Source organism: Haliotis asinina, chromosome 9, assembly GCF_037392515.1.
Source record: "Haliotis asinina isolate JCU_RB_2024 chromosome 9, JCU_Hal_asi_v2, whole genome shotgun sequence".
NCBI lineage: Eukaryota > Metazoa > Mollusca > Gastropoda > Lepetellida > Haliotidae > Haliotis > Haliotis asinina.
In genome coordinates this window covers 20,707,090-20,851,268 of record NC_090288.1, presented here as the reverse complement: position 1 = coordinate 20,851,268, position 144,179 = coordinate 20,707,090, and positions in this window count along the sequence as shown.

The following is a 144,179-nucleotide window of genomic DNA, read 5'->3' as shown; positions in this document are numbered from 1 at the left end:
GTGCACTGGCATGCCAAACTGCAAACGTCTGCATATAGTGTCGCTTCTCTACCCCGCTTGACTTCCATCGCCGACTTATGTCGACCTAGCCAATACCTCCTTATAATTTCTCTTTCCTTTCGAAGACCCTTAACATCTATAGTGCATATGAGAGCCCGTGGAAATGGGGTTCAAGACGATGTATAACATGCCCATGTGCACTGGCATGCCAAGCTGCATACGTCTGCGTGTCATGCAGCATCTCCTGTGCGTCGCCAACACCATCAGCGCATGATCCTTTTGTTAATAATGTCTACATGCCTGATGCGACTTTTAATATCTTATATTCATTAGAAAGAGCATTTCAATTCGCTTCGAACGGTGTATGGCATGTGCATGTGCGACGTTGAGCAAAGATGCTAGGCATGTCCGTATGTAATGCCGCATGGTAGTTCCGTCGCGACGGCGCCGGTAGCGGAAGTAGGCTTTCGTTCTAATTTCGTTATCACTCTTTGGATTTCTAATATCTATGATTCATTTGAAAGGTCTTTCCGTGGGGTTTCTGGCGATGCATAACATGCACATCTGCAATGCTGTGCATAGCTGCAAACGTCTGCATATAGTGTCGCTTCTATACCCCGCTCGACTTCCGTCGCCGACTTATGTCGACCTAGCCAATACCTCCTTATAATTTCTCTTTCCTTTCGAAGACCCTTAACATCTATAGTGCATATGAAAGCCCGTGGAAATGGGGTTCAAGGCGATGTATAACATGCCCATGTGCACTGGCATGCCAAGCTTAATACGTCTGCGTGTCATGCAGCATCTCCTGTGCGTCGCCAACACCATCAGCGCATGATCCTTTCGTTAATAATGTCTACATGCCTGATGCGACTTTTAATATCTTATATTCATTAGAAAGAGCATTTCAATTCGCTTAGAACGGTGTATGGCATGTGCATGTGCGACGTTGAGCAAAGATGCTAGGCATGTCCGTATGTAATGCCGCATGGTAGTTCCGTCGCGACGGCGCCGGTAGCGGAAGTAGGCTTTCGTTCTAATTTCGTTTTGAGGCTTTGGATTTCTAATATCTATGATTCATTTGAAAGGTCTTTCCGTGGGGTTTCTGGCGATGCATAACATGCACATCTGCAATGCTGTGCATAGCTGCAAACGTCTGCATATAGTGTCGCTTCTCTACCCCGCTTGACTTCCGTCGCCGACTTATGTCGACCTAGCCAATACCTCCTTATAATTTCTCTTTCCTTTCGAAGACCCTTAACATCTATAGTGCATATGAATGCCCGTGGAAATGGGGTTCAAGACGATGTATAACATGCCCATGTGCACTGGCATGCCAAGCTGCATACGTCTGCGTGTCATGCAGCATCTCCTGTGCGTCGCCAACACCATCAGCGCATGATCCTTTCGTTAATAATGTCTACATGCCTGATGCGACTTTTAATATCTTATATTCATTAGAAAGAGCATTTCAATTCGCTTCGAACGGTGTATGGCATGTGCATGTGCGACGTTGAGCAAAGATGCTAGGCATGTCCGTATGTAATGCCGCATGGTAGTTCCGTCGCGACGGCGCCGGTAGCGGAAGTAGGCTTTCGTTCTAATTTCGTTATCACTCTTTGGATTTCTAATATCTATGATTCATTTGAAAGGTCTTTCCGTGGGGTTTCTGGCGATGCATAACATGCACATCTGCAATGCTGTGCATAGCTGCAAACGTCTGCATATAGTGTCGCTTCTATACCCCGCTCGACTTCCGTCGCCGACTTATGTCGACCTAGCCAATACCTCCTTATAATTTCTCTTTCCTTTCGAAGACCCTTAACATCTATAGTGCATATGAAAGCCCGTGGAAATGGGGTTCAAGGCGATGTATAACATGCCCATGTGCACTGGCATGCCAAGCTGCATACGTCTGCGTGTCATGCAGCATCTCCTGTGCGTCGCCAACACCATCAGCGCATGATCCTTTCGTTAATAATGTCTACATGCCTGATGCGACTTTTAATATCTTATATTCATTAGAAAGAGCATTTCAATTCGCTTAGAACGGTGTATGGCATGTGCATGTGCGACGTTGAGCAAAGATGCTAGGCATGTCCGTATGTAATGCCGCATGGTAGTTCCGTCGCGACGGCGCCGGTAGCGGAAGTAGGCTTTCGTTCTAATTTCGTTATGACGCTTTGGATTTCTAATATCTATGATTCAATTGAAAGGTCCTTCCGTGGGGTTTCTGGCGATGCATAACATGCACATCTGCAATGCTGTGCATAGCTGCAAACGTCTGCATATAGTGTCGCTTCTCTACCCCGCTTGACTTCCGTCGCCGACTTATGTCGACCTAGCCAATACCTCCTTATAATTTCTCTTTCCTTTCGAAGACCCTTAACATCTATAGTGCATATGAAAGCCCGTGGAAATGGGGTTCAAGACGATGTATAACATGCCCATGTGCACTGGCATGCCAAACTGCAAACGTCTGCATATAGTGTCGCTTCTCTACCCCGCTTGACTTCCATCGCCGACTTATGTCGACCTAGCCAATACCTCCTTATAATTTCTCTTTCCTTTCGAAGACCCTCAATATCTATAGTGCATATGAAAGCCCGTGGAAATGGGGTTCAAGACGATGTATAACATGCCCATGTGCACTGGCATGCCAAGCTGCATACGTCTGCGTGTCATGCAGCATCTCCTGTGTGTCGCCAACACCATCAGCGCATGATCCTTTCGTTAATAATGTCTACATGCCTGATGCGACTTTTAATATCTTATATTCATTAGAAAGAGCATTTCAATTCGCTTAGAACGGTGTATGGCATGTGCATGTGCGACGTTGAGCAAAGATGCTAGGCATGTCCGTATGTAATGCCGCATGGTAGTTCCGTCGCGCCGGCGCCGGTAGCGGAAGTAGGCTTTCGTTCTAATTTCGTTATCACTCTTTGGATTTCTAATATCTATGATTCATTTGAAAGGTCTTTCCGTGGGGTTTCTGGCGATGCATAACATGCACATCTGCAATGCTGTGCATAGCTGCAAACGTCTGCATATAGTGTCGCTTCTCTACCCCGCTTGACTTCCGTCGCCGACTTATGTCGACCTAGCCAATACCTCCTTATAATTTCTCTTTCCTTTCGAAGACCCTTAACATCTATAGTGCATATGAAAGCCCGTGGAAATGGGGTTCAAGACGATGTATAACATGCCCATGTGCACTGGCATGCCAAACTGCAAACGTCTGCATATAGTGTCGCTTCTCTACCCCGCTTGACTTCCGTCGCCGACTTATGTCGACCTAGCCAATACCTCCTTATAATTTCTCTTTCCTTTCGAAGACCCTTAACATCTATAGTGCATATGAAAGCCCGTGGAAATGGGGTTCAAGACGATGTATAACATGCCCATGTGCACTGGCATGCCAAGCTGCATACGTCTGCGTGTCATGCAGCATCTCCTGTGCGTCGCCAACACCATCAGCGCATGATCCTTTCGTTAATAATGTCTACATGCCTGATGCGACTTTTAATATCTTATATTCATTAGAAAGAGCATTTCAATTCGCTTCGAACGGTGTATGGCATGTGCATGTGCGACGTTGAGCAAAGATGCTAGGCATGTCCGTATGTAATGCCGCATGGTAGTTCCGTCGCGACGGCGCCGGTAGCGGAAGTAGGCTTTCGTTCTAATTTCGTTATGACGCTTTGGATTTCTAATATCTATGATTCAATTGAAAGGTCTTTCCGTGGGGTTTCTGGCGATGCATAACATGCACATCTGCAATGCTGTGCATAGCTGCAAACGTCTGCATATAGTGTCGCTTCTCTACCCCGCTCGACTTCCGTCGCCGACTTTTGTCGACCTAGCCAATACCTCCTTATAATTTCTCTTTCCTTTCGAAGACCCTTAACATCTATAGTGCATATGAAAGCCCGTGGAAATGGGGTTCAAGACGATGTATAACATGCCCATGTGCACTGGCATGCCAAGCTGCATACGTCTGCGTGTCATGCAGCATCTCCTGTGCGTCGCCAACACCATCAGCGCATGATCCTTTCGTTAATAATGTCTACATGCCTGATGCGACTTTTAATATATTATATTCATTAGAAAGAGCATTTCAATTCGCTTAGAACAGTGTATGGCATGTGCATGTGCGACGTTGAGCAAAGATGCTAGGCATGTCCGTATGTAATGCCGCATGGTAGTTCCGTCGCGACGGCGCCGGTAGCGGAAGTAGGCTTTCGTTCTAATTTCGTTATCACTCTTTGGATTTCTAATATCTATGATTCAATTGAAAGGTCTTTCCGTGGGGTTTCTGGCGATGCATAACATGCACATCTGCAATGCTGTGCATAGCTGCAAACGTCTGCATATAGTGTCGCTTCTCTACCCCGCTTGACTTCCGTCGCCGACTTATGTCGACCTAGCCAATACCTCCTTATAATTTCTCTTTCCTTTCGAAGACCCTTAACATCTATAGTGCATATGAAAGCCCGTGGAAATGGGGTTCAAGACGATGTATAACATGCCCATGTGCACTGGCATGCCAAGCTGCATACGTCTGCGTGTCATGCAGCATCTCCTGTGCGTCGCCAACACCATCAGCGCATGATCCTTTCGTTAATAATGTCTACATGCCTGATGCGACTTTTAATATCTTATATTCATTAGAAAGAGCATTTCAATTCGCTTAGAACGGTGTATGGCATGTGCATGTGCGACGTTGAGCAAAGATGCTAGGCATGTCCGTATGTAATGCCGCATGGTAGTTCCGTCGCGACGGCGCCGGTAGCGGAAGTAGGCTTTCGTTCTAATTTCGTTATCACTCTTTGGATTTCTAATATCTATGATTCATTTGAAAGGTCTTTCCGTGGGGTTTCTGGCGATGCATAACATGCACATCTGCAATGCTGTGCATAGCTGCAAACGTCTGCATATAGTGTCGCTTCTCTACCCCGCTTGACTTCCGTCGCCGACTTATGTCGACCTAGCCAATACCTCCTTATAATTTCTCTTTCCTTTCGAAGACCCTTAACATCTATAGTGCATATGAAAGCCCGTGGAAATGGGGTTCAAGACGATGTATAACATGCCCATGTGCACTGGCATGCCAAGCTGCATACGTCTGCGTGTCATGCAGCATCTCCTGTGCGTCGCCAACACCATCAGCGCATGATCCTTTCGTTAATAATGTCTACATGCCTGATGCGACTTTTAATATCTTATATTCATTAGAAAGAGCATTTCAATTCGCTTCGAACGGTGTATGGCATGTGCATGTGCGACGTTGAGCAAAGATGCTAGGCATGTCCGTATGTAATGCCGCATGGTAGTTCCGTCGCGACGGCGCCGGTAGCGGAAGTAGGCTTTCGTTCTAATTTCGTTATGAGGCTTTGGATTTCTAATATCTATGATTCATTTGAAAGGTCTTTCCGTGGGGTTTCTGGCGATGCATAACATGCACATCTGCAATGCTGTGCATAGCTGCAAACGTCTGCATATAGTGTCGCTTCTCTACCCCGCTTGACTTCCGTCGCCGACTTATGTCGACCTAGCCAATACCTCCTTATAATTTCTCTTTCCTTTCGAAGACCCTTAACATCTATAGTGCATATGAAAGCCCGTGGAAATGGGGTTCAAGACGATGTATAACATGCCCATGTGCACTGGCATGCCAAACTGCAAACGTCTGCATATAGTGTCGCTTCTCTACCCCGCTTGACTTCCATCGCCGACTTATGTCGACCTAGCCAATACCTCCTTATAATTTCTCTTTCCTTTCGAAGACCCTTAACATCTATAGTGCATATGAGAGCCCGTGGAAATGGGGTTCAAGACGATGTATAACATGCCCATGTGCACTGGCATGCCAAGCTGCATACGTCTGCGTGTCATGCAGCATCTCCTGTGCGTCGCCAACACCATCAGCGCATGATCCTTTCGTTAATAATGTCTACATGCCTGATGCGACTTTTAATATCTTATATTCATTAGAAAGAGCATTTCAATTCGCTTAGAACGGTGTATGGCATGTGCATGTGCGACGTTGAGCAAAGATGCTAGGCATGTCCGTATGTAATGCCGCATGGTAGTTCCGTCGCGACGGCGCCGGTAGCGGAAGTAGGCTTTCGTTCTAATTTCGTTATGACGCTTTGGATTTCTAATATCTATGATTCAATTGAAAGGTCTTTCCGTGGGGTTTCTGGCGATGCATAACATGCACATCTGCAATGCTGTGCATAGCTGCAAACGTCTGCATATAGTGTCGCTTCTCTACCCCGCTTGACTTCCGTCGCCGACTTATGTCGACCTAGCCAATACCTCCTTATAATTTCTCTTTCCTTTCGAAGACCCTTAACATCTATAGTGCATATGAAAGCCCGTGGAAATGGGGTTCAAGACGATGTATAACATGCCCATGTGCACTGGCATGCCAAACTGCAAACGTCTGCATATAGTGTCGCTTCTCTACCCCGCTTGACTTCCATCGCCGACTTATGTCGACCTAGCCAATACCTCCTTATAATTTCTCTTTCCTTTCGAAGACCCTTAACATCTATAGTGCATATGAAAGCCCGTGGAAATGGGGTTCAAGACGATGTATAACATGCCCATGTGCACTGGCATGCCAAGCTGCATACGTCTGCGTGTCATGCAGCATCTCCTGTGCGTCGCCAACACCATCAGCGCATGATCCTTTCGTTAATAATGTCTACATGCCTGATGCGACTTTTAATATCTTATATTCATTAGAAAGAGCATTTCAATTCGCTTCGAACGGTGTATGGCATGTGCATGTGCGACGTTGAGCAAAGATGCTAGGCATGTCCGTATGTAATGCCGCATGGTAGTTCCGTCGCGACGGCGCCGGTAGCGGAAGTAGGCTTTCGTTCTAATTTCGTTATGACGCTTTGGATTTCTAATATCTATGATTCAATTGAAAGGTCTTTCCGTGGGGTTTCTGGCGATGCATAACATGCACATCTGCAATGCTGTGCATAGCTGCAAACGTCTGCATATAGTGTCGCTTCTCTACCCCGCTTGACTTCCGTCGCCGACTTATGTCGACCTAGCCAATACCTCCTTATAATTTCTCTTTCCTTTCGAAGACCCTTAACATCTATAGTGCATATGAAAGCCCGTGGAAATGGGGTTCAAGACGATGTATAACATGCCCATGTGCACTGGCATGCCAAACTGCAAACGTCTGCATATAGTGTCGCTTCTCTACCCCGCTTGACTTCCATCGCCGACTTATGTCGACCTAGCCAATACCTCCTTATAATTTCTCTTTCCTTTCGAAGACCCTCAACATCTATAGTGCATATGAAAGCCCGTGGAAATGGGGTTCAAGACGATGTATAACATGCCCATGTGCACTGGCATGCCAAGCTGCATACGTCTGCGTGTCATGCAGCATCTCCTGTGCGTCGCCAACACCATCAGCGCATGATCCTTTCGTTAATAATGTCTACATGCCTGATGCGACTTTTAATATCTTATATTCATTAGAAAGAGCATTTCAATTCGCTTCGAACGGTGTATGGCATGTGCATGTGCGACGTTGAGCAAAGATGCTAGGCATGTCCGTATGTAATGCCGCATGGTAGTTCCGTCGCGACGGCGCCGGTAGCGGAAGTAGGCTTTCGTTCTAATTTCGTTATCACTCTTTGGATTTCTAATATCTATGATTCATTTGAAAGGTCTTTCCGTGGGGTTTCTGGCGATGCATAACATGCACATCTGCAATGCTGTGCATAGCTGCAAACGTCTGCATATAGTGTCGCTTCTATACCCCGCTCGACTTCCGTCGCCGACTTATGTCGACCTAGCCAATACCTCCTTATAATTTCTCTTTCCTTTCGAAGACCCTTAACATCTATAGTGCATATGAAAGCCCGTGGAAATGGGGTTCAAGACGATGTATAACATGCCCATGTGCACTGGCATGCCAAGCTGCATACGTCTGCGTGTCATGCAGCATCTCCTGTGCGTCGCCAACACCATCAGCGCATGATCCTTTCGTTAATAATGTCTACATGCCTGATGCGACTTTTAATATCTTATATTCATTAGAAAGAGCATTTCAATTCGCTTCGAACGGTGTATGGCATGTGCATGTGCGACGTTGAGCAAAGATGCTAGGCATGTCCGTATGTAATGCCGCATGGTAGTTCCGTCGCGACGGCGCCGGTAGCGGAAGTAGGCTTTCGTTCTAATTTCGTTATCACTCTTTGGATTTCTAATATCTATGATTCAATTGAAAGGTCTTTCCGTGGGGTTTCTGGCGATGCATAACATGCACATCTGCAATGCTGTGCATAGCTGCAAACGTCTGCATATAGTGTCGCTTCTATACCCCGCTCGACTTCCGTCGCCGACTTATGTCGACCTAGCCAATACCTCCTTATAATTTCTCTTTCCTTTCGAAGACCCTTAACATCTATAGTGCATATGAAAGCCCGTGGAAATGGGGTTCAAGACGATGTATAACATGCCCATGTGCACTGGCATGCCAAACTGCAAACGTCTGCATATAGTGTCGCTTCTCTACCCCGCTTGACTTCCATCGCCGACTTATGTCGACCTAGCCAATACCTCCTTATAATTTCTCTTTCCTTTCGAAGACCCTTAACATCTATAGTGCATATGAGAGCCCGTGGAAATGGGGTTCAAGACGATGTATAACATGCCCATGTGCACTGGCATGCCAAGCTGCATACGTCTGCGTGTCATGCAGCATCTCCTGTGCGTCGCCAACACCATCAGCGCATGATCCTTTTGTTAATAATGTCTACATGCCTGATGCGACTTTTAATATCTTATATTCATTAGAAAGAGCATTTCAATTCGCTTCGAACGGTGTATGGCATGTGCATGTGCGACGTTGAGCAAAGATGCTAGGCATGTCCGTATGTAATGCCGCATGGTAGTTCCGTCGCGACGGCGCCGGTAGCGGAAGTAGGCTTTCGTTCTAATTTCGTTATCACTCTTTGGATTTCTAATATCTATGATTCATTTGAAAGGTCTTTCCGTGGGGTTTCTGGCGATGCATAACATGCACATCTGCAATGCTGTGCATAGCTGCAAACGTCTGCATATAGTGTCGCTTCTATACCCCGCTCGACTTCCGTCGCCGACTTATGTCGACCTAGCCAATACCTCCTTATAATTTCTCTTTCCTTTCGAAGACCCTTAACATCTATAGTGCATATGAAAGCCCGTGGAAATGGGGTTCAAGGCGATGTATAACATGCCCATGTGCACTGGCATGCCAAGCTTAATACGTCTGCGTGTCATGCAGCATCTCCTGTGCGTCGCCAACACCATCAGCGCATGATCCTTTCGTTAATAATGTCTACATGCCTGATGCGACTTTTAATATCTTATATTCATTAGAAAGAGCATTTCAATTCGCTTAGAACGGTGTATGGCATGTGCATGTGCGACGTTGAGCAAAGATGCTAGGCATGTCCGTATGTAATGCCGCATGGTAGTTCCGTCGCGACGGCGCCGGTAGCGGAAGTAGGCTTTCGTTCTAATTTCGTTTTGAGGCTTTGGATTTCTAATATCTATGATTCATTTGAAAGGTCTTTCCGTGGGGTTTCTGGCGATGCATAACATGCACATCTGCAATGCTGTGCATAGCTGCAAACGTCTGCATATAGTGTCGCTTCTCTACCCCGCTTGACTTCCGTCGCCGACTTATGTCGACCTAGCCAATACCTCCTTATAATTTCTCTTTCCTTTCGAAGACCCTTAACATCTATAGTGCATATGAATGCCCGTGGAAATGGGGTTCAAGACGATGTATAACATGCCCATGTGCACTGGCATGCCAAGCTGCATACGTCTGCGTGTCATGCAGCATCTCCTGTGCGTCGCCAACACCATCAGCGCATGATCCTTTCGTTAATAATGTCTACATGCCTGATGCGACTTTTAATATCTTATATTCATTAGAAAGAGCATTTCAATTCGCTTCGAACGGTGTATGGCATGTGCATGTGCGACGTTGAGCAAAGATGCTAGGCATGTCCGTATGTAATGCCGCATGGTAGTTCCGTCGCGACGGCGCCGGTAGCGGAAGTAGGCTTTCGTTCTAATTTCGTTATCACTCTTTGGATTTCTAATATCTATGATTCATTTGAAAGGTCTTTCCGTGGGGTTTCTGGCGATGCATAACATGCACATCTGCAATGCTGTGCATAGCTGCAAACGTCTGCATATAGTGTCGCTTCTATACCCCGCTCGACTTCCGTCGCCGACTTATGTCGACCTAGCCAATACCTCCTTATAATTTCTCTTTCCTTTCGAAGACCCTTAACATCTATAGTGCATATGAAAGCCCGTGGAAATGGGGTTCAAGGCGATGTATAACATGCCCATGTGCACTGGCATGCCAAGCTGCATACGTCTGCGTGTCATGCAGCATCTCCTGTGCGTCGCCAACACCATCAGCGCATGATCCTTTCGTTAATAATGTCTACATGCCTGATGCGACTTTTAATATCTTATATTCATTAGAAAGAGCATTTCAATTCGCTTAGAACGGTGTATGGCATGTGCATGTGCGACGTTGAGCAAAGATGCTAGGCATGTCCGTATGTAATGCCGCATGGTAGTTCCGTCGCGACGGCGCCGGTAGCGGAAGTAGGCTTTCGTTCTAATTTCGTTTTGAGGCTTTGGATTTCTAATATCTATGATTCATTTGAAAGGTCTTTCCGTGGGGTTTCTGGCGATGCATAACATGCACATCTGCAATGCTGTGCATAGCTGCAAACGTCTGCATATAGTGTCGCTTCTCTACCCCGCTTGACTTCCGTCGCCGACTTATGTCGACCTAGCCAATACCTCCTTATAATTTCTCTTTCCTTTCGAAGACCCTTAACATCTATAGTGCATATGAATGCCCGTGGAAATGGGGTTCAAGACGATGTATAACATGCCCATGTGCACTGGCATGCCAAGCTGCATACGTCTGCGTGTCATGCAGCATCTCCTGTGCGTCGCCAACACCATCAGCGCATGATCCTTTCGTTAATAATGTCTACATGCCTGATGCGACTTTTAATATCTTATATTCATTAGAAAGAGCATTTCAATTCGCTTCGAACGGTGTATGGCATGTGCATGTGCGACGTTGAGCAAAGATGCTAGGCATGTCCGTATGTAATGCCGCATGGTAGTTCCGTCGCGACGGCGCCGGTAGCGGAAGTAGGCTTTCGTTCTAATTTCGTTATCACTCTTTGGATTTCTAATATCTATGATTCAATTGAAAGGTCTTTCCGTGGGGTTTCTGGCGATGCATAACATGCACATCTGCAATGCTGTGCATAGCTGCAAACGTCTGCATATAGTGTCGCTTCTCTACCCCGCTTGACTTCCGTCGCCGACTTATGTCGACCTAGCCAATACCTCCTTATAATTTCTCTTTCCTTTCGAAGACCCTTAACATCTATAGTGCATATGAAAGCCCGTGGAAATGGGGTTCAAGACGATGTATAACATGCCCATGTGCACTGGCATGCCAAACTGCAAACGTCTGCATATAGTGTCGCTTCTCTACCCCGCTTGACTTCCATCGCCGACTTATGTCGACCTAGCCAATACCTCCTTATAATTTCTCTTTCCTTTCGAAGACCCTTAACATCTATAGTGCATATGAGAGCCCGTGGAAATGGGGTTCAAGACGATGTATAACATGCCCATGTGCACTGGCATGCCAAGCTGCATACGTCTGCGTGTCATGCAGCATCTCCTGTGCGTCGCCAACACCATCAGCGCATGATCCTTTTGTTAATAATGTCTACATGCCTGATGCGACTTTTAATATCTTATATTCATTAGAAAGAGCATTTCAATTCGCTTCGAACGGTGTATGGCATGTGCATGTGCGACGTTGAGCAAAGATGCTAGGCATGTCCGTATGTAATGCCGCATGGTAGTTCCGTCGCGACGGCGCCGGTAGCGGAAGTAGGCTTTCGTTCTAATTTCGTTATCACTCTTTGGATTTCTAATATCTATGATTCATTTGAAAGGTCTTTCCGTGGGGTTTCTGGCGATGCATAACATGCACATCTGCAATGCTGTGCATAGCTGCAAACGTCTGCATATAGTGTCGCTTCTATACCCCGCTCGACTTCCGTCGCCGACTTATGTCGACCTAGCCAATACCTCCTTATAATTTCTCTTTCCTTTCGAAGACCCTTAACATCTATAGTGCATATGAAAGCCCGTGGAAATGGGGTTCAAGGCGATGTATAACATGCCCATGTGCACTGGCATGCCAAGCTGCATACGTCTGCGTGTCATGCAGCATCTCCTGTGCGTCGCCAACACCATCAGCGCATGATCCTTTCGTTAATAATGTCTACATGCCTGATGCGACTTTTAATATCTTATATTCATTAGAAAGAGCATTTCAATTCGCTTCGAACGGTGTATGGCATGTGCATGTGCGACGTTGAGCAAAGATGCTAGGCATGTCCGTATGTAATGCCGCATGGTAGTTCCGTCGCGACGGCGCCGGTAGCGGAAGTAGGCTTTCGTTCTAATTTCGTTATCACTCTTTGGATTTCTAATATCTATGATTCAATTGAAAGGTCTTTCCGTGGGGTTTCTGGCGATGCATAACATGCACATCTGCAATGCTGTGCATAGCTGCAAACGTCTGCATATAGTGTCGCTTCTCTACCCCGCTTGACTTCCGTCGCCGACTTATGTCGACCTAGCCAATACCTCCTTATAATTTCTCTTTCCTTTCGAAGACCCTTAACATCTATAGTGCATATGAAAGCCCGTGGAAATGGGGTTCAAGACGATGTATAACATGCCCATGTGCACTGGCATGCCAAACTGCAAACGTCTGCATATAGTGTCGCTTCTCTACCCCGCTTGACTTCCATCGCCGACTTATGTCGACCTAGCCAATACCTCCTTATAATTTCTCTTTCCTTTCGAAGACCCTTAACATCTATAGTGCATATGAGAGCCCGTGGAAATGGGGTTCAAGACGATGTATAACATGCCCATGTGCACTGGCATGCCAAACTGCATACGTCTGCGTGTCATGCAGCATCTCCTGTGCGTCGCCAACACCATCAGCGCATGATCCTTTTGTTAATAATGTCTACATGCCTGATGCGACTTTTAATATCTTATATTCATTAGAAAGAGCATTTCAATTCGCTTCGAACGGTGTATGGCATGTGCATGTGCGACGTTGAGCAAAGATGCTAGGCATGTCCGTATGTAATGCCGCATGGTAGTTCCGTCGCGACGGCGCCGGTAGCGGAAGTAGGCTTTCGTTCTAATTTCGTTATCACTCTTTGGATTTCTAATATCTATGATTCATTTGAAAGGTCTTTCCGTGGGGTTTCTGGCGATGCATAACATGCACATCTGCAATGCTGTGCATAGCTGCAAACGTCTGCATATAGTGTCGCTTCTATACCCCGCTCGACTTCCGTCGCCGACTTATGTCGACCTAGCCAATACCTCCTTATAATTTCTCTTTCCTTTCGAAGACCCTTAACATCTATAGTGCATATGAAAGCCCGTGGAAATGGGGTTCAAGGCGATGTATAACATGCCCATGTGCACTGGCATGCCAAACTGCAAACGTCTGCATATAGTGTCGCTTCTCTACCCCGCTTGACTTCCATCGCCGACTTATGTCGACCTAGCCAATACCTCCTTATAATTTCTCTTTCCTTTCGAAGACCCTTAACATCTATAGTGCATATGAAAGCCCGTGGAAATGGGGTTCAAGACGATGTATAACATGCCCATGTGCACTGGCATGCCAAACTGCATACGTCTGCGTGTCATGCAGCATCTCCTGTGCGTCGCCAATACCATCAGCGCATGATCCTTTTGTTAATAATGTCTACATGCCTGATGCGACTTTTAATATCTTATATTCATTAGAAAGAGCATTTCAATTCGCTTCGAACGGTGTATGGCATGTGCATGTGCGACGTTGAGCAAAGATGCTAGGCATGTCCGTATGTAATGCCGCATGGTAGTTCCGTCGCGACGGCGCCGGTAGCGGAAGTAGGCTTTCGTTCTAATTTCGTTATGACGCTTTGGATTTCTAATATCTATGATTCAATTGAAAGGTCTTTCCGTGGGGTTTCTGGCGATGCATAACATGCACATCTGCAATGCTGTGCATAGCTGCAAACGTCTGCATATAGTGTCGCTTCTCTACCCCGCTTGACTTCCGTCGCCGACTTATGTCGACCTAGCCAATACCTCCTTATAATTTCTCTTTCCTTTCGAAGACCCTTAACATCTATAGTGCATATGAAAGCCCGTGGAAATGGGGTTCAAGACGATGTATAACATGCCCATGTGCACTGGCATGCCAAGCTGCATACGTCTGCGTGTCATGCAGCATCTCCTGTGCGTCGCCAACACCATCAGCGCATGATCCTTTCGTTAATAATGTCTACATGCCTGATGCGACTTTTAATATCTTATATTCATTAGAAAGAGCATTTCAATTCGCTTCGAACGGTGTATGGCATGTGCATGTGCGACGTTGAGCAAAGATGCTAGGCATGTCCGTATGTAATGCCGCATGGTAGTTCCGTCGCGCCGGCGCCGGTAGCGGAAGTAGGCTTTCGTTCTAATTTCGTTATCACTCTTTGGATTTCTAATATCTATGATTCATTTGAAAGGTCTTTCCGTGGGGTTTCTGGCGATGCATAACATGCACATCTGCAATGCTGTGCATAGCTGCAAACGTCTGCATATAGTGTCGCTTCTCTACCCCGCTTGACTTCCGTCGCCGACTTATGTCGACCTAGCCAATACCTCCTTATAATTTCTCTTTCCTTTCGAAGACCCTTAACATCTATAGTGCATATGAAAGCCCGTGGAAATGGGGTTCAAGACGATGTATAACATGCCCATGTGCACTGGCATGCCAAACTGCAAACGTCTGCATATAGTGTCGCTTCTCTACCCCGCTTGACTTCCGTCGCCGACTTATGTCGACCTAGCCAATACCTCCTTATAATTTCTCTTTCCTTTCGAAGACCCTTAACATCTATAGTGCATATGAGAGCCCGTGGAAATGGGGTTCAAGACGATGTATAACATGCCCATGTGCACTGGCATGCCAAACTGCATACGTCTGCGTGTCATGCAGCATCTCCTGTGCGTCGCCAACACCATCAGCGCATGATCCTTTTGTTAATAATGTCTACATGCCTGATGCGACTTTTAATATCTTATATTCATTAGAAAGAGCATTTCAATTCGCTTCGAACGGTGTATGGCATGTGCATGTGCGACGTTGAGCAAAGATGCTAGGCATGTCCGTATGTAATGTCGCATGGTAGTTCCGTCGCGACGGCGCCGGTAGCGGAAGTAGGCTTTCGTTCTAATTTCGTTATCACTCTTTGGATTTCTAATATCTATGATTCATTTGAAATGTCTTTCCGTGGGGTTTCTGGCGATGCATAACATGCACATCTGCAATGCTGTGCATAGCTGCAAACGTCTGCATATAGTGTCGCTTCTATACCCCGCTCGACTTCCGTCGCCGACTTATGTCGACCTAGCCAATACCTCCTTATAATTTCTCTTTCCTTTCGAAGACCCTTAACATCTATAGTGCATATGAAAGCCCGTGGAAATGGGGTTCAAGACGATGTATAACATGCCCATGTGCACTGGCATGCCAAGCTGCATACGTCTGCGTGTCATGCAGCATCTCCTGTGCGTCGCCAACACCATCAGCGCATGATCCTTTCGTTAATAATGTCTACATGCCTGATGCGACTTTTAATATCTTATATTCATTAGAAAGAGCATTTCAATTCGCTTCGAACGGTGTATGGCATGTGCATGTGCGACGTTGAGCAAAGATGCTAGGCATGTCCGTATGTAATGCCGCATGGTAGTTCCGTCGCGACGGCGCCGGTAGCGGAAGTAGGCTTTCGTTCTAATTTCGTTTTGAGGCTTTGGATTTCTAATATCTATGATTCATTTGAAAGGTCTTTCCGTGGGGTTTCTGGCGATGCATAACATGCACATCTGCAATGCTGTGCATAGCTGCAAACGTCTGCATATAGTGTCGCTTCTCTACCCCGCTTGACTTCCGTCGCCGACTTATGTCGACCTAGCCAATACCTCCTTATAATTTCTCTTTCCTTTCGAAGACCCTTAACATCTATAGTGCATATGAATGCCCGTGGAAATGGGGTTCAAGACGATGTATAACATGCCCATGTGCACTGGCATGCCAAGCTGCATACGTCTGCGTGTCATGCAGCATCTCCTGTGCGTCGCCAACACCATCAGCGCATGATCCTTTCGTTAATAATGTCTACATGCCTGATGCGACTTTTAATATCTTATATTCATTAGAAAGAGCATTTCAATTCGCTTCGAACGGTGTATGGCATGTGCATGTGCGACGTTGAGCAAAGATGCTAGGCATGTCCGTATGTAATGCCGCATGGTAGTTCCGTCGCGACGGCGTCGGTAGCGGAAGTAGGCTTTCGTTCTAATTTCGTTATCACTCTTTGGATTTCTAATATCTATGATTCAATTGAAAGGTCTTTCCGTGGGGTTTCTGGCGATGCATAACATGCACATCTGCAATGCTGTGCATAGCTGCAAACGTCTGCATATAGTGTCGCTTCTCTACCCCGCTTGACTTCCGTCGCCGACTTATGTCGACCTAGCCAATACCTCCTTATAATTTCTCTTTCCTTTCGAAGACCCTTAACATCTATAGTGCATATGAAAGCCCGTGGAAATGGGGTTCAAGACGATGTATAACATGCCCATGTGCACTGGCATGCCAAACTGCAAACGTCTGCATATAGTGTCGCTTCTCTACCCCGCTTGACTTCCATCGCCGACTTATGTCGACCTAGCCAATACCTCCTTATAATTTCTCTTTCCTTTCGAAGACCCTTAACATCTATAGTGCATATGAGAGCCCGTGGAAATGGGGTTCAAGACGATGTATAACATGCCCATGTGCACTGGCATGCCAAGCTGCATACGTCTGCGTGTCATGCAGCATCTCCTGTGCGTCGCCAACACCATCAGCGCATGATCCTTTTGTTAATAATGTCTACATGCCTGATGCGACTTTTAATATCTTATATTCATTAGAAAGAGCATTTCAATTCGCTTCGAACGGTGTATGGCATGTGCATGTGCGACGTTGAGCAAAGATGCTAGGCATGTCCGTATGTAATGCCGCATGGTAGTTCCGTCGCGACGGCGCCGGTAGCGGAAGTAGGCTTTCGTTCTAATTTCGTTATCACTCTTTGGATTTCTAATATCTATGATTCATTTGAAAGGTCTTTCCGTGGGGTTTCTGGCGATGCATAACATGCACATCTGCAATGCTGTGCATAGCTGCAAACGTCTGCATATAGTGTCGCTTCTATACCCCGCTCGACTTCCGTCGCCGACTTATGTCGACCTAGCCAATACCTCCTTATAATTTCTCTTTCCTTTCGAAGACCCTTAACATCTATAGTGCATATGAAAGCCCGTGGAAATGGGGTTCAAGACGATGTATAACATGCCCATGTGCACTGGCATGCCAAACTGCATACGTCTGCGTGTCATGCAGCATCTCCTGTGCGTCGCCAACACCATCAGCGCATGATCCTTTCGTTAATAATGTCTACATGCCTGATGCGACTTTTAATATCTTATATTCATTAGAAAGAGCATTTCAATTCGCTTAGAACGGTGTATGGCATGTGCATGTGCGACGTTGAGCAAAGATGCTAGGCATGTCCGTATGTAATGCCGGATGGTAGTTCCGTCGCGACGGCGCCGGTAGCGGAAGTAGGCTTTCGTTCTAATTTCGTTATGACGCTTTGGATTTCTAATATCTATGATTCAATTGAAAGGTCTTTCCGTGGGGTTTCTGGCGATGCATAACATGCACATCTGCAATGCTGTGCATAGCTGCAAACGTCTGCATATAGTGTCGCTTCTCTACCCCGCTTGACTTCCGTCGCCGACTTATGTCGACCTAGCCAATACCTCCTTATAATTTCTCTTTCCTTTCGAAGACCCTTAACATCTATAGTGCATATGAAAGCCCGTGGAAATGGGGTTCAAGACGATGTATAACATGCCCATGTGCACTGGCATGCCAAGCTGCATACGTCTGCGTGTCATGCAGCATCTCCTGTGCGTCGCCAACACCATCAGCGCATGATCCTTTCGTTAATAATGTCTACATGCCTGATGCGACTTTTAATATCTTATATTCATTAGAAAGAGCATTTCAATTCGCTTCGAACGGTGTATGGCATGTGCATGTGCGACGTTGAGCAAAGATGCTAGGCATGTCCGTATGTAATGCCGCATGGTAGTTCCGTCGCGACGGCGCCGGTAGCGGAAGTAGGCTTTCGTTCTAATTTCGTTTTGAGGCTTTGGATTTCTAATATCTATGATTCATTTGAAAGGTCTTTCCGTGGGGTTTCTGGCGATGCATAACATGCACATCTGCAATGCTGTGCATAGCTGCAAACGTCTGCATATAGTGTCGCTTCTCAACCCCGCTTGACTTCCGTCGCCGACTTATGTCGACCTAGCCAATACCTCCTTATAATTTCTCTTTCCTTTCGAAGACCCTTAACATCTATAGTGCATATGAAAGCCCGTGGAAATGGGGTTCAAGACGATGTATAACATGCCCATGTGCACTGGCATGCCAAGCTGCATACGTCTGCGTGTCATGCAGCATCTCCTGTGCGTCGCCAACACCATCAGCGCATGATCCTTTCGTTAATAATGTCTACATGCCTGATGCGACTTTTAATATCTTATATTCATTAGAAAGAGCATTTCAATTCGCTTCGAACGGTGTATGGCATGTGCATGTGCGACGTTGAGCAAAGATGCTAGGCATGTCCGTATGTAATGCCGCATGGTAGTTCCGTCGCGACGGCGTCGGTAGCGGAAGTAGGCTTTCGTTCTAATTTCGTTATCACTCTTTGGATTTCTAATATCTATGATTCAATTGAAAGGTCTTTCCGTGGGGTTTCTGGCGATGCATAACATGCACATCTGCAATGCTGTGCATAGCTGCAAACGTCTGCATATAGTGTCGCTTCTCTACCCCGCTTGACTTCCGTCGCCGACTTATGTCGACCTAGCCAATACCTCCTTATAATTTCTCTTTCCTTTCGAAGACCCTTAACATCTATAGTGCATATGAAAGCCCGTGGAAATGGGGTTCAAGACGATGTATAACATGCCCATGTGCACTGGCATGCCAAACTGCAAACGTCTGCATATAGTGTCGCTTCTCTACCCCGCTTGACTTCCATCGCCGACTTATGTCGACCTAGCCAATACCTCCTTATAATTTCTCTTTCCTTTCGAAGACCCTTAACATCTATAGTGCATATGAGAGCCCGTGGAAATGGGGTTCAAGACGATGTATAACATGCCCATGTGCACTGGCATGCCAAGCTGCATACGTCTGCGTGTCATGCAGCATCTCCTGTGCGTCGCCAACACCATCAGCGCATGATCCTTTTGTTAATAATGTCTACATGCCTGATGCGACTTTTAATATCTTATATTCATTAGAAAGAGCATTTCAATTCGCTTCGAACGGTGTATGGCATGTGCATGTGCGACGTTGAGCAAAGATGCTAGGCATGTCCGTATGTAATGCCGCATGGTAGTTCCGTCGCGACGGCGCCGGTAGCGGAAGTAGGCTTTCGTTCTAATTTCGTTATCACTCTTTGGATTTCTAATATCTATGATTCATTTGAAAGGTCTTTCCGTGGGGTTTCTGGCGATGCATAACATGCACATCTGCAATGCTGTGCATAGCTGCAAACGTCTGCATATAGTGTCGCTTCTATACCCCGCTCGACTTCCGTCGCCGACTTATGTCGACCTAGCCAATACCTCCTTATAATTTCTCTTTCCTTTCGAAGACCCTTAACATCTATAGTGCATATGAAAGCCCGTGGAAATGGGGTTCAAGACGATGTATAACATGCCCATGTGCACTGGCATGCCAAACTGCATACGTCTGCGTGTCATGCAGCATCTCCTGTGCGTCGCCAACACCATCAGCGCATGATCCTTTCGTTAATAATGTCTACATGCCTGATGCGACTTTTAATATCTTATATTCATTAGAAAGAGCATTTCAATTCGCTTAGAACGGTGTATGGCATGTGCATGTGCGACGTTGAGCAAAGATGCTAGGCATGTCCGTATGTAATGCCGCATGGTAGTTCCGTCGCGACGGCGCCGGTAGCGGAAGTAGGCTTTCGTTCTAGTTTCGTTATGACGCTTTGGATTTCTAATATCTATGATTCAATTGAAAGGTCTTTCCGTGGGGTTTCTGGCGATGCATAACATGCACATCTGCAATGCTGTGCATAGCTGCAAACGTCTGCATATAGTGTCGCTTCTCTACCCCGCTTGACTTCCGTCGCCGACTTATGTCGACCTAGCCAATACCTCCTTATAATTTCTCTTTCCTTTCGAAGACCCTTAACATCTATAGTGCATATGAAAGCCCGTGGAAATGGGGTTCAAGACGATGTATAACATGCCCATGTGCACTGGCATGCCAAGCTGCATACGTCTGCGTGTCATGCAGCATCTCCTGTGCGTCGCCAACACCATCAGCGCATGATCCTTTCGTTAATAATGTCTACATGCCTGATGCGACTTTTAATATATTATATTCATTAGAAAGAGCATTTCAATTCGCTTAGAACGGTGTATGGCATGTGCATGTGCGACGTTGAGCAAAGATGCTAGGCATGTCCGTATGTAATGCCGCATGGTAGTTCCGTCGCGCCGGCGCCGGTAGCGGAAGTAGGCTTTCGTTCTAATTTCGTTATCACTCTTTGGATTTCTAATATCTATGATTCAATTGAAAGGTCTTTCCGTGGGGTTTCTGGCGATGCATAACATGCACATCTGCAATGCTGTGCATAGCTGCAAACGTCTGCATATAGTGTCGCTTCTCTACCCCGCTTGACTTCCGTCGCCGACTTATGTCGACCTAGCCAATACCTCCTTATAATTTCTCTTTCCTTTCGAAGACCCTTAACATCTATAGTGCATATGAAAGCCCGTGGAAATGGGGTTCAAGACGATGTATAACATGCCCATGTGCACTGGCATGCCAAGCTGCATACGTCTGCGTGTCATGCAGCATCTCCTGTGCGTCGCCAACACCATCAGCGCATGATCCTTTCGTTAATAATGTCTACATGCCTGATGCGACTTTTAATATCTTATATTCATTAGAAAGAGCATTTCAATTCGCTTCGAACGGTGTATGGCATGTGCATGTGCGACGTTGAGCAAAGATGCTAGGCATGTCCGTATGTAATGCCGCATGGTAGTTCCGTCGCGCCGGCGCCGGTAGCGGAAGTAGGCTTTCGTTCTAATTTCGTTATCACTCTTTGGATTTCTAATATCTATGATTCATTTGAAAGGCCTTTCCGTGGGGTTTCTGGCGATGCATAACATGCACATCTGCAATGCTGTGCATAGCTGCAAACGTCTGCATATAGTGTCGCTTCTCTACCCCGCTCGACTTCCGTCGCCGACTTATGTCGACCTAGCCAATACCTCCTTATAATTTCTCTTTCCTTTCGAAGACCCTTAACATCTATAGTGCATATGAAAGCCCGTGGAAATGGGGTTCAAGACGATGTATAACATGCCCATGTGCACTGGCATGCCAAGCTGCATACGTCTGCGTGTCATGCAGCATCTCCTGTGCGTCGCCAACACCATCAGCGCATGATCCTTTCGTTAATAATGTCTACATGCCTGATGCGACTTTTAATATATTATATTCATTAGAAAGAGCATTTCAATTCGCTTAGAACGGTGTATGGCATGTGCATGTGCGACGTTGAGCAAAGATGCTAGGCATGTCCGTATGTAATGCCGCATGGTAGTTCCGTCGCGCCGGCGCCGGTAGCGGAAGTAGGCTTTCGTTCTAATTTCGTTATCACTCTTTGGATTTCTAATATCTATGATTCAATTGAAAGGTCTTTCCGTGGGGTTTCTGGCGATGCATAACATGCACATCTGCAATGCTGTGCATAGCTGCAAACGTCTGCATATAGTGTCGCTTCTCTACCCCGCTTGACTTCCGTCGCCGACTTATGTCGACCTAGCCAATACCTCCTTATAATTTCTCTTTCCTTTCGAAGACCCTCAACATCTATAGTGCATATGAAAGCCCGTGGAAATGGGGTTCAAGACGATGTATAACATGCCCATGTGCACTGGCATGCCAAGCTGCATACGTCTGCGTGTCATGCAGCATCTCCTGTGCGTCGCCAACACCATCAGCGCATGATCCTTTCGTTAATAATGTCTACATGCCTGATGCGACTTTTAATATCTTATATTCATTAGAAAGAGCATTTCAATTCGCTTCGAACGGTGTATGGCATGTGCATGTGCGACGTTGAGCAAAGATGCTAGGCATGTCCGTATGTAATGCCGCATGGTAGTTCCGTCGCGACGGCGCCGGTAGCGGAAGTAGGCTTTCGTTCTAATTTCGTTATGAGGCTTTGGATTTCTAATATCTATGATTCATTTGAAAGGTCTTTCCGTGGGGTTTCTGGCGATGCATAACATGCACATCTGCAATGCTGTGCATAGCTGCAAACGTCTGCATATAGTGTCGCTTCTCTACCCCGCTTGACTTCCGTCGCCGACTTATGTCGACCTAGCCAATACCTCCTTATAATTTCTCTTTCCTTTCGAAGACCCTTAACATCTATAGTGCATATGAAAGCCCGTGGAAATGGGGTTCAAGACGATGTATAACATGCCCATGTGCACTGGCATGCCAAACTGCAAACGTCTGCATATAGTGTCGCTTCTCTACCCCGCTTGACTTCCATCGCCGACTTATGTCGACCTAGCCAATACCTCCTTATAATTTCTCTTTCCTTTCGAAGACCCTTAACATCTATAGTGCATATGAAAGCCCGTGGAAATGGGGTTCAAGACGATGTATAACATGCCCATGTGCACTGGCATGCCAAGCTGCATACGTCTGCGTGTCATGCAGCATCTCCTGTGCGTCGCCAACACCATCAGCGCATGATCCTTTCGTTAATAATGTCTACATGCCTGATGCGACTTTTAATATCTTATATTCATTAGAAAGAGCATTTCAATTCGCTTCGAACGGTGTATGGCATGTGCATGTGCGACGTTGAGCAAAGATGCTAGGCATGTCCGTATGTAATGCCGCATGGTAGTTCCGTCGCGACGGCGCCGGTAGCGGAAGTAGGCTTTCGTTCTAATTTCGTTATGACGCTTTGGATTTCTAATATCTATGATTCAATTGAAAGGTCTTTCCGTGGGGTTTCTGGCGATGCATAACATGCACATCTGCAATGCTGTGCATAGCTGCAAACGTCTGCATATAGTGTCGCTTCTCTACCCCGCTTGACTTCCGTCGCCGACTTATGTCGACCTAGCCAATACCTCCTTATAATTTCTCTTTCCTTTCGAAGACCCTTAACATCTATAGTGCATATGAAAGCCCGTGGAAATGGGGTTCAAGACGATGTATAACATGCCCATGTGCACTGGCATGCCAAACTGCAAACGTCTGCATATAGTGTCGCTTCTCTACCCCGCTTGACTTCCATCGCCGACTTATGTCGACCTAGCCAATACCTCCTTATAATTTCTCTTTCCTTTCGAAGACCCTTAACATCTATAGTGCATATGAAAGCCCGTGGAAATGGGGTTCAAGACGATGTATAACATGCCCATGTGCACTGGCATGCCAAGCTGCATACGTCTGCGTGTCATGCAGCATCTCCTGTGCGTCGCCAACACCATCAGCGCATGATCCTTTCGTTAATAATGTCTACATGCCTGATGCGACTTTTAATATCTTATATTCATTAGAAAGAGCATTTCAATTCGCTTCGAACGGTGTATGGCATGTGCATGTGCGACGTTGAGCAAAGATGCTAGGCATGTCCGTATGTAATGCCGCATGGTAGTTCCGTCGCGACGGCGCCGGTAGCGGAAGTAGGCTTTCGTTCTAATTTCGTTATGACGCTTTGGATTTCTAATATCTATGATTCAATTGAAAGGTCTTTCCGTGGGGTTTCTGGCGATGCATAACATGCACATCTGCAATGCTGTGCATAGCTGCAAACGTCTGCATATAGTGTCGCTTCTCTACCCCGCTCGACTTCCGTCGCCGACTTATGTCGACCTAGCCAATACCTCCTTATAATTTCTCTTTCCTTTCGAAGACCCTTAACATCTATAGTGCATATGAAAGCCCGTGGAAATGGGGTTCAAGACGATGTATAACATGCCCATGTGCACTGGCATGCCAAGCTGCATACGTCTGCGTGTCATGCAGCATCTCCTGTGCGTCGCCAACACCATCAGCGCATGATCCTTTCGTTAATAATGTCTACATGCCTGATGCGACTTTTAATATATTATATTCATTAGAAAGAGCATTTCAATTCGCTTAGAACGGTGTATGGCATGTGCATGTGCGACGTTGAGCAAAGATGCTAGGCATGTCCGTATGTAATGCCGCATGGTAGTTCCGTCGCGCCGGCGCCGGTAGCGGAAGTAGGCTTTCGTTCTAATTTCGTTATCACTCTTTGGATTTCTAATATCTATGATTCAATTGAAAGGTCTTTCCGTGGGGTTTCTGGCGATGCATAACATGCACATCTGCAATGCTGTGCATAGCTGCAAACGTCTGCATATAGTGTCGCTTCTCTACCCCGCTTGACTTCCGTCGCCGACTTATGTCGACCTAGCCAATACCTCCTTATAATTTCTCTTTCCTTTCGAAGACCCTCAACATCTATAGTGCATATGAAAGCCCGTGGAAATGGGGTTCAAGACGATGTATAACATGCCCATGTGCACTGGCATGCCAAGCTGCATACGTCTGCGTGTCATGCAGCATCTCCTGTGCGTCGCCAACACCATCAGCGCATGATCCTTTCGTTAATAATGTCTACATGCCTGATGCGACTTTTAATATCTTATATTCATTAGAAAGAGCATTTCAATTCGCTTCGAACGGTGTATGGCATGTGCATGTGCGACGTTGAGCAAAGATGCTAGGCATGTCCGTATGTAATGCCGCATGGTAGTTCCGTCGCGACGGCGCCGGTAGCGGAAGTAGGCTTTCGTTCTAATTTCGTTATGAGGCTTTGGATTTCTAATATCTATGATTCATTTGAAAGGTCTTTCCGTGGGGTTTCTGGCGATGCATAACATGCACATCTGCAATGCTGTGCATAGCTGCAAACGTCTGCATATAGTGTCGCTTCTCTACCCCGCTTGACTTCCGTCGCCGACTTATGTCGACCTAGCCAATACCTCCTTATAATTTCTCTTTCCTTTCGAAGACCCTTAACATCTATAGTGCATATGAAAGCCCGTGGAAATGGGGTTCAAGACGATGTATAACATGCCCATGTGCACTGGCATGCCAAACTGCAAACGTCTGCATATAGTGTCGCTTCTCTACCCCGCTTGACTTCCATCGCCGACTTATGTCGACCTAGCCAATACCTCCTTATAATTTCTCTTTCCTTTCGAAGACCCTTAACATCTATAGTGCATATGAAAGCCCGTGGAAATGGGGTTCAAGACGATGTATAACATGCCCATGTGCACTGGCATGCCAAGCTGCATACGTCTGCGTGTCATGCAGCATCTCCTGTGCGTCGCCAACACCATCAGCGCATGATCCTTTCGTTAATAATGTCTACATGCCTGATGCGACTTTTAATATCTTATATTCATTAGAAAGAGCATTTCAATTCGCTTCGAACGGTGTATGGCATGTGCATGTGCGACGTTGAGCAAAGATGCTAGGCATGTCCGTATGTAATGCCGCATGGTAGTTCCGTCGCGACGGCGCCGGTAGCGGAAGTAGGCTTTCGTTCTAATTTCGTTATGACGCTTTGGATTTCTAATATCTATGATTCAATTGAAAGGTCTTTCCGTGGGGTTTCTGGCGATGCATAACATGCACATCTGCAATGCTGTGCATAGCTGCAAACGTCTGCATATAGTGTCGCTTCTCTACCCCGCTTGACTTCCGTCGCCGACTTATGTCGACCTAGCCAATACCTCCTTATAATTTCTCTTTCCTTTCGAAGACCCTTAACATCTATAGTGCATATGAAAGCCCGTGGAAATGGGGTTCAAGACGATGTATAACATGCCCATGTGCACTGGCATGCCAAACTGCAAACGTCTGCATATAGTGTCGCTTCTCTACCCCGCTTGACTTCCATCGCCGACTTATGTCGACCTAGCCAATACCTCCTTATAATTTCTCTTTCCTTTCGAAGACCCTTAACATCTATAGTGCATATGAAAGCCCGTGGAAATGGGGTTCAAGACGATGTATAACATGCCCATGTGCACTGGCATGCCAAGCTGCATACGTCTGCGTGTCATGCAGCATCTCCTGTGCGTCGCCAACACCATCAGCGCATGATCCTTTCGTTAATAATGTCTACATGCCTGATGCGACTTTTAATATCTTATATTCATTAGAAAGAGCATTTCAATTCGCTTCGAACGGTGTATGGCATGTGCATGTGCGACGTTGAGCAAAGATGCTAGGCATGTCCGTATGTAATGCCGCATGGTAGTTCCGTCGCGACGGCGCCGGTAGCGGAAGTAGGCTTTCGTTCTAATTTCGTTATGACGCTTTGGATTTCTAATATCTATGATTCAATTGAAAGGTCTTTCCGTGGGGTTTCTGGCGATGCATAACATGCACATCTGCAATGCTGTGCATAGCTGCAAACGTCTGCATATAGTGTCGCTTCTCTACCCCGCTTGACTTCCGTCGCCGACTTATGTCGACCTAGCCAATACCTCCTTATAATTTCTCTTTCCTTTCGAAGACCCTTAACATCTATAGTGCATATGAAAGCCCGTGGAAATGGGGTTCAAGACGATGTATAACATGCCCATGTGCACTGGCATGCCAAACTGCAAACGTCTGCATATAGTGTCGCTTCTCTACCCCGCTTGACTTCCATCGCCGACTTATGTCGACCTAGCCAATACCTCCTTATAATTTCTCTTTCCTTTCGAAGACCCTTAACATCTATAGTGCATATGAAAGCCCGTGGAAATGGGGTTCAAGACGATGTATAACATGCCCATGTGCACTGGCATGCCAAGCTGCATACGTCTGCGTGTCATGCAGCATCTCCTGTGCGTCGCCAACACCATCAGCGCATGATCCTTTCGTTAATAATGTCTACATGCCTGATGCGACTTTTAATATCTTATATTCATTAGAAAGAGCATTTCAATTCGCTTCGAACGGTGTATGGCATGTGCATGTGCGACGTTGAGCAAAGATGCTAGGCATGTCCGTATGTAATGCCGCATGGTAGTTCCGTCGCGACGGCGCCGGTAGCGGAAGTAGGCTTTCGTTCTAATTTCGTTATGACGCTTTGGATTTCTAATATCTATGATTCAATTGAAAGGTCTTTCCGTGGGGTTTCTGGCGATGCATAACATGCACATCTGCAATGCTGTGCATAGCTGCAAACGTCTGCATATAGTGTCGCTTCTCTACCCCGCTTGACTTCCGTCGCCGACTTATGTCGACCTAGCCAATACCTCCTTATAATTTCTCTTTCCTTTCGAAGACCTTTAACATCTATAGTGCATATGAAAGCCCGTGGAAATGGGGTTCAAGACGATGTATAACATGCCCATGTGCACTGGCATGCCAAACTGCAAACGTCTGCATATAGTGTCGCTTCTCTACCCCGCTTGACTTCCATCGCCGACTTATGTCGACCTAGCCAATACCTCCTTATAATTTCTCTTTCCTTTCGAAGACCCTTAACATCTATAGTGCATATGAGAGCCCGTGGAAATGGGGTTCAAGACGATGTATAACATGCCCATGTGCACTGGCATGCCAAACTGCATACGTCTGCGTGTCATGCAGCATCTCCTGTGCGTCGCCAACACCATCAGCGCATGATCCTTTTGTTAATAATGTCTACATGCCTGATGCGACTTTTAATATCTTATATTCATTAGAAAGAGCATTTCAATTCGCTTCGAGCGGTGTATGGCATGTGCATGTGCGACGTTGAGCAAAGATGCTAGGCATGTCCGTATGTAATGCCGCATGGTAGTTCCGTCGCGCCGGCGCCGGTAGCGGAAGTAGGCTTTCGTTCTAATTTCGTTATCACTCTTTGGATTTCTAATATCTATGATTCATTTGAAAGGTCTTTCCGTGGGGTTTCTGGCGATGCATAACATGCACATCTGCAATGCTGTGCATAGCTGCAAACGTCTGCATATAGTGTCGCTTCTATACCCCGCTCGACTTCCGTCGCCGACTTATGTCGACCTAGCCAATACCTCCTTATAATTTCTCTTTCCTTTCGAAGACCCTTAACATCTATAGTGCATATGAAAGCCCGTGGAAATGGGGTTCAAGACGATGTATAACATGCCCATGTGCACTGGCATGCCAAGCTGCATACGTCTGCGTGTCATGCAGCATCTCCTGTGCGTCGCCAACACCATCAGCGCATGATCCTTTCGTTAATAATGTCTACATGCCTGATGCGACTTTTAATATCTTATATTCATTAGAAAGAGCATTTCAATTCGCTTAGAACGGTGTATGGCATGTGCATGTGCGACGTTGAGCAAAGATGCTAGGCATGTCCGTATGTAATGCCGCATGGTAGTTCCGTCGCGACGGCGCCGGTAGCGGAAGTAGGCTTTCGTTCTAATTTCGTTATGACGCTTTGGATTTCTAATATCTATGATTCAATTGAAAGGTCTTTCCGTGGGGTTTCTGGCGATGCATAACATGCACATCTGCAATGCTGTGCATAGCTGCAAACGTCTGCATATAGTGTCGCTTCTCTACCCCGCTTGACTTCCGTCGCCGACTTATGTCGACCTAGCCAATACCTCCTTATAATTTCTCTTTCCTTTCGAAGACCCTTAACATCTATAGTGCATATGAAAGCCCGTGGAAATGGGGTTCAAGACGATGTATAACATGCCCATGTGCACTGGCATGCCAAGCTGCATACGTCTGCGTGTCATGCAGCATCTCCTGTGCGTCGCCAACACCATCAGCGCATGATCCTTTCGTTAATAATGTCTACATGCCTGATGCGACTTTTAATATATTATATTCATTAGAAAGAGCATTTCAATTCGCTTCGAACGGTGTATGGCATGTGCATGTGCGACGTTGAGCAAAGATGCTAGGCATGTCCGTATGTAATGCCGCATGGTAGTTCCGTCGCGCCGGCGCCGGTAGCGGAAGTAGGCTTTCGTTCTAATTTCGTTATCACTCTTTGGATTTCTAATATCTATGATTCATTTGAAAGGTCTTTCCGTGGGGTTTCTGGCGATGCATAACATGCACATCTGCAATGCTGTGCATAGCTGCAAACGTCTGCATATAGTGTCGCTTCTCTACCCCGCTCGACTTCCGTCGCCGACTTATGTCGACCTAGCCAATACCTCCTTATAATTTCTCTTTCCTTTCGAAGACCCTTAACATCTATAGTGCATATGAAAGCCCGTGGAAATGGGGTTCAAGACGATGTATAACATGCCCATGTGCACTGGCATGCCAAGCTTAATACGTCTGCGTGTCATGCAGCATCTCCTGTGCGTCGCCAACACCATCAGCGCATGATCCTTTCGTTAATAATGTCTACATGCCTGATGCGACTTTTAATATCTTATATTCATTAGAAAGAGCATTTCAATTCGCTTCGAACGGTGTATGGCATGTGCATGTGCGACGTTGAGCAAAGATGCTAGGCATGTCCGTATGTAATGCCGCATGGTAGTTCCGTCGCGACGGCGCCGGTAGCGGAAGTAGGCTTTCGTTCTAATTTCGTTATCACTCTTTGGATTTCTAATATCTATGATTCAATTGAAAGGTCTTTCCGTGGGGTTTCTGGCGATGCATAACATGCACATCTGCAATGCTGTGCATAGCTGCAAACGTCTGCATATAGTGTCGCTTCTCTACCCCGCTTGACTTCCATCGCCGACTTATGTCGACCTAGCCAATACCTCCTTATAATTTCTCTTTCCTTTCGAAGACCCTTAACATCTATAGTGCATATGAAAGCCCGTGGAAATGGGGTTCAAGACGATGTATAACATGCCCATGTGCACTGGCATGCCAAGCTGCATACGTCTGCGTGTCATGCAGCATCTCCTGTGCGTCGCCAACACCATCAGCGCATGATCCTTTCGTTAATAATGTCTACATGCCTGATGCGACTTTTAATATCTTATATTCATTAGAAAGAGCATTTCAATTCGCTTCGAACGGTGTATGGCATGTGCATGTGCGACGTTGAGCAAAGATGCTAGGCATGTCCGTATGTAATGCCGCATGGTAGTTCCGTCGCGACGGCGCCGGTAGCGGAAGTAGGCTTTCGTTCTAATTTCGTTATGACGCTTTGGATTTCTAATATCTATGATTCAATTGAAAGGTCTTTCCGTGGGGTTTCTGGCGATGCATAACATGCACATCTGCAATGCTGTGCATAGCTGCAAACGTCTGCATATAGTGTCGCTTCTCTACCCCGCTTGACTTCCGTCGCCGACTTATGTCGACCTAGCCAATACCTCCTTATAATTTCTCTTTCCTTTCGAAGACCTTTAACATCTATAGTGCATATGAAAGCCCGTGGAAATGGGGTTCAAGACGATGTATAACATGCCCATGTGCACTGGCATGCCAAACTGCAAACGTCTGCATATAGTGTCGCTTCTCTACCCCGCTTGACTTCCATCGCCGACTTATGTCGACCTAGCCAATACCTCCTTATAATTTCTCTTTCCTTTCGAAGACCCTTAACATCTATAGTGCATATGAGAGCCCGTGGAAATGGGGTTCAAGACGATGTATAACATGCCCATGTGCACTGGCATGCCAAACTGCATACGTCTGCGTGTCATGCAGCATCTCCTGTGCGTCGCCAACACCATCAGCGCATGATCCTTTTGTTAATAATGTCTACATGCCTGATGCGACTTTTAATATCTTATATTCATTAGAAAGAGCATTTCAATTCGCTTCGAGCGGTGTATGGCATGTGCATGTGCGACGTTGAGCAAAGATGCTAGGCATGTCCGTATGTAATGCCGCATGGTAGTTCCGTCGCGACGGCGCCGGTAGCGGAAGTAGGCTTTCGTTCTAATTTCGTTATCACTCTTTGGATTTCTAATATCTATGATTCATTTGAAAGGTCTTTCCGTGGGGTTTCTGGCGATGCATAACATGCACATCTGCAATGCTGTGCATAGCTGCAAACGTCTGCATATAGTGTCGCTTCTATACCCCGCTCGACTTCCGTCGCCGACTTATGTCGACCTAGCCAATACCTCCTTATAATTTCTCTTTCCTTTCGAAGACCCTTAACATCTATAGTGCATATGAAAGCCCGTGGAAATGGGGTTCAAGACGATGTATAACATGCCCATGTGCACTGGCATGCCAAGCTGCATACGTCTGCGTGTCATGCAGCATCTCCTGTGCGTCGCCAACACCATCAGCGCATGATCCTTTCGTTAATAATGTCTACATGCCTGATGCGACTTTTAATATCTTATATTCATTAGAAAGAGCATTTCAATTCGCTTAGAACGGTGTATGGCATGTGCATGTGCGACGTTGAGCAAAGATGCTAGGCATGTCCGTATGTAATGCCGCATGGTAGTTCCGTCGCGACGGCGCCGGTAGCGGAAGTAGGCTTTCGTTCTAATTTCGTTATGACGCTTTGGATTTCTAATATCTATGATTCAATTGAAAGGTCTTTCCGTGGGGTTTCTGGCGATGCATAACATGCACATCTGCAATGCTGTGCATAGCTGCAAACGTCTGCATATAGTGTCGCTTCTCTACCCCGCTTGACTTCCGTCGCCGACTTATGTCGACCTAGCCAATACCTCCTTATAATTTCTCTTTCCTTTCGAAGACCCTTAACATCTATAGTGCATATGAAAGCCCGTGGAAATGGGGTTCAAGACGATGTATAACATGCCCATGTGCACTGGCATGCCAAGCTGCATACGTCTGCGTGTCATGCAGCATCTCCTGTGCGTCGCCAACACCATCAGCGCATGATCCTTTCGTTAATAATGTCTACATGCCTGATGCGACTTTTAATATATTATATTCATTAGAAGGAGCATTTCAATTCGCTTCGAACGGTGTATGGCATGTGCATGTGCGACGTTGAGCAAAGATGCTAGGCATGTCCGTATGTAATGCCGCATGGTAGTTCCGTCGCGCCGGCGCCGGTAGCGGAAGTAGGCTTTCGTTCTAATTTCGTTATCACTCTTTGGATTTCTAATATCTATGATTCATTTGAAAGGTCTTTCCGTGGGGTTTCTGGCGATGCATAACATGCACATCTGCAATGCTGTGCATAGCTGCAAACGTCTGCATATAGTGTCGCTTCTCTACCCCGCTCGACTTCCGTCGCCGACTTATGTCGACCTAGCCAATACCTCCTTATAATTTCTCTTTCCTTTCGAAGACCCTTAACATCTATAGTGCATATGAAAGCCCGTGGAAATGGGGTTCAAGACGATGTATAACATGCCCATGTGCACTGGCATGCCAAGCTTAATACGTCTGCGTGTCATGCAGCATCTCCTGTGCGTCGCCAACACCATCAGCGCATGATCCTTTCGTTAATAATGTCTACATGCCTGATGCGACTTTTAATATCTTATATTCATTAGAAAGAGCATTTCAATTCGCTTCGAACGGTGTATGGCATGTGCATGTGCGACGTTGAGCAAAGATGCTAGGCATGTCCGTATGTAATGCCGCATGGTAGTTCCGTCGCGACGGCGCCGGTAGCGGAAGTAGGCTTTCGTTCTAATTTCGTTATCACTCTTTGGATTTCTAATATCTATGATTCAATTGAAAGGTCTTTCCGTGGGGTTTCTGGCGATGCATAACATGCACATCTGCAATGCTGTGCATAGCTGCAAACGTCTGCATATAGTGTCGCTTCTCTACCCCGCTTGACTTCCGTCGCCGACTTATGTCGACCTAGCCAATACCTCCTTATAATTTCTCTTTCCTTTCGAAGACCCTTAACATCTATAGTGCATATGAAAGCCCGTGGAAATGGGGTTCAAGACGATGTATAACATGCCCATGTGCACTGGCATGCCAAGCTGCATACGTCTGCGTGTCATGCAGCATCTCCTGTGCGTCGCCAACACCATCAGCGCATGATCCTTTCGTTAATAATGTCTACATGCCTGATGCGACTTTTAATATCTTATATTCATTAGAAAGAGCATTTCAATTCGCTTTGAACGGTGTATGGCATGTGCATGTGCGACGTTGAGCAAAGATGCTAGGCATGTCCGTATGTAATGCCGCATGGTAGTTCCGTCGCGACGGCGCCGGTAGCGGAAGTAGGCTTTCGTTCTAATTTCGTTATCACTCTTTGGATTTCTAGTATCTATGATTCAATTGAAAGGTCTTTCCGTGGGGTTTCTGGCGATGCATAACATGCACATCTGCAATGCTGTGCATAGCTGCAAACGTCTGCATATAGTGTCGCTTCTCTACCCCGCTTGACTTCCGTCGCCGACTTATGTCGACCTAGCCAATACCTCCTTATAATTTCTCTTTCCTTTCGAAGACCCTTAACATCTATAGTGCATATGAAAGCCCGTGGAAATGGGGTTCAAGACGATGTATAACATGCCCATGTGCACTGGCATGCCAAACTGCAAACGTCTGCATATAGTGTCGCTTCTCTACCCCGCTTGACTTCCATCGCCGACTTATGTCGACCTAGCCAATACCTCCTTATAATTTCTCTTTCCTTTCGAAGACCCTTAACATCTATAGTGCATATGAAAGCCCGTGGAAATGGGGTTCAAGACGATGTATAACATGCCCATGTGCACTGGCATGCCAAGCTTAATACGTCTGCGTGTCATGCAGCATCTCCTGTGCGTCGCCAACACCATCAGCGCATGATCCTTTCGTTAATAATGTCTACATGCCTGATGCGACTTTTAATATCTTATATTCATTAGAAAGAGCATTTCAATTCGCTTAGAACGGTGTATGGCATGTGCATGTGCGACGTTGAGCAAAGATGCTAGGCATGTCCGTATGTAATGCCGCATGGTAGTTCCGTCGCGACGGCGCCGGTAGCGGAAGTAGGCTTTCGTTCTAATTTCGTTATGACGCTTCGGATTTCTAATATCTATGATTCAATTGAAAGGTCTTTCCGTGGGGTTTCTGGCGATGCATAACATGCACATCTGCAATGCTGTGCATAGCTGCAAACGTCTGCATATAGTGTCGCTTCTCTACCCCGCTTGACTTCCGTCGCCGACTTATGTCGACCTAGCCAATACCTCCTTATAATTTCTCTTTCCTTTCGAAGACCCTTAACATCTATAGTGCATATGAAAGCCCGTGGAAATGGAGTTCAAGACGATGTATAACATGCCCATGTGCACTGGCATGCCAAGCTGCATACGTCTGCGTGTCATGCAGCATCTCCTGTGCGTCGCCAACACCATCAGCGCATGATCCTTTCGTTAATAATGTCTACATGCCTGATGCGACTTTTAATATATTATATTCATTAGAAAGAGCATTTCAATTCGCTTCGAACGGTGTATGGCATGTGCATGTGCGACGTTGAGCAAAGATGCTAGGCATGTCCGTATGTAATGCCGCATGGTAGTTCCGTCGCGCCGGCGCCGGTAGCGGAAGTAGGCTTTCGTTCTAATTTCGTTATCACTCTTTGGATTTCTAATATCTATGATTCATTTGAAAGGTCTTTCCGTGGGGTTTCTGGCGATGCATAACATGCACATCTGCAATGCTGTGCATAGCTGCAAACGTCTGCATATAGTGTCGCTTCTCTACCCCGCTCGACTTCCGTCGCCGACTTATGTCGACCTAGCCAATACCTCCTTATAATTTCTCTTTCCTTTCGAAGACCCTTAACATCTATAGTGCATATGAAAGCCCGTGGAAATGGGGTTCAAGACGATGTATAACATGCCCATGTGCACTGGCATGCCAAGCTTAATACGTCTGCGTGTCATGCAGCATCTCCTGTGCGTCGCCAACACCATCAGCGCATGATCCTTTCGTTAATAATGTCTACATGCCTGATGCGACTTTTAATATCTTATATTCATTAGAAAGAGCATTTCAATTCGCTTCGAACGGTGTATGGCATGTGCATGTGCGACGTTGAGCAAAGATGCTAGGCATGTCCGTATGTAATGCCGCATGGTAGTTCCGTCGCGACGGCGCCGGTAGCGGAAGTAGGCTTTCGTTCTAATTTCGTTATCACTCTTTGGATTTCTAATATCTATGATTCATTTGAAAGGTCTTTCCGTGGGGTTTCTGGCGATGCATAACATGCACATCTGCAATGCTGTGCATAGCTGCAAACGTCTGCATATAGTGTCGCTTCTCTACCCCGCTCGACTTCCGTCGCCGACTTATGTCGACCTAGCCAATACCTCCTTATAATTTCTCTTTCCTTTCGAAGACCCTTAACATCTATAGTGCATATGAAAGCCCGTGGAAATGGGGTTCAAGACGATGTATAACATGCCCATGTGCACTGGCATGCCAAGCTGCATACGTCTGCGTGTCATGCAGCATCTCCTGTGCGTCGCCAACACCATCAGCGCATGATCCTTTCGTTAATAATGTCTACATGCCTGATGCGACTTTTAATATCTTATATTCATTAGAAAGAGCATTTCAATTCGCTTCGAACGGTGTATGGCATGTGCATGTGCGACGTTGAGCAAAGATGCTAGGCATGTCCGTATGTAATGCCGCATGGTAGTTCCGTCGCGACGGCGCCGGTAGCGGAAGTAGGCTTTCGTTCTAATTTCGTTATCACTCTTTGGATTTCTAATATCTATGATTCAATTGAAAGGTCTTTCCGTGGGGTTTCTGGCGATGCATAACATGCACATCTGCAATGCTGTGCATAGCTGCAAACGTCTGCATATAGTGTCGCTTCTCTACCCCGCTTGACTTCCGTCGCCGACTTATGTCGACCTAGCCAATACCTCCTTATAATTTCTCTTTCCTTTCGAAGACCCTTAACATCTATAGTGCATATGAAAGCCCGTGGAAATGGGGTTCAAGACGATGTATAACATGCCCATGTGCACTGGCATGCCAAGCTGCATACGTCTGCATATAGTGTCGCTTCTCTACCCCGCTTGACTTCCATCGCCGACTTATGTCGACCTAGCCAATACCTCCTTATAATTTCTCTTTCCTTTCGAAGACCCTTAACATCTATAGTGCATATGAAAGCCCGTGGAAATGGGGTTCAAGACGATGTATAACATGCCCATGTGCACTGGTATGCCAAGCTTAATACGTCTGCGTGTCATGCAGCATCTCCTGTGCGTCGCCAACACCATCAGCGCATGATCCTTTCGTTAATAATGTCTACATGCCTGATGCGACTTTTAATATCTTATATTCATTAGAAAGAGCATTTCAATTCGCTTAGAACGGTGTATGGCATGTGCATGTGCGACGTTGAGCAAAGATGCTAGGCATGTCCGTATGTAATGCCGCATGGTAGTTCCGTCGCGACGGCGCCGGTAGCGGAAGTAGGCTTTCGTTCTAATTTCGTTATGACGCTTCGGATTTCTAATATCTATGATTCAATTGAAAGGTCTTTCCGTGGGGTTTCTGGCGATGCATAACATGCACATCTGCAATGCTGTGCATAGCTGCAAACGTCTGCATATAGTGTCGCTTCTCTACCCCGCTTGACTTCCGTCGCCGACTTATGTCGACCTAGCCAATACCTCCTTATAATTTCTCTTTCCTTTCGAAGACCCTTAACATCTATAGTGCATATGAAAGCCCGTGGAAATGGAGTTCAAGACGATGTATAACATGCCCATGTGCACTGGCATGCCAAGCTGCATACGTCTGCGTGTCATGCAGCATCTCCTGTGCGTCGCCAACACCATCAGCGCATGATCCTTTCGTTAATAATGTCTACATGCCTGATGCGACTTTTAATATCTTATATTCATTAGAAAGAGCATTTCAATTCGCTTCGAACGGTGTATGGCATGTGCATGTGCGACGTTGAGCAAAGATGCTAGGCATGTCCGTATGTAATGCCGCATGGTAGTTCCGTCGCGCCGGCGCCGGTAGCGGAAGTAGGCTTTCGTTCTAATTTCGTTATCACTCTTTGGATTTCTAATATCTATGATTCATTTGAAAGGTCTTTCCGTGGGGTTTCTGGCGATGCATAACATGCACATCTGCAATGCTGTGCATAGCTGCAAACGTCTGCATATAGTGTCGCTTCTCTACCCCGCTCGACTTCCGTCGCCGACTTATGTCGACCTAGCCAATACCTCCTTATAATTTCTCTTTCCTTTCGAAGACCCTTAACATCTATAGTGCATATGAAAGCCCGTGGAAATGGGGTTCAAGACGATGTATAACATGCCCATGTGCACTGGCATGCCAAGCTGCATACGTCTGCGTGTCATGCAGCATCTCCTGTGCGTCGCCAACACCATCAGCGCATGATCCTTTCGTTAATAATGTCTACATGCCTGATGCGACTTTTAATATCTTATATTCATTAGAAAGAGCATTTCAATTCGCTTCGAACGGTGTATGGCATGTGCATGTGCGACGTTGAGCAAAGATGCTAGGCATGTCCGTATGTAATGCCGCATGGTAGTTCCGTCGCGCCGGCGCCGGTAGCGGAAGTAGGCTTTCGTTCTAATTTCGTTATGAGGCTTTGGATTTCTAATATCTATGATTCATTTGAAAGGTCTTTCCGTGGGGTTTCTGGCGATGCATAACATGCACATCTGCAATGCTGTGCATAGCTGCAAACGTCTGCATATAGTGTCGCTTCTCTACCCCGCTCGACTTCCGTCGCCGACTTATGTCGACCTAGCCAATACCTCCTTATAATTTCTCTTTCCTTTCGAAGACCCTTAACATCTATAGTGCATATGAAAGCCCGTGGAAATGGGGTTCAAGACGATGTATAACATGCCCATGTGCACTGGCATGCCAAGCTGCATACGTCTGCGTGTCATGCAGCATCTCCTGTGCGTCGCCAACACCATCAGCGCATGATCCTTTCGTTAATAATGTCTACATGCCTGATGCGACTTTTAATATCTTATATTCATTAGAAAGAGCATTTCAATTCGCTTCGAACGGTGTATGGCATGTGCATGTGCGACGTTGAGCAAAGATGCTAGGCATGTCCGTATGTAATGCCGCATGGTAGTTCCGTCGCGACGGCGCCGGTAGCGGAAGTAGGCTTTCGTTCTAATTTCGTTATCACTCTTTGGATTTCTAATATCTATGATTCATTTGAAAGGTCTTTCCGTGGGGTTTCTGGCGATGCATAACATGCACATCTGCAATGCTGTGCATAGCTGCAAACGTCTGCATATAGTGTCGCTTCTCTACCCCGCTTGACTTCCGTCGCCGACTTATGTCGACCTAGCCAATACCTCCTTATAATTTCTCTTTCCTTTCGAAGACCCTTAACATCTATAGTGCATATGAAAGCCCGTGGAAATGGGGTTCAAGACGATGTATAACATGCCCATGTGCACTGGCATGCCAAGCTGCATACGTCTGCGTGTCATGCAGCATCTCCTGTGCGTCGCCAACACCATCAGCGCATGATCCTTTCGTTAATAATGTCTACATGCCTGATGCGACTTTTAATATCTTATATTCATTAGAAAGAGCATTTCAATTCGCTTCGAACGGTGTATGGCATGTGCATGTGCGACGTTGAGCAAAGATGCTAGGCATGTCCGTATGTAATGCCGCATGGTAGTTCCGTCGCGACGGCGCCGGTAGCGGAAGTAGGCTTTCGTTCTAATTTCGTTATGAGGCTTTGGATTTCTAATATCTATGATTCATTTGAAAGGTCTTTCCGTGGGGTTTCTGGCGATGCATAACATGCACATCTGCAATGCTGTGCATAGCTGCAAACGTCTGCATATAGTGTCGCTTCTCTACCCCGCTTGACTTCCGTCGCCGACTTATGTCGACCTAGCCAATACCTCCTTATAATTTCTCTTTCCTTTCGAAGACCCTTAACATCTATAGTGCATATGAAAGCCCGTGGAAATGGGGTTCAAGACGATGCATAACATGCCCATGTGCACTGGCATGCCAAACTGCAAACGTCTGCATATAGTGTCGCTTCTCTACCCCGCTTGACTTCCATCGCCGACTTATGTCGACCTAGCCAATACCTCCTTATAATTTCTCTTTCCTTTCGAAGACCCTTAACATCTATAGTGCATATGAGAGCCCGTGGAAATGGGGTTCAAGACGATGTATAACATGCCCATGTGCACTGGCATGCCACGCTGCATACGTCTGCGTGTCATGCAGCATCTCCTGTGCGTCGCCAACACCATCAGCGCATGATCCTTTCGTTAATAATGTCTACATGCCTGATGCGACTTTTAATATCTTATATTCATTAGAAAGAGCATTTCAATTCGCTTAGAACGGTGTATGGCATGTGCATGTGCGACGTTGAGCAAAGATGCTAGGCATGTCCGTATGTAATGCCGCATGGTAGTTCCGTCGCGACGGCGCCGGTAGCGGAAGTAGGCTTTCGTTCTAATTTCGTTTTGACGCTTTGGATTTCTAATATCTATGATTCATTTGAAAGGTCTTTCCGTGGGGTTTCTGGCGATGCATAACATGCACATCTGCAATGCTGTGCATAGCTGCAAACGTCTGCATATAGTGTCGCTTCTCTACCCCGCTTGACTTCCGTCGCCGACTTATGTCGACCTAGCCAATACCTCCTTATAATTTCTCTTTCCTTTCGAAGACCCTTAACATCTATAGTGCATATGAAAGCCCGTGGAAATGGGGTTCAAGACGATGTATAACATGCCCATGTGCACTGGCATGCCAAACTGCAAACGTCTGCATATAGTGTCGCTTCTCTACCCCGCTTGACTTCCATCGCCGACTTATGTCGACCTAGCCAATACCTCCTTATAATTTCTCTTTCCTTTCGAAGACCCTTAACATCTATAGTGCATATGAAAGCCCGTGGAAATGGGGTTCAAGACGATGTATAACATGCCCATGTGCACTGGCATGCCAAGCTGCATACGTCTGCGTGTCATGCAGCATCTCCTGTGCGTCGCCAACACCATCAGCGCATGATCCTTTCGTTAATAATGTCTACATGCCTGATGCGACTTTTAATATCTTATATTCATTAGAAAGAGCATTTCAATTCGCTTCGAACGGTGTATGGCATGTGCATGTGCGACGTTGAGCAAAGATGCTAGGCATGTCCGTATGTAATGCCGCATGGTAGTTCCGTCGCGACGGCGCCGGTAGCGGAAGTAGGCTTTCGTTCTAATTTCGTTTTGAGGCTTTGGATTTCTAATATCTATGATTCATTTGAAAGGTCTTTCCGTGGGGTTTCTGGCGATGCATAACATGCACATCTGCAATGCTGTGCATAGCTGCAAACGTCTGCATATAGTGTCGCTTCTCTACCCCGCTTGACTTCCGTCGCCGACTTATGTCGACCTAGCCAATACCTCCTTATAATTTCTCTTTCCTTTCGAAGACCCTTAACATCTATAGTGCATATGAATGCCCGTGGAAATGGGGTTCAAGACGATGTATAACATGCCCATGTGCACTGGCATGCCAAGCTGCATACGTCTGCGTGTCATGCAGCATCTCCTGTGCGTCGCCAACACCATCAGCGCATGATCCTTTCGTTAATAATGTCTACATGCCTGATGCGACTTTTAATATATTATATTCATTAGAAAGAGCATTTCAATTCGCTTCGAACGGTGTATGGCATGTGCATGTGCGACGTTGAGCAAAGATGCTAGGCATGTCCGTATGTAATGCCGCATGGTAGTTCCGTCGCGACGGCGCCGGTAGCGGAAGTAGGCTTTCGTTCTAATTTCGTTATCACTCTTTGGATTTCTAATATCTATGATTCAATTGAAAGGTCTTTCCGTGGGGTTTCTGGCGATGCATAACATGCACATCTGCAATGCTGTGCATAGCTGCAAACGTCTGCATATAGTGTCGCTTCTCTACCCCGCTTGACTTCCGTCGCCGACTTATGTCGACCTAGCCAATACCTCCTTATAATTTCTCTTTCCTTTCGAAGACCCTTAACATCTATAGTGCATATGAAAGCCCGTGGAAATGGGGTTCAAGACGATGTATAACATGCCCATGTGCACTGGCATGCCAAGCTGCATACGTCTGCGTGTCATGCAGCATCTCCTGTGCGTCGCCAACACCATCAGCGCATGATCCTTTCGTTAATAATGTCTACATGCCTGATGCGACTTTTAATATCTTATATTCATTAGAAAGAGCATTTCAATTCGCTTCGAACGGTGTATGGCATGTGCATGTGCGACGTTGAGCAAAGATGCTAGGCATGTCCGTATGTAATGCCGCATGGTAGTTCCGTCGCGACGGCGCCGGTAGCGGAAGTAGGCTTTCGTTCTAATTTCGTTTTGAGGCTTTGGATTTCTAATATCTATGATTCATTTGAAAGGTCTTTCCGTGGGGTTTCTGGCGATGCATAACATGCACATCTGCAATGCTGTGCATAGCTGCAAACGTCTGCATATAGTGTCGCTTCTCTACCCCGCTTGACTTCCGTCGCCGACTTATGTCGACCTAGCCAATACCTCCTTATAATTTCTCTTTCCTTTCGAAGACCCTTAACATCTATAGTGCATATGAATGCCCGTGGAAATGGGGTTCAAGACGATGTATAACATGCCCATGTGCACTGGCATGCCAAGCTGCATACGTCTGCGTGCCATGCAGCATCTCCTGTGCGTCGCCAACACCATCAGCGCATGATCCTTTCGTTAATAATGTCTACATGCCTGATGCGACTTTTAATATCTTATATTCATTAGAAAGAGCATTTCAATTCGCTTCGAACGGTGTATGGCATGTGCATGTGCGACGTTGAGCAAAGATGCTAGGCATGTCCGTATGTAATGCCGCATGGTAGTTCCGTCGCGACGGCGCCGGTAGCGGAAGTAGGCTTTCGTTCTAATTTCGTTATCACTCTTTGGATTTCTAATATCTATGATTCAATTGAAAGGTCTTTCCGTGGGGTTTCTGGCGATGCATAACATGCACATCTGCAATGCTGTGCATAGCTGCAAACGTCTGCATATAGTGTCGCTTCTCTACCCCGCTTGACTTCCGTCGCCGACTTATGTCGACCTAGCCAATACCTCCTTATAATTTCTCTTTCCTTTCGAAGACCCTTAACATCTATAGTGCATATGAAAGCCCGTGGAAATGGGGTTCAAGACGATGTATAACATGCCCATGTGCACTGGCATGCCAAACTGCAAACGTCTGCATATAGTGTCGCTTCTCTACCCCGCTTGACTTCCATCGCCGACTTATGTCGACCTAGCCAATACCTCCTTATAATTTCTCTTTCCTTTCGAAGACCCTTAACATCTATAGTGCATATGAGAGCCCGTGGAAATGGGGTTCAAGACGATGTATAACATGCCCATGTGCACTGGCATGCCAAGCTGCATACGTCTGCGTGTCATGCAGCATCTCCTGTGCGTCGCCAACACCATCAGCGCATGATCCTTTTGTTAATAATGTCTACATGCCTGATGCGACTTTTAATATCTTATATTCATTAGAAAGAGCATTTCAATTCGCTTCGAACGGTGTATGGCATGTGCATGTGCGACGTTGAGCAAAGATGCTAGGCATGTCCGTATGTAATGCTGCATGGTAGTTCCGTCGCGACGGCGCCGGTAGCGGAAGTAGGCTTTCGTTCTAATTTCGTTATCACTCTTTGGATTTCTAATATCTATGATTCATTTGAAAGGTCTTTCCGTGGGGTTTCTGGCGATGCATAACATGCACATCTGCAATGCTGTGCATAGCTGCAAACGTCTGCATATAGTGTCGCTTCTATACCCCGCTCGACTTCCGTCGCCGACTTATGTCGACCTAGCCAATACCTCCTTATAATTTCTCTTTCCTTTCGAAGACCCTTAACATCTATAGTGCATATGAAAGCCCGTGGAAATGGGGTTCAAGACGATGTATAACATGCCCATGTGCACTGGCATGCCAAGCTGCATACGTCTGCGTGTCATGCAGCATCTCCTGTGCGTCGCCAACACCATCAGCGCATGATCCTTTCGTTAATAATGTCTACATGCCTGATGCGACTTTTAATATCTTATATTCATTAGAAAGAGCATTTCAATTCGCTTAGAACGGTGTATGGCATGTGCATGTGCGACGTTGAGCAAAGATGCTAGGCATGTCCGTATGTAATGCCGCATGGTAGTTCCGTCGCGACGGCGCCGGTAGCGGAAGTAGGCTTTCGTTCTAATTTCGTTATGAGGCTTTGGATTTCTAATATCTATGATTCATTTGAAAGGTCTTTCCGTGGGGTTTCTGGCGATGCATAACATGCACATCTGCAATGCTGTGCATAGCTGCAAACGTCTGCATATAGTGTCGCTTCTCTACCCCGCTTGACTTCCGTCGCCGACTTATGTCGACCTAGCCAATACCTCCTTATAATTTCTCTTTCCTTTCGAAGACCCTTAACATCTATAGTGCATATGAAAGCCCGTGGAAATGGGGTTCAAGACGATGTATAACATGCCCATGTGCACTGGCATGCCAAACTGCAAACGTCTGCATATAGTGTCGCTTCTCTACCCCGCTTGACTTCCATCGCCGACTTATGTCGACCTAGCCAATACCTCCTTATAATTTCTCTTTCCTTTCGAAGACCCTTAACATCTATAGTGCATATGAGAGCCCGTGGAAATGGGGTTCAAGACGATGTATAACATGCCCATGTGCACTGGCATGCCAAGCTGCATACGTCTGCGTGTCATGCAGCATCTCCTGTGCGTCGCCAACACCATCAGCGCATGATCCTTTCGTTAATAATGTCTACATGCCTGATGCGACTTTTAATATCTTATATTCATTAGAAAGAGCATTTCAATTCGCTTAGAACGGTGTATGGCATGTGCATGTGCGACGTTGAGCAAAGATGCTAGGCATGTCCGTATGTAATGCCGCATGGTAGTTCCGTCGCGACGGCGCCGGTAGCGGAAGTAGGCTTTCGTTCTAATTTCGTTATGACGCTTTGGATTTCTAATATCTATGATTCAATTGAAAGGTCTTTCCGTGGGGTTTCTGGCGATGCATAACATGCACATCTGCAATGCTGTGCATAGCTGCAAACGTCTGCATATAGTGTCGCTTCTCTACCCCGCTTGACTTCCGTCGCCGACTTATGTCGACCTAGCCAATACCTCCTTATAATTTCTCTTTCCTTTCGAAGACCCTTAACATCTATAGTGCATATGAGAGCCCGTGGAAATGGGGTTCAAGACGATGTATAACATGCCCATGTGCACTGGCATGCCAAGCTGCATACGTCTGCGTGTCATGCAGCATCTCCTGTGCGTCGCCAACACCATCAGCGCATGATCCTTTTGTTAATAATGTCTACATGCCTGATGCGACTTTTAATATCTTATATTCATTAGAAAGAGCATTTCAATTCGCTTCGAACGGTGTATGGCATGTGCATGTGCGACGTTGAGCAAAGATGCTAGGCATGTCCGTATGTAATGCCGCATGGTAGTTCCGTCGCGACGGCGCCGGTAGCGGAAGTAGGCTTTCGTTCTAATTTCGTTATGACGCTTTGGATTTCTAATATCTATGATTCAATTGAAAGGTCTTTCCGTGGGGTTTCTGGCGATGCATAACATGCACATCTGCAATGCTGTGCATAGCTGCAAACGTCTGCATATAGTGTCGCTTCTCTACCCCGCTTGACTTCCGTCGCCGACTTATGTCGACCTAGCCAATACCTCCTTATAATTTCTCTTTCCTTTCGAAGACCCTTAACATCTATAGTGCATATGAAAGCCCGTGGAAATGGGGTTCAAGACGATGTATAACATGCCCATGTGCACTGGCATGCCAAACTGCAAACGTCTGCATATAGTGTCGCTTCTCTACCCCGCTTGACTTCCATCGCCGACTTATGTCGACCTAGCCAATACCTCCTTATAATTTCTCTTTCCTTTCGAAGACCCTTAACATCTATAGTGCATATGAAAGCCCGTGGAAATGGGGTTCAAGACGATGTATAACATGCCCATGTGCACTGGCATGCCAAGCTGCATACGTCTGCGTGTCATGCAGCATCTCCTGTGCGTCGCCAACACCATCAGCGCATGATCCTTTCGTTAATAATGTCTACATGCCTGATGCGACTTTTAATATCTTATATTCATTAGAAAGAGCATTTCAATTCGCTTCGAACGGTGTATGGCATGTGCATGTGCGACGTTGAGCAAAGATGCTAGGCATGTCCGTATGTAATGCCGCATGGTAGTTCCGTCGCGACGGCGCCGGTAGCGGAAGTAGGCTTTCGTTCTAATTTCGTTTTGAGGCTTTGGATTTCTAATATCTATGATTCATTTGAAAGGTCTTTCCGTGGGGTTTCTGGCGATGCATAACATGCACATCTGCAATGCTGTGCATAGCTGCAAACGTCTGCATATAGTGTCGCTTCTCTACCCCGCTTGACTTCCGTCGCCGACTTATGTCGACCTAGCCAATACCTCCTTATAATTTCTCTTTCCTTTCGAAGACCCTTAACATCTATAGTGCATATGAATGTGCGTGGAAATGGGGTTCAAGACGATGTATAACATGCCCATGTGCACTGGCATGCCAAGCTGCATACGTCTGCGTGTCATGCAGCATCTCCTGTGCGTCGCCAACACCATCAGCGCATGATCCTTTCGTTAATAATGTCTACATGCCTGATGCGACTTTTAATATCTTATATTCATTAGAAAGAGCATTTCAATTCGCTTCGAACGGTGTATGGCATGTGCATGTGCGACGTTGAGCAAAGATGCTAGGCATGTCCGTATGTAATGCCGCATGGTAGTTCCGTCGCGACGGCGCCGGTAGCGGAAGTAGGCTTTCGTTCTAATTTCGTTATCACTCTTTGGATTTCTAATATCTATGATTCAATTGAAAGGTCTTTCCGTGGGGTTTCTGGCGATGCATAACATGCACATCTGCAATGCTGTGCATAGCTGCAAACGTCTGCATATAGTGTCGCTTCTCTACCCCGCTTGACTTCCGTCGCCGACTTATGTCGACCTAGCCAATACCTCCTTATAATTTCTCTTTCCTTTCGAAGACCCTTAACATCTATAGTGCATATGAAAGCCCGTGGAAATGGGGTTCAAGACGATGTATAACATGCCCATGTGCACTGGCATGCCAAGCTGCATACGTCTGCGTGTCATGCAGCATCTCCTGTGCGTCGCCAACACCATCAGCGCATGATCCTTTTGTTAATAATGTCTACATGCCTGATGCGACTTTTAATATCTTATATTCATTAGAAAGAGCATTTCAATTCGCTTCGAACGGTGTATGGCATGTGCATGTGCGACGTTGAGCAAAGATGCTAGGCATGTCCGTATGTAATGCCGCATGGTAGTTCCGTCGCGACGGCGCCGGTAGCGGAAGTAGGCTTTCGTTCTAATTTCGTTATCACTCTTTGGATTTCTAATATCTATGATTCATTTGAAAGGTCTTTCCGTGGGGTTTCTGGCGATGCATAACATGCACATCTGCAATGCTGTGCATAGCTGCAAACGTCTGCATATAGTGTCGCTTCTATACCCCGCTCGACTTCCGTCGCCGACTTATGTCGACCTAGCCAATACCTCCTTATAATTTCTCTTTCCTTTCGAAGACCCTTAACATCTATAGTGCATATGAAAGCCCGTGGAAATGGGGTTCAAGACGATGTATAACATGCCCATGTGCACTGGCATGCCAAGCTGCATACGTCTGCGTGTCATGCAGCATCTCCTGTGCGTCGCCAACACCATCAGCGCATGATCCTTTCGTTAATAATGTCTACATGCCTGATGCGACTTTTAATATCTTATATTCATTAGAAAGAGCATTTCAATTCGCTTAGAACGGTGTATGGCATGTGCATGTGCGACGTTGAGCAAAGATGCTAGGCATGTCCGTATGTAATGCCGCATGGTAGTTCCGTCGCGACGGCGCCGGTAGCGGAAGTAGGCTTTCGTTCTAATTTCGTTATGACGCTTTGGATTTCTAATATCTATGATTCAATTGAAAGGTCTTTCCGTGGGGTTTCTGGCGATGCATAACATGCACATCTGCAATGCTGTGCATAGCTGCAAACGTCTGCATATAGTGTCGCTTCTCTACCCCGCTCGACTTCCGTCGCCGACTTATGTCGACCTAGCCAATACCTCCTTATAATTTCTCTTTCCTTTCGAAGACCCTTAACATCTATAGTGCATATGAAAGCCCGTGGAAATGGGGTTCAAGACGATGTATAACATGCCCATGTGCACTGGCATGCCAAGCTGCATACGTCTGCGTGTCATGCAGCATCTCCTGTGCGTCGCCAACACCATCAGCGCATGATCCTTTCGCTAATAATGTCTACATGCCTGATGCGACTTTTAATATATTATATTCATTAGAAAGAGCATTTCAATTCGCTTAGAACAGTGTATGGCATGTGCATGTGCGACGTTGAGCAAAGATGCTAGGCATGTCCGTATGTAATGCCGCATGGTAGTTCCGTCGCGACGGCGCCGGTAGCGGAAGTAGGCTTTCGTTCTAATTTCGTTATCACTCTTTGGATTTCTAATATCTATGATTCAATTGAAAGGTCTTTCCGTGGGGTTTCTGGCGATGCATAACATGCACATCTGCAATGCTGTGCATAGCTGCAAACGTCTGCATATAGTGTCGCTTCTCTACCCCGCTTGACTTCCGTCGCCGACTTATGTCGACCTAGCCAATACCTCCTTATAATTTCTCTTTCCTTTCGAAGACCCTTAACATCTATAGTGCATATGAAAGCCCGTGGAAATGGGGTTCAAGACGATGTATAACATGCCCATGTGCACTGGCATGCCAAGCTGCATACATCTGTGTGTCATGCAGCATCTCCTGTGCGTCGCCAACACCATCAGCGCATGATCCTTTCGTTAATAATGTCTACATGCCTGATGCGACTTTTAATATCTTATATTCATTAGAAAGAGCATTTCAATTCGCTTCGAACGGTGTATGGCATGTGCATGTGCGACGTTGAGCAAAGATGCTAGGCATGTCCGTATGTAATGCCGCATGGTAGTTCCGTCGCGACGGCGCCGGTAGCGGAAGTAGGCTTTCGTTCTAATTTCGTTATCACTCTTTGGATTTCTAATATCTATGATTCATTTGAAAGGTCTTTCCGTGGGGTTTCTGGCGATGCATAACATGCACATCTGCAATGCTGTGCATAGCTGCAAACGTCTGCATATAGTGTCGCTTCTCTACCCCGCTTGACTTCCGTCGCCGACTTATGTCGACCTAGCCAATACCTCCTTATAATTTCTCTTTCCTTTCGAAGACCCTTAACATCTATAGTGCATATGAAAGCCCGTGGAAATGGGGTTCAAGACGATGTATAACATGCCCATGTGCACTGGCATGCCAAGCTGCATACGTCTGCGTGTCATGCAGCATCTCCTGTGCGTCGCCAACACCATCAGCGCATGATCCTTTCGTTAATAATGTCTACATGCCTGATGCGACTTTTAATATCTTATATTCATTAGAAAGAGCATTTCAATTCGCTTCGAACGGTGTATGGCATGTGCATGTGCGACGTTGAGCAAAGATGCTAGGCATGTCCGTATGTAATGCCGCATGGTAGTTCCGTCGCGACGGCGCCGGTAGCGGAAGTAGGCTTTCGTTCTAATTTCGTTATCACTCTTTGGATTTCTAATATCTATGATTCATTTGAAAGGTCTTTCCGTGGGGTTTCTGGCGATGCATAACATGCACATCTGCAATGCTGTGCATAGCTGCAAACGTCTGCATATAGTGTCGCTTCTCTACCCCGCTTGACTTCCGTCGCCGACTTATGTCGACCTAGCCAATACCTCCTTATAATTTCTCTTTCCTTTCGAAGACCCTTAACATCTATAGTGCATATGAAAGCCCGTGGAAATGGGGTTCAAGACGATGTATAACATGCCCATGTGCACTGGCATGCCAAACTGCAAACGTCTGCATATAGTGTCGCTTCTCTACCCCGCTTGACTTCCATCGCCGACTTATGTCGACCTAGCCAATACCTCCTTATAATTTCTCTTTCCTTTCGAAGACCCTTAACATCTATAGTGCATATGAGAGCCCGTGGAAATGGGGTTCAAGACGATGTATAACATGCCCATGTGCACTGGCATGCCAAGCTGCATACGTCTGCGTGTCATGCAGCATCTCCTGTGCGTCGCCAACACCATCAGCGCATGATCCTTTCGTTAATAATGTCTACATGCCTGATGCGACTTTTAATATCTTATATTCATTAGAAAGAGCATTTCAATTCGCTTAGAACGGTGTATGGCATGTGCATGTGCGACGTTGAGCAAAGATGCTAGGCATGTCCGTATGTAATGCCGCATGGTAGTTCCGTCGCGACGGCGCCGGTAGCGGAAGTAGGCTTTCGTTCTAATTTCGTTATGACGCTTTGGATTTCTAATATCTATGATTCAATTGAAAGGTCTTTCCGTGGGGTTTCTGGCGATGCATAACATGCACATCTGCAATGCTGTGCATAGCTGCAAACGTCTGCATATAGTGTCGCTTCTCTACCCCGCTTGACTTCCGTCGCCGACTTATGTCGACCTAGCCAATACCTCCTTATAATTTCTCTTTCCTTTCGAAGACCCTTAACATCTATAGTGCATATGAAAGCCCGTGGAAATGGGGTTCAAGACGATGTATAACATGCCCATGTGCACTGGCATGCCAAACTGCAAACGTCTGCATATAGTGTCGCTTCTCTACCCCGCTTGACTTCCATCGCCGACTTATGTCGACCTAGCCAATACCTCCTTATAATTTCTCTTTCCTTTCGAAGACCCTTAACATCTATAGTGCATATGAAAGCCCGTGGAAATGGGGTTCAAGACGATGTATAACATGCCCATGTGCACTGGCATGCCAAGCTGCATACGTCTGCGTGTCATGCAGCATCTCCTGTGCGTCGGCAACACCATCAGCGCATGATCCTTTCGTTAATAATGTCTACATGCCTGATGCGACTTTTAATATCTTATATTCATTAGAAAGAGCATTTCAATTCGCTTCGAACGGTGTATGGCATGTGCATGTGCGACGTTGAGCAAAGATGCTAGGCATGTCCGTATGTAATGCTGCATGGTAGTTCCGTCGCGACGGCGCCGGTAGCGGAAGTAGGCTTTCGTTCTAATTTCGTTATCACTCTTTGGATTTCTAATATCTATGATTCATTTGAAAGGTCTTTCCGTGGGGTTTCTGGCGATGCATAACATGCACATCTGCAATGCTGTGCATAGCTGCAAACGTCTGCATATAGTGTCGCTTCTATACCCCGCTTGACTTCCGTCGCCGACTTATGTCGACCTAGCCAATACCTCCTTATAATTTCTCTTTCCTTTCGAAGACCCTTAACATCTATAGTGCATATGAAAGCCCGTGGAAATGGGGTTCAAGACGATGTATAACATGCCCATGTGCACTGGCATGCCAAGCTGCATACGTCTGCGTGTCATGCAGCATCTCCTGTGCGTCGCCAACACCATCAGCGCATGATCCTTTCGTTAATAATGTCTACATGCCTGATGCGACTTTTAATATCTTATATTCATTAGAAAGAGCATTTCAATTCGCTTAGAACGGTGTATGGCATGTGCATGTGCGACGTTGAGCAAAGATGCTAGGCATGTCCGTATGTAATGCCGCATGGTAGTTCCGTCGCGACGGCGCCGGTAGCGGAAGTAGGCTTTCGTTCTAATTTCGTTATGAGGCTTTGGATTTCTAATATCTATGATTCATTTGAAAGGTCTTTCCGTGGGGTTTCTGGCGATGCATAACATGCACATCTGCAATGCTGTGCATAGCTGCAAACGTCTGCATATAGTGTCGCTTCTCTACCCCGCTTGACTTCCGTCGCCGACTTATGTCGACCTAGCCAATACCTCCTTATAATTTCTCTTTCCTTTCGAAGACCCTTAACATCTATAGTGCATATGAAAGCCCGTGGAAATGGGGTTCAAGACGATGTATAACATGCCCATGTGCACTGGCATGCCAAACTGCAAACGTCTGCATATAGTGTCGCTTCTCTACCCCGCTTGACTTCCATCGCCGACTTATGTCGACCTAGCCAATACCTCCTTATAATTTCTCTTTCCTTTCGAAGACCCTTAACATCTATAGTGCATATGAGAGCCCGTGGAAATGGGGTTCAAGACGATGTATAACATGCCCATGTGCACTGGCATGCCAAGCTGCATACGTCTGCGTGTCATGCAGCATCTCCTGTGCGTCGCCAACACCATCAGCGCATGATCCTTTCGTTAATAATGTCTACATGCCTGATGCGACTTTTAATATCTTATATTCATTAGAAAGAGCATTTCAATTCGCTTAGAACGGTGTATGGCATGTGCATGTGCGACGTTGAGCAAAGATGCTAGGCATGTCCGTATGTAATGCCGCATGGTAGTTCCGTCGCGACGGCGCCGGTAGCGGAAGTAGGCTTTCGTTCTAATTTCGTTATGACGCTTTGGATTTCTAATATCTATGATTCAATTGAAAGGTCTTTCCGTGGGGTTTCTGGCGATGCATAACATGCACATCTGCAATGCTGTGCATAGCTGCAAACGTCTGCATATAGTGTCGCTTCTCTACCCCGCTTGACTTCCGTCGCCGACTTATGTCGACCTAGCCAATACCTCCTTATAATTTCTCTTTCCTTTCGAAGACCCTTAACATCTATAGTGCATATGAGAGCCCGTGGAAATGGGGTTCAAGACGATGTATAACATGCCCATGTGCACTGGCATGCCAAGCTGCATACGTCTGCGTGTCATGCAGCATCTCCTGTGCGTCGCCAACACCATCAGCGCATGATCCTTTTGTTAATAATGTCTACATGCCTGATGCGACTTTTAATATCTTATATTCATTAGAAAGAGCATTTCAATTCGCTTAGAACGGTGTATGGCATGTGCATGTGCGACGTTGAGCAAAGATGCTAGGCATGTCCGTATGTAATGCCGCATGGTAGTTCCGTCGCGACGGCGCCGGTAGCGGAAGTAGGCTTTCGTTCTAATTTCGTTATGACGCTTTGGATTTCTAATATCTATGATTCAATTGAAAGGTCTTTCCGTGGGGTTTCTGGCGATGCATAACATGCACATCTGCAATGCTGTGCATAGCTGCAAACGTCTGCATATAGTGTCGCTTCTCTACCCCGCTTGACTTCCGTCGCCGACTTATGTCGACCTAGCCAATACCTCCTTATAATTTCTCTTTCCTTTCGAAGACCCTTAACATCTATAGTGCATATGAAAGCCCGTGGAAATGGGGTTCAAGACGATGTATAACATGCCCATGTGCACTGGCATGCCAAACTGCAAACGTCTGCATATAGTGTCGCTTCTCTACCCCGCTTGACTTCCATCGCCGACTTATGTCGACCTAGCCAATACCTCCTTATAATTTCTCTTTCCTTTCGAAGACCCTTAACATCTATAGTGCATATGAAAGCCCGTGGAAATGGGGTTCAAGACGATGTATAACATGCCCATGTGCACTGGCATGCCAAGCTGCATACGTCTGCGTGTCATGCAGCATCTCCTGTGCGTCGCCAACACCATCAGCGCATGATCCTTTCGTTAATAATGTCTACATGCCTGATGCGACTTTTAATATCTTATATTCATTAGAAAGAGCATTTCAATTCGCTTCGAACGGTGTATGGCATGTGCATGTGCGACGTTGAGCAAAGATGCTAGGCATGTCCGTATGTAATGCCGCATGGTAGTTCCGTCGCGACGGCGCCGGTAGCGGAAGTAGGCTTTCGTTCTAATTTCGTTTTGAGGCTTTGGATTTCTAATATCTATGATTCATTTGAAAGGTCTTTCCGTGGGGTTTCTGGCGATGCATAACATGCACATCTGCAATGCTGTGCATAGCTGCAAACGTCTGCATATAGTGTCGCTTCTCTACCCCGCTTGACTTCCGTCGCCGACTTATGTCGACCTAGCCAATACCTCCTTATAATTTCTCTTTCCTTTCGAAGACCCTTAACATCTATAGTGCATATGAATGTGCGTGGAAATGGGGTTCAAGACGATGTATAACATGCCCATGTGCACTGGCATGCCAAGCTGCATACGTCTGCGTGTCATGCAGCATCTCCTGTGCGTCGCCAACACCATCAGCGCATGATCCTTTCGTTAATAATGTCTACATGCCTGATGCGACTTTTAATATCTTATATTCATTAGAAAGAGCATTTCAATTCGCTTCGAACGGTGTATGGCATGTGCATGTGCGACGTTGAGCAAAGATGCTAGGCATGTCCGTATGTAATGCCGCATGGTAGTTCCGTCGCGACGGCGCCGGTAGCGGAAGTAGGCTTTCGTTCTAATTTCGTTATCACTCTTTGGATTTCTAATATCTATGATTCAATTGAAAGGTCTTTCCGTGGGGTTTCTGGCGATGCATAACATGCACATCTGCAATGCTGTGCATAGCTGCAAACGTCTGCATATAGTGTCGCTTCTCTACCCCGCTTGACTTCCGTCGCCGACTTATGTCGACCTAGCCAATACCTCCTTATAATTTCTCTTTCCTTTCGAAGACCCTTAACATCTATAGTGCATATGAAAGCCCGTGGAAATGGGGTTCAAGACGATGTATAACATGCCCATGTGCACTGGCATGCCAAGCTGCATACGTCTGCGTGTCATGCAGCATCTCCTGTGCGTCGCCAACACCATCAGCGCATGATCCTTTTGTTAATAATGTCTACATGCCTGATGCGACTTTTAATATCTTATATTCATTAGAAAGAGCATTTCAATTCGCTTCGAACGGTGTATGGCATGTGCATGTGCGACGTTGAGCAAAGATGCTAGGCATGTCCGTATGTAATGCCGCATGGTAGTTCCGTCGCGACGGCGCCGGTAGCGGAAGTAGGCTTTCGTTCTAATTTCGTTATCACTCTTTGGATTTCTAATATCTATGATTCATTTGAAAGGTCTTTCCGTGGGGTTTCTGGCGATGCATAACATGCACATCTGCAATGCTGTGCATAGCTGCAAACGTCTGCATATAGTGTCGCTTCTATACCCCGCTCGACTTCCGTCGCCGACTTATGTCGACCTAGCCAATACCTCCTTATAATTTCTCTTTCCTTTCGAAGACCCTTAACATCTATAGTGCATATGAAAGCCCGTGGAAATGGGGTTCAAGACGATGTATAACATGCCCATGTGCACTGGCATGCCAAGCTGCATACGTCTGCGTGTCATGCAGCATCTCCTGTGCGTCGCCAACACCATCAGCGCATGATCCTTTCGTTAATAATGTCTACATGCCTGATGCGACTTTTAATATCTTATATTCATTAGAAAGAGCATTTCAATTCGCTTAGAACGGTGTATGGCATGTGCATGTGCGACGTTGAGCAAAGATGCTAGGCATGTCCGTATGTAATGCCGCATGGTAGTTCCGTCGCGACGGCGCCGGTAGCGGAAGTAGTCTTTCGTTCTAATTTCGTTATGACGCTTTGGATTTCTAATATCTATGATTCAATTGAAAGGTCTTTCCGTGGGGTTTCTGGCGATGCATAACATGCACATCTGCAATGCTGTGCATAGCTGCAAACGTCTGCATATAGTGTCGCTTCTCTACCCCGCTCGACTTCCGTCGCCGACTTATGTCGACCTAGCCAATACCTCCTTATAATTTCTCTTTCCTTTCGAAGACCCTTAACATCTATAGTGCATATGAAAGCCCGTGGAAATGGGGTTCAAGACGATGTATAACATGCCCATGTGCACTGGCATGCCAAGCTGCATACGTCTGCGTGTCATGCACCATCTCCTGTGCGTCGCCAACACCATCAGCGCATGATCCTTTCGTTAATAATGTCTACATGCCTGATGCGACTTTTAATATATTATATTCATTAGAAAGAGCATTTCAATTCGCTTAGAACAGTGTATGGCATGTGCATGTGCGACGTTGAGCAAAGATGCTAGGCATGTCCGTATGTAATGCCGCATGGTAGTTCCGTCGCGACGGCGCCGGTAGCGGAAGTAGGCTTTCGTTCTAATTTCGTTATCACTCTTTGGATTTCTAATATCTATGATTCAATTGAAAGGTCTTTCCGTGGGGTTTCTGGCGATGCATAACATGCACATCTGCAATGCTGTGCATAGCTGCAAACGTCTGCATATAGTGTCGCTTCTCTACCCCGCTTGACTTCCGTCGCCGACTTATGTCGACCTAGCCAATACCTCCTTATAATTTCTCTTTCCTTTCGAAGACCCTTAACATCTATAGTGCATATGAAAGCCCGTGGAAATGGGGTTCAAGACGATGTATAACATGCCCATGTGCACTGGCATGCCAAGCTGCATACATCTGCGTGTCATGCAGCATCTCCTGTGCGTCGCCAACACCATCAGCGCATGATCCTTTCGTTAATAATGTCTACATGCCTGATGCGACTTTTAATATCTTATATTCATTAGAAAGAGCATTTCAATTCGCTTCGAACGGTGTATGGCATGTGCATGTGCGACGTTGAGCAAAGATGCTAGGCATGTCCGTATGTAATGCCGCATGGTAGTTCCGTCGCGACGGCGCCGGTAGCGGAAGTAGGCTTTCGTTCTAATTTCGTTATCACTCTTTGGATTTCTAATATCTATGATTCATTTGAAAGGTCTTTCCGTGGGGTTTCTGGCGATGCATAACATGCACATCTGCAATGCTGTGCATAGCTGCAAACGTCTGCATATAGTGTCGCTTCTCTACCCCGCTTGACTTCCGTCGCCGACTTATGTCGACCTAGCCAATACCTCCTTATAATTTCTCTTTCCTTTCGAAGACCCTTAACATCTATAGTGCATATGAAAGCCCGTGGAAATGGGGTTCAAGACGATGTATAACATGCCCATGTGCACTGGCATGCCAAGCTGCATACGTCTGCGTGTCATGCAGCATCTCCTGTGCGTCGCCAACACCATCAGCGCATGATCCTTTCGTTAATAATGTCTACATGCCTGATGCGACTTTTAATATCTTATATTCATTAGAAAGAGCATTTCAATTCGCTTCGAACGGTGTATGGCATGTGCATGTGCGACGTTGAGCAAAGATGCTAGGCATGTCCGTATGTAATGCCGCATGGTAGTTCCGTCGCGACGGCGCCGGTAGCGGAAGTAGGCTTTCGTTCTAATTTCGTTATCACTCTTTGGATTTCTAATATCTATGATTCATTTGAAAGGTCTTTCCGTGGGGTTTCTGGCGATGCATAACATGCACATCTGCAATGCTGTGCATAGCTGCAAACGTCTGCATATAGTGTCGCTTCTCTACCCCGCTTGACTTCCGTCGCCGACTTATGTCGACCTAGCCAATACCTCCTTATAATTTCTCTTTCCTTTCGAAGACCCTTAACATCTATAGTGCATATGAAAGCCCGTGGAAATGGGGTTCAAGACGATGTATAACATGCCCATGTGCACTGGCATGCCAAACTGCAAACGTCTGCATATAGTGTCGCTTCTCTACCCCGCTTGACTTCCATCGCCGACTTATGTCGACCTAGCCAATACCTCCTTATAATTTCTCTTTCCTTTCGAAGACCCTTAACATCTATAGTGCATATGAGAGCCCGTGGAAATGGGGTTCAAGACGATGTATAACATGCCCATGTGCACTGGCATGCCAAGCTGCATACGTCTGCGTGTCATGCAGTATCTCCTGTGCGTCGCCAACACCATCAGCGCATGATCCTTTCGTTAATAATGTCTACATGCCTGATGCGACTTTTAATATCTTATATTCATTAGAAAGAGCATTTCAATTCGCTTAGAACGGTGTATGGCATGTGCATGTGCGACGTTGAGCAAAGATGCTAGGCATGTCCGTATGTAATGCCGCATGGTAGTTCCGTCGCGACGGCGCCGGTAGCGGAAGTAGGCTTTCGTTCTAATTTCGTTATGACGCTTTGGATTTCTAATATCTATGATTCAATTGAAAGGTCTTTCCGTGGGGTTTCTGGCGATGCATAACATGCACATCTGCAATGCTGTGCATAGCTGCAAACGTCTGCATATAGTGTCGCTTCTCTACCCCGCTTGACTTCCGTCGCCGACTTATGTCGACCTAGCCAATACCTCCTTATAATTTCTCTTTCCTTTCGAAGACCCTTAACATCTATAGTGCATATGAAAGCCCGTGGAAATGGGGTTCAAGACGATGTATAACATGCCCATGTGCACTGGCATGCCAAACTGCAAACGTCTGCATATAGTGTCGCTTCTCTACCCCGCTTGACTTCCATCGCCGACTTATGTCGACCTAGCCAATACCTCCTTATAATTTCTCTTTCCTTTCGAAGACCCTTAACATCTATAGTGCATATGAAAGCCCGTGGAAATGGGGTTCAAGACGATGTATAACATGCCCATGTGCACTGGCATGCCAAGCTGCATACGTCTGCGTGTCATGCAGCATCTCCTGTGCGTCGCCAACACCATCAGCGCATGATCCTTTCGTTAATAATGTCTACATGCCTGATGCGACTTTTAATATCTTATATTCATTAGAAAGAGCATTTCAATTCGCTTAGAACGGTGTATGGCATGTGCATGTGCGACGTTGAGCAAAGATGCTAGGCATGTCCGTATGTAATGCCGCATGGTAGTTCCGTCGCGACGGCGCCGGTAGCGGAAGTAGGCTTTCGTTCTAATTTCGTTATGACGCTTTGGATTTCTAATATCTATGATTCAATTGAAAGGTCCTTCCGTGGGGTTTCTGGCGATGCATAACATGCACATCTGCAATGCTGTGCATAGCTGCAAACGTCTGCATATAGTGTCGCTTCTCTACCCCGCTTGACTTCCGTCGCCGACTTATGTCGACCTAGCCAATACCTCCTTATAATTTCTCTTTCCTTTCGAAGACCCTTAACATCTATAGTGCATATGAAAGCCCGTGGAAATGGGGTTCAAGACGATGTATAACATGCCCATGTGCACTGGCATGCCAAACTGCAAACGTCTGCATATAGTGTCGCTTCTCTACCCCGCTTGACTTCCATCGCCGACTTATGTCGACCTAGCCAATACCTCCTTATAATTTCTCTTTCCTTTCGAAGACCCTCAATATCTATAGTGCATATGAAAGCCCGTGGAAATGGGGTTCAAGACGATGTATAACATGCCCATGTGCACTGGCATGCCAAGCTGCATACGTCTGCGTGTCATGCAGCATCTCCTGTGTGTCGCCAACACCATCAGCGCATGATCCTTTCGTTAATAATGTCTACATGCCTGATGCGACTTTTAATATCTTATATTCATTAGAAAGAGCATTTCAATTCGCTTAGAACGGTGTATGGCATGTGCATGTGCGACGTTGAGCAAAGATGCTAGGCATGTCCGTATGTAATGCCGCATGGTAGTTCCGTCGCGCCGGCGCCGGTAGCGGAAGTAGGCTTTCGTTCTAATTTCGTTATCACTCTTTGGATTTCTAATATCTATGATTCATTTGAAAGGTCTTTCCGTGGGGTTTCTGGCGATGCATAACATGCACATCTGCAATGCTGTGCATAGCTGCAAACGTCTGCATATAGTGTCGCTTCTCTACCCCGCTTGACTTCCGTCGCCGACTTATGTCGACCTAGCCAATACCTCCTTATAATTTCTCTTTCCTTTCGAAGACCCTTAACATCTATAGTGCATATGAAAGCCCGTGGAAATGGGGTTCAAGACGATGTATAACATGCCCATGTGCACTGGCATGCCAAACTGCAAACGTCTGCATATAGTGTCGCTTCTCTACCCCGCTTGACTTCCGTCGCCGACTTATGTCGACCTAGCCAATACCTCCTTATAATTTCTCTTTCCTTTCGAAGACCCTTAACATCTATAGTGCATATGAAAGCCCGTGGAAATGGGGTTCAAGACGATGTATAACATGCCCATGTGCACTGGCATGCCAAGCTGCATACGTCTGCGTGTCATGCAGCATCTCCTGTGCGTCGCCAACACCATCAGCGCATGATCCTTTCGTTAATAATGTCTACATGCCTGATGCGACTTTTAATATCTTATATTCATTAGAAAGAGCATTTCAATTCGCTTCGAACGGTGTATGGCATGTGCATGTGCGACGTTGAGCAAAGATGCTAGGCATGTCCGTATGTAATGCCGCATGGTAGTTCCGTCGCGACGGCGCCGGTAGCGGAAGTAGGCTTTCGTTCTAATTTCGTTATGACGCTTTGGATTTCTAATATCTATGATTCAATTGAAAGGTCTTTCCGTGGGGTTTCTGGCGATGCATAACATGCACATCTGCAATGCTGTGCATAGCTGCAAACGTCTGCATATAGTGTCGCTTCTCTACCCCGCTCGACTTCCGTCGCCGACTTTTGTCGACCTAGCCAATACCTCCTTATAATTTCTCTTTCCTTTCGAAGACCCTTAACATCTATAGTGCATATGAAAGCCCGTGGAAATGGGGTTCAAGACGATGTATAACATGCCCATGTGCACTGGCATGCCAAGCTGCATACGTCTGCGTGTCATGCAGCATCTCCTGTGCGTCGCCAACACCATCAGCGCATGATCCTTTCGTTAATAATGTCTACATGCCTGATGCGACTTTTAATATATTATATTCATTAGAAAGAGCATTTCAATTCGCTTAGAACAGTGTATGGCATGTGCATGTGCGACGTTGAGCAAAGATGCTAGGCATGTCCGTATGTAATGCCGCATGGTAGTTCCGTCGCGACGGCGCCGGTAGCGGAAGTAGGCTTTCGTTCTAATTTCGTTATCACTCTTTGGATTTCTAATATCTATGATTCAATTGAAAGGTCTTTCCGTGGGGTTTCTGGCGATGCATAACATGCACATCTGCAATGCTGTGCATAGCTGCAAACGTCTGCATATAGTGTCGCTTCTCTACCCCGCTTGACTTCCGTCGCCGACTTATGTCGACCTAGCCAATACCTCCTTATAATTTCTCTTTCCTTTCGAAGACCCTTAACATCTATAGTGCATATGAAAGCCCGTGGAAATGGGGTTCAAGACGATGTATAACATGCCCATGTGCACTGGCATGCCAAGCTGCATACGTCTGCGTGTCATGCAGCATCTCCTGTGCGTCGCCAACACCATCAGCGCATGATCCTTTCGTTAATAATGTCTACATGCCTGATGCGACTTTTAATATCTTATATTCATTAGAAAGAGCATTTCAATTCGCTTCGAACGGTGTATGGCATGTGCATGTGCGACGTTGAGCAAAGATGCTAGGCATGTCCGTATGTAATGCCGCATGGTAGTTCCGTCGCGACGGCGCCGGTAGCGGAAGTAGGCTTTCGTTCTAATTTCGTTATCACTCTTTGGATTTCTAATATCTATGATTCATTTGAAAGGTCTTTCCGTGGGGTTTCTGGCGATGCATAACATGCACATCTGCAATGCTGTGCATAGCTGCAAACGTCTGCATATAGTGTCGCTTCTCTACCCCGCTTGACTTCCGTCGCCGACTTATGTCGACCTAGCCAATACCTCCTTATAATTTCTCTTTCCTTTCGAAGACCCTTAACATCTATAGTGCATATGAAAGCCCGTGGAAATGGGGTTCAAGACGATGTATAACATGCCCATGTGCACTGGCATGCCAAGCTGCATACGTCTGCGTGTCATGCAGCATCTCCTGTGCGTCGCCAACACCATCAGCGCATGATCCTTTCGTTAATAATGTCTACATGCCTGATGCGACTTTTAATATCTTATATTCATTAGAAAGAGCATTTCAATTCGCTTCGAACGGTGTATGGCATGTGCATGTGCGACGTTGAGCAAAGATGCTAGGCATGTCCGTATGTAATGCCGCATGGTAGTTCCGTCGCGCCGGCGCCGGTAGCGGAAGTAGGCTTTCGTTCTAATTTCGTTATCACTCTTTGGATTTCTAATATCTATGATTCATTTGAAAGGTCTTTCCGTGGGGTTTCTGGCGATGCATAACATGCACATCTGCAATGCTGTGCATAGCTGCAAACGTCTGCATATAGTGTCGCTTCTCTACCCCGCTTGACTTCCGTCGCCGACTTATGTCGACCTAGCCAATACCTCCTTATAATTTCTCTTTCCTTTCGAAGACCCTTAACATCTATAGTGCATATGAAAGCCCGTGGAAATGGGGTTCAAGACGATGTATAACATGCCCATGTGCACTGGCATGCCAAACTGCAAACGTCTGCATATAGTGTCGCTTCTCTACCCCGCTTGACTTCCGTCGCCGACTTATGTCGACCTAGCCAATACCTCCTTATAATTTCTCTTTCCTTTCGAAGACCCTTAACATCTATAGTGCATATGAAAGCCCGTGGAAATGGGGTTCAAGACGATGTATAACATGCCCATGTGCACTGGCATGCCAAGCTGCATACGTCTGCGTGTCATGCAGCATCTCCTGTGCGTCGCCAACACCATCAGCGCATGATCCTTTCGTTAATAATGTCTACATGCCTGATGCGACTTTTAATATCTTATATTCATTAGAAAGAGCATTTCAATTCGCTTCGAACGGTGTATGGCATGTGCATGTGCGACGTTGAGCAAAGATGCTAGGCATGTCCGTATGTAATGCCGCATGGTAGTTCCGTCGCGACGGCGCCGGTAGCGGAAGTAGGCTTTCGTTCTAATTTCGTTATGACGCTTTGGATTTCTAATATCTATGATTCAATTGAAAGGTCTTTCCGTGGGGTTTCTGGCGATGCATAACATGCACATCTGCAATGCTGTGCATAGCTGCAAACGTCTGCATATAGTGTCGCTTCTCTACCCCGCTCGACTTCCGTCGCCGACTTTTGTCGACCTAGCCAATACCTCCTTATAATTTCTCTTTCCTTTCGAAGACCCTTAACATCTATAGTGCATATGAAAGCCCGTGGAAATGGGGTTCAAGACGATGTATAACATGCCCATGTGCACTGGCATGCCAAGCTGCATACGTCTGCGTGTCATGCAGCATCTCCTGTGCGTCGCCAACACCATCAGCGCATGATCCTTTCGTTAATAATGTCTACATGCCTGATGCGACTTTTAATATATTATATTCATTAGAAAGAGCATTTCAATTCGCTTAGAACAGTGTATGGCATGTGCATGTGCGACGTTGAGCAAAGATGCTAGGCATGTCCGTATGTAATGCCGCATGGTAGTTCCGTCGCGACGGCGCCGGTAGCGGAAGTAGGCTTTCGTTCTAATTTCGTTATCACTCTTTGGATTTCTAATATCTATGATTCAATTGAAAGGTCTTTCCGTGGGGTTTCTGGCGATGCATAACATGCACATCTGCAATGCTGTGCATAGCTGCAAACGTCTGCATATAGTGTCGCTTCTCTACCCCGCTTGACTTCCGTCGCCGACTTATGTCGACCTAGCCAATACCTCCTTATAATTTCTCTTTCCTTTCGAAGACCCTTAACATCTATAGTGCATATGAAAGCCCGTGGAAATGGGGTTCAAGACGATGTATAACATGCCCATGTGCACTGGCATGCCAAGCTGCATACGTCTGCGTGTCATGCAGCATCTCCTGTGCGTCGCCAACACCATCAGCGCATGATCCTTTCGTTAATAATGTCTACATGCCTGATGCGACTTTTAATATCTTATATTCATTAGAAAGAGCATTTCAATTCGCTTCGAACGGTGTATGGCATGTGCATGTGCGACGTTGAGCAAAGATGCTAGGCATGTCCGTATGTAATGCCGCATGGTAGTTCCGTCGCGACGGCGCCGGTAGCGGAAGTAGGCTTTCGTTCTAATTTCGTTATCACTCTTTGGATTTCTAATATCTATGATTCATTTGAAAGGTCTTTCCGTGGGGTTTCTGGCGATGCATAACATGCACATCTGCAATGCTGTGCATAGCTGCAAACGTCTGCATATAGTGTCGCTTCTCTACCCCGCTTGACTTCCGTCGCCGACTTATGTCGACCTAGCCAATACCTCCTTATAATTTCTCTTTCCTTTCGAAGACCCTTAACATCTATAGTGCATATGAAAGCCCGTGGAAATGGGGTTCAAGACGATGTATAACATGCCCATGTGCACTGGCATGCCAAGCTGCATACGTCTGCGTGTCATGCAGCATCTCCTGTGCGTCGCCAACACCATCAGCGCATGATCCTTTCGTTAATAATGTCTACATGCCTGATGCGACTTTTAATATCTTATATTCATTAGAAAGAGCATTTCAATTCGCTTCGAACGGTGTATGGCATGTGCATGTGCGACGTTGAGCAAAGATGCTAGGCATGTCCGTATGTAATGCCGCATGGTAGTTCCGTCGCGACGGCGCCGGTAGCGGAAGTAGGCTTTCGTTCTAATTTCGTTATGAGGCTTTGGATTTCTAATATCTATGATTCATTTGAAAGGTCTTTCCGTGGGGTTTCTGGCGATGCATAACATGCACATCTGCAATGCTGTGCATAGCTGCAAACGTCTGCATATAGTGTCGCTTCTCTACCCCGCTTGACTTCCGTCGCCGACTTATGTCGACCTAGCCAATACCTCCTTATAATTTCTCTTTCCTTTCGAAGACCCTTAACATCTATAGTGCATATGAAAGCCCGTGGAAATGGGGTTCAAGACGATGTATAACATGCCCATGTGCACTGGCATGCCAAACTGCAAACGTCTGCATATAGTGTCGCTTCTCTACCCCGCTTGACTTCCATCGCCGACTTATGTCGACCTAGCCAATACCTCCTTATAATTTCTCTTTCCTTTCGAAGACCCTTAACATCTATAGTGCATATGAGAGCCCGTGGAAATGGGGTTCAAGACGATGTATAACATGCCCATGTGCACTGGCATGCCAAGCTGCATACGTCTGCGTGTCATGCAGCATCTCCTGTGCGTCGCCAACACCATCAGCGCATGATCCTTTCGTTAATAATGTCTACATGCCTGATGCGACTTTTAATATCTTATATTCATTAGAAAGAGCATTTCAATTCGCTTAGAACGGTGTATGGCATGTGCATGTGCGACGTTGAGCAAAGATGCTAGGCATGTCCGTATGTAATGCCGCATGGTAGTTCCGTCGCGACGGCGCCGGTAGCGGAAGTAGGCTTTCGTTCTAATTTCGTTATGACGCTTTGGATTTCTAATATCTATGATTCAATTGAAAGGTCTTTCCGTGGGGTTTCTGGCGATGCATAACATGCACATCTGCAATGCTGTGCATAGCTGCAAACGTCTGCATATAGTGTCGCTTCTCTACCCCGCTTGACTTCCGTCGCCGACTTATGTCGACCTAGCCAATACCTCCTTATAATTTCTCTTTCCTTTCGAAGACCCTTAACATCTATAGTGCATATGAAAGCCCGTGGAAATGGGGTTCAAGACGATGTATAACATGCCCATGTGCACTGGCATGCCAAACTGCAAACGTCTGCATATAGTGTCGCTTCTCTACCCCGCTTGACTTCCATCGCCGACTTATGTCGACCTAGCCAATACCTCCTTATAATTTCTCTTTCCTTTCGAAGACCCTTAACATCTATAGTGCATATGAAAGCCCGTGGAAATGGGGTTCAAGACGATGTATAACATGCCCATGTGCACTGGCATGCCAAGCTGCATACGTCTGCGTGTCATGCAGCATCTCCTGTGCGTCGCCAACACCATCAGCGCATGATCCTTTCGTTAATAATGTCTACATGCCTGATGCGACTTTTAATATCTTATATTCATTAGAAAGAGCATTTCAATTCGCTTCGAACGGTGTATGGCATGTGCATGTGCGACGTTGAGCAAAGATGCTAGGCATGTCCGTATGTAATGCCGCATGGTAGTTCCGTCGCGACGGCGCCGGTAGCGGAAGTAGGCTTTCGTTCTAATTTCGTTATGACGCTTTGGATTTCTAATATCTATGATTCAATTGAAAGGTCTTTCCGTGGGGTTTCTGGCGATGCATAACATGCACATCTGCAATGCTGTGCATAGCTGCAAACGTCTGCATATAGTGTCGCTTCTCTACCCCGCTTGACTTCCGTCGCCGACTTATGTCGACCTAGCCAATACCTCCTTATAATTTCTCTTTCCTTTCGAAGACCCTTAACATCTATAGTGCATATGAAAGCCCGTGGAAATGGGGTTCAAGACGATGTATAACATGCCCATGTGCACTGGCATGCCAAACTGCAAACGTCTGCATATAGTGTCGCTTCTCTACCCCGCTTGACTTCCATCGCCGACTTATGTCGACCTAGCCAATACCTCCTTATAATTTCTCTTTCCTTTCGAAGACCCTCAACATCTATAGTGCATATGAAAGCCCGTGGAAATGGGGTTCAAGACGATGTATAACATGCCCATGTGCACTGGCATGCCAAGCTGCATACGTCTGCGTGTCATGCAGCATCTCCTGTGCGTCGCCAACACCATCAGCGCATGATCCTTTCGTTAATAATGTCTACATGCCTGATGCGACTTTTAATATCTTATATTCATTAGAAAGAGCATTTCAATTCGCTTCGAACGGTGTATGGCATGTGCATGTGCGACGTTGAGCAAAGATGCTAGGCATGTCCGTATGTAATGCCGCATGGTAGTTCCGTCGCGACGGCGCCGGTAGCGGAAGTAGGCTTTCGTTCTAATTTCGTTATCACTCTTTGGATTTCTAATATCTATGATTCATTTGAAAGGTCTTTCCGTGGGGTTTCTGGCGATGCATAACATGCACATCTGCAATGCTGTGCATAGCTGCAAACGTCTGCATATAGTGTCGCTTCTATACCCCGCTCGACTTCCGTCGCCGACTTATGTCGACCTAGCCAATACCTCCTTATAATTTCTCTTTCCTTTCGAAGACCCTTAACATCTATAGTGCATATGAAAGCCCGTGGAAATGGGGTTCAAGACGATGTATAACATGCCCATGTGCACTGGCATGCCAAGCTGCATACGTCTGCGTGTCATGCAGCATCTCCTGTGCGTCGCCAACACCATCAGCGCATGATCCTTTCGTTAATAATGTCTACATGCCTGATGCGACTTTTAATATCTTATATTCATTAGAAAGAGCATTTCAATTCGCTTCGAACGGTGTATGGCATGTGCATGTGCGACGTTGAGCAAAGATGCTAGGCATGTCCGTATGTAATGCCGCATGGTAGTTCCGTCGCGACGGCGCCGGTAGCGGAAGTAGGCTTTCGTTCTAATTTCGTTATCACTCTTTGGATTTCTAATATCTATGATTCAATTGAAAGGTCTTTCCGTGGGGTTTCTGGCGATGCATAACATGCACATCTGCAATGCTGTGCATAGCTGCAAACGTCTGCATATAGTGTCGCTTCTCTACCCCGCTTGACTTCCGTCGCCGACTTATGTCGACCTAGCCAATACCTCCTTATAATTTCTCTTTCCTTTCGAAGACCCTTAACATCTATAGTGCATATGAAAGCCCGTGGAAATGGGGTTCAAGACGATGTATAACATGCCCATGTGCACTGGCATGCCAAACTGCAAACGTCTGCATATAGTGTCGCTTCTCTACCCCGCTTGACTTCCATCGCCGACTTATGTCGACCTAGCCAATACCTCCTTATAATTTCTCTTTCCTTTCGAAGACCCTTAACATCTATAGTGCATATGAGAGCCCGTGGAAATGGGGTTCAAGACGATGTATAACATGCCCATGTGCACTGGCATGCCAAGCTGCATACGTCTGCGTGTCATGCAGCATCTCCTGTGCGTCGCCAACACCATCAGCGCATGATCCTTTTGTTAATAATGTCTACATGCCTGATGCGACTTTTAATATCTTATATTCATTAGAAAGAGCATTTCAATTCGCTTCGAACGGTGTATGGCATGTGCATGTGCGACGTTGAGCAAAGATGCTAGGCATGTCCGTATGTAATGCCGCATGGTAGTTCCGTCGCGACGGCGCCGGTAGCGGAAGTAGGCTTTCGTTCTAATTTCGTTATCACTCTTTGGATTTCTAATATCTATGATTCATTTGAAAGGTCTTTCCGTGGGGTTTCTGGCGATGCATAACATGCACATCTGCAATGCTGTGCATAGCTGCAAACGTCTGCATATAGTGTCGCTTCTATACCCCGCTCGACTTCCGTCGCCGACTTATGTCGACCTAGCCAATACCTCCTTATAATTTCTCTTTCCTTTCGAAGACCCTTAACATCTATAGTGCATATGAAAGCCCGTGGAAATGGGGTTCAAGGCGATGTATAACATGCCCATGTGCACTGGCATGCCAAGCTGCATACGTCTGCGTGTCATGCAGCATCTCCTGTGCGTCGCCAACACCATCAGCGCATGATCCTTTCGTTAATAATGTCTACATGCCTGATGCGACTTTTAATATCTTATATTCATTAGAAAGAGCATTTCAATTCGCTTAGAACGGTGTATGGCATGTGCATGTGCGACGTTGAGCAAAGATGCTAGGCATGTCCGTATGTAATGCCGCATGGTAGTTCCGTCGCGACGGCGCCGGTAGCGGAAGTAGGCTTTCGTTCTAATTTCGTTTTGAGGCTTTGGATTTCTAATATCTATGATTCATTTGAAAGGTCTTTCCGTGGGGTTTCTGGCGATGCATAACATGCACATCTGCAATGCTGTGCATAGCTGCAAACGTCTGCATATAGTGTCGCTTCTCTACCCCGCTTGACTTCCGTCGCCGACTTATGTCGACCTAGCCAATACCTCCTTATAATTTCTCTTTCCTTTCGAAGACCCTTAACATCTATAGTGCATATGAAAGCCCGTGGAAATGGGGTTCAAGACGATGTATAACATGCCCATGTGCACTGGCATGCCAAACTGCAAACGTCTGCATATAGTGTCGCTTCTCTACCCCGCTTGACTTCCATCGCCGACTTATGTCGACCTAGCCAATACCTCCTTATAATTTCTCTTTCCTTTCGAAGACCCTTAACATCTATAGTGCATATGAAAGCCCGTGGAAATGGGGTTCAAGACGATGTATAACATGCCCATGTGCACTGGCATGCCAAGCTGCATACGTCTGCGTGTCATGCAGCATCTCCTGTGCGTCGCCAACACCATCAGCGCATGATCCTTTCGTTAATAATGTCTACATGCCTGATGCGACTTTTAATATCTTATATTCATTAGAAAGAGCATTTCAATTCGCTTCGAACGGTGTATGGCATGTGCATGTGCGACGTTGAGCAAAGATGCTAGGCATGTCCGTATGTAATGCTGCATGGTAGTTCCGTCGCGACGGCGCCGGTAGCGGAAGTAGGCTTTCGTTCTAATTTCGTTATCACTCTTTGGATTTCTAATATCTATGATTCATTTGAAAGGTCTTTCCGTGGGGTTTCTGGCGATGCATAACATGCACATCTGCAATGCTGTGCATAGCTGCAAACGTCTGCATATAGTGTCGCTTCTATACCCCGCTCGACTTCCGTCGCCGACTTATGTCGACCTAGCCAATACCTCCTTATAATTTCTCTTTCCTTTCGAAGACCCTTAACATCTATAGTGCATATGAAAGCCCGTGGAAATGGGGTTCAAGACGATGTATAACATGCCCATGTGCACTGGCATGCCAAGCTGCATACGTCTGCGTGTCATGCAGCATCTCCTGTGCGTCGCCAACACCATCAGCGCATGATCCTTTCGTTAATAATGTCTACATGCCTGATGCGACTTTTAATATCTTATATTCATTAGAAAGAGCATTTCAATTCGCTTAGAACGGTGTATGGCATGTGCATGTGCGACGTTGAGCAAAGATGCTAGGCATGTCCGTATGTAATGCCGCATGGTAGTTCCGTCGCGACGGCGCCGGTAGCGGAAGTAGGCTTTCGTTCTAATTTCGTTATGAGGCTTTGGATTTCTAATATCTATGATTCATTTGAAAGGTCTTTCCGTGGGGTTTCTGGCGATGCATAACATGCACATCTGCAATGCTGTGCATAGCTGCAAACGTCTGCATATAGTGTCGCTTCTCTACCCCGCTTGACTTCCGTCGCCGACTTATGTCGACCTAGCCAATACCTCCTTATAATTTCTCTTTCCTTTCGAAGACCCTTAACATCTATAGTGCATATGAAAGCCCGTGGAAATGGGGTTCAAGACGATGTATAACATGCCCATGTGCACTGGCATGCCAAACTGCAAACGTCTGCATATAGTGTCGCTTCTCTACCCCGCTTGACTTCCATCGCCGACTTATGTCGACCTAGCCAATACCTCCTTATAATTTCTCTTTCCTTTCGAAGACCCTTAACATCTATAGTGCATATGAGAGCCCGTGGAAATGGGGTTCAAGACGATGTATAACATGCCCATGTGCACTGGCATGCCAAGCTGCATACGTCTGCGTGTCATGCAGCATCTCCTGTGCGTCGCCAACACCATCAGCGCATGATCCTTTCGTTAATAATGTCTACATGCCTGATGCGACTTTTAATATCTTATATTCATTAGAAAGAGCATTTCAATTCGCTTAGAACGGTGTATGGCATGTGCATGTGCGACGTTGAGCAAAGATGCTAGGCATGTCCGTATGTAATGCCGCATGGTAGTTCCGTCGCGACGGCGCCGGTAGCGGAAGTAGGCTTTCGTTCTAATTTCGTTATGACGCTTTGGATTTCTAATATCTATGATTCAATTGAAAGGTCTTTCCGTGGGGTTTCTGGCGATGCATAACATGCACATCTGCAATGCTGTGCATAGCTGCAAACGTCTGCATATAGTGTCGCTTCTCTACCCCGCTTGACTTCCGTCGCCGACTTATGTCGACCTAGCCAATACCTCCTTATAATTTCTCTTTCCTTTCGAAGACCCTTAACATCTATAGTGCATATGAGAGCCCGTGGAAATGGGGTTCAAGACGATGTATAACATGCCCATGTGCACTGGCATGCCAAGCTGCATACGTCTGCGTGTCATGCAGCATCTCCTGTGCGTCGCCAACACCATCAGCGCATGATCCTTTTGTTAATAATGTCTACATGCCTGATGCGACTTTTAATATCTTATATTCATTAGAAAGAGCATTTCAATTCGCTTAGAACGGTGTATGGCATGTGCATGTGCGACGTTGAGCAAAGATGCTAGGCATGTCCGTATGTAATGCCGCATGGTAGTTCCGTCGCGACGGCGCCGGTAGCGGAAGTAGGCTTTCGTTCTAATTTCGTTATGACGCTTTGGATTTCTAATATCTATGATTCAATTGAAAGGTCTTTCCGTGGGGTTTCTGGCGATGCATAACATGCACATCTGCAATGCTGTGCATAGCTGCAAACGTCTGCATATAGTGTCGCTTCTCTACCCCGCTTGACTTCCGTCGCCGACTTATGTCGACCTAGCCAATACCTCCTTATAATTTCTCTTTCCTTTCGAAGACCCTTAACATCTATAGTGCATATGAAAGCCCGTGGAAATGGGGTTCAAGACGATGTATAACATGCCCATGTGCACTGGCATGCCAAACTGCAAACGTCTGCATATAGTGTCGCTTCTCTACCCCGCTTGACTTCCATCGCCGACTTATGTCGACCTAGCCAATACCTCCTTATAATTTCTCTTTCCTTTCGAAGACCCTTAACATCTATAGTGCATATGAAAGCCCGTGGAAATGGGGTTCAAGACGATGTATAACATGCCCATGTGCACTGGCATGCCAAGCTGCATACGTCTGCGTGTCATGCAGCATCTCCTGTGCGTCGCCAACACCATCAGCGCATGATCCTTTCGTTAATAATGTCTACATGCCTGATGCGACTTTTAATATCTTATATTCATTAGAAAGAGCATTTCAATTCGCTTCGAACGGTGTATGGCATGTGCATGTGCGACGTTGAGCAAAGATGCTAGGCATGTCCGTATGTAATGCCGCATGGTAGTTCCGTCGCGACGGCGCCGGTAGCGGAAGTAGGCTTTCGTTCTAATTTCGTTTTGAGGCTTTGGATTTCTAATATCTATGATTCATTTGAAAGGTCTTTCCGTGGGGTTTCTGGCGATGCATAACATGCACATCTGCAATGCTGTGCATAGCTGCAAACGTCTGCATATAGTGTCGCTTCTCTACCCCGCTTGACTTCCGTCGCCGACTTATGTCGACCTAGCCAATACCTCCTTATAATTTCTCTTTCCTTTCGAAGACCCTTAACATCTATAGTGCATATGAATGTGCGTGGAAATGGGGTTCAAGACGATGTATAACATGCCCATGTGCACTGGCATGCCAAGCTGCATACGTCTGCGTGTCATGCAGCATCTCCTGTGCGTCGCCAACACCATCAGCGCATGATCCTTTCGTTAATAATGTCTACATGCCTGATGCGACTTTTAATATCTTATATTCATTAGAAAGAGCATTTCAATTCGCTTCGAACGGTGTATGGCATGTGCATGTGCGACGTTGAGCAAAGATGCTAGGCATGTCCGTATGTAATGCCGCATGGTAGTTCCGTCGCGACGGCGCCGGTAGCGGAAGTAGGCTTTCGTTCTAATTTCGTTATCACTCTTTGGATTTCTAATATCTATGATTCAATTGAAAGGTCTTTCCGTGGGGTTTCTGGCGATGCATAACATGCACATCTGCAATGCTGTGCATAGCTGCAAACGTCTGCATATAGTGTCGCTTCTCTACCCCGCTTGACTTCCGTCGCCGACTTATGTCGACCTAGCCAATACCTCCTTATAATTTCTCTTTCCTTTCGAAGACCCTTAACATCTATAGTGCATATGAAAGCCCGTGGAAATGGGGTTCAAGACGATGTATAACATGCCCATGTGCACTGGCATGCCAAGCTGCATACGTCTGCGTGTCATGCAGCATCTCCTGTGCGTCGCCAACACCATCAGCGCATGATCCTTTTGTTAATAATGTCTACATGCCTGATGCGACTTTTAATATCTTATATTCATTAGAAAGAGCATTTCAATTCGCTTCGAACGGTGTATGGCATGTGCATGTGCGACGTTGAGCAAAGATGCTAGGCATGTCCGTATGTAATGCCGCATGGTAGTTCCGTCGCGACGGCGCCGGTAGCGGAAGTAGGCTTTCGTTCTAATTTCGTTATCACTCTTTGGATTTCTAATATCTATGATTCAATTGAAAGGTCTTTCCGTGGGGTTTCTGGCGATGCATAACATGCACATCTGCAATGCTGTGCATAGCTGCAAACGTCTGCATATAGTGTCGCTTCTCTACCCCGCTTGACTTCCGTCGCCGACTTATGTCGACCTAGCCAATACCTCCTTATAATTTCTCTTTCCTTTCGAAGACCCTTAACATCTATAGTGCATATGAAAGCCCGTGGAAATGGGGTTCAAGACGATGTATAACATGCCCATGTGCACTGGCATGCCAAACTGCAAACGTCTGCATATAGTGTCGCTTCTCTACCCCGCTTGACTTCCATCGCCGACTTATGTCGACCTAGCCAATACCTCCTTATAATTTCTCTTTCCTTTCGAAGACCCTTAACATCTATAGTGCATATGAATGTGCGTGGAAATGGGGTTCAAGACGATGTATAACATGCCCATGTGCACTGGCATGCCAAGCTGCATACGTCTGCGTGTCATGCAGCATCTCCTGTGCGTCGCCAACACCATCAGCGCATGATCCTTTCGTTAATAATGTCTACATGCCTGATGCGACTTTTAATATCTTATATTCATTAGAAAGAGCATTTCAATTCGCTTCGAACGGTGTATGGCATGTGCATGTGCGACGTTGAGCAAAGATGCTAGGCATGTCCGTATGTAATGCCGCATGGTAGTTCCGTCGCGACGGCGCCGGTAGCGGAAGTAGGCTTTCGTTCTAATTTCGTTATCACTCTTTGGATTTCTAATATCTATGATTCAATTGAAAGGTCTTTCCGTGGGGTTTCTGGCGATGCATAACATGCACATCTGCAATGCTGTGCATAGCTGCAAACGTCTGCATATAGTGTCGCTTCTCTACCCCGCTTGACTTCCGTCGCCGACTTATGTCGACCTAGCCAATACCTCCTTATAATTTCTCTTTCCTTTCGAAGACCCTTAACATCTATAGTGCATATGAAAGCCCGTGGAAATGGGGTTCAAGACGATGTATAACATGCCCATGTGCACTGGCATGCCAAGCTGCATACGTCTGCGTGTCATGCAGCATCTCCTGTGCGTCGCCAACACCATCAGCGCATGATCCTTTTGTTAATAATGTCTACATGCCTGATGCGACTTTTAATATCTTATATTCATTAGAAAGAGCATTTCAATTCGCTTCGAACGGTGTATGGCATGTGCATGTGCGACGTTGAGCAAAGATGCTAGGCATGTCCGTATGTAATGCCGCATGGTAGTTCCGTCGCGACGGCGCCGGTAGCGGAAGTAGGCTTTCGTTCTAATTTCGTTATCACTCTTTGGATTTCTAATATCTATGATTCATTTGAAAGGTCTTTCCGTGGGGTTTCTGGCGATGCATAACATGCACATCTGCAATGCTGTGCATAGCTGCAAACGTCTGCATATAGTGTCGCTTCTATACCCCGCTCGACTTCCGTCGCCGACTTATGTCGACCTAGCCAATACCTCCTTATAATTTCTCTTTCCTTTCGAAGACCCTTAACATCTATAGTGCATATGAAAGCCCGTGGAAATGGGGTTCAAGACGATGTATAACATGCCCATGTGCACTGGCATGCCAAGCTGCATACGTCTGCGTGTCATGCAGCATCTCCTGTGCGTCGCCAACACCATCAGCGCATGATCCTTTCGTTAATAATGTCTACATGCCTGATGCGACTTTTAATATCTTATATTCATTAGAAAGAGCATTTCAATTCGCTTAGAACGGTGTATGGCATGTGCATGTGCGACGTTGAGCAAAGATGCTAGGCATGTCCGTATGTAATGCCGCATGGTAGTTCCGTCGCGACGGCGCCGGTAGCGGAAGTAGGCTTTCGTTCTAATTTCGTTATGACGCTTTGGATTTCTAATATCTATGATTCAATTGAAAGGTCTTTCCGTGGGGTTTCTGGCGATGCATAACATGCACATCTGCAATGCTGTGCATAGCTGCAAACGTCTGCATATAGTGTCGCTTCTCTACCCCGCTCGACTTCCGTCGCCGACTTATGTCGACCTAGCCAATACCTCCTTATAATTTCTCTTTCCTTTCGAAGACCCTTAACATCTATAGTGCATATGAAAGCCCGTGGAAATGGGGTTCAAGACGATGTATAACATGCCCATGTGCACTGGCATGCCAAGCTGCATACGTCTGCGTGTCATGCAGCATCTCCTGTGCGTCGCCAACACCATCAGCGCATGATCCTTTCGTTAATAATGTCTACATGCCTGATGCGACTTTTAATATATTATATTCATTAGAAAGAGCATTTCAATTCGCTTAGAACAGTGTATGGCATGTGCATGTGCGACGTTGAGCAAAGATGCTAGGCATGTCCGTATGTAATGCCGCATGGTAGTTCCGTCGCGACGGCGCCGGTAGCGGAAGTAGGCTTTCGTTCTAATTTCGTTATCACTCTTTGGATTTCTAATATCTATGATTCAATTGAAAGGTCTTTCCGTGGGGTTTCTGGCGATGCATAACATGCACATCTGCAATGCTGTGCATAGCTGCAAACGTCTGCATATAGTGTCGCTTCTCTACCCCGCTTGACTTCCGTCGCCGACTTATGTCGACCTAGCCAATACCTCCTTATAATTTCTCTTTCCTTTCGAAGACCCTTAACATCTATAGTGCATATGAAAGCCCGTGGAAATGGGGTTCAAGACGATGTATAACATGCCCATGTGCACTGGCATGCCAAGCTGCATACATCTGTGTGTCATGCAGCATCTCCTGTGCGTCGCCAACACCATCAGCGCATGATCCTTTCGTTAATAATGTCTACATGCCTGATGCGACTTTTAATATCTTATATTCATTAGAAAGAGCATTTCAATTCGCTTCGAACGGTGTATGGCATGTGCATGTGCGACGTTGAGCAAAGATGCTAGGCATGTCCGTATGTAATGCCGCATGGTAGTTCCGTCGCGACGGCGCCGGTAGCGGAAGTAGGCTTTCGTTCTAATTTCGTTATCACTCTTTGGATTTCTAATATCTATGATTCATTTGAAAGGTCTTTCCGTGGGGTTTCTGGCGATGCATAACATGCACATCTGCAATGCTGTGCATAGCTGCAAACGTCTGCATATAGTGTCGCTTCTCTACCCCGCTTGACTTCCGTCGCCGACTTATGTCGACCTAGCCAATACCTCCTTATAATTTCTCTTTCCTTTCGAAGACCCTTAACATCTATAGTGCATATGAAAGCCCGTGGAAATGGGGTTCAAGACGATGTATAACATGCCCATGTGCACTGGCATGCCAAGCTGCATACGTCTGCGTGTCATGCAGCATCTCCTGTGCGTCGCCAACACCATCAGCGCATGATCCTTTCGTTAATAATGTCTACATGCCTGATGCGACTTTTAATATCTTATATTCATTAGAAAGAGCATTTCAATTCGCTTCGAACGGTGTATGGCATGTGCATGTGCGACGTTGAGCAAAGATGCTAGGCATGTCCGTATGTAATGCCGCATGGTAGTTCCGTCGCGACGGCGCCGGTAGCGGAAGTAGGCTTTCGTTCTAATTTCGTTATCACTCTTTGGATTTCTAATATCTATGATTCATTTGAAAGGTCTTTCCGTGGGGTTTCTGGCGATGCATAACATGCACATCTGCAATGCTGTGCATAGCTGCAAACGTCTGCATATAGTGTCGCTTCTCTACCCCGCTTGACTTCCGTCGCCGACTTATGTCGACCTAGCCAATACCTCCTTATAATTTCTCTTTCCTTTCGAAGACCCTTAACATCTATAGTGCATATGAAAGCCCGTGGAAATGGGGTTCAAGACGATGTATAACATGCCCATGTGCACTGGCATGCCAAACTGCAAACGTCTGCATATAGTGTCGCTTCTCTACCCCGCTTGACTTCCATCGCCGACTTATGTCGACCTAGCCAATACCTCCTTATAATTTCTCTTTCCTTTCGAAGACCCTTAACATCTATAGTGCATATGAGAGCCCGTGGAAATGGGGTTCAAGACGATGTATAACATGCCCATGTGCACTGGCATGCCAAGCTGCATACGTCTGCGTGTCATGCAGCATCTCCTGTGCGTCGGCAACACCATCAGCGCATGATCCTTTCGTTAATAATGTCTACATGCCTGATGCGACTTTTAATATCTTATATTCATTAGAAAGAGCATTTCAATTCGCTTCGAACGGTGTATGGCATGTGCATGTGCGACGTTGAGCAAAGATGCTAGGCATGTCCGTATGTAATGCTGCATGGTAGTTCCGTCGCGACGGCGCCGGTAGCGGAAGTAGGCTTTCGTTCTAATTTCGTTATCACTCTTTGGATTTCTAATATCTATGATTCATTTGAAAGGTCTTTCCGTGGGGTTTCTGGCGATGCATAACATGCACATCTGCAATGCTGTGCATAGCTGCAAACGTCTGCATATAGTGTCGCTTCTATACCCCGCTTGACTTCCGTCGCCGACTTATGTCGACCTAGCCAATACCTCCTTATAATTTCTCTTTCCTTTCGAAGACCCTTAACATCTATAGTGCATATGAAAGCCCGTGGAAATGGGGTTCAAGACGATGTATAACATGCCCATGTGCACTGGCATGCCAAGCTGCATACGTCTGCGTGTCATGCAGCATCTCCTGTGCGTCGCCAACACCATCAGCGCATGATCCTTTCGTTAATAATGTCTACATGCCTGATGCGACTTTTAATATCTTATATTCATTAGAAAGAGCATTTCAATTCGCTTAGAACGGTGTATGGCATGTGCATGTGCGACGTTGAGCAAAGATGCTAGGCATGTCCGTATGTAATGCCGCATGGTAGTTCCGTCGCGACGGCGCCGGTAGCGGAAGTAGGCTTTCGTTCTAATTTCGTTATGAGGCTTTGGATTTCTAATATCTATGATTCATTTGAAAGGTCTTTCCGTGGGGTTTCTGGCGATGCATAACATGCACATCTGCAATGCTGTGCATAGCTGCAAACGTCTGCATATAGTGTCGCTTCTCTACCCCGCTTGACTTCCGTCGCCGACTTATGTCGACCTAGCCAATACCTCCTTATAATTTCTCTTTCCTTTCGAAGACCCTTAACATCTATAGTGCATATGAAAGCCCGTGGAAATGGGGTTCAAGACGATGTATAACATGCCCATGTGCACTGGCATGCCAAACTGCAAACGTCTGCATATAGTGTCGCTTCTCTACCCCGCTTGACTTCCATCGCCGACTTATGTCGACCTAGCCAATACCTCCTTATAATTTCTCTTTCCTTTCGAAGACCCTTAACATCTATAGTGCATATGAGAGCCCGTGGAAATGGGGTTCAAGACGATGTATAACATGCCCATGTGCACTGGCATGCCAAGCTGCATACGTCTGCGTGTCATGCAGCATCTCCTGTGCGTCGCCAACACCATCAGCGCATGATCCTTTCGTTAATAATGTCTACATGCCTGATGCGACTTTTAATATCTTATATTCATTAGAAAGAGCATTTCAATTCGCTTAGAACGGTGTATGGCATGTGCATGTGCGACGTTGAGCAAAGATGCTAGGCATGTCCGTATGTAATGCCGCATGGTAGTTCCGTCGCGACGGCGCCGGTAGCGGAAGTAGGCTTTCGTTCTAATTTCGTTATGACGCTTTGGATTTCTAATATCTATGATTCAATTGAAAGGTCTTTCCGTGGGGTTTCTGGCGATGCATAACATGCACATCTGCAATGCTGTGCATAGCTGCAAACGTCTGCATATAGTGTCGCTTCTCTACCCCGCTTGACTTCCGTCGCCGACTTATGTCGACCTAGCCAATACCTCCTTATAATTTCTCTTTCCTTTCGAAGACCCTTAACATCTATAGTGCATATGAGAGCCCGTGGAAATGGGGTTCAAGACGATGTATAACATGCCCATGTGCACTGGCATGCCAAGCTGCATACGTCTGCGTGTCATGCAGCATCTCCTGTGCGTCGCCAACACCATCAGCGCATGATCCTTTTGTTAATAATGTCTACATGCCTGATGCGACTTTTAATATCTTATATTCATTAGAAAGAGCATTTCAATTCGCTTAGAACGGTGTATGGCATGTGCATGTGCGACGTTGAGCAAAGATGCTAGGCATGTCCGTATGTAATGCCGCATGGTAGTTCCGTCGCGACGGCGCCGGTAGCGGAAGTAGGCTTTCGTTCTAATTTCGTTATGACGCTTTGGATTTCTAATATCTATGATTCAATTGAAAGGTCTTTCCGTGGGGTTTCTGGCGATGCATAACATGCACATCTGCAATGCTGTGCATAGCTGCAAACGTCTGCATATAGTGTCGCTTCTCTACCCCGCTTGACTTCCGTCGCCGACTTATGTCGACCTAGCCAATACCTCCTTATAATTTCTCTTTCCTTTCGAAGACCCTTAACATCTATAGTGCATATGAAAGCCCGTGGAAATGGGGTTCAAGACGATGTATAACATGCCCATGTGCACTGGCATGCCAAACTGCAAACGTCTGCATATAGTGTCGCTTCTCTACCCCGCTTGACTTCCATCGCCGACTTATGTCGACCTAGCCAATACCTCCTTATAATTTCTCTTTCCTTTCGAAGACCCTTAACATCTATAGTGCATATGAAAGCCCGTGGAAATGGGGTTCAAGACGATGTATAACATGCCCATGTGCACTGGCATGCCAAGCTGCATACGTCTGCGTGTCATGCAGCATCTCCTGTGCGTCGCCAACACCATCAGCGCATGATCCTTTCGTTAATAATGTCTACATGCCTGATGCGACTTTTAATATCTTATATTCATTAGAAAGAGCATTTCAATTCGCTTCGAACGGTGTATGGCATGTGCATGTGCGACGTTGAGCAAAGATGCTAGGCATGTCCGTATGTAATGCCGCATGGTAGTTCCGTCGCGACGGCGCCGGTAGCGGAAGTAGGCTTTCGTTCTAATTTCGTTTTGAGGCTTTGGATTTCTAATATCTATGATTCATTTGAAAGGTCTTTCCGTGGGGTTTCTGGCGATGCATAACATGCACATCTGCAATGCTGTGCATAGCTGCAAACGTCTGCATATAGTGTCGCTTCTCTACCCCGCTTGACTTCCGTCGCCGACTTATGTCGACCTAGCCAATACCTCCTTATAATTTCTCTTTCCTTTCGAAGACCCTTAACATCTATAGTGCATATGAATGTGCGTGGAAATGGGGTTCAAGACGATGTATAACATGCCCATGTGCACTGGCATGCCAAGCTGCATACGTCTGCGTGTCATGCAGCATCTCCTGTGCGTCGCCAACACCATCAGCGCATGATCCTTTCGTTAATAATGTCTACATGCCTGATGCGACTTTTAATATCTTATATTCATTAGAAAGAGCATTTCAATTCGCTTAGAACGGTGTATGGCATGTGCATGTGCGACGTTGAGCAAAGATGCTAGGCATGTCCGTATGTAATGCCGCATGGTAGTTCCGTCGCGACGGCGCCGGTAGCGGAAGTAGGCTTTCGTTCTAATTTCGTTATGACGCTTTGGATTTCTAATATCTATGATTCAATTGAAAGGTCTTTCCGTGGGGTTTCTGGCGATGCATAACATGCACATCTGCAATGCTGTGCATAGCTGCAAACGTCTGCATATAGTGTCGCTTCTCTACCCCGCTTGACTTCCGTCGCCGACTTATGTCGACCTAGCCAATACCTCCTTATAATTTCTCTTTCCTTTCGAAGACCCTTAACATCTATAGTGCATATGAGAGCCCGTGGAAATGGGGTTCAAGACGATGTATAACATGCCCATGTGCACTGGCATGCCAAGCTGCATACGTCTGCGTGTCATGCAGCATCTCCTGTGCGTCGCCAACACCATCAGCGCATGATCCTTTTGTTAATAATGTCTACATGCCTGATGCGACTTTTAATATCTTATATTCATTAGAAAGAGCATTTCAATTCGCTTAGAACGGTGTATGGCATGTGCATGTGCGACGTTGAGCAAAGATGCTAGGCATGTCCGTATGTAATGCCGCATGGTAGTTCCGTCGCGACGGCGCCGGTAGCGGAAGTAGGCTTTCGTTCTAATTTCGTTATGACGCTTTGGATTTCTAATATCTATGATTCAATTGAAAGGTCTTTCCGTGGGGTTTCTGGCGATGCATAACATGCACATCTGCAATGCTGTGCATAGCTGCAAACGTCTGCATATAGTGTCGCTTCTCTACCCCGCTTGACTTCCGTCGCCGACTTATGTCGACCTAGCCAATACCTCCTTATAATTTCTCTTTCCTTTCGAAGACCCTTAACATCTATAGTGCATATGAAAGCCCGTGGAAATGGGGTTCAAGACGATGTATAACATGCCCATGTGCACTGGCATGCCAAACTGCAAACGTCTGCATATAGTGTCGCTTCTCTACCCCGCTTGACTTCCATCGCCGACTTATGTCGACCTAGCCAATACCTCCTTATAATTTCTCTTTCCTTTCGAAGACCCTTAACATCTATAGTGCATATGAAAGCCCGTGGAAATGGGGTTCAAGACGATGTATAACATGCCCATGTGCACTGGCATGCCAAGCTGCATACGTCTGCGTGTCATGCAGCATCTCCTGTGCGTCGCCAACACCATCAGCGCATGATCCTTTCGTTAATAATGTCTACATGCCTGATGCGACTTTTAATATCTTATATTCATTAGAAAGAGCATTTCAATTCGCTTCGAACGGTGTATGGCATGTGCATGTGCGACGTTGAGCAAAGATGCTAGGCATGTCCGTATGTAATGCCGCATGGTAGTTCCGTCGCGACGGCGCCGGTAGCGGAAGTAGGCTTTCGTTCTAATTTCGTTTTGAGGCTTTGGATTTCTAATATCTATGATTCATTTGAAAGGTCTTTCCGTGGGGTTTCTGGCGATGCATAACATGCACATCTGCAATGCTGTGCATAGCTGCAAACGTCTGCATATAGTGTCGCTTCTCTACCCCGCTTGACTTCCGTCGCCGACTTATGTCGACCTAGCCAATACCTCCTTATAATTTCTCTTTCCTTTCGAAGACCCTTAACATCTATAGTGCATATGAATGTGCGTGGAAATGGGGTTCAAGACGATGTATAACATGCCCATGTGCACTGGCATGCCAAGCTGCATACGTCTGCGTGTCATGCAGCATCTCCTGTGCGTCGCCAACACCATCAGCGCATGATCCTTTCGTTAATAATGTCTACATGCCTGATGCGACTTTTAATATCTTATATTCATTAGAAAGAGCATTTCAATTCGCTTCGAACGGTGTATGGCATGTGCATGTGCGACGTTGAGCAAAGATGCTAGGCATGTCCGTATGTAATGCCGCATGGTAGTTCCGTCGCGACGGCGCCGGTAGCGGAAGTAGGCTTTCGTTCTAATTTCGTTATCACTCTTTGGATTTCTAATATCTATGATTCAATTGAAAGGTCTTTCCGTGGGGTTTCTGGCGATGCATAACATGCACATCTGCAATGCTGTGCATAGCTGCAAACGTCTGCATATAGTGTCGCTTCTCTACCCCGCTTGACTTCCGTCGCCGACTTATGTCGACCTAGCCAATACCTCCTTATAATTTCTCTTTCCTTTCGAAGACCCTTAACATCTATAGTGCATATGAAAGCCCGTGGAAATGGGGTTCAAGACGATGTATAACATGCCCATGTGCACTGGCATGCCAAGCTGCATACGTCTGCGTGTCATGCAGCATCTCCTGTGCGTCGCCAACACCATCAGCGCATGATCCTTTTGTTAATAATGTCTACATGCCTGATGCGACTTTTAATATCTTATATTCATTAGAAAGAGCATTTCAATTCGCTTCGAACGGTGTATGGCATGTGCATGTGCGACGTTGAGCAAAGATGCTAGGCATGTCCGTATGTAATGCCGCATGGTAGTTCCGTCGCGACGGCGCCGGTAGCGGAAGTAGGCTTTCGTTCTAATTTCGTTATCACTCTTTGGATTTCTAATATCTATGATTCATTTGAAAGGTCTTTCCGTGGGGTTTCTGGCGATGCATAACATGCACATCTGCAATGCTGTGCATAGCTGCAAACGTCTGCATATAGTGTCGCTTCTATACCCCGCTCGACTTCCGTCGCCGACTTATGTCGACCTAGCCAATACCTCCTTATAATTTCTCTTTCCTTTCGAAGACCCTTAACATCTATAGTGCATATGAAAGCCCGTGGAAATGGGGTTCAAGACGATGTATAACATGCCCATGTGCACTGGCATGCCAAGCTGCATACGTCTGCGTGTCATGCAGCATCTCCTGTGCGTCGCCAACACCATCAGCGCATGATCCTTTCGTTAATAATGTCTACATGCCTGATGCGACTTTTAATATCTTATATTCATTAGAAAGAGCATTTCAATTCGCTTAGAACGGTGTATGGCATGTGCATGTGCGACGTTGAGCAAAGATGCTAGGCATGTCCGTATGTAATGCCGCATGGTAGTTCCGTCGCGACGGCGCCGGTAGCGGAAGTAGTCTTTCGTTCTAATTTCGTTATGACGCTTTGGATTTCTAATATCTATGATTCAATTGAAAGGTCTTTCCGTGGGGTTTCTGGCGATGCATAACATGCACATCTGCAATGCTGTGCATAGCTGCAAACGTCTGCATATAGTGTCGCTTCTCTACCCCGCTCGACTTCCGTCGCCGACTTATGTCGACCTAGCCAATACCTCCTTATAATTTCTCTTTCCTTTCGAAGACCCTTAACATCTATAGTGCATATGAAAGCCCGTGGAAATGGGGTTCAAGACGATGTATAACATGCCCATGTGCACTGGCATGCCAAGCTGCATACGTCTGCGTGTCATGCAGCATCTCCTGTGCGTCGCCAACACCATCAGCGCATGATCCTTTCGTTAATAATGTCTACATGCCTGATGCGACTTTTAATATATTATATTCATTAGAAAGAGCATTTCAATTCGCTTAGAACAGTGTATGGCATGTGCATGTGCGACGTTGAGCAAAGATGCTAGGCATGTCCGTATGTAATGCCGCATGGTAGTTCCGTCGCGACGGCGCCGGTAGCGGAAGTAGGCTTTCGTTCTAATTTCGTTATCACTCTTTGGATTTCTAATATCTATGATTCAATTGAAAGGTCTTTCCGTGGGGTTTCTGGCGATGCATAACATGCACATCTGCAATGCTGTGCATAGCTGCAAACGTCTGCATATAGTGTCGCTTCTCTACCCCGCTTGACTTCCGTCGCCGACTTATGTCGACCTAGCCAATACCTCCTTATAATTTCTCTTTCCTTTCGAAGACCCTTAACATCTATAGTGCATATGAAAGCCCGTGGAAATGGGGTTCAAGACGATGTATAACATGCCCATGTGCACTGGCATGCCAAGCTGCATACATCTGCGTGTCATGCAGCATCTCCTGTGCGTCGCCAACACCATCAGCGCATGATCCTTTCGTTAATAATGTCTACATGCCTGATGCGACTTTTAATATCTTATATTCATTAGAAAGAGCATTTCAATTCGCTTCGAACGGTGTATGGCATGTGCATGTGCGACGTTGAGCAAAGATGCTAGGCATGTCCGTATGTAATGCCGCATGGTAGTTCCGTCGCGACGGCGCCGGTAGCGGAAGTAGGCTTTCGTTCTAATTTCGTTATCACTCTTTGGATTTCTAATATCTATGATTCATTTGAAAGGTCTTTCCGTGGGGTTTCTGGCGATGCATAACATGCACATCTGCAATGCTGTGCATAGCTGCAAACGTCTGCATATAGTGTCGCTTCTCTACCCCGCTTGACTTCCGTCGCCGACTTATGTCGACCTAGCCAATACCTCCTTATAATTTCTCTTTCCTTTCGAAGACCCTTAACATCTATAGTGCATATGAAAGCCCGTGGAAATGGGGTTCAAGACGATGTATAACATGCCCATGTGCACTGGCATGCCAAGCTGCATACGTCTGCGTGTCATGCAGCATCTCCTGTGCGTCGCCAACACCATCAGCGCATGATCCTTTCGTTAATAATGTCTACATGCCTGATGCGACTTTTAATATCTTATATTCATTAGAAAGAGCATTTCAATTCGCTTCGAACGGTGTATGGCATGTGCATGTGCGACGTTGAGCAAAGATGCTAGGCATGTCCGTATGTAATGCCGCATGGTAGTTCCGTCGCGACGGCGCCGGTAGCGGAAGTAGGCTTTCGTTCTAATTTCGTTATCACTCTTTGGATTTCTAATATCTATGATTCATTTGAAAGGTCTTTCCGTGGGGTTTCTGGCGATGCATAACATGCACATCTGCAATGCTGTGCATAGCTGCAAACGTCTGCATATAGTGTCGCTTCTCTACCCCGCTTGACTTCCGTCGCCGACTTATGTCGACCTAGCCAATACCTCCTTATAATTTCTCTTTCCTTTCGAAGACCCTTAACATCTATAGTGCATATGAAAGCCCGTGGAAATGGGGTTCAAGACGATGTATAACATGCCCATGTGCACTGGCATGCCAAACTGCAAACGTCTGCATATAGTGTCGCTTCTCTACCCCGCTTGACTTCCATCGCCGACTTATGTCGACCTAGCCAATACCTCCTTATAATTTCTCTTTCCTTTCGAAGACCCTTAACATCTATAGTGCATATGAGAGCCCGTGGAAATGGGGTTCAAGACGATGTATAACATGCCCATGTGCACTGGCATGCCAAGCTGCATACGTCTGCGTGTCATGCAGCATCTCCTGTGCGTCGCCAACACCATCAGCGCATGATCCTTTCGTTAATAATGTCTACATGCCTGATGCGACTTTTAATATCTTATATTCATTAGAAAGAGCATTTCAATTCGCTTAGAACGGTGTATGGCATGTGCATGTGCGACGTTGAGCAAAGATGCTAGGCATGTCCGTATGTAATGCCGCATGGTAGTTCCGTCGCGACGGCGCCGGTAGCGGAAGTAGGCTTTCGTTCTAATTTCGTTATGACGCTTTGGATTTCTAATATCTATGATTCAATTGAAAGGTCTTTCCGTGGGGTTTCTGGCGATGCATAACATGCACATCTGCAATGCTGTGCATAGCTGCAAACGTCTGCATATAGTGTCGCTTCTCTACCCCGCTTGACTTCCGTCGCCGACTTATGTCGACCTAGCCAATACCTCCTTATAATTTCTCTTTCCTTTCGAAGACCCTTAACATCTATAGTGCATATGAAAGCCCGTGGAAATGGGGTTCAAGACGATGTATAACATGCCCATGTGCACTGGCATGCCAAACTGCAAACGTCTGCATATAGTGTCGCTTCTCTACCCCGCTTGACTTCCATCGCCGACTTATGTCGACCTAGCCAATACCTCCTTATAATTTCTCTTTCCTTTCGAAGACCCTTAACATCTATAGTGCATATGAGAGCCCGTGGAAATGGGGTTCAAGACGATGTATAACATGCCCATGTGCACTGGCATGCCAAGCTGCATACGTCTGCGTGTCATGCAGCATCTCCTGTGCGTCGCCAACACCATCAGCGCATGATCCTTTCGTTAATAATGTCTACATGCCTGATGCGACTTTTAATATCTTATATTCATTAGAAAGAGCATTTCAATTCGCTTAGAACGGTGTATGGCATGTGCATGTGCGACGTTGAGCAAAGATGCTAGGCATGTCCGTATGTAATGCCGCATGGTAGTTCCGTCGCGACGGCGCCGGTAGCGGAAGTAGGCTTTCGTTCTAATTTCGTTATGACGCTTTGGATTTCTAATATCTATGATTCAATTGAAAGGTCCTTCCGTGGGGTTTCTGGCGATGCATAACATGCACATCTGCAATGCTGTGCATAGCTGCAAACGTCTGCATATAGTGTCGCTTCTCTACCCCGCTTGACTTCCGTCGCCGACTTATGTCGACCTAGCCAATACCTCCTTATAATTTCTCTTTCCTTTCGAAGACCCTTAACATCTATAGTGCATATGAAAGCCCGTGGAAATGGGGTTCAAGACGATGTATAACATGCCCATGTGCACTGGCATGCCAAACTGCAAACGTCTGCATATAGTGTCGCTTCTCTACCCCGCTTGACTTCCATCGCCGACTTATGTCGACCTAGCCAATACCTCCTTATAATTTCTCTTTCCTTTCGAAGACCCTCAATATCTATAGTGCATATGAAATCCCGTGGAAATGGGGTTCAAGACGATGTATAACATGCCCATGTGCACTGGCATGCCAAGCTGCATACGTCTGCGTGTCATGCAGCATCTCCTGTGTGTCGCCAACACCATCAGCGCATGATCCTTTCGTTAATAATGTCTACATGCCTGATGCGACTTTTAATATCTTATATTCATTAGAAAGAGCATTTCAATTCGCTTAGAACGGTGTATGGCATGTGCATGTGCGACGTTGAGCAAAGATGCTAGGCATGTCCGTATGTAATGCCGCATGGTAGTTCCGTCGCGCCGGCGCCGGTAGCGGAAGTAGGCTTTCGTTCTAATTTCGTTATCACTCTTTGGATTTCTAATATCTATGATTCATTTGAAAGGTCTTTCCGTGGGGTTTCTGGCGATGCATAACATGCACATCTGCAATGCTGTGCATAGCTGCAAACGTCTGCATATAGTGTCGCTTCTCTACCCCGCTTGACTTCCGTCGCCGACTTATGTCGACCTAGCCAATACCTCCTTATAATTTCTCTTTCCTTTCGAAGACCCTTAACATCTATAGTGCATATGAAAGCCCGTGGAAATGGGGTTCAAGACGATGTATAACATGCCCATGTGCACTGGCATGCCAAACTGCAAACGTCTGCATATAGTGTCGCTTCTCTACCCCGCTTGACTTCCGTCGCCGACTTATGTCGACCTAGCCAATACCTCCTTATAATTTCTCTTTCCTTTCGAAGACCCTTAACATCTATAGTGCATATGAAAGCCCGTGGAAATGGGGTTCAAGACGATGTATAACATGCCCATGTGCACTGGCATGCCAAGCTGCATACGTCTGCGTGTCATGCAGCATCTCCTGTGCGTCGCCAACACCATCAGCGCATGATCCTTTCGTTAATAATGTCTACATGCCTGATGCGACTTTTAATATCTTATATTCATTAGAAAGAGCATTTCAATTCGCTTCGAACGGTGTATGGCATGTGCATGTGCGACGTTGAGCAAAGATGCTAGGCATGTCCGTATGTAATGCCGCATGGTAGTTCCGTCGCGACGGCGCCGGTAGCGGAAGTAGGCTTTCGTTCTAATTTCGTTATGACGCTTTGGATTTCTAATATCTATGATTCAATTGAAAGGTCTTTCCGTGGGGTTTCTGGCGATGCATAACATGCACATCTGCAATGCTGTGCATAGCTGCAAACGTCTGCATATAGTGTCGCTTCTCTACCCCGCTCGACTTCCGTCGCCGACTTTTGTCGACCTAGCCAATACCTCCTTATAATTTCTCTTTCCTTTCGAAGACCCTTAACATCTATAGTGCATATGAAAGCCCGTGGAAATGGGGTTCAAGACGATGTATAACATGCCCATGTGCACTGGCATGCCAAGCTGCATACGTCTGCGTGTCATGCAGCATCTCCTGTGCGTCGCCAACACCATCAGCGCATGATCCTTTCGTTAATAATGTCTACATGCCTGATGCGACTTTTAATATATTATATTCATTAGAAAGAGCATTTCAATTCGCTTAGAACAGTGTATGGCATGTGCATGTGCGACGTTGAGCAAAGATGCTAGGCATGTCCGTATGTAATGCCGCATGGTAGTTCCGTCGCGACGGCGCCGGTAGCGGAAGTAGGCTTTCGTTCTAATTTCGTTATCACTCTTTGGATTTCTAATATCTATGATTCAATTGAAAGGTCTTTCCGTGGGGTTTCTGGCGATGCATAACATGCACATCTGCAATGCTGTGCATAGCTGCAAACGTCTGCATATAGTGTCGCTTCTCTACCCCGCTTGACTTCCGTCGCCGACTTATGTCGACCTAGCCAATACCTCCTTATAATTTCTCTTTCCTTTCGAAGACCCTTAACATCTATAGTGCATATGAAAGCCCGTGGAAATGGGGTTCAAGACGATGTATAACATGCCCATGTGCACTGGCATGCCAAGCTGCATACGTCTGCGTGTCATGCAGCATCTCCTGTGCGTCGCCAACACCATCAGCGCATGATCCTTTCGTTAATAATGTCTACATGCCTGATGCGACTTTTAATATCTTATATTCATTAGAAAGAGCATTTCAATTCGCTTCGAACGGTGTATGGCATGTGCATGTGCGACGTTGAGCAAAGATGCTAGGCATGTCCGTATGTAATGCCGCATGGTAGTTCCGTCGCGACGGCGCCGGTAGCGGAAGTAGGCTTTCGTTCTAATTTCGTTATCACTCTTTGGATTTCTAATATCTATGATTCATTTGAAAGGTCTTTCCGTGGGGTTTCTGGCGATGCATAACATGCACATCTGCAATGCTGTGCATAGCTGCAAACGTCTGCATATAGTGTCGCTTCTCTACCCCGCTTGACTTCCGTCGCCGACTTATGTCGACCTAGCCAATACCTCCTTATAATTTCTCTTTCCTTTCGAAGACCCTTAACATCTATAGTGCATATGAAAGCCCGTGGAAATGGGGTTCAAGACGATGTATAACATGCCCATGTGCACTGGCATGCCAAGCTGCATACGTCTGCGTGTCATGCAGCATCTCCTGTGCGTCGCCAACACCATCAGCGCATGATCCTTTCGTTAATAATGTCTACATGCCTGATGCGACTTTTAATATCTTATATTCATTAGAAAGAGCATTTCAATTCGCTTAGAACGGTGTATGGCATGTGCATGTGCGACGTTGAGCAAAGATGCTAGGCATGTCCGTATGTAATGCCGCATGGTAGTTCCGTCGCGACGGCGCCGGTAGCGGAAGTAGGCTTTCGTTCTAATTTCGTTATGACGCTTTGGATTTCTAATATCTATGATTCAATTGAAAGGTCCTTCCGTGGGGTTTCTGGCGATGCATAACATGCACATCTGCAATGCTGTGCATAGCTGCAAACGTCTGCATATAGTGTCGCTTCTCTACCCCGCTTGACTTCCGTCGCCGACTTATGTCGACCTAGCCAATACCTCCTTATAATTTCTCTTTCCTTTCGAAGACCCTTAACATCTATAGTGCATATGAAAGCCCGTGGAAATGGGGTTCAAGACGATGTATAACATGCCCATGTGCACTGGCATGCCAAACTGCAAACGTCTGCATATAGTGTCGCTTCTCTACCCCGCTTGACTTCCATCGCCGACTTATGTCGACCTAGCCAATACCTCCTTATAATTTCTCTTTCCTTTCGAAGACCCTCAATATCTATAGTGCATATGAAATCCCGTGGAAATGGGGTTCAAGACGATGTATAACATGCCCATGTGCACTGGCATGCCAAGCTGCATACGTCTGCGTGTCATGCAGCATCTCCTGTGTGTCGCCAACACCATCAGCGCATGATCCTTTCGTTAATAATGTCTACATGCCTGATGCGACTTTTAATATCTTATATTCATTAGAAAGAGCATTTCAATTCGCTTAGAACGGTGTATGGCATGTGCATGTGCGACGTTGAGCAAAGATGCTAGGCATGTCCGTATGTAATGCCGCATGGTAGTTCCGTCGCGCCGGCGCCGGTAGCGGAAGTAGGCTTTCGTTCTAATTTCGTTATCACTCTTTGGATTTCTAATATCTATGATTCATTTGAAAGGTCTTTCCGTGGGGTTTCTGGCGATGCATAACATGCACATCTGCAATGCTGTGCATAGCTGCAAACGTCTGCATATAGTGTCGCTTCTCTACCCCGCTTGACTTCCGTCGCCGACTTATGTCGACCTAGCCAATACCTCCTTATAATTTCTCTTTCCTTTCGAAGACCCTTAACATCTATAGTGCATATGAAAGCCCGTGGAAATGGGGTTCAAGACGATGTATAACATGCCCATGTGCACTGGCATGCCAAACTGCAAACGTCTGCATATAGTGTCGCTTCTCTACCCCGCTTGACTTCCGTCGCCGACTTATGTCGACCTAGCCAATACCTCCTTATAATTTCTCTTTCCTTTCGAAGACCCTTAACATCTATAGTGCATATGAAAGCCCGTGGAAATGGGGTTCAAGACGATGTATAACATGCCCATGTGCACTGGCATGCCAAGCTGCATACGTCTGCGTGTCATGCAGCATCTCCTGTGCGTCGCCAACACCATCAGCGCATGATCCTTTCGTTAATAATGTCTACATGCCTGATGCGACTTTTAATATCTTATATTCATTAGAAAGAGCATTTCAATTCGCTTCGAACGGTGTATGGCATGTGCATGTGCGACGTTGAGCAAAGATGCTAGGCATGTCCGTATGTAATGCCGCATGGTAGTTCCGTCGCGACGGCGCCGGTAGCGGAAGTAGGCTTTCGTTCTAATTTCGTTATGACGCTTTGGATTTCTAATATCTATGATTCATTTGAAAGGTCTTTCCGTGGGGTTTCTGGCGATGCATAACATGCACATCTGCAATGCTGTGCATAGCTGCAAACGTCTGCATATAGTGTCGCTTCTCTACCCCGCTCGACTTCCGTCGCCGACTTTTGTCGACCTAGCCAATACCTCCTTATAATTTCTCTTTCCTTTCGAAGACCCTTAACATCTATAGTGCATATGAAAGCCCGTGGAAATGGGGTTCAAGACGATGTATAACATGCCCATGTGCACTGGCATGCCAAGCTGCATACGTCTGCGTGTCATGCAGCATCTCCTGTGCGTCGCCAACACCATCAGCGCATGATCCTTTCGTTAATAATGTCTACATGCCTGATGCGACTTTTAATATATTATATTCATTAGAAAGAGCATTTCAATTCGCTTAGAACAGTGTATGGCATGTGCATGTGCGACGTTGAGCAAAGATGCTAGGCATGTCCGTATGTAATGCCGCATGGTAGTTCCGTCGCGACGGCGCCGGTAGCGGAAGTAGGCTTTCGTTCTAATTTCGTTATCACTCTTTGGATTTCTAATATCTATGATTCAATTGAAAGGTCTTTCCGTGGGGTTTCTGGCGATGCATAACATGCACATCTGCAATGCTGTGCATAGCTGCAAACGTCTGCATATAGTGTCGCTTCTCTACCCCGCTTGACTTCCGTCGCCGACTTATGTCGACCTAGCCAATACCTCCTTATAATTTCTCTTTCCTTTCGAAGACCCTTAACATCTATAGTGCATATGAAAGCCCGTGGAAATGGGGTTCAAGACGATGTATAACATGCCCATGTGCACTGGCATGCCAAGCTGCATACGTCTGCGTGTCATGCAGCATCTCCTGTGCGTCGCCAACACCATCAGCGCATGATCCTTTCGTTAATAATGTCTACATGCCTGATGCGACTTTTAATATCTTATATTCATTAGAAAGAGCATTTCAATTCGCTTCGAACGGTGTATGGCATGTGCATGTGCGACGTTGAGCAAAGATGCTAGGCATGTCCGTATGTAATGCCGCATGGTAGTTCCGTCGCGACGGCGCCGGTAGCGGAAGTAGGCTTTCGTTCTAATTTCGTTATCACTCTTTGGATTTCTAATATCTATGATTCATTTGAAAGGTCTTTCCGTGGGGTTTCTGGCGATGCATAACATGCACATCTGCAATGCTGTGCATAGCTGCAAACGTCTGCATATAGTGTCGCTTCTCTACCCCGCTTGACTTCCGTCGCCGACTTATGTCGACCTAGCCAATACCTCCTTATAATTTCTCTTTCCTTTCGAAGACCCTTAACATCTATAGTGCATATGAAAGCCCGTGGAAATGGGGTTCAAGACGATGTATAACATGCCCATGTGCACTGGCATGCCAAGCTGCATACGTCTGCGTGTCATGCAGCATCTCCTGTGCGTCGCCAACACCATCAGCGCATGATCCTTTCGTTAATAATGTCTACATGCCTGATGCGACTTTTAATATCTTATATTCATTAGAAAGAGCATTTCAATTCGCTTCGAACGGTGTATGGCATGTGCATGTGCGACGTTGAGCAAAGATGCTAGGCATGTCCGTATGTAATGCCGCATGGTAGTTCCGTCGCGACGGCGCCGGTAGCGGAAGTAGGCTTTCGTTCTAATTTCGTTATGAGGCTTTGGATTTCTAATATCTATGATTCATTTGAAAGGTCTTTCCGTGGGGTTTCTGGCGATGCATAACATGCACATCTGCAATGCTGTGCATAGCTGCAAACGTCTGCATATAGTGTCGCTTCTCTACCCCGCTTGACTTCCGTCGCCGACTTATGTCGACCTAGCCAATACCTCCTTATAATTTCTCTTTCCTTTCGAAGACCCTTAACATCTATAGTGCATATGAAAGCCCGTGGAAATGGGGTTCAAGACGATGTATAACATGCCCATGTGCACTGGCATGCCAAACTGCAAACGTCTGCATATAGTGTCGCTTCTCTACCCCGCTTGACTTCCATCGCCGACTTATGTCGACCTAGCCAATACCTCCTTATAATTTCTCTTTCCTTTCGAAGACCCTTAACATCTATAGTGCATATGAGAGCCCGTGGAAATGGGGTTCAAGACGATGTATAACATGCCCATGTGCACTGGCATGCCAAGCTGCATACGTCTGCGTGTCATGCAGCATCTCCTGTGCGTCGCCAACACCATCAGCGCATGATCCTTTCGTTAATAATGTCTACATGCCTGATGCGACTTTTAATATCTTATATTCATTAGAAAGAGCATTTCAATTCGCTTAGAACGGTGTATGGCATGTGCATGTGCGACGTTGAGCAAAGATGCTAGGCATGTCCGTATGTAATGCCGCATGGTAGTTCCGTCGCGACGGCGCCGGTAGCGGAAGTAGGCTTTCGTTCTAATTTCGTTATGACGCTTTGGATTTCTAATATCTATGATTCAATTGAAAGGTCTTTCCGTGGGGTTTCTGGCGATGCATAACATGCACATCTGCAATGCTGTGCATAGCTGCAAACGTCTGCATATAGTGTCGCTTCTCTACCCCGCTTGACTTCCGTCGCCGACTTATGTCGACCTAGCCAATACCTCCTTATAATTTCTCTTTCCTTTCGAAGACCCTTAACATCTATAGTGCATATGAAAGCCCGTGGAAATGGGGTTCAAGACGATGTATAACATGCCCATGTGCACTGGCATGCCAAACTGCAAACGTCTGCATATAGTGTCGCTTCTCTACCCCGCTTGACTTCCATCGCCGACTTATGTCGACCTAGCCAATACCTCCTTATAATTTCTCTTTCCTTTCGAAGACCCTTAACATCTATAGTGCATATGAAAGCCCGTGGAAATGGGGTTCAAGACGATGTATAACATGCCCATGTGCACTGGCATGCCAAGCTGCATACGTCTGCGTGTCATGCAGCATCTCCTGTGCGTCGCCAACACCATCAGCGCATGATCCTTTCGTTAATAATGTCTACATGCCTGATGCGACTTTTAATATCTTATATTCATTAGAAAGAGCATTTCAATTCGCTTCGAACGGTGTATGGCATGTGCATGTGCGACGTTGAGCAAAGATGCTAGGCATGTCCGTATGTAATGCCGCATGGTAGTTCCGTCGCGACGGCGCCGGTAGCGGAAGTAGGCTTTCGTTCTAATTTCGTTATGACGCTTTGGATTTCTAATATCTATGATTCAATTGAAAGGTCTTTCCGTGGGGTTTCTGGCGATGCATAACATGCACATCTGCAATGCTGTGCATAGCTGCAAACGTCTGCATATAGTGTCGCTTCTCTACCCCGCTTGACTTCCGTCGCCGACTTATGTCGACCTAGCCAATACCTCCTTATAATTTCTCTTTCCTTTCGAAGACCCTTAACATCTATAGTGCATATGAAAGCCCGTGGAAATGGGGTTCAAGACGATGTATAACATGCCCATGTGCACTGGCATGCCAAACTGCAAACGTCTGCATATAGTGTCGCTTCTCTACCCCGCTTGACTTCCATCGCCGACTTATGTCGACCTAGCCAATACCTCCTTATAATTTCTCTTTCCTTTCGAAGACCCTCAACATCTATAGTGCATATGAAAGCCCGTGGAAATGGGGTTCAAGACGATGTATAACATGCCCATGTGCACTGGCATGCCAAGCTGCATACGTCTGCGTGTCATGCAGCATCTCCTGTGCGTCGCCAACACCATCAGCGCATGATCCTTTCGTTAATAATGTCTACATGCCTGATGCGACTTTTAATATCTTATATTCATTAGAAAGAGCATTTCAATTCGCTTCGAACGGTGTATGGCATGTGCATGTGCGACGTTGAGCAAAGATGCTAGGCATGTCCGTATGTAATGCCGCATGGTAGTTCCGTCGCGACGGCGCCGGTAGCGGAAGTAGGCTTTCGTTCTAATTTCGTTATCACTCTTTGGATTTCTAATATCTATGATTCATTTGAAAGGTCTTTCCGTGGGGTTTCTGGCGATGCATAACATGCACATCTGCAATGCTGTGCATAGCTGCAAACGTCTGCATATAGTGTCGCTTCTATACCCCGCTCGACTTCCGTCGCCGACTTATGTCGACCTAGCCAATACCTCCTTATAATTTCTCTTTCCTTTCGAAGACCCTTAACATCTATAGTGCATATGAAAGCCCGTGGAAATGGGGTTCAAGACGATGTATAACATGCCCATGTGCACTGGCATGCCAAGCTGCATACGTCTGCGTGTCATGCAGCATCTCCTGTGCGTCGCCAACACCATCAGCGCATGATCCTTTCGTTAATAATGTCTACATGCCTGATGCGACTTTTAATATCTTATATTCATTAGAAAGAGCATTTCAATTCGCTTCGAACGGTGTATGGCATGTGCATGTGCGACGTTGAGCAAAGATGCTAGGCATGTCCGTATGTAATGCCGCATGGTAGTTCCGTCGCGACGGCGCCGGTAGCGGAAGTAGGCTTTCGTTCTAATTTCGTTATCACTCTTTGGATTTCTAATATCTATGATTCAATTGAAAGGTCTTTCCGTGGGGTTTCTGGCGATGCATAACATGCACATCTGCAATGCTGTGCATAGCTGCAAACGTCTGCATATAGTGTCGCTTCTCTACCCCGCTTGACTTCCGTCGCCGACTTATGTCGACCTAGCCAATACCTCCTTATAATTTCTCTTTCCTTTCGAAGACCCTTAACATCTATAGTGCATATGAAAGCCCGTGGAAATGGGGTTCAAGACGATGTATAACATGCCCATGTGCACTGGCATGCCAAACTGCAAACGTCTGCATATAGTGTCGCTTCTCTACCCCGCTTGACTTCCATCGCCGACTTATGTCGACCTAGCCAATACCTCCTTATAATTTCTCTTTCCTTTCGAAGACCCTTAACATCTATAGTGCATATGAGAGCCCGTGGAAATGGGGTTCAAGACGATGTATAACATGCCCATGTGCACTGGCATGCCAAGCTGCATACGTCTGCGTGTCATGCAGCATCTCCTGTGCGTCGCCAACACCATCAGCGCATGATCCTTTTGTTAATAATGTCTACATGCCTGATGCGACTTTTAATATCTTATATTCATTAGAAAGAGCATTTCAATTCGCTTCGAACGGTGTATGGCATGTGCATGTGCGACGTTGAGCAAAGATGCTAGGCATGTCCGTATGTAATGCCGCATGGTAGTTCCGTCGCGACGGCGCCGGTAGCGGAAGTAGGCTTTCGTTCTAATTTCGTTATCACTCTTTGGATTTCTAATATCTATGATTCATTTGAAAGGTCTTTCCGTGGGGTTTCTGGCGATGCATAACATGCACATCTGCAATGCTGTGCATAGCTGCAAACGTCTGCATATAGTGTCGCTTCTATACCCCGCTCGACTTCCGTCGCCGACTTATGTCGACCTAGCCAATACCTCCTTATAATTTCTCTTTCCTTTCGAAGACCCTTAACATCTATAGTGCATATGAAAGCCCGTGGAAATGGGGTTCAAGGCGATGTATAACATGCCCATGTGCACTGGCATGCCAAGCTGCATACGTCTGCGTGTCATGCAGCATCTCCTGTGCGTCGCCAACACCATCAGCGCATGATCCTTTCGTTAATAATGTCTACATGCCTGATGCGACTTTTAATATCTTATATTCATTAGAAAGAGCATTTCAATTCGCTTAGAACGGTGTATGGCATGTGCATGTGCGACGTTGAGCAAAGATGCTAGGCATGTCCGTATGTAATGCCGCATGGTAGTTCCGTCGCGACGGCGCCGGTAGCGGAAGTAGGCTTTCGTTCTAATTTCGTTTTGAGGCTTTGGATTTCTAATATCTATGATTCATTTGAAAGGTCTTTCCGTGGGGTTTCTGGCGATGCATAACATGCACATCTGCAATGCTGTGCATAGCTGCAAACGTCTGCATATAGTGTCGCTTCTCTACCCCGCTTGACTTCCGTCGCCGACTTATGTCGACCTAGCCAATACCTCCTTATAATTTCTCTTTCCTTTCGAAGACCCTTAACATCTATAGTGCATATGAAAGCCCGTGGAAATGGGGTTCAAGACGATGTATAACATGCCCATGTGCACTGGCATGCCAAACTGCAAACGTCTGCATATAGTGTCGCTTCTCTACCCCGCTTGACTTCCATCGCCGACTTATGTCGACCTAGCCAATACCTCCTTATAATTTCTCTTTCCTTTCGAAGACCCTTAACATCTATAGTGCATATGAAAGCCCGTGGAAATGGGGTTCAAGACGATGTATAACATGCCCATGTGCACTGGCATGCCAAGCTGCATACGTCTGCGTGTCATGCAGCATCTCCTGTGCGTCGCCAACACCATCAGCGCATGATCCTTTCGTTAATAATGTCTACATGCCTGATGCGACTTTTAATATCTTATATTCATTAGAAAGAGCATTTCAATTCGCTTCGAACGGTGTATGGCATGTGCATGTGCGACGTTGAGCAAAGATGCTAGGCATGTCCGTATGTAATGCTGCATGGTAGTTCCGTCGCGACGGCGCCGGTAGCGGAAGTAGGCTTTCGTTCTAATTTCGTTATCACTCTTTGGATTTCTAATATCTATGATTCATTTGAAAGGTCTTTCCGTGGGGTTTCTGGCGATGCATAACATGCACATCTGCAATGCTGTGCATAGCTGCAAACGTCTGCATATAGTGTCGCTTCTATACCCCGCTCGACTTCCGTCGCCGACTTATGTCGACCTAGCCAATACCTCCTTATAATTTCTCTTTCCTTTCGAAGACCCTTAACATCTATAGTGCATATGAAAGCCCGTGGAAATGGGGTTCAAGACGATGTATAACATGCCCATGTGCACTGGCATGCCAAGCTGCATACGTCTGCGTGTCATGCAGCATCTCCTGTGCGTCGCCAACACCATCAGCGCATGATCCTTTCGTTAATAATGTCTACATGCCTGATGCGACTTTTAATATCTTATATTCATTAGAAAGAGCATTTCAATTCGCTTAGAACGGTGTATGGCATGTGCATGTGCGACGTTGAGCAAAGATGCTAGGCATGTCCGTATGTAATGCCGCATGGTAGTTCCGTCGCGACGGCGCCGGTAGCGGAAGTAGGCTTTCGTTCTAATTTCGTTATGAGGCTTTGGATTTCTAATATCTATGATTCATTTGAAAGGTCTTTCCGTGGGGTTTCTGGCGATGCATAACATGCACATCTGCAATGCTGTGCATAGCTGCAAACGTCTGCATATAGTGTCGCTTCTCTACCCCGCTTGACTTCCGTCGCCGACTTATGTCGACCTAGCCAATACCTCCTTATAATTTCTCTTTCCTTTCGAAGACCCTTAACATCTATAGTGCATATGAAAGCCCGTGGAAATGGGGTTCAAGACGATGTATAACATGCCCATGTGCACTGGCATGCCAAACTGCAAACGTCTGCATATAGTGTCGCTTCTCTACCCCGCTTGACTTCCATCGCCGACTTATGTCGACCTAGCCAATACCTCCTTATAATTTCTCTTTCCTTTCGAAGACCCTTAACATCTATAGTGCATATGAGAGCCCGTGGAAATGGGGTTCAAGACGATGTATAACATGCCCATGTGCACTGGCATGCCAAGCTGCATACGTCTGCGTGTCATGCAGCATCTCCTGTGCGTCGCCAACACCATCAGCGCATGATCCTTTCGTTAATAATGTCTACATGCCTGATGCGACTTTTAATATCTTATATTCATTAGAAAGAGCATTTCAATTCGCTTAGAACGGTGTATGGCATGTGCATGTGCGACGTTGAGCAAAGATGCTAGGCATGTCCGTATGTAATGCCGCATGGTAGTTCCGTCGCGACGGCGCCGGTAGCGGAAGTAGGCTTTCGTTCTAATTTCGTTATGACGCTTTGGATTTCTAATATCTATGATTCAATTGAAAGGTCTTTCCGTGGGGTTTCTGGCGATGCATAACATGCACATCTGCAATGCTGTGCATAGCTGCAAACGTCTGCATATAGTGTCGCTTCTCTACCCCGCTTGACTTCCGTCGCCGACTTATGTCGACCTAGCCAATACCTCCTTATAATTTCTCTTTCCTTTCGAAGACCCTTAACATCTATAGTGCATATGAGAGCCCGTGGAAATGGGGTTCAAGACGATGTATAACATGCCCATGTGCACTGGCATGCCAAGCTGCATACGTCTGCGTGTCATGCAGCATCTCCTGTGCGTCGCCAACACCATCAGCGCATGATCCTTTTGTTAATAATGTCTACATGCCTGATGCGACTTTTAATATCTTATATTCATTAGAAAGAGCATTTCAATTCGCTTAGAACGGTGTATGGCATGTGCATGTGCGACGTTGAGCAAAGATGCTAGGCATGTCCGTATGTAATGCCGCATGGTAGTTCCGTCGCGACGGCGCCGGTAGCGGAAGTAGGCTTTCGTTCTAATTTCGTTATGACGCTTTGGATTTCTAATATCTATGATTCAATTGAAAGGTCTTTCCGTGGGGTTTCTGGCGATGCATAACATGCACATCTGCAATGCTGTGCATAGCTGCAAACGTCTGCATATAGTGTCGCTTCTCTACCCCGCTTGACTTCCGTCGCCGACTTATGTCGACCTAGCCAATACCTCCTTATAATTTCTCTTTCCTTTCGAAGACCCTTAACATCTATAGTGCATATGAAAGCCCGTGGAAATGGGGTTCAAGACGATGTATAACATGCCCATGTGCACTGGCATGCCAAACTGCAAACGTCTGCATATAGTGTCGCTTCTCTACCCCGCTTGACTTCCATCGCCGACTTATGTCGACCTAGCCAATACCTCCTTATAATTTCTCTTTCCTTTCGAAGACCCTTAACATCTATAGTGCATATGAATGTGCGTGGAAATGGGGTTCAAGACGATGTATAACATGCCCATGTGCACTGGCATGCCAAGCTGCATACGTCTGCGTGTCATGCAGCATCTCCTGTGCGTCGCCAACACCATCAGCGCATGATCCTTTCGTTAATAATGTCTACATGCCTGATGCGACTTTTAATATCTTATATTCATTAGAAAGAGCATTTCAATTCGCTTCGAACGGTGTATGGCATGTGCATGTGCGACGTTGAGCAAAGATGCTAGGCATGTCCGTATGTAATGCCGCATGGTAGTTCCGTCGCGACGGCGCCGGTAGCGGAAGTAGGCTTTCGTTCTAATTTCGTTATCACTCTTTGGATTTCTAATATCTATGATTCAATTGAAAGGTCTTTCCGTGGGGTTTCTGGCGATGCATAACATGCACATCTGCAATGCTGTGCATAGCTGCAAACGTCTGCATATAGTGTCGCTTCTCTACCCCGCTTGACTTCCGTCGCCGACTTATGTCGACCTAGCCAATACCTCCTTATAATTTCTCTTTCCTTTCGAAGACCCTTAACATCTATAGTGCATATGAAAGCCCGTGGAAATGGGGTTCAAGACGATGTATAACATGCCCATGTGCACTGGCATGCCAAGCTGCATACGTCTGCGTGTCATGCAGCATCTCCTGTGCGTCGCCAACACCATCAGCGCATGATCCTTTCGTTAATAATGTCTACATGCCTGATGCGACTTTTAATATCTTATATTCATTAGAAAGAGCATTTCAATTCGCTTAGAACGGTGTATGGCATGTGCATGTGCGACGTTGAGCAAAGATGCTAGGCATGTCCGTATGTAATGCCGCATGGTAGTTCCGTCGCGACGGCGCCGGTAGCGGAAGTAGGCTTTCGTTCTAATTTCGTTATGACGCTTTGGATTTCTAATATCTATGATTCAATTGAAAGGTCTTTCCGTGGGGTTTCTGGCGATGCATAACATGCACATCTGCAATGCTGTGCATAGCTGCAAACGTCTGCATATAGTGTCGCTTCTCTACCCCGCTCGACTTCCGTCGCCGACTTATGTCGACCTAGCCAATACCTCCTTATAATTTCTCTTTCCTTTCGAAGACCCTTAACATCTATAGTGCATATGAAAGCCCGTGGAAATGGGGTTCAAGACGATGTATAACATGCCCATGTGCACTGGCATGCCAAGCTGCATACGTCTGCGTGTCATGCAGCATCTCCTGTGCGTCGCCAACACCATCAGCGCATGATCCTTTCGTTAATAATGTCTACATGCCTGATGCGACTTTTAATATCTTATATTCATTAGAAAGAGCATTTCAATTCGCTTAGAACAGTGTATGGCATGTGCATGTGCGACGTTGAGCAAAGATGCTAGGCATGTCCGTATGTAATGCCGCATGGTAGTTCCGTCGCGACGGCGCCGGTAGCGGAAGTAGGCTTTCGTTCTAATTTCGTTATCACTCTTTGGATTTCTAATATCTATGATTCAATTGAAAGGTCTTTCCGTGGGGTTTCTGGCGATGCATAACATGCACATCTGCAATGCTGTGCATAGCTGCAAACGTCTGCATATAGTGTCGCTTCTCTACCCCGCTTGACTTCCGTCGCCGACTTATGTCGACCTAGCCAATACCTCCTTATAATTTCTCTTTCCTTTCGAAGACCCTTAACATCTATAGTGCATATGAAAGCCCGTGGAAATGGGGTTCAAGACGATGTATAACATGCCCATGTGCACTGGCATGCCAAGCTGCATACATCTGTGTGTCATGCAGCATCTCCTGTGCGTCGCCAACACCATCAGCGCATGATCCTTTCGTTAATAATGTCTACATGCCTGATGCGACTTTTAATATCTTATATTCATTAGAAAGAGCATTTCAATTCGCTTCGAACGGTGTATGGCATGTGCATGTGCGACGTTGAGCAAAGATGCTAGGCATGTCCGTATGTAATGCCGCATGGTAGTTCCGTCGCGACGGCGCCGGTAGCGGAAGTAGGCTTTCGTTCTAATTTCGTTATCACTCTTTGGATTTCTAATATCTATGATTCATTTGAAAGGTCTTTCCGTGGGGTTTCTGGCGATGCATAACATGCACATCTGCAATGCTGTGCATAGCTGCAAACGTCTGCATATAGTGTCGCTTCTCTACCCCGCTTGACTTCCGTCGCCGACTTATGTCGACCTAGCCAATACCTCCTTATAATTTCTCTTTCCTTTCGAAGACCCTTAACATCTATAGTGCATATGAAAGCCCGTGGAAATGGGGTTCAAGACGATGTATAACATGCCCATGTGCACTGGCATGCCAAGCTGCATACGTCTGCGTGTCATGCAGCATCTCCTGTGCGTCGCCAACACCATCAGCGCATGATCCTTTCGTTAATAATGTCTACATGCCTGATGCGACTTTTAATATCTTATATTCATTAGAAAGAGCATTTCAATTCGCTTCGAACGGTGTATGGCATGTGCATGTGCGACGTTGAGCAAAGATGCTAGGCATGTCCGTATGTAATGCCGCATGGTAGTTCCGTCGCGACGGCGCCGGTAGCGGAAGTAGGCTTTCGTTCTAATTTCGTTATCACTCTTTGGATTTCTAATATCTATGATTCATTTGAAAGGTCTTTCCGTGGGGTTTCTGACGATGCATAACATGCACATCTGCAATGCTGTGCATAGCTGCAAACGTCTGCATATAGTGTCGCTTCTCTACCCCGCTTGACTTCCGTCGCCGACTTATGTCGACCTAGCCAATACCTCCTTATAATTTCTCTTTCCTTTCGAAGACCCTTAACATCTATAGTGCATATGAAAGCCCGTGGAAATGGGGTTCAAGACGATGTATAACATGCCCATGTGCACTGGCATGCCAAACTGCAAACGTCTGCATATAGTGTCGCTTCTCTACCCCGCTTGACTTCCATCGCCGACTTATGTCGACCTAGCCAATACCTCCTTATAATTTCTCTTTCCTTTCGAAGACCCTTAACATCTATAGTGCATATGAGAGCCCGTGGAAATGGGGTTCAAGACGATGTATAACATGCCCATGTGCACTGGCATGCCAAGCTGCATACGTCTGCGTGTCATGCAGCATCTCCTGTGCGTCGCCAACACCATCAGCGCATGATCCTTTCGTTAATAATGTCTACATGCCTGATGCGACTTTTAATATCTTATATTCATTAGAAAGAGCATTTCAATTCGCTTAGAACGGTGTATGGCATGTGCATGTGCGACGTTGAGCAAAGATGCTAGGCATGTCCGTATGTAATGCCGCATGGTAGTTCCGTCGCGACGGCGCCGGTAGCGGAAGTAGGCTTTCGTTCTAATTTCGTTATGACGCTTTGGATTTCTAATATCTATGATTCAATTGAAAGGTCTTTCCGTGGGGTTTCTGGCGATGCATAACATGCACATCTGCAATGCTGTGCATAGCTGCAAACGTCTGCATATAGTGTCGCTTCTCTACCCCGCTTGACTTCCGTCGCCGACTTATGTCGACCTAGCCAATACCTCCTTATAATTTCTCTTTCCTTTCGAAGACCCTTAACATCTATAGTGCATATGAAAGCCCGTGGAAATGGGGTTCAAGACGATGTATAACATGCCCATGTGCACTGGCATGCCAAACTGCAAACGTCTGCATATAGTGTCGCTTCTCTACCCCGCTTGACTTCCATCGCCGACTTATGTCGACCTAGCCAATACCTCCTTATAATTTCTCTTTCCTTTCGAAGACCCTTAACATCTATAGTGCATATGAAAGCCCGTGGAAATGGGGTTCAAGACGATGTATAACATGCCCATGTGCACTGGCATGCCAAGCTGCATACGTCTGCGTGTCATGCAGCATCTCCTGTGCGTCGGCAACACCATCAGCGCATGATCCTTTCGTTAATAATGTCTACATGCCTGATGCGACTTTTAATATCTTATATTCATTAGAAAGAGCATTTCAATTCGCTTCGAACGGTGTATGGCATGTGCATGTGCGACGTTGAGCAAAGATGCTAGGCATGTCCGTATGTAATGCTGCATGGTAGTTCCGTCGCGACGGCGCCGGTAGCGGAAGTAGGCTTTCGTTCTAATTTCGTTATCACTCTTTGGATTTCTAATATCTATGATTCATTTGAAAGGTCTTTCCGTGGGGTTTCTGGCGATGCATAACATGCACATCTGCAATGCTGTGCATAGCTGCAAACGTCTGCATATAGTGTCGCTTCTCTACCCCGCTTGACTTCCGTCGCCGACTTATGTCGACCTAGCCAATACCTCCTTATAATTTCTCTTTCCTTTCGAAGACCCTTAACATCTATAGTGCATATGAGAGCCCGTGGAAATGGGGTTCAAGACGATGTATAACATGCCCATGTGCACTGGCATGCCAAGCTGCATACGTCTGCGTGTCATGCAGCATCTCCTGTGCGTCGCCAACACCATCAGCGCATGATCCTTTTGTTAATAATGTCTACATGCCTGATGCGACTTTTAATATCTTATATTCATTAGAAAGAGCATTTCAATTCGCTTAGAACGGTGTATGGCATGTGCATGTGCGACGTTGAGCAAAGATGCTAGGCATGTCCGTATGTAATGCCGCATGGTAGTTCCGTCGCGACGGCGCCGGTAGCGGAAGTAGGCTTTCGTTCTAATTTCGTTATGACGCTTTGGATTTCTAATATCTATGATTCAATTGATAGGTCTTTCCGTGGGGTTTCTGGCGATGCATAACATGCACATCTGCAATGCTGTGCATAGCTGCAAACGTCTGCATATAGTGTCGCTTCTCTACCCCGCTTGACTTCCGTCGCCGACTTATGTCGACCTAGCCAATACCTCCTTATAATTTCTCTTTCCTTTCGAAGACCCTTAACATCTATAGTGCATATGAAAGCCCGTGGAAATGGGGTTCAAGACGATGTATAACATGCCCATGTGCACTGGCATGCCAAACTGCAAACGTCTGCATATAGTGTCGCTTCTCTACCCCGCTTGACTTCCATCGCCGACTTATGTCGACCTAGCCAATACCTCCTTATAATTTCTCTTTCCTTTCGAAGACCCTTAACATCTATAGTGCATATGAAAGCCCGTGGAAATGGGGTTCAAGACGATGTATAACATGCCCATGTGCACTGGCATGCCAAGCTGCATACGTCTGCGTGTCATGCAGCATCTCCTGTGCGTCGCCAACACCATCAGCGCATGATCCTTTCGTTAATAATGTCTACATGCCTGATGCGACTTTTAATATCTTATATTCATTAGAAAGAGCATTTCAATTCGCTTCGAACGGTGTATGGCATGTGCATGTGCGACGTTGAGCAAAGATGCTAGGCATGTCCGTATGTAATGCCGCATGGTAGTTCCGTCGCGACGGCGCCGGTAGCGGAAGTAGGCTTTCGTTCTAATTTCGTTTTGAGGCTTTGGATTTCTAATATCTATGATTCATTTGAAAGGTCTTTCCGTGGGGTTTCTGGCGATGCATAACATGCACATCTGCAATGCTGTGCATAGCTGCAAACGTCTGCATATAGTGTCGCTTCTCTACCCCGCTTGACTTCCGTCGCCGACTTATGTCGACCTAGCCAATACCTCCTTATAATTTCTCTTTCCTTTCGAAGACCCTTAACATCTATAGTGCATATGAATGTGCGTGGAAATGGGGTTCAAGACGATGTATAACATGCCCATGTGCACTGGCATGCCAAGCTGCATACGTCTGCGTGTCATGCAGCATCTCCTGTGCGTCGCCAACACCATCAGCGCATGATCCTTTCGTTAATAATGTCTACATGCCTGATGCGACTTTTAATATCTTATATTCATTAGAAAGAGCATTTCAATTCGCTTCGAACGGTGTATGGCATGTGCATGTGCGACGTTGAGCAAAGATGCTAGGCATGTCCGTATGTAATGCCGCATGGTAGTTCCGTCGCGACGGCGCCGGTAGCGGAAGTAGGCTTTCGTTCTAATTTCGTTATCACTCTTTGGATTTCTAATATCTATGATTCAATTGAAAGGTCTTTCCGTGGGGTTTCTGGCGATGCATAACATGCACATCTGCAATGCTGTGCATAGCTGCAAACGTCTGCATATAGTGTCGCTTCTCTACCCCGCTTGACTTCCGTCGCCGACTTATGTCGACCTAGCCAATACCTCCTTATAATTTCTCTTTCCTTTCGAAGACCCTTAACATCTATAGTGCATATGAAAGCCCGTGGAAATGGGGTTCAAGACGATGTATAACATGCCCATGTGCACTGGCATGCCAAGCTGCATACGTCTGCGTGTCATGCAGCATCTCCTGTGCGTCGCCAACACCATCAGCGCATGATCCTTTTGTTAATAATGTCTACATGCCTGATGCGACTTTTAATATCTTATATTCATTAGAAAGAGCATTTCAATTCGCTTCGAACGGTGTATGGCATGTGCATGTGCGACGTTGAGCAAAGATGCTAGGCATGTCCGTATGTAATGCCGCATGGTAGTTCCGTCGCGACGGCGCCGGTAGCGGAAGTAGGCTTTCGTTCTAATTTCGTTATCACTCTTTGGATTTCTAATATCTATGATTCATTTGAAAGGTCTTTCCGTGGGGTTTCTGGCGATGCATAACATGCACATCTGCAATGCTGTGCATAGCTGCAAACGTCTGCATATAGTGTCGCTTCTATACCCCGCTCGACTTCCGTCGCCGACTTATGTCGACCTAGCCAATACCTCCTTATAATTTCTCTTTCCTTTCGAAGACCCTTAACATCTATAGTGCATATGAAAGCCCGTGGAAATGGGGTTCAAGACGATGTATAACATGCCCATGTGCACTGGCATGCCAAGCTGCATACGTCTGCGTGTCATGCAGCATCTCCTGTGCGTCGCCAACACCATCAGCGCATGATCCTTTCGTTAATAATGTCTACATGCCTGATGCGACTTTTAATATCTTATATTCATTAGAAAGAGCATTTCAATTCGCTTCGAACGGTGTATGGCATGTGCATGTGCGACGTTGAGCAAAGATGCTAGGCATGTCCGTATGTAATGCCGCATGGTAGTTCCGTCGCGACGGCGCCGGTAGCGGAAGTAGTCTTTCGTTCTAATTTCGTTATGACGCTTTGGATTTCTAATATCTATGATTCAATTGAAAGGTCTTTCCGTGGGGTTTCTGGCGATGCATAACATGCACATCTGCAATGCTGTGCATAGCTGCAAACGTCTGCATATAGTGTCGCTTCTCTACCCCGCTCGACTTCCGTCGCCGACTTATGTCGACCTAGCCAATACCTCCTTATAATTTCTCTTTCCTTTCGAAGACCCTTAACATCTATAGTGCATATGAAAGCCCGTGGAAATGGGGTTCAAGACGATGTATAACATGCCCATGTGCACTGGCATGCCAAGCTGCATACGTCTGCGTGTCATGCAGCATCTCCTGTGCGTCGCCAACACCATCAGCGCATGATCCTTTCGTTAATAATGTCTACATGCCTGATGCGACTTTTAATATATTATATTCATTAGAAAGAGCATTTCAATTCGCTTAGAACAGTGTATGGCATGTGCATGTGCGACGTTGAGCAAAGATGCTAGGCATGTCCGTATGTAATGCCGCATGGTAGTTCCGTCGCGACGGCGCCGGTAGCGGAAGTAGGCTTTCGTTCTAATTTCGTTATCACTCTTTGGATTTCTAATATCTATGATTCAATTGAAAGGTCTTTCCGTGGGGTTTCTGGCGATGCATAACATGCACATCTGCAATGCTGTGCATAGCTGCAAACGTCTGCATATAGTGTCGCTTCTCTACCCCGCTTGACTTCCGTCGCCGACTTATGTCGACCTAGCCAATACCTCCTTATAATTTCTCTTTCCTTTCGAAGACCCTTAACATCTATAGTGCATATGAAAGCCCGTGGAAATGGGGTTCAAGACGATGTATAACATGCCCATGTGCACTGGCATGCCAAACTGCAAACGTCTGCATATAGTGTCGCTTCTCTACCCCGCTTGACTTCCATCGCCGACTTATGTCGACCTAGCCAATACCTCCTTATAATTTCTCTTTCCTTTCGAAGACCCTTAACATCTATAGTGCATATGAGAGCCCGTGGAAATGGGGTTCAAGACGATGTATAACATGCCCATGTGCACTGGCATGCCAAGCTGCATACGTCTGCGTGTCATGCAGCATCTCCTGTGCGTCGCCAACACCATCAGCGCATGATCCTTTCGTTAATAATGTCTACATGCCTGATGCGACTTTTAATATCTTATATTCATTAGAAAGAGCATTTCAATTCGCTTAGAACGGTGTATGGCATGTGCATGTGCGACGTTGAGCAAAGATGCTAGGCATGTCCGTATGTAATGCCGCATGGTAGTTCCGTCGCGACGGCGCCGGTAGCGGAAGTAGGCTTTCGTTCTAATTTCGTTATGACGCTTTGGATTTCTAATATCTATGATTCAATTGAAAGGTCTTTCCGTGGGGTTTCTGGCGATGCATAACATGCACATCTGCAATGCTGTGCATAGCTGCAAACGTCTGCATATAGTGTCGCTTCTCTACCCCGCTTGACTTCCGTCGCCGACTTATGTCGACCTAGCCAATACCTCCTTATAATTTCTCTTTCCTTTCGAAGACCCTTAACATCTATAGTGCATATGAGAGCCCGTGGAAATGGGGTTCAAGACGATGTATAACATGCCCATGTGCACTGGCATGCCAAGCTGCATACGTCTGCGTGTCATGCAGCATCTCCTGTGCGTCGCCAACACCATCAGCGCATGATCCTTTTGTTAATAATGTCTACATGCCTGATGCGACTTTTAATATCTTATATTCATTAGAAAGAGCATTTCAATTCGCTTAGAACGGTGTATGGCATGTGCATGTGCGACGTTGAGCAAAGATGCTAGGCATGTCCGTATGTAATGCCGCATGGTAGTTCCGTCGCGACGGCGCCGGTAGCGGAAGTAGGCTTTCGTTCTAATTTCGTTATGACGCTTTGGATTTCTAATATCTATGATTCAATTGATAGGTCTTTCCGTGGGGTTTCTGGCGATGCATAACATGCACATCTGCAATGCTGTGCATAGCTGCAAACGTCTGCATATAGTGTCGCTTCTCTACCCCGCTTGACTTCCGTCGCCGACTTATGTCGACCTAGCCAATACCTCCTTATAATTTCTCTTTCCTTTCGAAGACCCTTAACATCTATAGTGCATATGAAAGCCCGTGGAAATGGGGTTCAAGACGATGTATAACATGCCCATGTGCACTGGCATGCCAAACTGCAAACGTCTGCATATAGTGTCGCTTCTCTACCCCGCTTGACTTCCATCGCCGACTTATGTCGACCTAGCCAATACCTCCTTATAATTTCTCTTTCCTTTCGAAGACCCTTAACATCTATAGTGCATATGAAAGCCCGTGGAAATGGGGTTCAAGACGATGTATAACATGCCCATGTGCACTGGCATGCCAAGCTGCATACGTCTGCGTGTCATGCAGCATCTCCTGTGCGTCGCCAACACCATCAGCGCATGATCCTTTCGTTAATAATGTCTACATGCCTGATGCGACTTTTAATATCTTATATTCATTAGAAAGAGCATTTCAATTCGCTTCGAACGGTGTATGGCATGTGCATGTGCGACGTTGAGCAAAGATGCTAGGCATGTCCGTATGTAATGCCGCATGGTAGTTCCGTCGCGACGGCGCCGGTAGCGGAAGTAGGCTTTCGTTCTAATTTCGTTTTGAGGCTTTGGATTTCTAATATCTATGATTCATTTGAAAGGTCTTTCCGTGGGGTTTCTGGCGATGCATAACATGCACATCTGCAATGCTGTGCATAGCTGCAAACGTCTGCATATAGTGTCGCTTCTCTACCCCGCTTGACTTCCGTCGCCGACTTATGTCGACCTAGCCAATACCTCCTTATAATTTCTCTTTCCTTTCGAAGACCCTTAACATCTATAGTGCATATGAATGTGCGTGGAAATGGGGTTCAAGACGATGTATAACATGCCCATGTGCACTGGCATGCCAAGCTGCATACGTCTGCGTGTCATGCAGCATCTCCTGTGCGTCGCCAACACCATCAGCGCATGATCCTTTCGTTAATAATGTCTACATGCCTGATGCGACTTTTAATATCTTATATTCATTAGAAAGAGCATTTCAATTCGCTTCGAACGGTGTATGGCATGTGCATGTGCGACGTTGAGCAAAGATGCTAGGCATGTCCGTATGTAATGCCGCATGGTAGTTCCGTCGCGACGGCGCCGGTAGCGGAAGTAGGCTTTCGTTCTAATTTCGTTATCACTCTTTGGATTTCTAATATCTATGATTCAATTGAAAGGTCTTTCCGTGGGGTTTCTGGCGATGCATAACATGCACATCTGCAATGCTGTGCATAGCTGCAAACGTCTGCATATAGTGTCGCTTCTCTACCCCGCTTGACTTCCGTCGCCGACTTATGTCGACCTAGCCAATACCTCCTTATAATTTCTCTTTCCTTTCGAAGACCCTTAACATCTATAGTGCATATGAAAGCCCGTGGAAATGGGGTTCAAGACGATGTATAACATGCCCATGTGCACTGGCATGCCAAGCTGCATACGTCTGCGTGTCATGCAGCATCTCCTGTGCGTCGCCAACACCATCAGCGCATGATCCTTTTGTTAATAATGTCTACATGCCTGATGCGACTTTTAATATCTTATATTCATTAGAAAGAGCATTTCAATTCGCTTCGAACGGTGTATGGCATGTGCATGTGCGACGTTGAGCAAAGATGCTAGGCATGTCCGTATGTAATGCCGCATGGTAGTTCCGTCGCGACGGCGCCGGTAGCGGAAGTAGGCTTTCGTTCTAATTTCGTTATCACTCTTTGGATTTCTAATATCTATGATTCATTTGAAAGGTCTTTCCGTGGGGTTTCTGGCGATGCATAACATGCACATCTGCAATGCTGTGCATAGCTGCAAACGTCTGCATATAGTGTCGCTTCTATACCCCGCTCGACTTCCGTCGCCGACTTATGTCGACCTAGCCAATACCTCCTTATAATTTCTCTTTCCTTTCGAAGACCCTTAACATCTATAGTGCATATGAAAGCCCGTGGAAATGGGGTTCAAGACGATGTATAACATGCCCATGTGCACTGGCATGCCAAGCTGCATACGTCTGCGTGTCATGCAGCATCTCCTGTGCGTCGCCAACACCATCAGCGCATGATCCTTTCGTTAATAATGTCTACATGCCTGATGCGACTTTTAATATCTTATATTCATTAGAAAGAGCATTTCAATTCGCTTAGAACGGTGTATGGCATGTGCATGTGCGACGTTGAGCAAAGATGCTAGGCATGTCCGTATGTAATGCCGCATGGTAGTTCCGTCGCGACGGCGCCGGTAGCGGAAGTAGTCTTTCGTTCTAATTTCGTTATGACGCTTTGGATTTCTAATATCTATGATTCAATTGAAAGGTCTTTCCGTGGGGTTTCTGGCGATGCATAACATGCACATATGCAATGCTGTGCATAACTGCAAACGTCTGCATATAGTGCCGCTTTTCTACCCCGCTTGACTTCCGCCGCCGACGTATGTCGACCCCACAATACCTAATTATAATTTCTCTTTCCTTTCGAAGACCCTTAACATCTTTAGTGCATATTAAAGCCCATGGAAATCGGGTTCAAGACGATGTATAACATGCCCATGTGCACTGGCATGTCAGACTGCATACCTCTACGTGTCATGCCGCGTGTCCTGTGCGTCGCTAACACCATCAGCGCAGGATCCTTTGGTTAACAATGTCTACATGCCTGGTGCGACTTTTATTATCTTATATTCATTAGAAAGAGCATTTCAATTCGCTTCTGGCGGTGTACGGCATGTGCATGTGCGACGTTGAGCAATGATGCTAGGCATGTCCGTATGTAATGCCGCATGTTAGTTCTATCGCGACGGTGCCGGTAGCGGAAATAGGTTTTCGTTCTAATTTCGTTATCCATTTTTGGATTTCTAATATCTTTGATTCATTTGAAATGTCTTTCCGTGTGGTGTCTGGTGATGCATAACATGCACATCTGCCATTCTGTGCATAGCTGCAAACGTCTGCATATAGTGCCGCTTTTCTACCCCGCTTGAATTGCGCCGCCGACGTATGTCGACCCCGCCAATACCTCCTAATACTTTCCCTTTCCTTAACATTTATAGTGAATATGAAAGCCCATGGAAATCGGGTTCAAGACGATGTATAACATGCCCATGTGCACTGGCATGTCAAGCTGCATACGTCTACGTGTCATGCCGCGTGTCCTGTGCGTCGCCAACACCATCAGCGCAGGATCCTTTGATTAACAGTCTCTACATGCCTGATGCGACTTTTAATATCTTATATTCATTAGAAAGAGCATTTCAATTCGCTTCTGGCGGTGTACGGCATGTGCATGTGCAACGTTGAGCAAAGATGCTAGGCATGTCCGTATGTAATGCCGCATGTTAGTTCCGTTACGACGGCGAAATACGCTTTTGTTCTAATTTCGTTATCCATCTTTGGATTTTTAATATCTATGATTCATTTGAAAGGTCTTTCCGTGGGGTTTCTGGCGATGCATACCATGCATACCTGCAATGCTGTGCATAGCTGCAAACGTCTGCATATAGTGCCGCTTTTCTACCCCGTTTGACTTCCGCCGCCGACGTATGTCGACCCCGCCAATACCTAGCTATAATTTCTCTTTCCTTAACATTTATAGTGAATATGAAAGCCCATGGAAATCGGGTTCAAGACGATGTATAACATGCCCATGTACACTGGCATGTCAAGCTGCAAACGTCTACGTGTCATGCCGCGTGTCCTGTGCGTCGCCAACACCATCAGCGCAGGATCCTTTGATTAACAGTCTCTACATGCCTGATGCGACTTTTAATATCTTATATTCATTAGAAAGAGCATTTCAATTCGCTTCTGGCGGTGTACGGCATGTGCATGTGCAACGTTGAGCAAAGATGCTAGGCATGTCCGTATGTAATGCCGCATGTTAGTTCCGTTACGACGGCGAAATACGCTTTTGTTCTAATTTCGTTATCCATCTTTGGATTTTTAATATCTATGATTCATTTGAAAGGTCTTTCCGTGGGGTTTCTGGCGATGCATACCATGCATACCTGCAATGCTGTGCATAGCTGCAAACGTCTGCATATAGTGCCGCTTTTCTACCCCGTTTGACTTCCGCCGCCGACGTATGTCGACCCCGCCAATACCTAATTATAATTTCTCTTTCCTTAACATTTATAGTGAATATGAAAGCCCATGGAAATCGGGTTCAAGACGATGTATAACATGCCCATGTACACTGGCATGTCAAGCTGCAAACGTCTACGTGCCATGCCGCGTGTCCTGTGCGTAGCCAACACCATCAGCGCAGGATCCTTTGGTTAACAGTCTCTACATGCCTGATGCGACTTTTAATATCTTATATTCAATAGAAAGAGCATTTCAATTCGCTTCTGGCGGTGTACGGCATGTGCATGTGCAACGTTGAGCAAAGATGCTAGGCATGTCCGTATGTAATGCCGCATGTTAGTTCCGTTACGACGGCGAAATAGGCTTTTGTTCTAATTTCGTTATCCATCTTTGGATTTTTAATATCTATGATTCATTTGAAAGGTCTTTCCGTGGGGTTTCTGGCGATGCATACCATGCATACCTGCAATGCTGTGCATAGCTGCAAACGTCTGCATATAGTGCCGCTTTTCTACCCCGTTTGACTTCCGCCGCCGACGTATGTCGACCCCGCCAATACCTAGTTACAATTTCTCTTTCCTTAACATTTATAGTGAATATGAAAGCCCATGGAAATCGGGTTCAAGACGATGTATAACATGCCCATGTACACTGGCATGTCAAGCTGCAAACGTCTACGTGCCATGCCGCGTGTCCTGTGCGTAGCCAACACCATCAGCGCAGGATCCTTTGGTTAACAGTATCTACATGCCTGATGCGACTTTTAATATCTTATATTCATTAGAAAGAGCATTTCAATTCGCTTCTGGCGGTGTACGGCATGTGCATGTGCAACGTTGAGCAAAGATGCTAGGCATGTCCGTATGTAATGCCGCATGTTAGTTCCTTTTCGACGTCGAAATAGGCTTTCGTTCTAATTTCGTTATCCATCTTTGGATTTTTAATATCTATGATTCATTTGAAAGGTCTTTCCGTGGGGTTTCTGGCGATGCATAACATGCACATATGCAATGCTGTGCATAACTGCAAACGTCTGCATATAGTGCCGCTTTTCTACCCCGCTTGACTTCCGCCGCCGACGTATGTCGACCCCACAATACCTAATTATAATTTCTCTTTCCTTTCGAAGACCCTTAACATCTTTAGTGCATATTAAAGCCCATGGAAATCGGGTTCAAGACGATGTATAACATGCCCATGTGCACTGGCATGTCAAGCTGCATACGTCTACGTGTCATGCCGCGTGTCCTGTGCGTCGCCAACACCATCAGCGCAGGATCCTTTGGTTAACAGTATCTACATGCCTGATGCGACTTTTAATATCTTATATGCATTAGAAAGAGCATTTCAATTCGCTTCTGGCGGTGTACGGCATGTGCATGTGCAACGTTGAGCAAAGATGCTAGGCATGTCCGTATGTAATGCCGCATGTTAGTTCCGTTACGACGGCGAAATAGGCTTTCGTTCTAATTTCGTTATCCATCTTTGGATTTCTAATATCTATGATTCATTTGAAAGGTCTTTCCGTGGGGTTTCTGGCGATGCATACCATGCATACCTGCAATGCTGTGCATAGCTGCAAACGTCTGCATATAGTGCCGCTTTTCTACCCCGCTTGAATTGCGCCGCCGACGTATGTCGACCCCACAATACCTAATTATAATTTCTCTTTCCTTTCGAAGACCCTTAACATCTTTAGTGCATATTAAAGCCCATGGAAATCGGGTTCAAGACGATGTATAACATGCCCATGTGCACTGGCATGTCAAGCTGCATACGTCTACGTGTCATGCCGCGTGTCCTGTGCGTAGCCAACACCATCAGCGCAGGATCCTTTGGTTAACAATGTCTACATGCCTGATGCGACTTTTAATATCTTATATTCATTAGAAAGAGCATTTCAATTCGCTTCTGGCGGTGTACGGCATGTGCATGTGCAACGTTGAGCAAAGATGCTAGGCATGTCCGTATGTAATGCCGCATGTTAGTTCTATCGCGACGGTGCCGGTAGCGGAAATAGGCTTTCGTTCTAATTTCGTTATCCATCTTTGGATTTCTAATATCTCTGATTCATTTGAAAGGTCTATCCGTGTGGTGTCTAGCGATGCATAACATGCACATCTGCCATTCTGTGCATAGCTGCAAACGTCTGCATATAGTGCCGATTTTCTATCCCGTTTGACTTCCGCCGCCGACGTATGTCGACCCCACAATATCTAATTATAATTTCTCTTTCCTTAACATTTATAGTGAATATGGAAGCCCATGGAAATCGGGTTCAACACGATGTATAAAATGCCCATGTGCACTGGCATGTCAGGCTGCAAACGTCTACGTGTCATGCCGAGTGTCCTGTCCGTCGCTAACACCATCTGCGCAGGATCCTTTGGTTAATAATGTCTACATGCCTGATGCGACCTTTAATATCTTATATTCATTAGAAAGAGCATTTCAATTCGCTTCTGGCGGTGTACGGCATGTGCATGTGCAACGTTGAGCAAAGATGCTAGGCATGTCCGTATGTAATGCCGCATGTTAGTTCTATCGCGACGGTGCCGGTAGCGGAAATAGGTTTTCGTTCTAATTTCGTTATCCATTTTTTGGATTTCTAATATCTTTGATTCATTTGAAATGTCTTTCCGTGTGGTGTCTGGTGATGCATAACATGCACATCTGCCATTCTGTGCATAGCTGCAAACGTCTGCATATAGTGCCGCTTTTCTACCCCGCTTGAATTGCGCCGCCGACGTATGTCGACCCCGCCAATACCTCCTTATACTTTCCCTTTCCTTAACATTTATAGTGAATATGAAAGCCCATGGAAATTGGGTTCAAGACGATGTATAACATGCCCATGTGCACTGGCATGTCAAGCTGCATACGTCTACGTGTCATGCCGCGTGTCCTGTGCGTCGCCAACACCATCAGCGCAGGATCCTTTGGTTAACAGTATCTACATGCCTGATGCGACTTTTAATATCTTATATGCATTAGAAAGAGCATTTCAATTCGCTTCTGGCGGTGTACGGCATGTGCATGTGCAACGTTGAGCAAAGATGCTAGGCATGTCCGTATGTAATGCCGCATGTTAGTTCCGTTACGACGGCGAAATAGGCTTTCGTTCTAATTTCGTTATCCATCTTTGGATTTTTAATATCTATGATTCATTTGAAAGGTCTTTCCGTGGGGTTTCTGGCGATGCATACCATGCATACCTGCAATGCTGTGCATAGCTGCAAACGTCTGCATATAGTGCCGCTTTTCTACCCCGCTTGAATTGCGCCGCCGACGTATGTCGACCCCACAATACCTAATTATAATTTCTCTTTCCTTTCGAAGACCCTTAACATCTATAGTGCATATTAAAGCCCATGGAAATCGGGTTCAAGACGATGTATAACATGCCCATGTGCACTGGCATGTCAAGCTGCATACGTCTACGTGTCATGCCGCGTGTCCTGTGCGTAGCCAACACCATCAGCGCAGGATCCTTTGGTTAACAATGTCTACATGCCTGATGCGACTTTTAATATCTTATATTCATTAGAAAGAGCATTTCAATTCGCTTCTGGCGGTGTACGGCATGTGCATGTGCAACGTTGAGCAAAGATGCTAGGCATGTCCGTATGTAATGCCGCATGTTAGTTCCTTTTCGACGGCGAAATAGGCTTTCGTTCTAATTTCGTTATCCATCTTTGGATTTTTAATATCTATTATTCATTTGAAAGGTCTTTCCGTGGGGTGTCTAGCGATGCATAACATGCACATCTGCCATTCTGTGCATAGCTGCAAACGTCTGCATATAGTGCCGATTTTCTATCCCGTTTGACTTCCGCCGCCGACGTATGTCGACCCCACAATACCTATTAATTATAATTTCTCTTTCCTTAACATTTATAGTGAATATTAAAGCCCATGGAAATCGGGTTCAACACGATGTATAAAATGCCCATGTGCACTGGCATGTCAGGCTGCAAACGTCTACGTGTCATGCCGAGTGTCCTGTGCGTCGCCAACACCATCTGCGCAGGATCCTTTGGTTAATAATGTCTACATGCCTGATGCGACCTTTAATATCTTATATTCATTAGAAAGAGCATTTCAATTCGCTTCTGGCGGTGTACGGCATGTGCATGTGCAACGTTGAGCAAAGATGCTAGGCATGTCCGTATGTAATGCCGCATGTTAGTTCTATCGCGACGGTGCCGGGTAGCGGAAATAGGCTTTCGTTCTAATTTCGTTATCCATCTTTGGATTTCTAATATCTTTGATTCATTTGAAAGGTCTTTCCGTGGGGTGTCTGGCGATGCATAACATGCACATCAGCCATTCTGTGCATAGCTGCAAACGTCTGCATATAGTGCCGCTTTTCTACCCCGTTTGACTTCCGCCGCCGACGTATGTCGACCCCGCCAATACCTAATTATAATTTCTCTTTCCTTAACATTTATAGTGAATATGAAAGCCCATGGAAATCGGGTTCAAGACGATGTATAACATGCCCATGTACACTGGCATGTCAAGCTGCAAACGTCTACGTGCCATGCCGCGTGTCCTGTGCGTAGCCAACACCATCAGCGCAGGATCCTTTGGTTAACAGTATCTACATGCCTGATGCGACTTTTAATATCTTATATGCATTAGAAAGAGCATTTCAATTCGCTTCTGGCGGTGTACGGCATGTGCATGTGCAACGTTGAGCAAAGATGCTATGCATGTCCGTATGTAATGCCGCATGTTAGTTCCTTTTCGACGGCGAAATAGGCTTTCGTTCTAATTTCGTTATCCATCTTTGGATTTTTAATATCTATGATTCATTTGAAAGGTCTTTCCGTGGGGTTTCTGGCGATGCATAACATGCACATATGCAATGCTGTGCATAACTGCAAACGTCTGCATATAGTGCCGCTTTTCTACCCCGCTTGACTTCCGCCGCCGACGTATGTCGACCCCACAATACCTAATTATAATTTCTCTTTCCTTTCGAAGACCCTTAACATCTTTAGTGCATATTAAAGCCCATGGAAATCGGGTTCAAGACGATGTATAACATGCCCATGTGCACTGGCATGTCAGACTGCATACCTCTACGTGTCATGCCGCGTGTCCTGTGCGTCGCCAACACCATCAGCGCAGGATCCTTTGGTTAATAATGTCTACATGCCTGGTGCGACTTTTATTATCTTATATTCATTAGAAAGAGCATTTCAATTCGCTTCTGGCGGTGTACGGCATGTGCATGTGCGACGTTGAGCAAAGATGATAGGCATGTCCGTATGTAATGCCGCATGTTAGTTCTATCGCGACGGTGCTGGTAGCGGAAATAGGTTTTCGTTCTAATTTCGTTATCCATTTTTGGATTTCTAATATCTTTGATTCATTTGAAAGGTCTTTCCGTGGGGTGTCTGGCGATGCATAACATGCACATCAGCCATTCTGTGCATAGCTGCAAACGTCTGCATATAGTGCCGCTTTTCTACCCCGTTTGACTTCCGCCGCCGACGTATGTCGACCCCACAATACCTAATTATAATTTCTCTTTCCTTTCGAAGACCCTTAACATCTTTAGTGCATATTAAAGCCCATGGAAATCGGGTTCAACACGATGTATAACATGCCCATGTGCACTGGCATGTCAAGCTGCATACGTCTACGTGTCATGCCGCGTGTCCTGTGCGTAGCCAACACCATCAGCGCAGGATCCTTTGGTTAACAATGTCTACATGCCTGATGCGACTTTTAATATCTTATATTCATTAGAAAGAGCATTTCAATTCGCTTCTGGCGGTGTACGGCATGTGCATGTGCAACGTTGAACAAAGATGCTAGGCATGTCCGTATGTAATGCCGCATGTTAGTTCTATCGCGACGGTGCCGGTAGCGGAAATAGGCTTTCGTTCTAATTTCGTTATCCATCTTTGGATTTCTAATATCTCTGATTCATTTGAAAGGTCTATCCGTGTGGTGTCTAGCGATGCATAACATGCACATCTGCCATTCTGTGCATAGCTGCAAACGTCTGCATATAGTGCCGATTTTCTATCCCGTTTGACTTCCGCCGCCGACGTATGTCGACCCCACAATATCTAATTATAATTTCTCTTTCCTTAACATTTATAGTGAATATGGAAGCCCATGGAAATCGTTTTCAACACGATGTATAAAATGCCCATGTGCACTGGCATGTCAGGCTGCAAACGTCTACGTGTCATGCCGAGTGTCCTGTGCGTCGCCAACACCATCTGCGCAGGATCCTTTGGTTAATAATGTCTACATGCCTGATGCGACCTTTAATATCTTATATTCATTAGAAAGAGCATTTCAATTCGCTTCTGGCGGTGTACGGCATGTGCATGTGCAACGTTGAGCAAAGATGCTAGGCATGTCCGTATGTAATGCCGCATGTTAGTTCTATCGCGACGGTGCCGGTAGCGGAAATAGGTTTTCGTTCTAATTTCGTTATCCATTTTTTCGATTTCTAATATCTTTGATTCATTTGAAATGTCTTTCCGTGTGGTGTCTGGTGATGCATAACATGCACATCTGCCATTCTGTGCATAGCTGCAAACGTCTGCATATAGTGCCGCTTTTCTACCCCGCTTGAATTGCGCCGCCGACGTATGTCGACCCCGCCAATACCTCCTTATACTTTCCCTTTCCTTAACATTTATAGTGAATATGAAAGCCCATGGAAATCGGGTTCAAGACGATGTATAACATGCCCATGTGCACTGGCATGTCAGGCTGCATACGTCTACGTGTCATGCCGCGTGTCCTGTGCGTCGCCAACACCATCAGCGCAGGATCCTTTGGTTAACAGTATCTACATGCCTGATGCGACTTTTAATATCTTATATGCATTAGAAAGAGCATTTCAATTCGCTTCTGGCGGTGTACGGCATGTGCATGTGCAACGTTGAGCAAAGATGCTAGGCATGTCCGTATGTAATGCCGCATGTTAGTTCCGTTACGACGGCGAAATAGGCTTTCGTTCTAATTTCGTTATCCATCTTTGGATTTTTAATATCTATGATTCATTTGAAAGGTCTTTCCGTGGGGTTTCTGGCGATGCATACCATGCATACCTGCAATCCTGTGCATAGCTGCAAACGTCTGCATATAGTGCCGCTTTTCTACCCCGCTTGAATTGCGCCGCCGACGTATGTCGACCCCGCCAATACCTAATTATAATTTCTCTTTCCTTTCGAAGACCCTTAACATCTATAGTGCATATTAAAGCCCATGGAAATCGGGTTCAAGACGATGTATAACATGCCCATGTGCACTGGCATGTCAAGCTGCATACGTCTACGTGTCATGCCGCGTGTCCTGTGCGTAGCCAACACCATCAGCGCAGGATCCTTTGGTTAACAATGTCTACATGCCTGATGCGACTTTTAATATCTTATATTCATTAGAAAGAGCATTTCAATTCGCTTCTGGCGGTGTACGGCATGTGCATGTGCAACGTTGAGCAAAGATGCTAGGCATGTCCGTATGTAATGCCGCATGTTAGTTCTATCGCGACGGTGCCGGTAGCGGAAATAGGCTTTCGTTCTAATTTCGTTATCCATCTTTGGATTTCTAATATCTCTGATTCATTTGAAAGGTCTTTCCGTGTGGTGTCTAGCGATGCATAACATGCACATCTGCCATTCTGTGCATAGCTGCAAACGTCTGCATATAGTGCCGATTTTCTATCCCGTTTGACTTCCGCCGCCGACGTATGTCGACCCCACAATACCTAATTATAATTTCTCTTTCCTTAACATTTATAGTGAATATTGAAGCCCATGGAAATCGGGTTCAACACGATGTATAAAATGCCCATGTGCACTGGCATGTCAGGCTGCAAACGTCTACGTGTCATGCCGAGTGTCCTGTGCGTCGCCAACACCATCTGCGCAGGATCCTTTGGTTAACAATGTCTACATGCCTGATGCGACTTTTAATATCTTATATGCATTAGAAAGAGCATTTCAATTCGCTTCTGGCGGTGTACGGCATGTGCATGTGCAACGTTGAGCAAAGATGCTAGGCATGTCCGTATGTAATGCCGCATGTTAGTTCCTTTTCGACGGCGAAATAGGCTTTCGTTCTAATTTCGTTATCCATCTTTGGATTTTTAATATCTATGATTCATTTGAAAGGTCTTTCCGTGGGGTGTCTAGCGATGCATAACATGCACATCTGCCATTCTGTGCATAGCTGCAAACGTCTGCATATAGTGCCGATTTTCTATCCCGTTTGACTTCCGCCGCCGACGTATGTCGACCCCACAATACCTATTAATTATAATTTCTCTTTCCTTAACATTTATAGTGAATATTAAAGCCCATGGAAATCGGGTTCAACACGATGTATAAAATGCCCATGTGCACTGGCATGTCAGGCTGCAAACGTCTACGTGTCATGCCGAGTGTCCTGTGCGTCGCCAACACCATCTGCGCAGGATCCTTTGGTTAATAATGTCTACATGCCTGATGCGACCTTTAATATCTTATATTCATTAGAAAGAGCATTTCAATTCGCTTCTGGCGGTGTACGGCATGTGCATGTGCAACGTTGAGCAAAGATGCTAGGCATGTCCGTATGTAATGCCGCATGTTAGTTCTATCGCGACGGTGCCGGGTAGCGGAAATAGGCTTTCGTTCTAATTTCGTTATCCATCTTTGGATTTCTAATATCTTTGATTCATTTGAAAGGTCTTTCCGTGGGGTGTCTGGCGATGCATAACATGCACATCAGCCATTCTGTGCATAGCTGCAAACGTCTGCATATAGTGCCGCTTTTCTACCCCGTTTGACTTCCGCCGCCGACGTATGTCGACCCCGCCAATACCTAATTATAATTTCTCTTTCCTTAACATTTATAGTGAATATGAAAGCCCATGGAAATCGGGTTCAACACGATGTATAAAATGCCCATGTGCACTGGCATGTCAGGCTGCAAACGTCTACGTGTCATGCCGAGTGTCCTGTGCGTCGCCAACACCATCTGCGCAGGATCCTTTGGTTAATAATGTCTACATGCCTGATGCGACCTTTAATATCTTATATTCATTAGAAAGAGCATTTCAATTCGCTTCTGGCGGTGTACGGCATGTGCATGTGCAACGTTGAGCAAAGATGCTATGCATGTCCGTATGTAATGCCGCATGTTAGTTCCTTTTCGACGGCGAAATAGGCTTTCGTTCTAATTTCGTTATCCATCTTTGGATTTTTAATATCTATGATTCATTTGAAAGGTCTTTCCGTGGGGTTTCTGGCGATGCATAACATGCACATATGCAATGCTGTGCATAACTGCAAACGTCTGCATATAGTGCCGCTTTTCTACCCCGCTTGACTTCCGCCGCCGACGTATGTCGACCCCACAATACCTAATTATAATTTCTCTTTCCTTTCGAAGACCCTTAACATCTTTAGTGCATATTAAAGCCCATGGAAATCGGGTTCAAGACGATGTATAACATGCCCATGTGCACTGGCATGTCAGACTGCATACCTCTACGTGTCATGCCGCGTGTCCTGTGCGTCGCTAACACCATCAGCGCAGGATCCTTTGGTTAATAATGTCTACATGCCTGGTGCGACTTTTATTATCTTATATTCATTAGAAAGAGCATTTCAATTCGCTTCTGGCGGTGTACGGCATGTGCATGTGCGACGTTGAGCAAAGATGCTAGGCATGTCCGTATGTAATGCCGCATGTTAGTTCTATCGCGACGGTGCCGGTAGCGGAAATAGGTTTTCGTTCTAATTTCGTTATCCATTTTTGGATTTCTAATATCTTTGATTCATTTGAAATGTCTTTCCGTGTGGTGTCTGGTGATGCATAACATGCACATCTGCCATTCTGTGCATAGCTGCAAACGTCTGCATATAGTGCCGCTTTTCTACCCCGCTTGAATTGCGCCGCCGACGTATGTCGACCCCGCCAATACCTCCTTATACTTTCTCTTTCCTTAACATTTATAGTGAATATGAAAGCCCATGGAAATCGGGTTCAAGACGATGTATAAAATGCCCATGTACACTGGCATGTCAAGCTGCAAACGTCTACGTGTCATGCCGCGTGTCCTGTGCGTCGCCAACACCATCAGCGCAGGATCCTTTGGTTAACAGTATCTACATGCCTGATGCGACTTTTAATATCTTATATGCATTAGAAAGAGCATTTCAATTCGCTTCTGGCGGTGTACGGCATGTGCATGTGCAACGTTGAGCAAAGATGCTAGGCATGTCCGTATGTAATGCCGCATGTTAGTTCCGTTACGACGGCGAAATAGGCTTTCGTTCTAATTTCGTTATCCATCTTTGGATTTTTAATATCTATGATTCATTTGAAAGGTCTTTCCGTGGGTTTTCTGGCGATGCATACCATGCATACCTGCAATCCTGTGCATAGCTGCAAACGTCTGCATATAGTGCCGCTTTTCTACCCCGCTTGAATTGCGCCGCCGACGTATGTCGACCCCACAATACCTAATTATAATTTCTCTTTCCTTTCGAAGACCCTTAACATCTATAGTGCATATTAAAGCCCATGGAAATCGGGTTCAAGACGATGTATAACATGCCCATGTGCACTGGCATGTCAAGCTGCATACGTCTACGTGTCATGCCGCGTGTCCTGTGCGTAGCCAACACCATCAGCGCAGGATCCTTTGGTTAACAATGTCTACATGCCTGATGCGACTTTTAATATCTTATATTCATTAGAAAGAGCATTTCAATTCGCTTCTGGCGGTGTACGGCATGTGCATGTGCAACGTTGAGCAAAGATGCTAGGCATGTCCGTATGTAATGCCGCATGTTAGTTCTATCGCGACGGTGCCGGTAGCGGAAATAGGCTTTCGTTCTAATTTCGTTATCCATCTTTGGATTTCTAATATCTCTGATTCATTTGAAAGGTCTTTCCGTGTGGTGTCTAGCGATGCATAACATGCACATCAGCCATTCTGTGCATAGCTGCAAACGTCTGCATATAGTGCCGATTTTCTATCCCGTTTGACTTCCGCCGCCGATGTATGTCGACCCCGAAAATACCTAATTATAATTTCTCTTTCCTTAACAGTTATAGTGAATATTAAAGCCCATGGAAATCGGGTCAACACGATGCATAAAATGCCCATGTGCACTGGCATGTCAGGCTGCAAACGTCTACGTGTCATGCCGCGTGTCCTGTGCGTAGCCAACACCATCTGCGCAGGATCCTTTGGTTAATAATGTCTACATGCCTGATGCGACCTTTAATATCTTATATTCATTAGAAAGAGCATTTCAATTCGCTTCTGGCGGTGTACGGCATGTGCATGTGCGACGTTGAGCAAAGATGCTAGGCATGTCCGTATGTAATGCCGCATGTTAGTTCTATCGCGACGGTGCCGGGTAGCGGAAATAGCTTTCGTTCAAATTTCGTTATCCATCTTTGGATTTCTAATGTCTTTGATTCATTTGAAAGGTCTTTCCGTGGGGTGTCTGGCGATGCATAACATGCACATCAGCCATTCTGTCCATAGCTGCAAACGTCTGCATATAGTGCCGCTTTTCTACCCCGTTTGACTTCCGCCGCCGACGTATGTCGACCCCGCCAATACCTAATTATAATTTCTCTTTCCTTAACATTTATAGTGAATATGAAAGCCCATGGAAATCGGGTTCAAGACGATGTATAACATGCCCATGTACACTGGCATGTCAAGCTGCAAACGTCTACGTGCCATGCCGCGTGTCCTGTGCGTAGCCAACACCATCAGCGCAGGATCCTTTGGTTAACAGTATCTACATGCCTGATGCGACTTTTAATATCTTATATTCATTAGAAAGAGCATTTCAATTCGCTTCTGGCGGTGTACGGCATGTGCATGTGCAACGTTGAGCAAAGATGCTAGGCATGTCCGTATGTAATGCCGCATGTTAGTTCCTTTTCGACGGCGAAATAGGCTTTCGTTCTAATTTCGTTATCCATCTTTGGATTTTTAATATCTATGATTCATTTGAAAGGTCTTTCCGTGGGGTTTCTGGCGATGCATAACATGCACATATGCAATGCTGTGCATAACTGCAAACGTCTGCATATAGTGCCGCTTTTCTACCCCGTTTGACTTCCGCCGCCGACGTATGTCGACCCCACAATACCTAATTATAATTTCTCTTTCCTTTCGAAGACCCTTAACATCTTTAGTGCATATTAAAGCCCATGGAAATCGGGTTCAAGACGATGTATAACATGCCCATGTGCACTGGCATGTCAGACTGCATACCTCTACGTGTCATGCCGCGTGTCCTGTGCGTCGCTAACACCATCAGCGCAGGATCCTTTGGTTAACAATGTCTACATGCCTGGTGCGACTTTTATTATCTTATATTCATTAGAAAGAGCATTTCAATTCGCTTCTGGCGGTGTACGGCATGTGCATGTGCGACGTTGAGCAATGATGCTAGGCATGTCCGTATGTAATGCCGCATGTTAGTTCTATCGCGACGGTGCCGGTAGCGGAAATAGGTTTTCGTTCTAATTTCGTTATCCATTTTTGGATTTCTAATATCTTTGATTCATTTGAAATGTCTTTCCGTGTGGTGTCTGGTGATGCATAACATGCACATCTGCCATTCTGTGCATAGCTGCAAACGTCTGCATATAGTGCCGCTTTTCTACCCCGCTTGAATTGCGCCGCCGACGTATGTCGACCCCGCCAATACCTCCTAATACTTTCCCTTTCCTTAACATTTATAGTGAATATGAAAGCCCATGGAAATCGGGTTCAAGACGATGTATAACATGCCCATGTGCACTGGCATGTCAAGCTGCATACGTCTACGTGTCATGCCGCGTGTCCTGTGCGTCGCCAACACCATCAGCGCAGGATCCTTTGATTAACAGTCTCTACATGCCTGATGCGACTTTTAATATCTTATATTCATTAGAAAGAGCATTTCAATTCGCTTCTGGCGGTGTACGGCATGTGCATGTGCAACGTTGAGCAAAGATGCTAGGCATGTCCGTATGTAATGCCGCATGTTAGTTCCGTTACGACGGCGAAATAGGCTTTTGTTCTAATTTCGTTATCCATCTTTGGATTTTTAATATCTATGATTCATTTGAAAGGTCTTTCCGTGGGGTTTCTGGCGATGCATACCATGCATACCTGCAATGCTGTGCATAGCTGCAAACGTCTGCATATAGTGCCGCTTTTCTACCCCGTTTGACTTCCGCCGCCGACGTATGTCGACCCCGCCAATACCTAATTATAATTTCTCTTTCCTTTCGAAGACCCTTAACATCTTTAGTGCATATTAAAGCCCATGGAAATCGGGTTCAAGACGATGTATAACATGCCCATGTGCACTGGCATGTCAAGCTGCATACGTCTACGTGTCATGCCGCGTGTCCTGTGCGTAGCCAACACCATCAGCGCAGGATCCTTTGGTTAACAATGTCTACATGCCTGATGCGACTTTTAATATCTTATATTCATTAGAAAGAGCATTTCAATTCGCTTCTGGCGGTGTACGGCATGTGCATGTGCAACGTTGAGCAAAGATGCTAGGCATGTCCGTATGTAATGCCGCATGTTAGTTCTATCGCGACGGTGCCGGTAGCGGAAATAGGCTTTCGTTCTAATTTCGTTATCCATCTTTGGATTTCTAATATCTCTGATTCATTTGAAAGGTCTTTCCGTGTGGTGTCTAGCGATGCATAACATGCACATCAGCCATTCTGTGCATAGCTGCAAACGTCTGCATATAGTGCCGATTTTCTATCCCGTTTGACTTCCGCCGCCGATGTATGTCGACCCCGCCAATACCTAATTATAATTTCTCTTTCCTTAACATTTATAGTGAATATTAAAGCCCATGGAAATCGGGTTCAACACGATGCATAAAATGCCCATGTGCACTGGCATGTCAGGCTGCAAACGTCTACGTGTCATGCCGCGTGTCCTGTGCGTAGCCAACACCATCTGCGCAGGATCCTTTGGTTAATAATGTCTACATGCCTGATGCGACCTTTAATATCTTATATTCATTAGAAAGAGCATTTCAATTCGCTTCTGGCGGTGTACGGCATGTGCATGTGCGACGTTGAACAAAGATGCTAGGCATGTCCGTATGTAATGCCGCATGTTAGTTCTATCGCGACGGTGCCGGGTAGCGGAAATAGCTTTCGTTCTAATTTCGTTATCCATCTTTGGATTTCTAATGTCTTTGATTCATTTGAAAGGTCTTTCCGTGGGGTGTCTGGCGATGCATAACATGCACATCAGCCATTCTGTCCATAGCTGCAAACGTCTGCATATAGTGCCGCTTTTCTACCCCGTTTGACTTCCGCCGCCGACGTATGTCGACCCCGCCAATACCTAATTATAATTTCTCTTTCCTTAACATTTATAGTGAATATGAAAGCCCATGGAAATCGGGTTCAAGACGATGTATAACATGCCCATGTACACTGGCATGTCAAGCTGCAAACGTCTACGTGCCATGCCGCGTGTCCTGTGCGTAGCCAACACCATCAGCGCAGGATCCTTTGGTTAACAGTATCTACATGCCTGATGCGACTTTTAATATCTTATATTCATTAGAAAGAGCATTTCAATTCGCTTCTGGCGGTGTACGGCATGTGCATGTGCAACGTTGAGCAAAGATGCTAGGCATGTCCGTATGTAATGCCGCATGTTAGTTCCTTTTCGACGGCGAAATAGGCTTTCGTTCTAATTTCGTTATCCATCTTTGGATTTTTAATATCTATGATTCATTTGAAAGGTCTTTCCGTGGGGTTTCTGGCGATGCATAACATGCACATATGCAATGCTGTGCATAACTGCAAACGTCTGCATATAGTGCCGCTTTTCTACCCCGCTTGACTTCCGCCGCCGACGTATGTCGACCCCACAATACCTAATTATAATTTCTCTTTCCTTTCGAAGACCCTTAACATCTTTAGTGCATATTAAAGCCCATGGAAATCGGGTTCAAGACGATGTATAACATGCCCATGTGCACTGGCATGTCAGACTGCATACCTCTACGTGTCATGCCGCGTGTCCTGTGCGTCGCTAACACCATCAGCGCAGGATCCTTTGGTTAACAATGTCTACATGCCTGGTGCGACTTTTATTATCTTATATTCATTAGAAAGAGCATTTCAATTCGCTTCTGGCGGTGTACGGCATGTGCATGTGCGACGTTGAGCAATGATGCTAGGCATGTCCGTATGTAATGCCGCATGTTAGTTCTATCGCGACGGTGCCGGTAGCGGAAATAGGTTTTCGTTCTAATTTCGTTATCCATTTTTGGATTTCTAATATCTTTGATTCATTTGAAATGTCTTTCCGTGTGGTGTCTGGTGATGCATAACATGCACATCTGCCATTCTGTGCATAGCTGCAAACGTCTGCATATAGTGCCGCTTTTCTACCCCGCTTGAATTGCGCCGCCGACGTATGTCGACCCCGCCAATACCTCCTAATACTTTCCCTTTCCTTAACATTTATAGTGAATATGAAAGCCCATGGAAATCGGGTTCAAGACGATGTATAACATGCCCATGTGCACTGGCATGTCAAGCTGCATACGTCTACGTGTCATGCCGCGTGTCCTGTGCGTCGCCAACACCATCAGCGCAGGATCCTTTGATTAACAGTCTCTACATGCCTGATGCGACTTTTAATATCTTATATTCATTAGAAAGAGCATTTCAATTCGCTTCTGGCGGTGTACGGCATGTGCATGTGCAACGTTGAGCAAAGATGCTAGGCATGTCCGTATGTAATGCCGCATGTTAGTTCCGTTACGACGGCGAAATAGGCTTTTGTTCTAATTTCGTTATCCATCTTTGGATTTTTAATATCTATGATTCATTTGAAAGGTCTTTCCGTGGGGTTTCTGGCGATGCATACCATGCATACCTGCAATGCTGTGCATAGCTGCAAACGTCTGCATATAGTGCCGCTTTTCTACCCCGTTTGACTTCCGCCGCCGACGTATGTCGACCCCGCCAATACCTAATTATAATTTCTCTTTCCTTAACATTTATAGTGAATATGAAAGCCCATGGAAATCGGGTTCAAGACGATGTATAACATGCCCATGTACACTGGCATGTCAAGCTGCAAACGTCTACGTGCCATGCCGCGTGTCCTGTGCGTCGCCAACACCATCAGCGCAGGATCCTTTGGTTAACAGTCTCTACATGCCTGATGCGACTTTTAATATCTTATATTCATTAGAAAGAGCATTTCAATTCGCTTCTGGCGGTGTACGGCATGTGCATGTGCAACGTTGAGCAAAGATGCTAGGCATGTCCGTATGTAATGCCGCATGTTAGTTCCGTTACGACGGCGAAATAGGCTTTTGTTCTAATTTCGTTATCCATCTTTGGATTTTTAATATCTATGATTCATTTGAAAGGTCTTTCCGTGGGGTTTCTGGCGATGCATACCATGCATACCTGCAATGCTGTGCATAGCTGCAAACGTCTGCATATAGTGCCGCTTTTCTACCCCGTTTGACTTCCGCCGCCGACGTATGTCGACCCCGCCAATACCTAATTATAATTTCTCTTTCCTTAACATTTATAGTGAATATTAAAGCCCATGGAAATCGGGTTCAACACGATGCATAAAATGCCCATGTGCACTGGCATGTCAGGCTGCAAACGTCTACGTGTCATGCCGCGTGTCCTGTGCGTAGCCAACACCATCTGCGCAGGATCCTTTGGTTAATAATGTCTACATGCCTGATGCGACCTTTAATATCTTATATTCATTAGAAAGAGCATTTCAATTCGCTTCTGGCGGTGTACGGCATGTGCATGTGCGACGTTGAGCAAAGATGCTAGGCATGTCCGTATGTAATGCCGCATGTTAGTTCTATCGCGACGGTGCCGGGTAGCGGAAATAGGCTTTCGTTCTAGTTTCGTTATCCATCTTTGGATTTCTAATATCTTTGATTCATTTGAAAGGTCTTTCCGTGGGGTGTCTGGCGATGCATAACATGCACATCAGCCATTCTGTGCATAGCTGCAAACGTCTGCATATAGTGCCGCTTTTCTACCCCGTTTGACTTCCGCCGCCGACGTATGTCGACCCCGCCAATACCTAATTATAATTTCTCTTTCCTTAACATTTATAGTGAATATGAAAGCCCATGGAAATCGGGTTCAAGACGATGTATAACATGCCCATGTACACTGGCATGTCAAGCTGCAAACGTCTACGTGCCATGCCGCGTGTCCTGTGCGTAGCCAACACCATCAGCGCAGGATCCTTTGGTTAACAGTATCTACATGCCTGATGCGACTTTTAATATCTTATATTCATTAGAAAGAGCATTTCAATTCGCTTCTGGCGGTGTACGGCATGTGCATGTGCAACGTTGAGCAAAGATGCTAGGCATGTCCGTATGTAATGCCGCATGTTAGTTCCTTTTCGACGGCGAAATAGGCTTTCGTTCTAATTTCGTTATCCATCTTTGGATTTTTAATATCTATGATTCATTTGAAAGGTCTTTCCGTGGGGTTTCTGGCGATGCATAACATGCACATATGCAATGCTGTGCATAACTGCAAACGTCTGCATATAGTGCCGCTTTTCTACCCCGCTTGACTTCCGCCGCCGACGTATGTCGACCCCACAATACCTAATTATAATTTCTCTTTCCTTTCGAAGACCCTTAACATCTTTAGTGCATATTAAAGCCCATGGAAATCGGGTTCAAGACGATGTATAACATGCCCATGTGCACTGGCATGTCAGACTGCATACCTCTACGTGTCATGCCGCGTGTCCTGTGCGTCGCTAACACCATCAGCGCAGGATCCTTTGGTTAATAATGTCTACATGCCTGGTGCGACTTTTATTATCTTATATTCATTAGAAAGAGCATTTCAATTCGCTTCTGGCGGTGTACGGCATGTGCATGTGCGACGTTGAGCAAAGATGCTAGGCATGTCCGTATGTAATGCCGCATGTTAGTTCTATCGCGACGGTGCCGGTAGCGGAAATAGGTTTTCGTTCTAATTTCGTTATCCATTTTTGGATTTCTAATATCTTTGATTCATTTGAAATGTCTTTCCGTGTGGTGTCTGGTGATGCATAACATGCACATCTGCCATTCTGTGCATAGCTGCAAACGTCTGCATATAGTGCCGCTTTTCTACCCCGCTTGAATTGCGCCGCCGACGTATGTCGACCCCGCCAATACCTCCTTATACTTTCTCTTTCCTTAACATTTATAGTGAATATGAAAGCCCATGGAAATCGGGTTCAAGACGATGTATAAAATGCCCATGTACACTGGCATGTCAAGCTGCAAACGTCTACGTGTCATGCCGCGTGTCCTGTGCGTCGCCAACACCATCAGCGCAGGATCCTTTGGTTAACAGTATCTACATGCCTGATGCGACTTTTAATATCTTATATGCATTAGAAAGAGCATTTCAATTCGCTTCTGGTGGTGTACGGCATGTGCATGTGCAACGTTGAGCAAAGATGCTAGGCATGTCCGTATGTAATGCCGCATGTTAGTTCCGTTACGACGGCGAAATAGGCTTTCGTTCTAATTTCGTTATCCATCTTTGGATTTTTAATATCTATGATTCATTTGAAAGGTCTTTCCGTGGGGTTTCTGGCGATGCATACCATGCATACCTGCAATGCTGTGCATAGCTGCAAACGTCTGCATATAGTGCCGCTTTTCTACCCCGCTTGAATTGCGCCGCCGACGTATGTCGACCCCACAATACCTAATTATAATTTCTCTTTCCTTTCGAAGACCCTTAACATCTATAGTGCATATTAAAGCCCATGGAAATCGGGTTCAAGACGATGTATAACATGCCCATGTGCACTGGCATGTCAAGCTGCATACGTCTACGTGTCATGCCGCGTGTCCTGTGCGTAGCCAACACCATCAGCGCAGGATCCTTTGGTTAACAATGTCTACATGCCTGATGCGACTTTTAATATCTTATATTCATTAGAAAGAGCATTTCAATTCGCTTCTGGCGGTGTACGGCATGTGCATGTGCAACGTTGAGCAAAGATGCTAGGCATGTCCGTATGTAATGCCGCATGTTAGTTCTATCGCGACGGTGCCGGTAGCGGAAATAGGCTTTCGTTCTAATTTCGTTATCCATCTTTGGATTTCTAATATCTCTGATTCATTTGAAAGGTCTTTCCGTGTGGTGTCTAGCGATGCATAACATGCACATCAGCCATTCTGTGCATAGCTGCAAACGTCTGCATATAGTGCCGATTTTCTATCCCGTTTGACTTCCGCCGCCGATGTATGTCGACCCCGAAAATACCTAATTATAATTTCTCTTTCCTTAACATTTATAGTGAATATTAAAGCCCATGGAAATCGGGTTCAACACGATGCATAAAATGCCCATGTGCACTGGCATGTCAGGCTGCAAACGTCTACGTGTCATGCCGCGTGTCCTGTGCGTAGCCAACACCATCTGCGCAGGATCCTTTGGTTAATAATGTCTACATGCCTGATGCGACCTTTAATATCTTATATTCATTAGAAAGAGCATTTCAATTCGCTTCTGGCGGTGTACGGCATGTGCATGTGCGACGTTGAGCAAAGATGCTAGGCATGTCCGTATGTAATGCCGCATGTTAGTTCTATCGCGACGGTGCCGGGTAGCGGAAATAGCTTTCGTTCTAATTTCGTTATCCATCTTTGGATTTCTAATGTCTTTGATTCATTTGAAAGGTCTTTCCGTGGGGTGTCTGGCGATGCATAACATGCACATCAGCCATTCTGTCCATAGCTGCAAACGTCTGCATATAGTGCCGCTTTTCTACCCCGTTTGACTTCCGCCGCCGACGTATGTCGACCCCGCCAATACCTAATTATAATTTCTCTTTCCTTAACATTTATAGTGAATATGAAAGCCCATGGAAATCGGGTTCAAGACGATGTATAACATGCCCATGTACACTGGCATGTCAAGCTGCAAACGTCTACGTGCCATGCCGCGTGTCCTGTGCGTAGCCAACACCATCAGCGCAGGATCCTTTGGTTAACAGTATCTACATGCCTGATGCGACTTTTAATATCTTATATTCATTAGAAAGAGCATTTCAATTCGCTTCTGGCGGTGTACGGCATGTGCATGTGCAACGTTGAGCAAAGATGCTAGGCATGTCCGTATGTAATGCCGCATGTTAGTTCCTTTTCGACGGCGAAATAGGCTTTCGTTCTAATTTCGTTATCCATCTTTGGATTTTTAATATCTATGATTCATTTGAAAGGTCTTTCCGTGGGGTTTCTGGCGATGCATACCATGCATACCTGCAATGCTGTGCATAGCTGCAAACGTCTGCATATAGTGCCGCTTTTCTACCCCGTTTGACTTCCGCCGCCGACGTATGTCGACCCCGCCAATACCTAATTATAATTTCTCTTTCCTTAACATTTATAGTGAATATGAAAGCCCATGGAAATCGGGTTCAAGACGATGTATAACATGCCCATGTGCACTGGCATGTCAAGCTGCATACGTCTACGTGTCATGCCGCGTGTCCTGTGCGTAGCCAACACCATCAGCGCAGGATCCTTTGGTTAACAATGTCTACATGCCTGATGCGACTTTTAATATCTTATATTCATTAGAAAGAGCATTTCAATTCGCTTCTGGCGGTGTACGGCATGTGCATGTGCAACGTTGAGCAAAGATGCTAGGCATGTCCGTATGTAATGCCGCATGTTAGTTCTATCGCGACGGTGCCGGTAGCGGAAATAGGCTTTCGTTCTAATTTCGTTATCCATCTTTGGATTTCTAATATCTCTGATTCATTTGAAAGGTCTTTCCGTGTGGTGTCTAGCGATGCATAACATGCACATCAGCCATTCTGTGCATAGCTGCAAACGTCTGCATATAGTGCCGATTTTCTATCCCGTTTGACTTCCGCCGCCGATGTATGTCGACCCCGAAAATACCTAATTATAATTTCTCTTTCCTTAACATTTATAGTGAATATTAAAGCCCATGGAAATCGGGTTCAACACGATGCATAAAATGCCCATGTGCACTGGCATGTCAGGCTGCAAACGTCTACGTGTCATGCCGCGTGTCCTGTGCGTAGCCAACACCATCTGCGCAGGATCCTTTGGTTAATAATGTCTACATGCCTGATGCGACCTTTAATATCTTATATTCATTAGAAAGAGCATTTCAATTCGCTTCTGGCGGTGTACGGCATGTGCATGTGCGACGTTGAGCAAAGATGCTAGGCATGTCCGTATGTAATGCCGCATGTTAGTTCTATCGCGACGGTGCCGGGTAGCGGAAATAGCTTTCGTTCTAATTTCGTTATCCATCTTTGGATTTCTAATGTCTTTGATTCATTTGAAAGGTCTTTCCGTGGGGTGTCTGGCGATGCATAACATGCACATCAGCCATTCTGTCCATAGCTGCAAACGTCTGCATATAGTGCCGCTTTTCTACCCCGTTTGACTTCCGCCGCCGACGTATGTCGACCCCGCCAATACCTAATTATAATTTCTCTTTCCTTAACATTTATAGTGAATATGAAAGCCCATGGAAATCGGGTTCAAGACGATGTATAACATGCCCATGTACACTGGCATGTCAAGCTGCAAACGTCTACGTGCCATGCCGCGTGTCCTGTGCGTAGCCAACACCATCAGCGCAGGATCCTTTGGTTAACAGTATCTACATGCCTGATGCGACTTTTAATATCTTATATTCATTAGAAAGAGCATTTCAATTCGCTTCTGGCGGTGTACGGCATGTGCATGTGCAACGTTGAGCAAAGATGCTAGGCATGTCCGTATGTAATGCCGCATGTTAGTTCCTTTTCGACGGCGAAATAGGCTTTCGTTCTAATTTCGTTATCCATCTTTGGATTTTTAATATCTATGATTCATTTGAAAGGTCTTTCCGTGGGGTTTCTGGCGATGCATACCATGCATACCTGCAATGCTGTGCATAGCTGCAAACGTCTGCATATAGTGCCGCTTTTCTACCCCGTTTGACTTCCGCCGCCGACGTATGTCGACCCCGCCAATACCTAATTATAATTTCTCTTTCCTTAACATTTATAGTGAATATGAAAGCCCATGGAAATCGGGTTCAAGACGATGTATAACATGCCCATGTACACTGGCATGTCAAGCTGCAAACGTCTACGTGCCATGCCGCGTGTCCTGTGCGTAGCCAACACCATCAGCGCAGGATCCTTTGGTTAACAGTATCTACATGCCTGATGCGACTTTTAATATCTTATATTCATTAGAAAGAGCATTTCAATTCGCTTCTGGCGGTGTACGGCATGTGCATGTGCAACGTTGAGCAAAGATGCTAGGCATGTCCGTATGTAATGCCGCATGTTAGTTCCTTTTCGACGGCGAAATAGGCTTTCGTTCTAATTTCGTTATCCATCTTTGGATTTTTAATATCTATGATTCATTTGAAAGGTCTTTCCGTGGGGTTTCTGGCGATGCATAACATGCACATATGCAATGCTGTGCATAACTGCAAACGTCTGCATATAGTGCCGCTTTTCTACCCCGCTTGACTTCCGCCGCCGACGTATGTCGACCCCACAATACCTAATTATAATTTCTCTTTCCTTTCGAAGACCCTTAACATCTTTAGTGCATATTAAAGCCCATGGAAATCGGGTTCAAGACGATGTATAACATGCCCATGTGCACTGGCATGTCAGACTGCATACCTCTACGTGTCATGCCGCGTGTCCTGTGCGTCGCTAACACCATCAGCGCAGGATCCTTTGGTTAATAATGTCTACATGCCTGGTGCGACTTTTATTATCTTATATTCATTAGAAAGAGCATTTCAATTCGCTTCTGGCGGTGTACGGCATGTGCATGTGCGACGTTGAGCAAAGATGCTAGGCATGTCCGTATGTAATGCCGCATGTTAGTTCTATCGCGACGGTGCCGGTAGCGGAAATAGGTTTTCGTTCTAATTTCGTTATCCATTTTTGGATTTCTAATATCTTTGATTCATTTGAAATGTCTTTCCGTGTGGTGTCTGGTGATGCATAACATGCACATCTGCCATTCTGTGCATAGCTGCAAACGTCTGCATATAGTGCCGCTTTTCTACCCCGCTTGAATTGCGCCGCCGACGTATGTCGACCCCGCCAATACCTCCTTATACTTCCTCTTTCCTTAACATTTATAGTGAATATGAAAGCCCATGGAAATCGGGTTCAAGACGATGTATAAAATGCCCATGTACACTGGCATGTCAAGCTGCAAACGTCTACGTGTCATGCCGCGTGTCCTGTGCGTCGCCAACACCATCAGCGCAGGATCCTTTGGTTAACAGTATCTACATGCCTGATGCGACTTTTAATATCTTATATGCATTAGAAAGAGCATTTCAATTCGCTTCTGGCGGTGTACGGCATGTGCATGTGCAACGTTGAGCAAAGATGCTAGGCATGTCCGTATGTAATGCCGCATGTTAGTTCCGTTACGACGGCGAAATAGGCTTTCGTTCTAATTTCGTTATCCATCTTTGGATTTTTAATATCTATGATTCATTTGAAAGGTCTTTCCGTGGGGTTTCTGGCGATGCATAACATGCACATATGCAATGCTGTGCATAACTGCAAACGTCTGCATATAGTGCCGCTTTTCTACCCCGCTTGACTTCCGCCGCCGACGTATGTCGACCCCACAATACCTAATTATAATTTCTCTTTCCTTTCGAAGACCCTTAACATCTTTAGTGCATATTAAAGCCCATGGAAATCGGGTTCAAGACGATGTATAACATGCCCATGTGCACTGGCATGTCAGACTGCATACCTCTACGTGTCATGCCGCGTGTCCTGTGCGTCGCTAACACCATCAGCGCAGGATCCTTTGGTTAATAATGTCTACATGCCTGGTGCGACTTTTATTATCTTATATTCATTAGAAAGAGCATTTCAATTCGCTTCTGGCGGTGTACGGCATGTGCATGTGCGACGTTGAGCAAAGATGCTAGGCATGTCCGTATGTAATGCCGCATGTTAGTTCTATAGCGACGGTGCCGGTAGCGGAAATAGGTTTTCGTTCTAATTTCGTTATCCATTTTTGGATTTCTAATATCTTTGATTCATTTGAAATGTCTTTCCGTGTGGTGTCTGGTGATGCATAACATGCACATCTGCCATTCTGTGCATAACTGCAAACGTCTGCATATAGTGCCGCTTTTCTACCCCGCTTGAATTGCGCCGCCGACGTATGTCGACCCCGCCAATACCTCCTTATACTTTCTCTTTCCTTAACATTTATAGTGAATATGAAAGCCCATGGAAATCGGGTTCAAGACGATGTATAAAATGCCCATGTACACTGGCATGTCAAGCTGCAAACGTCTACGTGTCATGCCGCGTGTCCTGTGCGTCGCCAACACCATCAGCGCAGGATCCTTTGGTTAACAGTATCTACATGCCTGATGCGACTTTTAATATCTTATATGCATTAGAAAGAGCATTTCAATTCGCTTCTGGCGGTGTACGGCATGTGCATGTGCAACGTTGAGCAAAGATGCTAGGCATGTCCGTATGTAATGCCGCATGTTAGTTCCGTTACGACGGCGAAATAGGCTTTCGTTCTAATTTCGTTATCCATCTTTGGATTTTTAATATCTATGATTCATTTGAAAGGTCTTTCCGTGGGGTTTCTGGCGATGCATACCATGCATACCTGCAATGCTGTGCATAACTGCAAACGTCTGCATATAGTGCCGCTTTTCTACCCCGCTTGAATTGCGCCGCCGACGTATGTCGACCCCACAATACCTAATTATAATTTCTCTTTCCTTTCGAAGACCCTTAACATCTATAGTGCATATTAAAGCCCATGGAAATCGGGTTCAAGACGATGTATAACATGCCCATGTGCACTGGCATGTCAAGCTGCATACGTCTACGTGTCATGCCGCGTGTCCTGTGCGTAGCCAACACCATCAGCGCAGGATCCTTTGGTTAACAATGTCTACATGCCTGATGCGACTTTTAATATCTTATATTCATTAGAAAGAGCATTTCAATTCGCTTCTGGCGGTGTACGGCATGTGCATGTGCAACGTTGAGCAAAGATGCTAGGCATGTCCGTATGTAATGCCGCATGTTAGTTCTATCGCGACGGTGCCGGTAGCGGAAATAGGCTTTCGTTCTAATTTCGTTATCCATCTTTGGATTTCTAATATCTCTGATTCATTTGAAAGGTCTTTCCGTGTGGTGTCTAGCGATGCATAACATGCACATCAGCCATTCTGTGCATAGCTGCAAACGTCTGCATATAGTGCCGATTTTCTATCCCGTTTGACTTCCGCCGCCGATGTATGTCGACCCCGAAAATACCTAATTATAATTTCTCTTTCCTTAACATTTATAGTGAATATTAAAGCCCATGGAAATCGGGTTCAACACGATGCATAAAATGCCCATGTGCACTGGCATGTCAGGCTGCAAACGTCTACGTGTCATGCCGCGTGTCCTGTGCGTAGCCAACACCATCTGCGCAGGATCCTTTGGTTAATAATGTCTACATGCCTGATGCGACCTTTAATATCTTATATTCATTAGAAAGAGCATTTCAATTCGCTTCTGGCGGTGTACGGCATGTGCATGTGCGACGTTGAGCAAAGATGCTAGGCATGTCCGTATGTAATGCCGCATGTTAGTTCTATCGCGACGGTGCCGGGTAGCGGAAATAGCTTTCGTTCTAATTTCGTTATCCATCTTTGGATTTCTAATGTCTTTGATTCATTTGAAAGGTCTTTCCGTGGGGTGTCTGGCGATGCATAACATGCACATCAGCCATTCTGTCCATAGCTGCAAACGTCTGCATATAGTGCCGCTTTTCTACCCCGTTTGACTTCCGCCGCCGACGTATGTCGACCCCACCAATACCTAATTATAATTTCTCTTTCCTTAACATTTATAGTGAATATGAAAGCCCATGGAAATCGGGTTCAAGACGATGTATAACATGCCCATGTGCACTGGCATGTCAAGCTGCATACGTCTACGTGTCATGCCGCGTGTCCTGTGCGTCGCCAACACCTTCAGCGCAGGATCCTTTGGTTAACAGTATCTACATGCCTGATGCGACTTTTAATATCTTATATTCATTAGAAAGAGCATTTCAATTCGCTTCTGGCGGTGTACGGCATGTGCATGTGCAACGTTGAGCAAAGATGCTAGGCATGTCCGTATGTAATGCCGCATGTTAGTTCCTTTTCGACGGCGAAATAGGCTTTCGTTCTAATTTCGTTATCCATCTTTGGATTTTTAATATCTATGATTCATTTGAAAGGTCTTTCCGTGGGGTTTCTGGCGATGCATAACATGCACATATGCAATGCTGTGCATAACTGCAAACGTCTGCATATAGTGCCGCTTTTCTACCCCGCTTGACTTCCGCCGCCGACGTATGTCGACCCCACAATACCTAATTATAATTTCTCTTTCCTTTCGAAGACCCTTAACATCTTTAGTGCATATTAAAGCCCATGGAAATCGGGTTCAAGACGATGTATAACATGCCCATGTGCACTGGCATGTCAGACTGCATACCTCTACGTGTCATGCCGCGTGTCCTGTGCGTCGCTAACACCATCAGCGCAGGATCCTTTGGTTAACAATGTCTACATGCCTGGTGCGACTTTTATTATCTTATATTCATTAGAAAGAGCATTTCAATTCGCTTCTGGCGGTGTACGGCATGTGCATGTGCGACGTTGAGCAAAGATGCTAGGCATGTCCGTATGTAATGCCGCATGTTAGTTCTATCGCGACGGTGCCGGTAGCGGAAATAGGTTTTCGTTCTAATTTCGTTATCCATTTTTGGATTTCTAATATCTTTGATTCATTTGAAATGTCTTTCCGTGTGGTGTCTGGTGATGCATAACATGCACATCTGCCATTCTGTGCATAGCTGCAAACGTCTGCATATAGTGCCGCTTTTCTACCCCGCTTGAATTGCGCCGCCGACGTATGTCGACCCCGCCAATACCTCCTAATACTTTCCCTTTCCTTAACATTTATAGTGAATATGAAAGCCCATGGAAATCGGGTTCAAGACGATGTATAACATGCCCATGTGCACTGGCATGTCAAGCTGCATACGTCTACGTGTCATGCCGCGTGTCCTGTGCGTCGCCAACACCATCAGCGCAGGATCCTTTGATTAACAGTCTCTACATGCCTGATGCGACTTTTAATATCTTATATTCATTAGAAAGAGCATTTCAATTCGCTTCTGGCGGTGTACGGCATGTGCATGTGCAACGTTGAGCAAAGATGCTAGGCATGTCCGTATGTAATGCCGCATGTTAGTTCCGTTACGACGGCGAAATAGGCTTTTGTTCTAATTTCGTTATCCATCTTTGGATTTTTAATATCTATGATTCATTTGAAAGGTCTTTCCGTGGGGTTTCTGGCGATGCATACCATGCATACCTGCAATGCTGTGCATAGCTGCAAACGTCTGCATATAGTGCCGCTTTTCTACCCCGTTTGACTTCCGCCGCCGACGTATGTCGACCCCGCCAATACCTAATTATAATTTCTCTTTCCTTAACATTTATAGTGAATATGAAAGCCCATGGAAATCGGGTTCAAGACGATGTATAACATGCCCATGTACACTGGCATGTCAAGCTGCAAACGTCTACGTGCCATGCCGCGTGTCCTGTGCGTCGCCAACACCATCAGCGCAGGATCCTTTGGTTAACAGTCTCTACATGCCTGATGCGACTTTTAATATCTTATATTCATTAGAAAGAGCATTTCAATTCGCTTCTGGCGGTGTACGGCATGTGCATGTGCAACGTTGAGCAAAGATGCTAGGCATGTCCGTATGTAATGCCGCATGTTAGTTCCGTTACGACGGCGAAATAGGCTTTTGTTCTAATTTCGTTATCCATCTTTGGATTTTTAATATCTATGATTCATTTGAAAGGTCTTTCCGTGGGGTTTCTGGCGATGCATACCATGCATACCTGCAATGCTGTGCATAGCTGCAAACGTCTGCATATAGTGCTGCTTTTCTACCCCGTTTGACTTCCGCCGCCGACGTATGTCGACCCCGCCAATACCTAATTATAATTTCTCTTTCCTTAACATTTATAGTGAATATTAAAGCCCATGGAAATCGGGTTCAACACGATGCATAAAATGCCCATGTGCACTGGCATGTCAGGCTGCAAACGTCTACGTGTCATGCCGCGTGTCCTGTGCGTAGCCAACACCATCTGCGCAGGATCCTTTGGTTAATAATGTCTACATGCCTGATGCGACCTTTAATATCTTATATTCATTAGAAAGAGCATTTCATTTCGCTTCTGGCGGTGTACGGCATGTGCATGTGCGACGTTGAGCAAAGATGCTAGGCATGTCCGTATGTAATGCCGCATGTTAGTTCTATCGCGACGGTGCCGGGTAGCGGAAATAGGCTTTCGTTCTAGTTTCGTTATCCATCTTTGGATTTCTAATATCTTTGATTCATTTGAAAGGTCTTTCCGTGGGGTGTCTGGCGATGCATAACATGCACATCAGCCATTCTGTGCATAGCTGCAAACGTCTGCATATAGTGCCGCTTTTCTACCCCGTTTGACTTCCGCCGCCGACGTATGTCGACCCCGCCAATACCTAATTATAATTTCTCTTTCCTTAACATTTATAGTGAATATGAAAGCCCATGGAAATCGGGTTCAAGACGATGTATAACATGCCCATGTACACTGGCATGTCAAGCTGCAAACGTCTACGTGCCATGCCGCGTGTCCTGTGCGTAGCCAACACCATCAGCGCAGGATCCTTTGGTTAACAGTATCTACATGCCTGATGCGACTTTTAATATCTTATATTCATTAGAAAGAGCATTTCAATTCGCTTCTGGCGGTGTACGGCATGTGCATGTGCAACGTTGAGCAAAGATGCTAGGCATGTCCGTATGTAATGCCGCATGTTAGTTCCTTTTCGACGGCGAAATAGGCTTTTGTTCTAATTTCGTTATCCATCTTTGGATTTTTAATATCTATGATTCATTTGAAAGGTCTTTCCGTGGGGTTTCTGGCGATGCATAACATGCACATATGCAATGCTGTGCATAACTGCAAACGTCTGCATATAGTGCCGCTTTTCTACCCCGCTTGACTTCCGCCGCCGACGTATGTCGACCCCACAATACCTAATTATAATTTCTCTTTCCTTTCGAAGACCCTTAACATCTTTAGTGCATATTAAAGCCCATGGAAATCGGGTTCAACACGATGCATAAAATGCCCATGTGCACTGGCATGTCAGACTGCATACCTCTACGTGTCATGCCGCGTGTCCTGTGCGTCGCTAACACCATCAGCGCAGGATCCTTTGGTTAATAATGTCTACATGCCTGGTGCGACTTTTATTATCTTATATTCATTAGAAAGAGCATTTCAATTCGCTTCTGGCGGTGTACGGCATGTGCATGTGCGACGTTGAGCAAAGATGCTAGGCATGTCCGTATGTAATGCCGCATGTTAGTTCTATCGCGACGGTGCCGGTAGCGGAAATAGGCTTTCGTTCTAATTTCGTTATCCATCTTTGGATTTCTAATATCTCTGATTCATTTGAAAGGTCTTTCCGTGTGGTGTCTAGCGATGCATAACATGCACATCAGCCATTCTGTGCATAGCTGCAAACGTCTGCATATAGTGCCGATTTTCTATCCCGTTTGACTTCCGCCGCCGATGTATGTCGACCCCGAAAATACCTAATTATAATTTCTCTTTCCTTAACATTTATAGTGAATATTAAAGCCCATGGAAATCGGGTTCAACACGATGCATAAAATGCCCATGTGCACTGGCATGTCAGGCTGCAAACGTCTACGTGTCATGCCGCGTGTCCTGTGCGTAGCCAACACCATCTGCGCAGGATCCTTTGGTTAATAATGTCTACATGCCTGATGCGACCTTTAATATCTTATATTCATTAGAAAGAGCATTTCAATTCGCTTCTGGCGGTGTACGGCATGTGCATGTGCGACGTTGAGCAAAGATGCTAGGCATGTCCGTATGTAATGCCGCATGTTAGTTCTATCGCGACGGTGCCGGGTAGCGGAAATAGCTTTCGTTCTAATTTCGTTATCCATCTTTGGATTTCTAATGTCTTTGATTCATTTGAAAGGTCTTTCCGTGGGGTGTCTGGCGATGCATAACATGCACATCAGCCATTCTGTGCATAGCTGCAAACGTCTGCATATAGTGCCGCTTTTCTACCCCGTTTGACTTCCGCCGCCGACGTATGTCGACCCCGCCAATACCTAATTATAATTTCTCTTTCCTTAACATTTATAGTGAATATGAAAGCCCATGGAAATCGGGTTCAAGACGATGTATAACATGCCCATGTACACTGGCATGTCAAGCTGCAAACGTCTACGTGCCATGCCGCGTGTCCTGTGCGTAGCCAACACCATCAGCGCAGGATCCTTTGGTTAACAGTATCTACATGCCTGATGCGACTTTTAATATCTTATATTCATTAGAAAGAGCATTTCAATTCGCTTCTGGCGGTGTACGGCATGTGCATGTGCAACGTTGAGCAAAGATGCTAGGCATGTCCGTATGTAATGCCGCATGTTAGTTCCTTTTCGACGGCGAAATAGGCTTTCGTTCTAATTTCGTTATCCATCTTTGGATTTTTAATATCTATGATTCATTTGAAAGGTCTTTCCGTGGGGTTTCTGGCGATGCATAACATGCACATATGCAATGCTGTGCATAACTGCAAACGTCTGCATATAGTGCCGCTTTTCTACCCCGCTTGACTTCCGCCGCCGACGTATGTCGACCCCACAATACCTAATTATAATTTCTCTTTCCTTTCGAAGACCCTTAACATCTTTAGTGCATATTAAAGCCCATGGAAATCGGGTTCAAGACGATGTATAACATGCCCATGTGCACTGGCATGTCAGACTGCATACCTCTACGTGTCATGCCGCGTGTCCTGTGCGTCGCTAACACCATCAGCGCAGGATCCTTTGGTTAACAATGTCTACATGCCTGGTGCGAC